Source organism: Melanostigma gelatinosum (assembly GCF_949748355.1).
Source record: "Melanostigma gelatinosum genome assembly, chromosome: 16".
NCBI classification, from domain to species: Eukaryota; Metazoa; Chordata; class Actinopteri; order Perciformes; family Zoarcidae; genus Melanostigma; species Melanostigma gelatinosum.
The window spans coordinates 22,839,951-22,984,129 of record NC_136649.1 but is presented as its reverse complement, the minus strand read 5'-3'; the positions used below and the strand labels follow the sequence as shown (position 1 = coordinate 22,984,129).

At 38.9% G+C, this 144,179-nt stretch overlaps 10 protein-coding genes across 23 annotated transcripts; 4 read left to right on the top strand and 6 right to left on the bottom strand.

Annotated features, from left to right (window-relative positions):
* Nucleotides 1–6,529: 6,529 nt before the first annotated feature.
* Nucleotides 6,530–8,118, top strand: LOC306790679 (uncharacterized protein). The gene is made up of 2 exons (XM_079287120.1): nt 6,530–7,291; nt 7,440–8,118. Exons 1-2 carry the CDS (start codon nt 6,593–6,595, stop codon nt 7,449–7,451), a joined length of 711 nt encoding a protein of 236 aa, XP_079143246.1. The 5' UTR covers nt 6,530–6,592; the 3' UTR covers nt 7,452–8,118.
* A 30,858-nt stretch (nt 8,119–38,976) lies between these two features.
* jade1 (jade family PHD finger 1) lies at nt 38,977–49,306 on the bottom strand. Of its 2 annotated transcripts, none has more exons than XM_079287374.1 (11): nt 49,225–49,306; nt 47,530–47,615; nt 46,701–46,768; nt 45,722–45,879; nt 45,042–45,226; nt 44,732–44,943; nt 44,246–44,413; nt 43,612–43,728; nt 42,106–42,705; nt 41,119–41,236; nt 38,977–40,844 (listed from the first exon to the last, which is right to left on the bottom strand). In XM_079287374.1, exons 2-11 carry the CDS (start codon nt 47,579–47,581, stop codon nt 39,889–39,891), a joined length of 2,634 nt encoding a protein of 877 aa, XP_079143500.1. In that variant the 5' UTR covers nt 47,582–47,615; nt 49,225–49,306; the 3' UTR covers nt 38,977–39,888. The 2 variants fall into 2 exon arrangements, with proteins under 2 accessions (XP_079143500.1, XP_079143499.1); XM_079287373.1 differs by lacking the exon at nt 49,225–49,306 and adding an exon at nt 48,973–49,059.
* Nucleotides 49,307–50,473: 1,167 nt separating this feature from the next.
* Nucleotides 50,474–55,468, bottom strand: asmt2 (acetylserotonin O-methyltransferase 2). Its single transcript, XM_079286953.1, has 8 exons — nt 55,210–55,468; nt 54,096–54,270; nt 53,717–53,837; nt 53,176–53,244; nt 52,974–53,092; nt 52,205–52,342; nt 51,752–51,874; nt 50,474–51,514 (listed from the first exon to the last, which is right to left on the bottom strand). Exons 1-8 carry the CDS (start codon nt 55,288–55,290, stop codon nt 51,303–51,305), a joined length of 1,038 nt encoding a protein of 345 aa, XP_079143079.1. The 5' UTR covers nt 55,291–55,468; the 3' UTR covers nt 50,474–51,302.
* Nucleotides 55,469–57,410: 1,942 nt separating this feature from the next.
* On the bottom strand, nt 57,411–62,932 carry pgrmc2 (progesterone receptor membrane component 2). The gene is made up of 3 exons (XM_079287379.1): nt 62,561–62,932; nt 59,622–59,777; nt 57,411–58,124 (listed from the first exon to the last, which is right to left on the bottom strand). The coding sequence occupies exons 1-3, from the start codon at nt 62,907–62,909 to the stop codon at nt 58,027–58,029; spliced, it is 603 nt and encodes a 200-aa protein (XP_079143505.1). The 5' UTR covers nt 62,910–62,932; the 3' UTR covers nt 57,411–58,026.
* Nucleotides 62,933–64,348: 1,416 nt separating this feature from the next.
* larp1b (La ribonucleoprotein 1B) lies at nt 64,349–88,043 on the bottom strand. 5 transcript variants are annotated; one of them, XM_079287020.1, is made up of 20 exons: nt 87,272–88,043; nt 84,779–84,840; nt 83,376–83,432; nt 82,446–82,680; nt 81,609–81,773; nt 80,560–80,685; nt 80,266–80,422; nt 77,913–78,057; nt 76,943–77,120; nt 76,528–76,682; nt 76,331–76,414; nt 75,043–75,405; nt 73,051–73,165; nt 71,557–71,726; nt 70,586–70,692; nt 69,793–69,953; nt 69,532–69,676; nt 67,903–68,012; nt 66,479–66,606; nt 64,349–65,798 (listed from the first exon to the last, which is right to left on the bottom strand). In XM_079287020.1, exons 1-20 carry the CDS (start codon nt 87,654–87,656, stop codon nt 65,559–65,561), a joined length of 3,288 nt encoding a protein of 1,095 aa, XP_079143146.1. In that variant the 5' UTR covers nt 87,657–88,043; the 3' UTR covers nt 64,349–65,558. The 5 variants fall into 5 exon arrangements, with proteins under 5 accessions (XP_079143146.1, XP_079143147.1, XP_079143148.1 ...); XM_079287021.1 differs by having other exon boundaries at nt 73,051–73,162; XM_079287022.1 differs by having other exon boundaries at nt 82,446–82,677.
* An 11,003-nt stretch (nt 88,044–99,046) lies between these two features.
* Nucleotides 99,047–103,172, top strand: LOC306790624 (dr1-associated corepressor-like). 6 transcript variants are annotated; one of them, XM_079287042.1, is made up of 6 exons: nt 100,179–100,195; nt 100,369–100,458; nt 100,934–101,138; nt 101,604–101,720; nt 102,197–102,328; nt 102,610–103,172. In XM_079287042.1, exons 3-6 carry the CDS (start codon nt 101,059–101,061, stop codon nt 102,704–102,706), a joined length of 426 nt encoding a protein of 141 aa, XP_079143168.1. In that variant the 5' UTR covers nt 100,179–100,195; nt 100,369–100,458; nt 100,934–101,058; the 3' UTR covers nt 102,707–103,172. The 6 variants fall into 6 exon arrangements, with proteins under 6 accessions (XP_079143165.1, XP_079143164.1, XP_079143167.1 ...); XM_079287038.1 differs by lacking the exon at nt 100,369–100,458 and having other exon boundaries at nt 99,049–100,232; nt 101,045–101,138; XM_079287041.1 differs by having other exon boundaries at nt 99,050–100,458.
* Nucleotides 103,173–103,213: 41 nt separating this feature from the next.
* On the bottom strand, nt 103,214–109,297 carry LOC306790623 (activator of 90 kDa heat shock protein ATPase homolog 1-like). The gene is made up of 9 exons (XM_079287037.1): nt 109,115–109,297; nt 107,093–107,283; nt 106,773–106,855; nt 106,568–106,685; nt 106,009–106,094; nt 105,732–105,860; nt 104,994–105,095; nt 104,716–104,767; nt 103,214–104,067 (listed from the first exon to the last, which is right to left on the bottom strand). Exons 1-9 carry the CDS (start codon nt 109,192–109,194, stop codon nt 103,895–103,897), a joined length of 1,014 nt encoding a protein of 337 aa, XP_079143163.1. The 5' UTR covers nt 109,195–109,297; the 3' UTR covers nt 103,214–103,894.
* Nucleotides 109,298–111,733: 2,436 nt separating this feature from the next.
* On the top strand, nt 111,734–119,733 carry LOC306790559 (dr1-associated corepressor-like). 4 transcript variants are annotated; one of them, XM_079286923.1, is made up of 6 exons: nt 111,734–111,876; nt 116,721–116,793; nt 117,606–117,699; nt 118,165–118,281; nt 118,758–118,854; nt 119,171–119,733. In XM_079286923.1, exons 2-6 carry the CDS (start codon nt 116,739–116,741, stop codon nt 119,195–119,197), a joined length of 390 nt encoding a protein of 129 aa, XP_079143049.1. In that variant the 5' UTR covers nt 111,734–111,876; nt 116,721–116,738; the 3' UTR covers nt 119,198–119,733. The 4 variants fall into 4 exon arrangements, with proteins under 4 accessions (XP_079143049.1, XP_079143046.1, XP_079143047.1 ...); XM_079286920.1 differs by having other exon boundaries at nt 118,758–118,889; XM_079286922.1 differs by having other exon boundaries at nt 111,800–111,876; nt 116,721–117,019; nt 117,495–117,699; nt 118,758–118,889.
* Nucleotides 119,734–119,774: 41 nt separating this feature from the next.
* Nucleotides 119,775–125,690, bottom strand: LOC306790558 (activator of 90 kDa heat shock protein ATPase homolog 1-like). Its single transcript, XM_079286919.1, has 9 exons — nt 125,508–125,690; nt 123,627–123,817; nt 123,326–123,408; nt 123,129–123,246; nt 122,570–122,655; nt 122,293–122,421; nt 121,555–121,656; nt 121,277–121,328; nt 119,775–120,628 (listed from the first exon to the last, which is right to left on the bottom strand). Exons 1-9 carry the CDS (start codon nt 125,585–125,587, stop codon nt 120,456–120,458), a joined length of 1,014 nt encoding a protein of 337 aa, XP_079143045.1. The 5' UTR covers nt 125,588–125,690; the 3' UTR covers nt 119,775–120,455.
* A 4,236-nt stretch (nt 125,691–129,926) lies between these two features.
* On the top strand, nt 129,927–140,903 carry LOC306790512 (uncharacterized protein). Its single transcript, XM_079286835.1, has 5 exons — nt 129,927–131,727; nt 132,053–132,973; nt 137,921–137,999; nt 138,112–138,169; nt 139,579–140,903. The coding sequence occupies exons 2-5, from the start codon at nt 132,062–132,064 to the stop codon at nt 140,351–140,353; spliced, it is 1,824 nt and encodes a 607-aa protein (XP_079142961.1). The 5' UTR covers nt 129,927–131,727; nt 132,053–132,061; the 3' UTR covers nt 140,354–140,903.
* The last annotated feature ends 3,276 nt before the right edge of the window (nt 140,904–144,179 follow it).

Genomic DNA, 144,179 nt, shown 5'->3' with positions numbered 1-144,179 from the left:
ACCGGGGCCCTGCATCAACGATACCGGGGCCCTGCATCAACGATACCGGGGCCCTGCATCAACGATACCGGGGCCCTGCACCACCGACATGGAACAGGGCCGTTATTAATCACACCTGTGTTTACCATGCAGCCATATTCCAAGATGGCTGCTGTGAAAGGGGCCTATGAAGTCACTCCCTCTGCGTTTGAGCTTCTCCATTTTTTTTGTTTGTTCACTAAGCCTTTTACTGCATATTCTATCTCACTGGTTAGCTCACAGCTGCCACTCTGAACACGCAGCCGTCCTTTTTGTTTACGTCTCCATGCCTCCACTGTTAACCGTGTGTTTGACGTCACATTGCTATGAATTGTGGAAAATTCCCTTGGGCAAAGTCTGCAGAAAGGCATGCTGTACTTTGACTTTTAATTGACTATTTTCGACAGACTGACTTTTTTGTCGTATGAAACTGACTTTTTTTGACATGCTATACTATGACTTTTTTCGACATGCTATACTGTGACTTTTTATCTTTTTCGACATGCTATACTATGACTTTTTTATCTTTTTCGACATACTATACTATGACTTTTTGACTTCTTTCGACATGCTATACTATGACTTTTTTTTACTTTTTTCGACATGCTATACTATGACTTTTTTATCTTTTTTCGACATGCTATACTATGACTTTTTTATCTTTTTTCGACATGCTATACTATGGCTTTTTGACTTTTTCGACATGCTATACTATGACTTTTTGACTTTTTCGACATGCTATACTATGACTTTTTTATCTTTTTCGACATGCTATACTATGACTTTTTTATCTTTTTCGACATGCTATACTATGACTTTTTTATCTTTTTTCGACATGCTATACTATGACTTTTTTATCTTTTTCGACATGCTATACTATGACTTTTTTACCTTTTTCGACATGCTATACTATGACTTTTTTACCTTTTTCGACATGCTATACTATGACTTTTTGACTTCTTTCGACATGCTATACTATGACTTTTTTTTACTTTTTTCGACATGCTATACTATGACTTTTTTACCTTTTTCGACATGCTATACTCTGACTTTTTTTTACTTTTTTCGACATGCTATATATACTATGACTTTTTGACTTTTTCGACATGCTATACTATGACTTTTTGACTTTTTCAACATGCTATACTATGACTTTTTGACTTTTTCGACATACTATACTATGACTTTTTGACTTTTTCGACATGCTATACTATGACTTTTTTATCTTTTTCGACATGCTATACTATGACTTTTTTATCTTTTTCGACATGCTATACTATGACTTTTTTACCTTTTTCGACATGCTATACTATGACTTTTTTATCTTTTTTCGACATGCTATACTATGACTTTTTTACCTTTTTCGACATGCTATACTCTGACTTTTTTTTACTTTTTTCGACATGCTATACTATGACTTTTTGAATTTTTTCGACATGCTATACTATGACTTTTTGACTTTTTCAACATGCTATACTATGACTTTTTGACTTTTTCAACATGCTATACTATGACTTTTTGACTTTTTCGACATGCTATACTATGACTTTTTGACTTTTTCAACATGCTATACTATGACTTTTTGACTTTTTCAACATGCTATACTATGACTTTTTGACTTTTTCGACATACTATACTATGACTTTTTGACTTTTTCGACATACTATACTATGACTTTTTGACTTTTTCGACATACTATACTATGACTTTTTGACTTTTTCGACATGCTATACTATGACTTTTTTATCTTTTTCGACATGCTATACTATGACTTTTTTACCTTTTTCGACATGCTATACTATGACTTTTTTATCTTTTTTCGACATGCTATACTATGACTTTTTTACCTTTTTCGACATGCTATACTCTGACTTTTTTTTACTTTTTTCGACATGCTATACTATGACTTTTTGAATTTTTTCGACATACTATACTATGACTTTTTTACCTTTTTCGTAATGCTATACTATGACTTTTTGACTTTTTTCGACATGCTATACTATGACTTTTTTATCTTTTTTCGACATGCTATACTATGACTTTTTTACCTTTTTCGACATGCTATACTATGACTTTTTTACCTTTTTCGACATGTTATACTATGACTTTTTTACCTTTTTCGACATGCTATACTCTGACTTTTTTTTACTTTTTTCGACATGCTATACTATGACTTTTTTACCTTTTTCGTAATGCTATACTATGACTTTTTGACTTTTTTCGACATGCTATACTATGACTTTTTTATCTTTTTCGACATACTATACTATGACTTTTTGACTTTTTTCGACATGCTATACTATGACTTTTTTATCTTTTTTCGACATGCTATACTATGACTTTTTTACCTTTTTCGACATGCTATACTATGACTTTTTTATCTTTTTTCGACATGCTATACTATGACTTTTTGACTTTTTCGACATGCTATACTATGACTTTATCTTTTTCGACATACTATACTATGACTTTTAGACTTTTTTCGACATACTATACTATGACTTTTTTACCTTTTTCGACATGCTATACTATGACTTTTTTATCTTTTTTCGACATGCTATACTATGACTTTTTGACTTTTTCGACATGCTATACTATGACTTTTTTATCTTTTTCGACATACTATACTATGACTTTTAGACTTTTTTCGACATACTATACTATGACTTTTTTACCTTTTTCGACATGCTATACTATGACTTTTTGACTTTTTCGACATGCTATACTATGACTTTTTTATCTTTTTCGACATACTATACTATGACTTTTAGACTTTTTTCGACATACTATACTATGACTTTTTTACCTTTTTCGACATGCTATACTATGACTTTTTTATCTTTTTTCGACATGCTATACTATGACTTTTTGACTTTTTCGACATGCTATACTATGACTTTTTTATCTTTTTCGACATACTATACTATGACTTTTTTATCTTTTTCGACATACTATACTATTACTTTTTTATCTTTTTTCGACATGCTATACTATGACTTTTTTATCTTTTTCGACATACTATACTATGACTTTTTTATCTTTTTTCGACATGCTATACTATGACTTTTTGACTTTTTCGACATGCTATACTATGACTTTTTTATCTTTTTCGACATACTATACTATGACTTTTAGACTTTTTTCGACATACTATACTATGACTTTTTTACCTTTTTCGACATGCTATACTATGACTTTTTTACCTTTTTCGACATACTATACTATGACTTTGTTTTTACTTTTTTCGACATACTATACTATGACTTTTTTTTACTTTTTTCGACATGCTATACTATGACTTTTTTTTACTTTTTTCGACATGCTATACTATGACTTTTTGACTTTTTTCGACATGCTATACTATGACTTTTTTTACCTTTTTCGACATACTATACTATGACTTTTTTACCTTTTTCGACATGCTATACTATGACTTTTTTACCTTTTTCGACATACTATACTATGACTTTTTTATCTTTTTTCGACATGCTATACTATGACTTTTTGACTTTTTCGACATGCTATACTATGACTTTTTTATCTTTTTCGACATACTATACTATGACTTTTAGACTTTTTTCGACATGCTATACTATGACTTTTTTATCTTTTTCGACATACTATACTATGACTTTTTTTTACTTTTTTCGACATGCTATACTATGACTTTTTTTTACTTTTTTCGACATGCTATACTATGACTTTTTTATCTTTTTCGACATACTATACTATGACTTTGTTTTTACTTTTTTCGACATACTATACTATGACTTTTTTTTACTTTTTTCGACATGCTATACTATGACTTTTTTTTACTTTTTTCGACATGCTATACTATGACTTTTTTTTACTTTTTTCGACATGCTATACTATGACTTTTTGACTTTTTTCGACATGCTATACTATGACTTTTTTTTACTTTTTTCGACATGCTATACTATGACTTTTTTATCTTTTTCGACATACTATACTATGACTTTGTTTTTACTTTTTTCGACATACTATACTATGACTTTTTTACCTTTTTCGACATACTATACTATGACTTTTTTACCTTTTTCGACATGCTATACTATGACTTTTTTACCTTTTTCGACATACTATACTATGACTTTTTTATCTTTTTTCGACATGCTATACTATGACTTTTTGACTTTTTCGACATGCTATACTATGACTTTTTTATCTTTTTCGACATACTATACTATGACTTTTAGACTTTTTTCGACATGCTATACTATGACTTTTTTATCTTTTTCGACATACTATACTATGACTTTTTTTTACTTTTTTCGACATGCTATACTATGACTTTTTTTTACTTTTTTCGACATGCTATACTATGACTTTTTTTTACTTTTTTCGACATGCTATACTATGACTTTTTGACTTTTTCGACATGCTATACTATGACTTTTTTACCTTTTTCGACATGCTATACTATGACTTTTTGACTTTTTCGACATGCTATACTATGACTTTTTTATCTTTTTTCGACATGCTATACTATGACTTTTTTACCTTTTTCGACATGCTATACTATGACTTTTTGACTTTTTTCGACATGCTATACTATGACTTTTTTACCTTTTTCGACATGATATACTCTGACTTTTTTTTACTTTTTTCGACATGCTATACTATGACTTTTTGACTTTTTTCGACATACTATACTATGACTTTTTTACCTTTTTCGACATGCTATACTATGACTTTTTGACTTTTTTCGACATGCTATACTATGACTTTTTTATCTTTTTCGACATGCTATACTATGACTTTTTTATCTTTTTCGACATACTATACTATGACTTTTTTACCTTTTTCGACATGCTATACTGTGACTTTTTTACCTTTTTCGACATGCTATTGTGGCAGCCGGAGGGGCAACCCCAGAGGGGTAGTGATAGAGGGACGATATTGCCTGACATGGAGGCGGAGCCCCCATGTCAGGGAATGGAAAAGAGCGCCAAACCACCATCAGCCCAACAAGCAACACCTGAGGGGGAGAGACGAGGGAGCGACCACACCCTATCAGAGGAGGAGGAGGGGACTACAAAAGGGCCCAGGAAACAGGAAACCGGGAGAGAGTAGGAGTAGAAGAGAGTAGGAGTAGAAGAGGAAGAAGAAGAAGAAGAAGAAGTAGCCTAATCAGCGAAACCCTTGGAGAAGACTGCCTTACCCCTGGATCACCCTGGAACGTCTGACTACCCGCCCGGCTCACGACCCCTGCCTGTACGACTACCCTGCTCCTGCCCGCGCCCTGGACCGTCTGAGGAATACCCGTTGTGCACCGAACCGTGGAATTGGACACCGACCATCCCTCTGGAAAGCGGACATTGTGTTATTGAGTGTCTATCCTACCTCTTTCCACTCTCTACCTTCAGTAAAAACCTCACTTGAACCGTTTATCGGCCGACTGGTTGTGTTTATTGGTCAGTGTTGTCGTGAAACCCCCTGTCCACCCCGGGGGCTGTCACAACATGGTGGAGAATGTGGGAACAACCCGGTTCTGGCAACGCTGACCGATAGACCAACCGACCCAGTAAGCATGGCCACCCCGGTGCCATTTCAAGAGCTGCTAGCGGGGCTAATCGCTAGCAACCAAGAAACCCAAAAGCGCCACGAACAAGCCATGCAATTACAAATGCAACTCCTCCAATCCCAGCAGCAACAACAATACCAACAGCAAATACAAATGGAGAAATATATGGAATTGCAAACAGAACGCGCGGATGCCATGCAAAGCGAAATCAAGGGCATGTTACAAAACCAACAGGAGCAACATACCGTGGAGAAAGCCAATCCAGCGCGCTTCATTCTCAAACAAACGGCAGCTGACGATGTTGAAGTTTTTTTTCAAATATTCCAGACAACGGCACTCCGCGAAAAATGGCCAGAAGATCACTGGGCAGAGTTAATAGCCCCCTTTTTGATCCATGAAACGCAAGTAACGTATCAGGACTTAGAGCGCGCGGGAAAAGTTGACTTCCTGGTTTTGAAAGCGGAAGCGTTACAGCGATGCGGGGTCACGCTGTTCTTAAAGGCCCAACGATTTCATGAATGGTCATATGACGCCTCACTTTCTCCGCGAGCCCAGATGCATGAGATCAAAAGGATTACGACGGCCTGGCTACACGCAGAGCCAACAGAGGTGTCGCCCACCGATCGCGTGGTCATGGACAAATACATCAGATCACTCCCGTATGAGGCAAAAAAATTGGCAGGCCAGAGAAACCCCCGCAACCTCGAGGACCTGGTGGAAATGATGGAGGGTTACCAAGCAGCACAAGCTTTAGTGCGTGGGGGAAGAAACCAGAAATTAGAGGGGCCCACCCGCAAAGAAAAAATTAAAACTGAGGAAAATAAATATGTGTCTCCCTCCTTCCCCCCAGGCTTTCCCCGACGTCGGCCGGCGTTTGGACAGGAAGAGAGGAGGTGCTACAACTGCGGCGAGATCGGGCACATCGCCTGGGAATGCCCTCACCGCCAGGACGCACCCATGCCCACGGCCAGTGAGGGGAGTCGCCCATGCGGCTTGATTACAGGATGCTGGGCCACTCACGAGGACCACATGCCCCTCACCCCTGTCAAAGCCAACGGCCGCGACGCCTCAGCGATGGTGGACTCCGGGAGCGCCATTACATTGGTGAGACCCACGTATGCTCAGTACCCGCTCCTAACAGGCACCCGAGCGGTCACGTGCATCCATGGGGAGACCCGCGAATACCCCACCACCGCCCTAGAGATCTACACGACGAGGGGTAGATACATCGGCACTGCAGGAGTCGTGGAAGGACTCCCCGTAGAGGTGCTCGTCGGCCGAGACCTGCCCGTGTTCCAGGAGCTTTGGCGCAGCCTGGTGGTGAAACAAGGTACGACCCCTCCCCGAAAGTACAAAAAGAAAGCCATCTGTGGGCTGGGGGAGGAGATCTCCACCTCTCCCCTATCGGAAGGAGTCGCCAGTGCCGTGGCCCGGGCGTTGGTGGAGGCCACCCAACCCAACCCCGATGACGTCTATGCCACAGCCATCGAGAACGACGGACCCTCCAGCCCCAGTGAGCCCGAAGGAGAGGCGCCGCCCATCCCCGAGGAAGCAGATACCCCCTCCCTCGACGAAGAGGAGCTGGCCGGGCTGTTTCCCCAGGACCCGGAGGAGCCCATCTTACCCGGGCCCCTCACAGGGAGGTTTGGGACGGCCCAGTTGGAGGACCCCAACCTAGCCAACGCCCTTCGGCAGGTGGCCGCCGTAGACGGACGACCACTGGACGGGGTAAGAGACCTCCCTCCCACACATTTCTCCATATATAACGGGCTCCTATACCAGGTAGTAATGAGGGACGGGGCCCCCCTCAGGTTGTTACTGGTGCCACGTCCTTTTATACCCTCTGTCCTACAGTTAGCCCACTCCCATCTCCTAGGTGCCCATCTAGGAGTGGAGAAAACCCTGGAAAGGGTGAGGGCCAGGTTCCACTGGCCCGGAATAAAAAAGGCCGTAGAAGATTACTGCCGGAGCTGCCCCGAATGTCAACAAGTGGCCCCACAACCCCATCACAGAAACCCGCTGGTGCCCCTGCCGATCATCACCGTCCCCTTCAGCAGGATCGGGATGGACCTAGTGGGGCCACTACCCAAGACCAACAGGGGACACAGGTACATCCTGGTTATTGTTGATTACGCCACCCGGTATCCCGAAGCCATCCCCCTACGCTCCATGGCCACCAAGGGCATAGCAAGGGAGCTTGTGATGTTGTTTTCCAGGGTCGGAATACCGGAGGAGATTCTCACCGACCAAGGGACCCCGTTCATGTCTAGGATCATGAAGGACCTGTGTGGCATGCTGAAGGTGACACAACTGAGGACGTCGGTGTATCACCCCCAAACGGACGGCCTAGTAGAGAGATTCAACCAGACACTGAAAAAAATGCTGAAAAAGACCATGGACCAGGACGGTAAGAATTGGGACCAACTGCTGCCATTCCTTATGTTCTCCATCAGAGAGGTGCCCCAGGCGTCTACAGGATTCTCGCCCTTCGAGCTCCTGTACGGTCGACGACCCCGGGGACTACTCGACCTGGCCAAGGAAGCCTGGGAACACCAACCCTCCCCCTACCGCACCATGGTGGACCACGTCGAGGAGATGAGGGTGAGGATGGCATCACTCTGGCCCATAGTCCGAGAACACATGGCCGAGGCACAGGCGGCCCAAGCCCGCGTGTACAACCGGGGAACACAACCCCGAGTGTTTAACCCAGGGGATCGGGTGTTGGTCCTGGTGCCCACGGCGGAATGTAAGTTTTTAGCCCGATGGAGGGGACCTTATGAAGTTATGGAAAGATTGGGGCCGGTAAACTACTGAGTCAGGCAACCAGGTCGAAGGCACCCGACGAAGATTTATCATGTTAACCTTCTCAAGAAATGGGTGAGTAGGGATGCCATGCTCTGTTTCTCTCTCTCTACACCCCCAGGAAAAACGGAGCCAGTCGAGGTACCCGTGGGAGAAGAGTTGACCCCCCGGCAGAAGCAGGACGTCCGGGAAATGGTGGATCGGTTCCGAGACGTGTTCTCCCCGGACCCCGGATACACCACACTGGTGCAACACCGGATAATCACCGAGCCCGGGAAGAAGGTAAAACTAAGGCCGTACCGCATCCCCGAAGCCCGCCGGGGGGCGATAGAGAGAGAGGTACAGAGTATGCTGGAGGCAGACATCATCGAACCCTCGACTAGCGAGTGGTGCAGCCCTATAGTGTTGGTTCCGAAACCAGATGGCTCAGTCAGATTCTGCAATGATTTTAGACAGCTCAACGCCATCTCAAAATTTGATGCCTACCCGATGCCCAGGGTGGACGAAATGATAGAGCGCATCGGGAGGGCCAGATACATAACCACCCTCGACTTGACTAAAGGCTACTGGCAAGTGGCAGTGGCCCCCGAAGACAGGGAAAAAACGGCCTTCACTACTCCCATGGGCCTGTACCACTATAAGAGGCTGCCGTTCGGTCTCCACGGAGCCCCCCCCACGTACCAGAGACTGATGGACCAGGTACTTCGTCCCCATCGAGAATACGCGGCAGCCTATCTGGACGACATCGTCGTACACGGGGAGGAATGGGGGGCTCACCTCCAAAGACTGGAAGCAGTCCTGAAAGCTCTGCGAGGGGCGGGGCTGACAGCCAACCCCAAGAAATGTCGCCTCGGCCTCCGGGAAGCTGACTACCTGGGGTACACCATCGGCCGCGGCTGCGTCAAGCCCCAGGTAGGGAAAGTCGAGGCGATCCGGGAGTGGCCCCGCCCCCGCACAAAGAAACAGGTACGAGCATTCATTGGGCTAGCTAGCTACTACCGACGTTTTGTTCCCCAGTTCTCTGCCCTTGCAGCGCCCCTGACGGACCTAACCAAAAACCGGCTGCCAGATCGGATCGTCTGGACGGCAGAGACCGAGGACGCCTTCGAGAAGCTGAAGGAAGCACTTTGTTCCGAACCAGTGCTGGTGACCCCGGACTTTACCCAACCGTTGGTGGTACAGACGGATGCCTCCGAGACCGGGGTGGGTGCCGTCCTGTCCCAGCTGAGGGATGGAGAGGAGCACCCAATCACATACGTAAGCAGAAAACTATTACCTAGAGAAACAAGATACGCCACGGTCGAGAAGGAATGTTTGGCCATCAAATGGGCTCTGGGGGAATTGAAATACTATCTGCTGGGACGGCACTTTACCCTGGTCACGGACCACGCCCCCCTGGTATGGATGTCCAGAACGAAAGACAATAACGCCAGGGTCACCCGCTGGTTTTTATCCCTTCAGCCGTATGCTTTCTCTGTTGTCCACAGATCCGGGGCCGCTCATGGAAACGCGGACGCCCTGTCAAGACGGGACGCCCTAGGTTCCTGGAGCAGTCCTCCCCCCAGGTCGGATTTAAGGGGGGGGGTATGTGGCAGCCGGAGGGGCAACCCCAGAGGGGTAGTGATAGAGGGACGATATTGCCTGACATGGAGGCGGAGCCCCCATGTCAGGGAATGGAAAAGAGCGCCAAACCACCATCAGCCCAACAAGCAACACCTGAGGAGGAGAGACGAGGGAGCGACCACACCCTATCAGAGGAGGAGGAGGGGACTACAAAAGGGCCCAGGAAACAGGAAACCGGGAGAGAGTAGGAGTAGAAGAGAGTAGGAGTAGAAGAGGAAGAAGAAGAAGAAGAAGAAGTAGCCTAATCAGCGAAACCCTTGGAGAAGACTGCCTTACCCCTGGATCACCCTGGAACGTCTGACTACCCGCCCGGCTCACGACCCCTGCCTGTACGACTACCCTGCTCCTGCCCGCGCCCTGGACCGTCTGAGGAATACCCGTTGTGCACCGAACCGTGGAATTGGACACCGACCATCCCTCTGGAAAGCGGACATTGTGTTATTGAGTGTCTATCCTACCTCTTTCCACTCTCTACCTTCAGTAAAAACCTCACTTGAACCGTTTATCGGCCGACTGGTTGTGTTTATTGGTCAGTGTTGTCGTGAAACCCCCTGTCCACCCCGGGGGCTGTCACACTATACTATGACTTTGTTTTTACTTTTTTCGACATACTATACTATGACTTTTTTTTACTTTTTTCGACATGCTATACTATGACTTTTTTTTACCTTTTTCGACATGCTATACTATGACTTTTTTACCTTTTTCGACATGCTATACTATGACTTTTTAACTTTTTCGACATGCTATACTATGACTTTTTAACTTTTTCGACATGCTATACTATGACTTTTTAACTTTTTCGACATGCTATACTATGACTTTTTTACCTTTTTCGACATGCTATACTATGACTTTTTTACCTTTTTCGACATGCTATACTATGACTTTTTTACCTTTTTCGACATGCTATACTATGACTTTTTTACCTTTTTCGACATGCTATACTATGACTTTTTTTACCTTTTTAGACATGCTATACTATGACTTTTTGACTTTTTTCAACATGCTATACTATGACTTTTTAACTTTTTTCGACATGCTATACTATGACTTTTTAACTTTTTCGGCATTCTATACCATGACTTTTTAACTTTTTCGACATGCTATACTATGACTTTTTAACTTTTTTCGACATGCTATACTATGACTTTTTAACTTTTTCGACATTCTATACTATGACTTTTTTACCTTTTTCGACATGCTATACTATGACTTTTTTTACCTTTTTAGACATACTATACTATGACTTTTTAACTTTTTCGACATTCTATACTATGACTTTTTTACCTTTTTCGACATGCTATACTATGACTTTTTAACTTTTTTCGACATGCTATACTATGACTTTTTAACTTTTTTCGACATGCTATACTATGACTTTTTAACTTTTTTCGACATGCTATACTATGACTTTTTAACTTTTTTCGACATGCTATACTATGACTTTTTAACTTTTTCGGCATTCTATACCATGACTTTTTAACTTTTTCGACATGCTATACTATGACTTTTTAACTTTTTTCGACATGCTATACTATGACTTTTTAACTTTTTCGACATTCTATACTATGACTTTTTTACCTTTTTCGACATGCTATACTATGACTTTTTTTACCTTTTTAGACATACTATACTATGACTTTTTAACTTTTTCGACATTCTATACTATGACTTTTTTACCTTTTTCGACATGCTATACTATGACTTTTTAACTTTTTTCGACATGCTATACTATGACTTTTTAACTTTTTCGACATTCTATACCATGACTTTTTTACCTTTTTCGACATGCTATACTATGACTTTTTGGACATACTATACTATGACTTTTTTTACCTTTTTAGACATACTATACTATGACTTTTTGACTTTTTCCGACATGCTATACTATGACTTTTTTACCTTTTTCGACATGCTATACTATGACTTTTTTACCTTTTTCGACATGCTATACTATGACTTTTTTACCTTTTTCGACATGCTATACTATGACTTTTTTACCTTTTTCGACATGCTATACGGTGACTTTTTGACTTTTTTCGACATGCTATACTATGACTTTTTTATCTTTTTCGACATGCTATACTATGACTTTTTTATCTTTTTCGACATACTATACTATGACTTTTTGACTTTTTTCGACATGCTATACTATGACTTTTTTATCTTTTTCGACATACTATACTATGACTTTTTTACCTTTTTCGACATACTATACTATGACTTTTTTACCTTTTTCGACATACTATACTATGACTTTTTGACTTTTTTCGACATGCTATACTATGACTTTTTTACCTTTTTCGACATGCTATACTATGACTTTTTTACCTTTTTCGACATACTATACTATGACTTTTTTACCTTTTTCGACATGCTATACTATGACTTTTTTACCTTTTTCGACATACTATACTATGACTTTTTTACCTTTTTCGACATGCTATACTATGACTTTTTGACTTTTTCGACATGCTATACTATGACTTTTTTATCTTTTTCGACATACTATACTATGACTTTTAGACTTTTTTCGACATGCTATACTATGACTTTTTTATCTTTTTCGACATACTATACTATGACTTTTTTTTACTTTTTTCGACATGCTATACTATGACTTTTTTTTACTTTTTTCGACATGCTATACTATGACTTTTTTATCTTTTTCGACATACTATACTATGACTTTGTTTTTACTTTTTTCGACATACTATACTATGACTTTTTTTTACTTTTTTCGACATGCTATACTATGACTTTTTTTTACTTTTTTCGACATGCTATACTATGACTTTTTTTTACTTTTTTCGACATGCTATACTATGACTTTTTGACTTTTTTCGACATGCTATACTATGACTTTTTTACCTTTTTCGACATACTATACTATGACTTTTTTACCTTTTTCGACATGCTATACTATGACTTTTTTACCTTTTTCGACATACTATACTATGACTTTTTTACCTTTTTCGACATGCTATACTATGACTTTTTTATCTTTTTTCGACATGCTATACTATGACTTTTTGACTTTTTCGACATGCTATACTATGACTTTTTTATCTTTTTCGACATACTATACTATGACTTTTAGACTTTTTTCGACATGCTATACTATGACTTTTTTATCTTTTTCGACATACTATACTATGACTTTTTTTTACTTTTTTCGACATGCTATACTATGACTTTTTTTTACTTTTTTCGACATGCTATACTATGACTTTTTTATCTTTTTCGACATACTATACTATGACTTTGTTTTTACTTTTTTCGACATACTATACTATGACTTTTTTTTACTTTTTTCGACATGCTATACTATGACTTTTTTTACTTTTTTCGACATGCTATACTATGACTTTTTGACTTTTTTCGACATGCTATACTATGACTTTTTTACCTTTTTCGACATACTATACTATGACTTTTTTACCTTTTTCGACATGCTATACTATGACTTTTTGACTTTTTCGACATGCTATACTATGACTTTTTGACTTTTTCGACATGCTATACTATGACTTTTTTATCTTTTTCGACATGCTATACTGTGACTTTTTTACCTTTTTCGACATGCTATACTATGACTTTTTTATCTTTTTCGACATGCTATACTATGACTTTTTTATCTTTTTCGACATGCTATACTATGACTTTTTTATCTTTTTCGACATGCTATACTATGACTTTTTTACCTTTTTCGACATGCTATACTATGACTTTTTTATCTTTTTTCGACATGCTATACTATGACTTTTTGACTTTTTCGACATGCTATACTATGACTTTTTTACCTTTTTCGACATGCTATACTATGACTTTTTTATCTTTTTTCGACATGCTATACTATGACTTTTTTACCTTTTTCGACATGCTATACTATGACTTTTTGACTTTTTCGACATGCTATACTATGACTTTTTTACCTTTTTCGACATGCTATACTATGACTTTTTGACTTTTTCGACATGCTATACTATGACTTTTTTACCTTTTTCGACATGCTATACTATGACTTTTTGACTTTTTCGACATGCTATACTATGACTTTTTTATCTTTTTTCGACATGCTATACTATGACTTTTTGACTTTTTTCGACATGCTATACTATGACTTTTTTACCTTTTTCGACATGATATACTCTGACTTTTTTTTACTTTTTTCGACATGCTATACTATGACTTTTTGACTTTTTTCGACATGCTATACTATGACTTTTTGACTTTTTTCGACATGCTATACTATGACTTTTTTATCTTTTTCGACATGCTATACTATGACTTTTTGACTTTTTTCGACATGCTATACTATGACTTTTTTATCTTTTTCGACATACTATACTATGACTTTTTTACCTTTTTCGACATGCTATACTGTGACTTTTTTACCTTTTTCGACATGCTATACTATGACTTTGTTTTTACTTTTTTCGACATACTATACTATGACTTTTTTTTACTTTTTTCGACATGCTATACTATGACTTTTTTTTACCTTTTTCGACATGCTATACTATGACTTTTTTACCTTTTTCGACATACTATACTATGACTTTTTTACCTTTTTCGACATGCTATACTATGACTTTTTAACTTTTTCGACATGCTATACTATGACTTTTTAACTTTTTCGACATGCTATACTATGACTTTTTAACTTTTTCGACATGCTATACTATGACTTTTTTACCTTTTTCGACATGCTATACTATGACTTTTTTTTACCTTTTTAGACATGCTATACTATGACTTTTTTACCTTTTTCGACATGCTATACTATGACTTTTTGACTTTTTTCAACATGCTATACTATGACTTTTTAACTTTTTTCGACATGCTATACTATGACTTTTTAACTTTTTCGACATTCTATACCATGACTTTTTTACCTTTTTCGACATGCTATACTATGACTTTTTAACTTTTTCGACATGCTATACTATGACTTTTTAACTTTTTTCGACATGCTATACTATGACTTTTTAACTTTTTCGACATTCTATACCATGACTTTTTAACTTTTTCGACATGCTATACTATGACTTTTTTACCTTTTTCGACATGCTATACTATGACTTTTTTACCTTTTTCGACATGCTATACTATGACTTTTTTTACCTTTTTAGACATACTATACTATGACTTTTTGACTTTTTTCAACATGCTATACTATGACTTTTTTTTACCTTTTTAGACATACTATACTATGACTTTTTGACTTTTTTCAACATACTATACTATGACTTTTTTTACCTTTTTAGACATACTATACTATGACTTTTTGACTTTTTTCAACATGCTATACTATGACTTTTTTTACCTTTTTAGACATACTATACTATGACTTTTTGACTTTTTTCAACATACTATACTATGACTTTTTTTACCTTTTTAGACATACTATACTATGACTTTTTGACTTTTTCCGACATGCTATACTATGACTTTTTTACCTTTTTCGACATGCTATACTACGACTTTTTTACCTTTTTCGACATACTATACTATGACTTTTTTACCTTTTTCGACATGCTATACTATGACTTTTTTACCTTTTTCGACATGCTATACGGTGACTTTTTGACTTTTTTCGACATGCTATACTATGACTTTTTTATCTTTTTCGACATGCTATACTATGACTTTTTTATCTTTTTCGACATACTATACTATGACTTTTTGACTTTTTTCGACATGCTATACTATGACTTTTTTATCTTTTTCGACATACTATACTATGACTTTTTTACCTTTTTCGACATACTATACTATGACTTTGTTTTTACTTTTTTCGACATACTATACTATGACTTTTTTTTACTTTTTTCGACATGCTATACTATGACTTTTTTTACTTTTTTCGACATGCTATACTATGACTTTTTGACTTTTTTCGACATGCTATACTATGACTTTTTTATCTTTTTTCGACATGCTATACTATGACTTTTTGACTTTTTCGACATGCTATACTATGACTTTTTTACCTTTTTCGACATACTATACTATGACTTTTAGACTTTTTTCGACATACTATACTATGACTTTTTTACCTTTTTCGACATGCTATACTATGACTTTTTTATCTTTTTTCGACATGCTATACTATGACTTTTTGACTTTTTCGACATGCTATACTATGACTTTTTTTTATCTTTTTCGACATACTATACTATGACTTTTAGACTTTTTTCGACATACTATACTATGACTTTTTTACCTTTTTCGACATGCTATACTATGACTTTTTTTTACTTTTTTCGACATGCTATACTATGACTTTTTTTTACTTTTTTCGACATGCTATACGATGACTTTTTTTTACTTTTTTCGACATGCTATACTATGACTTTTTGACTTTTTTCGACATGCTATACTATGACTTTTTTACCTTTTTCGACATACTATACTATGACTTTTTTACCTTTTTCGACATGCTATACTATGACTTTTTTACCTTTTTCGACATACTATACTATGACTTTTTTACCTTTTTCGACATGCTATACTATGACTTTTTTATCTTTTTTCGACATGCTATACTATGACTTTTTGACTTTTTCGACATGCTATACTATGACTTTTTGACTTTTTTCGACATGCTATACTATGACTTTTTTACCTTTTTCGACATACTATACTATGACTTTTTTACCTTTTTCGACATGCTATACTATGACTTTTTTATCTTTTTTCGACATGCTATACTATGACTTTTTGACTTTTTCGACATGCTATACTATGACTTTTTTATCTTTTTCGACATACTATACTATGACTTTTAGACTTTTTTCGACATGCTATACTATGACTTTTTTATCTTTTTCGACATACTATACTATGACTTTTTTTTACTTTTTTCGACATGCTATACTATGACTTTTTTTTACTTTTTTCGACATGCTATACTATGACTTTTTTATCTTTTTCGACATACTATACTATGACTTTGTTTTTACTTTTTTCGACATACTATACTATGACTTTTTTTTACTTTTTTCGACATGCTATACTATGACTTTTTTTTACTTTTTTCGACATGCTATACTATGACTTTTTTTGACTTTTTTCGACATGCTATACTATGACTTTTTGACTTTTTTCGACATGCTATACTATGACTTTTTTACCTTTTTCGACATACTATACTATGACTTTTTTACCTTTTTCGACATGCTATACTATGACTTTTTTTTACTTTTTTCGACATACTATACTATGACTTTTAGACTTTTTTCGACATGCTATACTATGACTTTTTTATCTTTTTCGACATACTATACTATGACTTTTTTTTACTTTTTTCGACATGCTATACTATGACTTTTTTTTACTTTTTTCGACATGCTATACTATGACTTTTTTATCTTTTTCGACATACTATACTATGACTTTGTTTTTACTTTTTTCGACATACTATACTATGACTTTTTTTTACTTTTTTCGACATGCTATACTATGACTTTTTTTTACTTTTTTCGACATGCTATACTATGACTTTTTTTGACTTTTTTCGACATGCTATACTATGACTTTTTGACTTTTTTCGACATGCTATACTATGACTTTTTTACCTTTTTCGACATACTATACTATGACTTTTTTACCTTTTTCGACATGCTATACTATGACTTTTTGACTTTTTCGACATGCTATACTATGACTTTTTGACTTTTTCGACATGCTATACTATGACTTTTTTACCTTTTTCGACATGCTATACTGTGACTTTTTTACCTTTTTCGACATGCTATACTGTGACTTTTTTACCTTTTTCGACATGCTATACTATGACTTTTTTACCTTTTTCGACATGCTATACTGTGACTTTTTTACCTTTTTCGACATGCTATACTATGACTTTTTATCTTTTTCGACATGCTATACTATGACTTTTTTATCTTTTTTCGACATGCTATACTATGACTTTTTGACTTTTTGGACATGCTATACTATGACTTTTTTACCTTTTTCGACATGCTATACTATGACTTTTTTATCTTTTTCGACATGCTATACTGTGACTTTTTTACCTTTTTCGACATGCTATACTATGACTTTTTTATCTTTTTTCGACATGCTATACTATGACTTTTTTACCTTTTTCGACATGCTATACTATGACTTTTTTATCTTTTTTCGACATGCTATACTATGACTTTTTTACCTTTTTCGACATGCTATACTATGACTTTTTGACTTTTTCGACATGCTATACTATGACTTTTTTACCTTTTTCGACATGCTATACTATGACTTTTTGACTTTTTCGACATGCTATACTATGACTTTTTTATCTTTTTTCGACATGCTATACTATGACTTTTTTACCTTTTTCGACATGCTATACTATGACTTTTTGACTTTTTTCGACATGCTATACTATGACTTTTTTACCTTTTTCGACATGATATACTCTGACTTTTTTTTACTTTTTTCGACATGCTATACTATGACTTTTTGACTTTTTTCGACATACTATACTATGACTTTTTTACCTTTTTCGACATGCTATACTATGACTTTTTGACTTTTTTCGACATGCTATACTATGACTTTTTTATCTTTTTCGACATGCTATACTATGACTTTTTGACTTTTTTCGACATGCTATACTATGACTTTTTTTTCTTTTTCGACATACTATACTATGACTTTTTTACCTTTTTCGACATGCTATACTATGACTTTGTTTTTACTTTTTTCGACATACTATACTATGACTTTTTTTTACTTTTTTCGACATGCTATACTATGACTTTTTTACCTTTTTCGACATACTATATTATGACTCTTTTACCTTTTTCGACATACTATACTATGACTTTTTTACTTTTTTCGACATGCTATACTATGACTTTTTTACCTTTTTCGACATACTATATTATGACTCTTTTACCTTTTTCGACATGCTATACTATGACTTTTTAACTTTTTCGACATGCTATACTATGACTTTTTAACTTTTTCGACATGCTATACTATGACTTTTTAACTTTTTCGACATGCTATACTATGACTTTTTTACCTTTTTCGACATGCTATACTATGACTTTTTAACTTTTTCGACATGCTATACTATGACTTTTTAACTTTTTTCGACATGCTATACTATGACTTTTTAACTTTTTCGACATGCTATACTATGACTTTTTTACCTTTTTCGACATGCTATACTATGACTTTTTTACCTTTTTCGACATGCTATACTATGACTTTTTAACTTTTTCGACATGCTATACTATGACTTTTTAACTTTTTCGACATGCTATACTATGACTTTTTTACCTTTTTCGACATGCTATACTATGACTTTTTTACCTTTTTCGACATGCTATACTATGACTTTTTAACTTTTTCGACATGCTATACTATGACTTTTTAACTTTTTCGACATTCTATACCATGACTTTTTTACCTTTTTCGACATGCTATACTATGACTTTTTAACTTTTTCGACATGCTATACTATGACTTTTTAACTTTTTTCGACATGCTATACTATGACTTTTTTACCTTTTTCGACATGCTATACTATGACTTTTTTTACCTTTTTCGACATTCTATACTATGACTTTTTAACTTTTTCGACATGCTATACTATGACTTTTTAACTTTTTCGACATGCTATACTATGACTTTCTTACCTTTTTCGACATGCTATACTATGACTTTTTTACCTTTTTCGACATGCTATACTATGACTTTTTTACCTTTTTCGACATGCTATACTATGACTTTTTAACTTTTTCGACATGCTATACTATGACTTTTTAACTTTTTCGACATGCTATACTATGACTTTTTAACTTTTTCGACATTCTATACCATGACTTTTTTACCTTTTTCGACATGCTATACTATGACTTTTTAACTTTTTCGACATGCTATACTATGACTTTCTTACCTTTTTCGACATGCTATACTATGACTTTTTTACCTTTTTCGACATGCTATACTATGACTTTTTTACCTTTTTCGACATGCTATACTATGACTTTTTAACTTTTTCGACATGCTATACTATGACTTTTTAACTTTTTCGACATGCTATACTATGACTTTTTACCTTTTTCGACATGCTATACTATGACTTTTTGACTTTTTTCGACATGCTATACTATGACTTTTTTACCTTTTTCGACATGATATACTCTGACTTTTTTTGACTTTTTTCGACATGCTATACTATGACTTTTTGACTTTTTTCGACATACTATACTATGACTTTTTTACCTTTTTCGACATGCTATACTATGACTTTTTGACTTTTTTCGACATGCTATACTATGACTTTTTTATCTTTTTCGACATGCTATACTATGACTTTTTGACTTTTTTCGACATGCTATACTATGACTTTTTTATCTTTTTCGACATACTATACTATGACTTTTTTACCTTTTTCGACATACTATACTATGACTCTTTTACCTTTTTCGACATGCTATACTATGACTTTTTAACTTTTTCGACATGCTATACTATGACTTTTTAACTTTTTCGACATGCTATACTATGACTTTTTTACCTTTTTCGACATGCTATACTATGACTTTTTTATCTTTTTCGACATACTATACTATGACTTTGTTTTTACTTTTTTCGACATACTATACTATGACTTTTTTTTACTTTTTTCGACATGCTATACTATGACTTTTTTTTACTTTTTTCGACATGCTATACTATGACTTTTTTTGACTTTTTTCGACATGCTATACTATGACTTTTTGACTTTTTTCGACATGCTATACTATGACTTTTTTACCTTTTTCGACATACTATACTATGACTTTTTTACCTTTTTCGACATGCTATACTATGACTTTTTGACTTTTTCGACATGCTATACTATGACTTTTTGACTTTTTCGACATGCTATACTATGACTTTTTTACCTTTTTCGACATGCTATACTGTGACTTTTTTACCTTTTTCGACATGCTATACTGTGACTTTTTTACCTTTTTCGACATGCTATACTATGACTTTTTTACCTTTTTCGACATGCTATACTGTGACTTTTTTACCTTTTTCGACATGCTATACTATGACTTTTTATCTTTTTCGACATGCTATACTATGACTTTTTTATCTTTTTTCGACATGCTATACTATGACTTTTTGACTTTTTGGACATGCTATACTATGACTTTTTTACCTTTTTCGACATGCTATACTATGACTTTTTTATCTTTTTCGACATGCTATACTGTGACTTTTTTACCTTTTTCGACATGCTATACTATGACTTTTTTATCTTTTTTCGACATGCTATACTATGACTTTTTTACCTTTTTCGACATGCTATACTATGACTTTTTTATCTTTTTTCGACATGCTATACTATGACTTTTTTACCTTTTTCGACATGCTATACTATGACTTTTTGACTTTTTCGACATGCTATACTATGACTTTTTTACCTTTTTCGACATGCTATACTATGACTTTTTGACTTTTTCGACATGCTATACTATGACTTTTTTATCTTTTTCGACATGCTATACTATGACTTTTTTACCTTTTTCGACATGCTATACTATGACTTTTTGACTTTTTTCGACATGCTATACTATGACTTTTTTACCTTTTTCGACATGATATACTCTGACTTTTTTTTACTTTTTTCGACATGCTATACTATGACTTTTTGACTTTTTTCGACATACTATACTATGACTTTTTTACCTTTTTCGACATGCTATACTATGACTTTTTGACTTTTTTCGACATGCTATACTATGACTTTTTTATCTTTTTCGACATGCTATACTATGACTTTTTGACTTTTTTCGACATGCTATACTATGACTTTTTTATCTTTTTCGACATACTATACTATGACTTTTTTACCTTTTTCGACATGCTATACTATGACTTTGTTTTTACTTTTTTCGACATACTATACTATGACTTTTTTTTACTTTTTTCGACATGCTATACTATGACTTTTTTACCTTTTTCGACATACTATATTATGACTCTTTTACCTTTTTCGACATACTATACTATGACTTTTTTACTTTTTTCGACATGCTATACTATGACTTTTTTACCTTTTTCGACATACTATATTATGACTCTTTTACCTTTTTCGACATGCTATACTATGACTTTTTAACTTTTTCGACATGCTATACTATGACTTTTTAACTTTTTCGACATGCTATACTATGACTTTTTAACTTTTTCGACATGCTATACTATGACTTTTTTACCTTTTTCGACATGCTATACTATGACTTTTTAACTTTTTCGACATGCTATACTATGACTTTTTAACTTTTTTCGACATGCTATACTATGACTTTTTAACTTTTTCGACATGCTATACTATGACTTTTTTACCTTTTTCGACATGCTATACTATGACTTTTTTACCTTTTTCGACATGCTATACTATGACTTTTTAACTTTTTCGACATGCTATACTATGACTTTTTAACTTTTTCGACATGCTATACTATGACTTTTTTACCTTTTTCGACATGCTATACTATGACTTTTTTACCTTTTTCGACATGCTATACTATGACTTTTTAACTTTTTCGACATGCTATACTATGACTTTTTAACTTTTTCGACATTCTATACCATGACTTTTTTACCTTTTTCGACATGCTATACTATGACTTTTTAACTTTTTCGACATGCTATACTATGACTTTTTAACTTTTTTCGACATGCTATACTATGACTTTTTAACTTTTTCGACATTCTATACTATGACTTTTTAACTTTTTCGACATGCTATACTATGACTTTCTTACCTTTTTCGACATGCTATACTATGACTTTTTTACCTTTTTCGACATGCTATACTATGACTTTTTTACCTTTTTCGACATGCTATACTATGACTTTTTTTTACTTTTTTCGACATGCTATACTATGACTTTTTTTGACTTTTTTCGACATGCTATACTATGACTTTTTGACTTTTTTCGACATGCTATACTATGACTTTTTTACCTTTTTCGACATACTATACTATGACTTTTTTACCTTTTTCGACATGCTATACTATGACTTTTTGACTTTTTCGACATGCTATACTATGACTTTTTGACTTTTTCGACATGCTATACTATGACTTTTTTACCTTTTTCGACATGCTATACTGTGACTTTTTTACCTTTTTCGACATGCTATACTGTGACTTTTTTACCTTTTTCGACATGCTATACTATGACTTTTTTACCTTTTTCGACATGCTATACTGTGACTTTTTTACCTTTTTCGACATGCTATACTATGACTTTTTATCTTTTTCGACATGCTATACTATGACTTTTTTATCTTTTTTCGACATGCTATACTATGACTTTTTGACTTTTTGGACATGCTATACTATGACTTTTTTACCTTTTTCGACATGCTATACTATGACTTTTTTATCTTTTTCGACATGCTATACTGTGACTTTTTTACCTTTTTCGACATGCTATACTATGACTTTTTTATCTTTTTTCGACATGCTATACTATGACTTTTTTACCTTTTTCGACATGCTATACTATGACTTTTTTATCTTTTTTCGACATGCTATACTATGACTTTTTTACCTTTTTCGACATGCTATACTATGACTTTTTGACTTTTTCGACATGCTATACTATGACTTTTTTACCTTTTTCGACATGCTATACTATGACTTTTTGACTTTTTCGACATGCTATACTATGACTTTTTTATCTTTTTTCGACATGCTATACTATGACTTTTTTACCTTTTTCGACATGCTATACTATGACTTTTTGACTTTTTTCGACATGCTATACTATGACTTTTTTACCTTTTTCGACATGATATACTCTGACTTTTTTTTACTTTTTTCGACATGCTATACTATGACTTTTTGACTTTTTTCGACATACTATACTATGACTTTTTTACCTTTTTCGACATGCTATACTATGACTTTTTGACTTTTTTCGACATGCTATACTATGACTTTTTTATCTTTTTCGACATGCTATACTATGACTTTTTGACTTTTTTCGACATGCTATACTATGACTTTTTTTTCTTTTTCGACATACTATACTATGACTTTTTTACCTTTTTCGACATGCTATACTATGACTTTGTTTTTACTTTTTTCGACATACTATACTATGACTTTTTTTTACTTTTTTCGACATGCTATACTATGACTTTTTTACCTTTTTCGACATACTATATTATGACTCTTTTACCTTTTTCGACATACTATACTATGACTTTTTTACTTTTTTCGACATGCTATACTATGACTTTTTTACCTTTTTCGACATACTATATTATGACTCTTTTACCTTTTTCGACATGCTATACTATGACTTTTTAACTTTTTCGACATGCTATACTATGACTTTTTAACTTTTTCGACATGCTATACTATGACTTTTTAACTTTTTCGACATGCTATACTATGACTTTTTTACCTTTTTCGACATGCTATACTATGACTTTTTAACTTTTTCGACATGCTATACTATGACTTTTTAACTTTTTTCGACATGCTATACTATGACTTTTTAACTTTTTCGACATGCTATACTATGACTTTTTTACCTTTTTCGACATGCTATACTATGACTTTTTTACCTTTTTCGACATGCTATACTATGACTTTTTAACTTTTTCGACATGCTATACTATGACTTTTTAACTTTTTCGACATGCTATACTATGACTTTTTTACCTTTTTCGACATGCTATACTATGACTTTTTTACCTTTTTCGACATGCTATACTATGACTTTTTAACTTTTTCGACATGCTATACTATGACTTTTTAACTTTTTCGACATTCTATACCATGACTTTTTTACCTTTTTCGACATGCTATACTATGACTTTTTAACTTTTTCGACATGCTATACTATGACTTTTTAACTTTTTTCGACATGCTATACTATGACTTTTTTACCTTTTTCGACATGCTATACTATGACTTTTTTTACCTTTTTCGACATTCTATACTATGACTTTTTAACTTTTTCGACATGCTATACTATGACTTTTTAACTTTTTCGACATGCTATACTATGACTTTCTTACCTTTTTCGACATGCTATACTATGACTTTTTTACCTTTTTCGACATGCTATACTATGACTTTTTTACCTTTTTCGACATGCTATACTATGACTTTTTAACTTTTTCGACATGCTATACTATGACTTTTTAACTTTTTCGACATGCTATACTATGACTTTTTAACTTTTTCGACATTCTATACCATGACTTTTTTACCTTTTTCGACATGCTATACTATGACTTTTTAACTTTTTCGACATGCTATACTATGACTTTCTTACCTTTTTCGACATGCTATACTATGACTTTTTTACCTTTTTCGACATGCTATACTATGACTTTTTTACCTTTTTCGACATGCTATACTATGACTTTTTAACTTTTTCGACATGCTATACTATGACTTTTTAACTTTTTCGACATGCTATACTATGACTTTTTACCTTTTTCGACATGCTATACTATGACTTTTTGACTTTTTTCGACATGCTATACTATGACTTTTTTACCTTTTTCGACATGATATACTCTGACTTTTTTTGACTTTTTTCGACATGCTATACTATGACTTTTTGACTTTTTTCGACATACTATACTATGACTTTTTTACCTTTTTCGACATGCTATACTATGACTTTTTGACTTTTTTCGACATGCTATACTATGACTTTTTTATCTTTTTCGACATGCTATACTATGACTTTTTGACTTTTTTCGACATGCTATACTATGACTTTTTTATCTTTTTCGACATACTATACTATGACTTTTTTACCTTTTTCGACATACTATACTATGACTCTTTTACCTTTTTCGACATGCTATACTATGACTTTTTAACTTTTTCGACATGCTATACTATGACTTTTTAACTTTTTCGACATGCTATACTATGACTTTTTTACCTTTTTCGACATGCTATACTATGACTTTTTTATCTTTTTCGACATACTATACTATGACTTTGTTTTTACTTTTTTCGACATACTATACTATGACTTTTTTTTACTTTTTTCGACATGCTATACTATGACTTTTTTTTACTTTTTTCGACATGCTATACTATGACTTTTTTTGACTTTTTTCGACATGCTATACTATGACTTTTTGACTTTTTTCGACATGCTATACTATGACTTTTTTACCTTTTTCGACATACTATACTATGACTTTTTTACCTTTTTCGACATGCTATACTATGACTTTTTGACTTTTTCGACATGCTATACTATGACTTTTTGACTTTTTCGACATGCTATACTATGACTTTTTTACCTTTTTCGACATGCTATACTGTGACTTTTTTACCTTTTTCGACATGCTATACTGTGACTTTTTTACCTTTTTCGACATGCTATACTATGACTTTTTTACCTTTTTCGACATGCTATACTGTGACTTTTTTACCTTTTTCGACATGCTATACTATGACTTTTTATCTTTTTCGACATGCTATACTATGACTTTTTTATCTTTTTTCGACATGCTATACTATGACTTTTTGACTTTTTGGACATGCTATACTATGACTTTTTTACCTTTTTCGACATGCTATACTATGACTTTTTTATCTTTTTCGACATGCTATACTGTGACTTTTTTACCTTTTTCGACATGCTATACTATGACTTTTTTATCTTTTTTCGACATGCTATACTATGACTTTTTTACCTTTTTCGACATGCTATACTATGACTTTTTTATCTTTTTTCGACATGCTATACTATGACTTTTTTACCTTTTTCGACATGCTATACTATGACTTTTTGACTTTTTCGACATGCTATACTATGACTTTTTTACCTTTTTCGACATGCTATACTATGACTTTTTGACTTTTTCGACATGCTATACTATGACTTTTTTATCTTTTTTCGACATGCTATACTATGACTTTTTTACCTTTTTCGACATGCTATACTATGACTTTTTGACTTTTTTCGACATGCTATACTATGACTTTTTTACCTTTTTCGACATGATATACTCTGACTTTTTTTTACTTTTTTCGACATGCTATACTATGACTTTTTGACTTTTTTCGACATACTATACTATGACTTTTTTACCTTTTTCGACATGCTATACTATGACTTTTTGACTTTTTTCGACATGCTATACTATGACTTTTTTATCTTTTTCGACATGCTATACTATGACTTTTTGACTTTTTTCGACATGCTATACTATGACTTTTTTATCTTTTTCGACATACTATACTATGACTTTTTTACCTTTTTCGACATGCTATACTATGACTTTGTTTTTACTTTTTTCGACATACTATACTATGACTTTTTTTTACTTTTTTCGACATGCTATACTATGACTTTTTTACCTTTTTCGACATACTATATTATGACTCTTTTACCTTTTTCGACATACTATACTATGACTTTTTTACTTTTTTCGACATGCTATACTATGACTTTTTTACCTTTTTCGACATACTATATTATGACTCTTTTACCTTTTTCGACATGCTATACTATGACTTTTTAACTTTTTCGACATGCTATACTATGACTTTTTAACTTTTTCGACATGCTATACTATGACTTTTTAACTTTTTCGACATGCTATACTATGACTTTTTTACCTTTTTCGACATGCTATACTATGACTTTTTAACTTTTTCGACATGCTATACTATGACTTTTTAACTTTTTTCGACATGCTATACTATGACTTTTTAACTTTTTCGACATGCTATACTATGACTTTTTTACCTTTTTCGACATGCTATACTATGACTTTTTTACCTTTTTCGACATGCTATACTATGACTTTTTAACTTTTTCGACATGCTATACTATGACTTTTTAACTTTTTCGACATGCTATACTATGACTTTTTTACCTTTTTCGACATGCTATACTATGACTTTTTTACCTTTTTCGACATGCTATACTATGACTTTTTAACTTTTTCGACATGCTATACTATGACTTTTTAACTTTTTCGACATTCTATACCATGACTTTTTTACCTTTTTCGACATGCTATACTATGACTTTTTAACTTTTTCGACATGCTATACTATGACTTTTTAACTTTTTTCGACATGCTATACTATGACTTTTTAACTTTTTCGACATTCTATACTATGACTTTTTAACTTTTTCGACATGCTATACTATGACTTTCTTACCTTTTTCGACATGCTATACTATGACTTTTTTACCTTTTTCGACATGCTATACTATGACTTTTTTACCTTTTTCGACATGCTATACTATGACTTTTTAACTTTTTCGACATGCTATACTATGACTTTTTAACTTTTTCGACATGCTATACTATGACTTTTTAACTTTTTCGACATTCTATACCATGACTTTTTTACCTTTTTCGACATGCTATACTATGACTTTTTAACTTTTTCGACATGCTATACTATGACTTTCTTACCTTTTTCGACATGCTATACTATGACTTTTTTACCTTTTTCGACATGCTATACTATGACTTTTTTACCTTTTTCGACATGCTATACTATGACTTTTTAACTTTTTCGACATGCTATACTATGACTTTTTAACTTTTTCGACATGCTATACTATGACTTTTTACCTTTTTCGACATGCTATACTATGACTTTTTGACTTTTTTCGACATGCTATACTATGACTTTTTTACCTTTTTCGACATGATATACTCTGACTTTTTTTGACTTTTTTCGACATGCTATACTATGACTTTTTGACTTTTTTCGACATACTATACTATGACTTTTTTACCTTTTTCGACATGCTATACTATGACTTTTTGACTTTTTTCGACATGCTATACTATGACTTTTTTATCTTTTTCGACATGCTATACTATGACTTTTTGACTTTTTTCGACATGCTATACTATGACTTTTTTATCTTTTTCGACATACTATACTATGACTTTTTTACCTTTTTCGACATACTATACTATGACTCTTTTACCTTTTTCGACATGCTATACTATGACTTTTTAACTTTTTCGACATGCTATACTATGACTCTTTTACCTTTTTCGACATGCTATACTATGACTTTTTAACTTTTTCGACATGCTATACTATGACTTTTTAACTTTTTCGACATGCTATACTATGACTTTTTTACCTTTTTCGACATGCTATACTATGACTTTTTTACCTTTTTCGACATGCTATACTATGACTTTTTAACTTTTTCGACATGCTATACTATGACTTTTTAACTTTTTCGACATGCTATACTATGACTTTTTTACCTTTTTCGACATGCTATACTATGACTTTTTTACCTTTTTCGACATGCTATACTATGACTTTTTTACCTTTTTCGACATGCTATACTATGACTTTTTAACTTTTTCGACATGCTATACTATGACTTTTTAACTTTTTCGACATGCTATACTATGACTTTTTTAACTTTTTCGACATGCTATACTATGACTTTTTTACCTTTTTCGACATGCTATACTATGACTTTTTAACTTTTTCGACATGCTATACTATGACTTTTTAACTTTTTCGACATTCTATACCATGACTTTTTTACCTTTTTCGACATGCTATACTATGACTTTTTAACTTTTTCGACATGCTATACTATGACTTTTTAACTTTTTTCGACATGCTATACTATGACTTTTTAACTTTTTCGACATTCTATACCATGACTTTTTAACTTTTTCGACATGCTATACTATGACTTTTTAACTTTTTCGACATGCTATACTATGACTTTCTTACCTTTTTCGACATGCTATACTATGACTTTTTTATCTTTTTCGACATGCTATACTATGACTTTCTTACCTTTTTCGACATGCTATACTATGACTTTTTTACCTTTTTCGACATGCTATACTATGACTTTTTTACCTTTTTCGACATGCTATACTATGACTTTTTTAACTTTTTCGACATGCTATACTATGACTTTTTTATCTTTTTCGACATGCTATACTATGACTTTCTTACCTTTTTCGACATGCTATACTATGACTTTTTTACCTTTTTCGACATGCTATACTATGACTTTTTTACCTTTTTCGACATGCTATACTATGACTTTTTAACTTTTTCGACATGCTATACTATGACTTTTTAACTTTTTCGACATTCTATACTATGACTTTCTTACCTTTTTCGACATGCTATACTATGACTTTTTTACCTTTTTCGACATGCTATACTATGACTTTTTTACCTTTTTCGACATGCTATACTATGACTTTTTAACTTTTTCGACATGCTATACTATGACTTTTTAACTTTTTCGACATGCTATACTATGACTTTTTAACTTTTTCGACATTCTATACCATGACTTTTTTACCTTTTTCGACATGCTATACTATGACTTTTTGACTTTTTTCGACATGCTATACTATGACTTTTTTACCTTTTTCGACATGATATACTCTGACTTTTTTTGACTTTTTTCGACATGCTATACTATGACTTTTTGACTTTTTTCGACATACTATACTATGACTTTTTTACCTTTTTCGACATGCTATACTATGACTTTTTGACTTTTTTCGACATGCTATACTATGACTTTTTTATCTTTTTCGACATGCTATACTATGACTTTTTGACTTTTTTCGACATGCTATACTATGACTTTTTTATCTTTTTCGACATACTATACTATGACTTTTTTACCTTTTTCGACATGCTATACTATGACTTTGTTTTTACTTTTTTCGACATACTATACTATGACTTTTTTTTACTTTTTTCGACATGCTATACTATGACTTTTTTATCTTTTTCGACATACTATACTATGACTTTTTTACCTTTTTCGACATGCTATACTATGACTTTGTTTTTACTTTTTTCGACATGCTATACTATGACTTTTTTTTACTTTTTTCGACATGCTATACTATGACTTTTTTACCTTTTTCGACATACTATACTATGACTCTTTTACCTTTTTCGACATGCTATACTATGACTTTTTAACTTTTTCGACATGCTATACTATGACTTTTTAACTTTTTCGACATGCTATACTATGACTTTTTAACTTTTTCGACATGCTATACTATGACTTTTTTACCTTTTTCGACATGCTATACTATGACTTTTTAACTTTTTCGACATGCTATACTATGACTTTTTTACCTTTTTCGACATGCTATACTATGACTTTTTTACCTTTTTCGACATGCTATACTATGACTTTTTAACTTTTTCGACATGCTATACTATGACTTTTTAACTTTTTCGACATGCTATACTATGACTTTTTTACCTTTTTCGACATGCTATACTATGACTTTTTTACCTTTTTCGACATGCTATACTATGACTTTTTTACCTTTTTCGACATGCTATACTATGACTTTTTAACTTTTTCGACATGCTATACTATGACTTTTTAACTTTTTCGACATGCTATACTATGACTTTTTTACCTTTTTCGACATGCTATACTATGACTTTTTTACCTTTTTCGACATGCTATACTATGACTTTTTAACTTTTTCGACATGCTATACTATGACTTTTTAACTTTTTCGACATTCTATACCATGACTTTTTTACCTTTTTCGACATGCTATACTATGACTTTTTAACTTTTTCGACATGCTATACTATGACTTTTTAACTTTTTTCGACATGCTATACTATGACTTTTTAACTTTTTCGACATTCTATACCATGACTTTTTAACTTTTTCGACATGCTATACTATGACTTTTTAACTTTTTCGACATGCTATACTATGACTTTCTTACCTTTTTCGACATGCTATACTATGACTTTTTTACCTTTTTCGACATGCTATACTATGACTTTTTAACTTTTTCGACATGCTATACTATGACTTTTTAACTTTTTCGACATGCTATACTATGACTTTTTAACTTTTTCGACATGCTATACTATGACTTTTTAACTTTTTCGACATGCTATACTATGACTTTTTAACTTTTTCGACATGCTATACTATGACTTTTTAACTTTTTCGACATTCTATACCATGACTTTTTAACTTTTTCGACATGCTATACTATGACTTTTTAACTTTTTCGACATGCTATACTATGACTTTTTTACCTTTTTCGACATGCTATACTATGACTTTTTTACCTTTTTCGACATGCTATACTATGACTTTTTTTTACCTTTTTAGACATACTATACTATGACTTTTTGACTTTTTTCAACATGCTATACTATGACTTTTTAACTTTTTTCGACATGCTATACTATGACTTTTTAACTTTTTCGACATTCTATACCATGACTTTTTTACCTTTTTCGACATGCTATACTATGACTTTTTGACTTTTTGGACATACTATACTATGACTTTTTTTTACCTTTTTAGACATACTATACTATGACTTTTTGACTTTTTCCGACATGCTATACTATGACTTTTTTACCTTTTTCGACATGCTATACTATGACTTTTTTTTACTTTTTTCGACATGCTATACTATGACTTTTTAACTTTTTCGACATGCTAAACTATGACTTTTTAACTTTTTCGACATGCTATATTATGACTCTTTTACCTTTTTCGACATACTATACTATGACTTTTTTACTTTTTTCGACATGCTATACTATGACTTTTTTACCTTTTTCGACATACTATATTATGACTCTTTTACCTTTTTCGACATGCTATACTATGACTTTTTAACTTTTTCGACATGCTATACTATGACTTTTTAACTTTTTCGACATGCTATACTATGACTTTTTAACTTTTTCGACATGCTATACTATGACTTTTTTACCTTTTTCGACATGCTATACTATGACTTTTTAACTTTTTCGACATGCTATACTATGACTTTTTAACTTTTTTCGACATGCTATACTATGACTTTTTAACTTTTTCGACATGCTATACTATGACTTTTTTACCTTTTTCGACATGCTATACTATGACTTTTTTACCTTTTTCGACATGCTATACTATGACTTTTTAACTTTTTCGACATGCTATACTATGACTTTTTAACTTTTTCGACATGCTATACTATGACTTTTTTACCTTTTTCGACATGCTATACTATGACTTTTTTACCTTTTTCGACATGCTATACTATGACTTTTTAACTTTTTCGACATGCTATACTATGACTTTTTAACTTTTTCGACATTCTATACCATGACTTTTTTACCTTTTTCGACATGCTATACTATGACTTTTTAACTTTTTCGACATGCTATACTATGACTTTTTAACTTTTTTCGACATGCTATACTATGACTTTTTAACTTTTTCGACATTCTATACTATGACTTTTTAACTTTTTCGACATGCTATACTATGACTTTCTTACCTTTTTCGACATGCTATACTATGACTTTTTTACCTTTTTCGACATGCTATACTATGACTTTTTTACCTTTTTCGACATGCTATACTATGACTTTTTAACTTTTTCGACATGCTATACTATGACTTTTTAACTTTTTCGACATGCTATACTATGACTTTTTAACTTTTTCGACATTCTATACCATGACTTTTTTACCTTTTTCGACATGCTATACTATGACTTTTTAACTTTTTCGACATGCTATACTATGACTTTCTTACCTTTTTCGACATGCTATACTATGACTTTTTTACCTTTTTCGACATGCTATACTATGACTTTTTTACCTTTTTCGACATGCTATACTATGACTTTTTAACTTTTTCGACATGCTATACTATGACTTTTTAACTTTTTCGACATGCTATACTATGACTTTTTACCTTTTTCGACATGCTATACTATGACTTTTTGACTTTTTTCGACATGCTATACTATGACTTTTTTACCTTTTTCGACATGATATACTCTGACTTTTTTTGACTTTTTTCGACATGCTATACTATGACTTTTTGACTTTTTTCGACATACTATACTATGACTTTTTTACCTTTTTCGACATGCTATACTATGACTTTTTGACTTTTTTCGACATGCTATACTATGACTTTTTTATCTTTTTCGACATGCTATACTATGACTTTTTGACTTTTTTCGACATGCTATACTATGACTTTTTTATCTTTTTCGACATACTATACTATGACTTTTTTACCTTTTTCGACATACTATACTATGACTCTTTTACCTTTTTCGACATGCTATACTATGACTTTTTAACTTTTTCGACATGCTATACTATGACTCTTTTACCTTTTTCGACATGCTATACTATGACTTTTTAACTTTTTCGACATGCTATACTATGACTTTTTAACTTTTTCGACATGCTATACTATGACTTTTTTACCTTTTTCGACATGCTATACTATGACTTTTTTACCTTTTTCGACATGCTATACTATGACTTTTTAACTTTTTCGACATGCTATACTATGACTTTTTAACTTTTTCGACATGCTATACTATGACTTTTTTACCTTTTTCGACATGCTATACTATGACTTTTTTACCTTTTTCGACATGCTATACTATGACTTTTTTACCTTTTTCGACATGCTATACTATGACTTTTTAACTTTTTCGACATGCTATACTATGACTTTTTAACTTTTTCGACATGCTATACTATGACTTTTTTAACTTTTTCGACATGCTATACTATGACTTTTTTACCTTTTTCGACATGCTATACTATGACTTTTTAACTTTTTCGACATGCTATACTATGACTTTTTAACTTTTTCGACATTCTATACCATGACTTTTTTACCTTTTTCGACATGCTATACTATGACTTTTTAACTTTTTCGACATGCTATACTATGACTTTTTAACTTTTTTCGACATGCTATACTATGACTTTTTAACTTTTTCGACATTCTATACCATGACTTTTTAACTTTTTCGACATGCTATACTATGACTTTTTAACTTTTTCGACATGCTATACTATGACTTTCTTACCTTTTTCGACATGCTATACTATGACTTTTTTATCTTTTTCGACATGCTATACTATGACTTTCTTACCTTTTTCGACATGCTATACTATGACTTTTTTACCTTTTTCGACATGCTATACTATGACTTTTTTACCTTTTTCGACATGCTATACTATGACTTTTTAACTTTTTCGACATGCTATACTATGACTTTTTAACTTTTTCGACATTCTATACTATGACTTTCTTACCTTTTTCGACATGCTATACTATGACTTTTTTACCTTTTTCGACATGCTATACTATGACTTTTTTACCTTTTTCGACATGCTATACTATGACTTTTTAACTTTTTCGACATGCTATACTATGACTTTTTAACTTTTTCGACATGCTATACTATGACTTTTTAACTTTTTCGACATTCTATACCATGACTTTTTTACCTTTTTCGACATGCTATACTATGACTTTTTGACTTTTTTCGACATGCTATACTATGACTTTTTTACCTTTTTCGACATGATATACTCTGACTTTTTTTGACTTTTTTCGACATGCTATACTATGACTTTTTGACTTTTTTCGACATACTATACTATGACTTTTTTACCTTTTTCGACATGCTATACTATGACTTTTTGACTTTTTTCGACATGCTATACTATGACTTTTTTATCTTTTTCGACATGCTATACTATGACTTTTTGACTTTTTTCGACATGCTATACTATGACTTTTTTATCTTTTTCGACATACTATACTATGACTTTTTTACCTTTTTCGACATGCTATACTATGACTTTGTTTTTACTTTTTTCGACATACTATACTATGACTTTTTTTTACTTTTTTCGACATGCTATACTATGACTTTTTTATCTTTTTCGACATACTATACTATGACTTTTTTACCTTTTTCGACATGCTATACTATGACTTTGTTTTTACTTTTTTCGACATGCTATACTATGACTTTTTTTTACTTTTTTCGACATGCTATACTATGACTTTTTTACCTTTTTCGACATACTATACTATGACTCTTTTACCTTTTTCGACATGCTATACTATGACTTTTTAACTTTTTCGACATGCTATACTATGACTTTTTAACTTTTTCGACATGCTATACTATGACTTTTTAACTTTTTCGACATGCTATACTATGACTTTTTTACCTTTTTCGACATGCTATACTATGACTTTTTAACTTTTTCGACATGCTATACTATGACTTTTTTACCTTTTTCGACATGCTATACTATGACTTTTTTACCTTTTTCGACATGCTATACTATGACTTTTTAACTTTTTCGACATGCTATACTATGACTTTTTAACTTTTTCGACATGCTATACTATGACTTTTTTACCTTTTTCGACATGCTATACTATGACTTTTTTACCTTTTTCGACATGCTATACTATGACTTTTTTACCTTTTTCGACATGCTATACTATGACTTTTTAACTTTTTCGACATGCTATACTATGACTTTTTAACTTTTTCGACATGCTATACTATGACTTTTTTACCTTTTTCGACATGCTATACTATGACTTTTTTACCTTTTTCGACATGCTATACTATGACTTTTTAACTTTTTCGACATGCTATACTATGACTTTTTAACTTTTTCGACATTCTATACCATGACTTTTTTACCTTTTTCGACATGCTATACTATGACTTTTTAACTTTTTCGACATGCTATACTATGACTTTTTAACTTTTTTCGACATGCTATACTATGACTTTTTAACTTTTTCGACATTCTATACCATGACTTTTTAACTTTTTCGACATGCTATACTATGACTTTTTAACTTTTTCGACATGCTATACTATGACTTTCTTACCTTTTTCGACATGCTATACTATGACTTTTTTACCTTTTTCGACATGCTATACTATGACTTTTTAACTTTTTCGACATGCTATACTATGACTTTTTAACTTTTTCGACATGCTATACTATGACTTTTTAACTTTTTCGACATGCTATACTATGACTTTTTAACTTTTTCGACATGCTATACTATGACTTTTTAACTTTTTCGACATGCTATACTATGACTTTTTAACTTTTTCGACATTCTATACCATGACTTTTTAACTTTTTCGACATGCTATACTATGACTTTTTAACTTTTTCGACATGCTATACTATGACTTTTTTACCTTTTTCGACATGCTATACTATGACTTTTTTACCTTTTTCGACATGCTATACTATGACTTTTTTTTACCTTTTTAGACATACTATACTATGACTTTTTGACTTTTTTCAACATGCTATACTATGACTTTTTAACTTTTTTCGACATGCTATACTATGACTTTTTAACTTTTTCGACATTCTATACCATGACTTTTTTACCTTTTTCGACATGCTATACTATGACTTTTTGACTTTTTGGACATACTATACTATGACTTTTTTTTACCTTTTTAGACATACTATACTATGACTTTTTGACTTTTTCCGACATGCTATACTATGACTTTTTTACCTTTTTCGACATGCTATACTATGACTTTTTTTTACTTTTTTCGACATGCTATACTATGACTTTTTAACTTTTTCGACATGCTAAACTATGACTTTTTAACTTTTTCGACATGCTAAACTATGACTTTTTTTTACCTTTTTAGACATACTATACTATGACTTTTTGACTTTTTTCAACATGCTATACTATGACTTTTTTCGACATGCTATACTATGACTTTTTAACTTTTTCGACATTCTATACCATGACTTTTTTACCTTTTTCGACATGCTATACTATGACTTTTTAACTTTTTCGACATGCTATACTATGACTTTTTAACTTTTTCGACATGCTATACTATGACTTTTTTTACCTTTTTAGACATACTATACTATGACTTTTTGACTTTTTCCGACATGCTATACTATGACTTTTTAACTTTTTCGACATTCTATACCATGACTTTTTTACCTTTTTCGACATGCTATACTATGACTTTTTAACTTTTTCGACATGCTATACTATGACTTTTTTTTACCTTTTTAGACATACTATACTATGACTTTTTTTACCTTTTTAGACATACTATGACTTTTTGACTTTTTCCGACATGCTATACTATGACTTTTTAACTTTTTCGACATTCTATACCATGACTTTTTTACCTTTTTAGACATGCTATACTATGACTTTTTTTTACTTTTTTCGACATGCTATACTATGACTTTTTTACCTTTTTCGACATGCTATACTTTGACTTTTTTCGACATGCTATACTATGACTTTTTAACTTTTTCGACATGCTATACTATGACTTTTTTACCTTTTTCGACATGCTATACTTTGACTTTTTTTGACATGCTATACTATGACTTTTTAACTTTTTCGACATGCTATACTATGACTTTTTTTTACTTTTTTCGACATGCTATACTATGACTTTTTTACCTTTTTCGACATGCTATACTTTGACTTTTTTTGACATGCTATACTATGACTTTTTAACTTTTTCGACATGCTATACTATGACTTTTTTTTACTTTTTTCGACATGCTATACTATGACTTTTTAACTTTTTCGACATGCTATACTATGACTTTTTGACTTTTTCCGACATGCTATACTATGACTTTTTGACCTTTTTCGACATGCTATACTATGACTTTTTTACCTTTTTCGACATGCTATACGGTGACTTTTTGACTTTTTTCGACATGCTATACTATGACTTTTTTACCTTTTTCGACATGCTATACTGTGACTTTTTCGACTTTTTCGACATGCTATACTATGACTTACTTTTTTAACAAACTATACAATATTTACTTTTCTATCTGATAGTTTCTGCAATGAAATTGTTTTAAACTTTTATTTGGGAAAAGCTATTGTTCAGCTACTTATTCTTTTGTAAAAATAGAGGGATTTCCAGAAAAACACGTTTATATCTCAACGTAAGATACTGTAAAATAGAAAAGGCTGTAACTATATTACAGATTTATCTGCAGATTATTTTCATTGTCAGGTCTATAAAATGCACACGTCAGTTTCCCCGAGCAACAGAAACCCCAAATATATAAAACACATATAATAATACTCACATCTTGAATTAGCATGTTTTTTATTTTTGTTTGAAATATGACTCATTGTCAACCGATTGCCAAAATAGTTGCAGATTAACAACTCATTTCAGAAAGACGTTTGCTTTATTCTCATGGAGGAACTTGTTCGGGAGTTTGTAAAGATAAATCAAGTACGGATCCCAGACTCAGTCCTCCAGAGTTTTTATTCCTCTTTAAGACAACGAAAAAAACAAGTTTCATTTTGCATAACAGTAGTACGGCCGAGGGTACAAAACGCTTCTTTAAATCCTTCAGTGTAAAAATAACTCTACTCATACTTCACAGCTGTGCAGACCTCTCGTAGTGCAAACGCTTCAAATAAAAGTCAGGCACATGATGGATACGATACGATCGCAGTTCAATTACACTTCGTGCTGATGAAGGAAAACGTCATTCTGAATTCATTTGTGTGGTTTCCAAGTTCATAATGTTCAACAATCGCAGACTGAAGACAGCCGGAGTTTAAATAGCAATAAAAGGGCAGTTTGACTGTCTGTAGCTGTTAACGTCTGATGAAGCTTGATTTAAAAAAAAAAAAGACCTAAAGAGTCGTATTCCATCTCAGTACAACTGACTTTCATACTTTGTCAAAAGACGAACTACATTGCAAGCTTATGGTCCCGAGCAACGTCGACGCTTCTGCCTGTAAATATCTGCGCGAGCGTTTCAGTGGCAACTTGATATCTTTCTACTTTTAAGAAAAAAAAACTAGCTCAAAATGAAGTAAAATATTTCCCAAATTTACATATGTTACAAATAAAAAATAAATATCAGCTCTCTGTTGTTTTTTCAATCTCGGCATTTCTACGATTCGTCGAGGAAAGAAAAAAGAAAAAGGTAGAAAGATCGACGTGGTTCCTCTCCGAATGACACAGTGCAGCTTATCTCTTAACGTGTTGCTCCGCCATCAGGAGGCCAGCACGCCTCGGCGGATGATGTCGGACCCGTAGCGCCGGCCGAGCGACGAGTCGCCCCTCAGCTGGTGGGAGTGGCATCGCTTCAGGCAGGGCTCCGGCTCGCCGTCGCCCGGTTTGGACTCGGAGCTCTCAGCCCCCGTGCGGAGTCTGGTCTTCGGGTACGACGGCTCCGGCGTCTTGTGGTCCTCGTCTGCCGTCACAGGCCTCTCTCTCCTCTTCGGGATCCTGAACTTCCCCCAGCTTCTAAGATGTCCGCCCACGTGTCTGTTGGTTGTGTGCGAGCCGTTCGTCTGAGTTTTCCTGAGCCAGCCGTTGGCTTTGGCGGCGGCTGAAATCTCGTTGGCCCGGTTGGGTTTAGTGTTGGTCGTCGGCTCCAGAGAGGCGGGGCTTCTTTTGGTCATCCGTTTGTCCAGGAAGTAGTCGTCGTTGTCAGAGTTCCTGATGTCCACCAGCCGGATGGACACAGTTTTGTCCAGCTGTTTCGACCCGAACCTGTTCTTCTCCTGGCTGGGGAAGCTTTCCGTCTCGTCGCTCTTCCTCTTCCTCCTCTCTTGCTCGTGTTCGGGCCCCGGGGCCTCCCTCCTGGGGCCTTTCCTGCACTCGGCTCGGTGCAGCTTGACGGTGATCGTCTGCTGAACGACGTCTGGCTTGTGAAGCTTTGGGAACTGGATCTCCTGGCTGATCTCAGAGTTGTGGGTTTTGGCGTCGCTCGTGTCCTCGGCGGGCCCCGACTCTCTGACCCGGGAGCTTCTACTGTCCCTCGTCGCCAGCGGTTTGCTCAGATTCTCCTTCCTGTGAGTGTGGGCGGAGTCAGAGAGGCCCTTTCTGGACCCGCTCTTCCTTTTTTCCTGCTTTAAAGACGGCGGTTTGGTTTTCATGGAGGAGCGAGAGTGGGAGTCCTGAGAGGACAACCAGCCCAGCGAGGAGAGCTTCTCTGGAGGATCGCCTGCAACACACACCAGTGATGCTTTTATATCAGCAACTGACTTGCAGTGGAATCTTATTGTGATGCGATCTTGTTATGCACAGACGCAAAACTAACATTTAGAGGAACACAAGTCTTTGCTTTAAACATTACATTTAAACGTTTACTTATGTTTGTGACTAAAGTACGACGTCCATTCAACCACCTCTCCTGATCTCATCTCTCAAAATGATGAGAGATTCTGTTGTTTGTCTCCCACCGTCGATACGATTTGTACATAATATTGCCGACTCACCAGAGAGCAGCTCGTGGTCGAGCAGCCGGACTTGTTGCTGGAAGATCTGCTCCTGGACCCTCCACAGCGAGCGCTTCATCTTCTCCCTCCGAGTCACCATGTAGGTGAGGTTACGGACCTGAGGAGCAAACCGCCATCAGCTCAGAACAACAGCCTCCAACACGGATCCATGCCTCTCTCCGTCTTATCTTAAAACACATCAAACACCTTCGACTCCGGTTAAAAGTGTCATGAAATGATTCAACTAAACCATTATGCAGCCATAGATATATGTTCCATTGTATAAATACTGATATCTATATTCATGTACAGTATGTACAATATACTGGAGGAGAACCATGTAGCTGCTGAAGTCACTGTACTTCAACAGGACTTGTGCTACTGGACGAATAACTGCATAAACATCAATAAACAAACAATATATTTTGTATTTTAGCCTGCGACACAATTTCATAAGTAAATCCAAATGTGACAGAACAAAAATCCCCATATTAGGACTGAGGAGTGACGTAGTCTCTGGTAGCGACCTGTCAATCACTGTGTAGCCCCGCCCTAAAGCATCCCCTGCTTTATGGTCTGTGTGACTCTAAATGGACCATAATGTACTAAATGAACATCATGCTGTATTGAAGAAGACTTGAAACTAGAGATTGAGACATAAACTCATGTTTACAATGTTTACTGAGGTAATAAATCAAGAGAGAAGTAGAGTCATTTTCTCATAGACTTCTATACAACCAGACGTTTAAGACACTTCTGTATTTGGCCTCACTCAGCAGAACCAGATGTTGCCGCCGGGATTTTAACACGATCGAAAGCTGCTATTCTCCAGTCATACAATCTCAACACTCGTACGGCACATTGTTCAATAGAAGGTATTTGAATCTACACGTGCTTTGCATTTCTTCATGTATATTTATGTTACATCTAACCCGTCTCTTGTACTGCTGTAACGTGTGAACTCGGGTCCGGTGAATAGAAACCTACCCTCTCCAGGTCCTGCCGCAGGTGCGTGAAGAGCTGCAGGCGTCGCAGCAGCACCTCGTGCTCGCGGCGCGCCAGGCTCTCCTCCTCGTCCTTCTTGGGCGTGAGCAGCGGCTGGTTGAAGTTGGCTTTGCGCTTCAGCTTCCAGTACTGGAACAGGAAGTCCACCACCTCCGGCTGCAGCTTCAGGTGACCGGCCACCTCCTCCACCTCCACAAACTGATAGAACTCCTCCTCCATCTCCTGCAGCTTCAGCTTACGCAGGCTGACTCTCTTCTCCTGCTGGCGGCTGGCGAGCAGCTCGAGGTCGCTGGGCGCCCCGACGGCGATCTGAGGAGCCACGTAGGAGGAGGAACAGGGGGAGGCGGCCTCCTCCTCTCTCACCCTGCCTCTCCTCTTGCCCTTCTTGTCTCTGGCGCTCTCCTTCTCCTCCTCGCCTCCCGAGTCTCGGTCCCTGGACTCGGCGCCCTCGAGCCCCGAGTGTTTGGGGCAGTAGGACTTGAACTTGACCTCGTCGTCCTCCGTGAGGATGGTGTTCATCTCCAGGCCGGCGTGGAGGCCGCACGTCACGTGGAAGGCCGTCCGGCAGTTTTTCGCCGAACACTACAGCAGCAAACACACATGACAGCACTGTTGAACATTCGAGACTCAGAGCATCACATGACTTAAACTCATTTAACGTGCATTGAAAGAACTGTTCCGGCGGTCGCATATTAAAGTCGCAGCTTGACTGTTGTCTGACGGCGCAACACCAACATGAACATAATGCTGAGATCAATTCCTCATATTCAACACCACGTTGGAAACATCACGCGTATAGAAAGAACTGTTTTGTACATTTTAAAAGTTAAATGCATCAATCCGGTGAACTTTGAGGGCAAAACTAATTGAATCATAATGTTTAGAGATGAACAGTGACGCCCACACAGCATGGGGAACAAGACGAGCTCGTAAACCTCAGAGGCTGATCAGAGCGGCAGCTGATGGGTTCAGAGGTCGGGCATGAACGAGATGAACTACGTCAACGAATTGTGATATTTTTATCGATGCAAAGTCACTGCACGGCTGTTTCTGTTCAAACAACTGAACTTTATATGTTGAATGAAGAGTCAGGTACTGCTCAGAATAACTTCACCTGTAATGAAGAGCACCGCTATCACAAACATACAACTACCAGTAGTGACTCGTTATTATTATATCACATATTATTTATACACATTTCTGTTAGTTCTAGAGTCGCTCGATCTTCAAAATGATTTCCAGCTGGTAAAAAAATAGAATAAAGAGTCTTTGATATTCAACGACAACATAATGAGACTAACTTGTAATATACTTCTCCTGCAAACATTAGTTATTGGTGGTTTTACTTGCAGCATTAGAATGCTTAAGAAAACAAATATCAGCGACTCCTCGCCACGATGTAACCGCGCGGCCTGAGCTACTCAAACACAACGGGCCACGCGTTGCTCTTCACGTCTCTGCGTCGTGGGGTGGAAGGTGAGACTCTACCTGAATGCACGCTCCGGCCTTCTCTTTGCACAGGCAGCAGATCAGAGCCCACCTGTTGCTGGGGATGTGGGACACGTTGGTGATCGGCTCCATCTTCTCCGGGTTCCCGATGCTCACCTGCAGAGCAACACATGATTATTCACCCGCAGAGACGGCTGTCGTTAACGGTTTACGGTATCTGAACGGTTCTTTGTAATTTCTTCAAGAGAAAGAGAATTAACATTCCTGTATATAAATTGTTGAGTAGCAACTGCAACAGCATTGTTTTTAACAAATCACGATAATAGACGCTCAAATGTTGTGCTGATGGAAATGTAAAATACAGTGCAGCCGGACTTTTCTTTATCGCTGCGCCATCGTCACAGAGAGCAGGCAGAAACAGAGCCGGTGAGATTAAAGATGACGTTTATCTCTAAATAATAATCGATTTTCTTAATTTCTTCAATATTGAGAGCAGGTGTTGGGACGTCGTTTAAGGCTGAAAAACCTACCTTTAAGATTAAAAACAGTGTTTTTGAGTTGCTGCTCATGTGTAAAGATAAATAAGTTCCCTGCAAACATTTTGTAAAGATGCAAACAGTACAAGAATACTGCATCAACACAGAAAGAGTGTAAAATGAGATCTCATCTTCACCTCTGGGATCCACAAGGCACAGCTGACGTGGACCCACTTGGTTCCGCTCCGGGTGGGCTTCATGGCCCCCCCCTTCTTCGGACACAACTGGCACTTTGGCAGAATGCCGAGAGCGCAGATCCGGCACAGCCAGCTGCCCTTCGGGACTTTCTGGATCCCGTAACACGCCTGGAGAGAAACGCAGAGAGAGGACGACTCAGTTCAGCAAGCGGAAATCAATACAGCATCAACAAGAGAAAGTGTGTGTGTGTGTGTGTCAGATGAAACCAAAGCAACAGCTGATCTGAGTGTAAGACGAGGCGTCTTTAATTTGATTTTCTACCACAGCGAAGCGAACTTAATCATAAAGGCAGTTTAAGTCCCTCAGAGCTGCAGCGTTGTCACGGTTTGGTTAGAAACGGTGTTAAATGAGCAGCATTTCATTGATAGATGTTTTTGTTTGTACAGCGAGTTCAGTGAGTTCCAGTGCGCGTGTTGACCTCTGACCTGGTGAACGCAGATGTTGCACTTGTCGCAGAACACCATCTCATTGTTGTCCTCCCCGTCGGGCGACCGGCAGACGTCACACACGACGTCCTCGTCGTACTCGATGCCCAGCCCCTCCTCCGTCTCCGTGGCGTGCGTCATGTTTTCGTGGCAGCAGCGCTCAAACTCCTCCATCACCCGCTCCATGGTGATCTCGTCCAGCGGCGGCATGGCTGGAAAAGTCGGGAGCAACAGGTTTACTTATTTTGAACTTGACATTTTAACCGACAGTGATGATAACTATCCGCCTTTTGTCTGTTCTGTGACTCACCCATCTCTGCAAACTCCCTGTTGGCGGTCTGCAGCCAGGCCGCGTCCTCCTCGTTCAGGTCGTAGCGGCACATCCCCTCCGCCAGCGTCCGGATGTCCACGTAGCCCAGCGCCTCGGCGCCCGACGTCCGGATCATCTTCTTTGGCTTGACGAACATGACCTCCTTTCCTTTCTCGGCCAACACCCTGCACAGCACCGACAGGAAACACGTCGCTTTACCGTCCGTCCATCCATTTTTTATACACTCGTTAAAACGTTTGTCCCGAGTTACGGTGCTTAGAAATGTTCTGATTTGCATTGTTTTTCTCTCATAACATTATAGATCAATCAAAGAACAAAGGTGACCGAAATTAGACAGAAGAAGGTATTTGGCCATAACGTTTTCCTCAGTTCCTCTTGAATAACTGAGCATGTTAAGGATTTTAAAGACCAGCTTACATCAAAGTGCAAAAATATCACCTGAAATGCCAGTTAAAACTTTACTTTGGTGGATAAAACGAGGTCAGACAACTTTTATTGGTGTATAAACAGCCTCTCTCTCTGACTTTGTGCTCCCCGGATCCCAAACTTTCCGACCGTGAACCCGTCAAATCAAACTGAAACAAAAACAATGGCTCTCTGAAGAAGCAGCCTTTTAAAGTAGTCTCAGGACTTGAACAAGTGACTTTCTTGTCTCCTACCTGGTGACCGGTAGTGGGATGGACTGGGGGCTGACGGGAACCTGGACGCCCTTCTCCCAGTCCTGCCGCCACGGGTCGGCCAGGATGTAGTACTCCTCCGGGTTCAGCTGGTACGAGTCGTGCACCTTCATGGCGGTGATCAGGTCGGTCCTGAAAACCTGCAGCAGTCGCATGAGAACAAGATTCAGTACGGTTCACAATGATGCAACAGGGAAATATTACAGCCTGTGGAGGGGGAAGGAACAACCATGCTGTCGTTTCACAGACGAGTTCTCATATGCGGCTTCAGAAAATATCACAATGAGGAAAAAATATATAAATGCAGCGAGACCATCAAATATTCTCTCCAGCAACCATTAAGATACTGGGCCACCAACGTTAATGATTTCATCTGGACGACTCATCATCCTAAAGCTCACATAAGCTCTGAGAAATGCAGAATTACATCTGAAGAGGACTTGTGAAGTGTACAATGTATGCTAATAAATGTTTCCATAGAGCGACTGTATATCAGTGTTTACACAGGTTAAAAAAAAAACTACCACGTTGTCAAAACACTGCCAGACAGGAACCAGCCAATCAGCATTCAGCTTAGGCCCGAGTCATTGTTTTGCTTTGATCTGATTGGCTCTTGGTCAGAGGGCGTGAACAGCGGCCTGCAGGGACCAAGTCCACAGACTGTACAGTAGATAACAGCAGCTACGTCTCCACCCCACTGCCACTGCACGACGTGGAAGATTCAACTAAAATAAAGACTCGCTTTACAAATAATCGTCATCGTCTATATCAATTCAAACCTCCGTGTGTTCAGTAACTCATTGAAGATTGTTTATAGATAGAAAAAATGAATAAAACAACAGACAAACACATGACAGCAGAATATGAGAATGAAAGCAGAAGAGCTGTGACCTAAACATACGTCATGATTCACTCTTCATCATCTTATCATGATGAAGATGAAGAGTTTAGACGGACGTACCTCGGAGGCTTTCTGACCGGTCCCCCTCCTGGGCTGTGAGGAGTATTGAGACCAGCAGGTGGAATTACCTGGAGGAGAAACACAACAGGGTGTTAAACGTCTCATTTTACTCTTTGTCTGTTTCTGCTTTAATGAACAACCTCACGTCCTCTACAACACATTTGTTTTTAGACCAAATGGCACATGAGATAGATTGGATAAGAAGTAAAACCAAACATTCACATTTACCCAAACATTGTATGCGGTGTGGTTGAACCCCACCCATCTGAGGTTTTGTGGAGGGTGAAACAAACGCGACAAAGTGTTTCTGAAATTGTTCACCGATGTCAAATTTGAGTCTGTCTGACCTGGAAGGATGTTTTTAAAAGTGTCCCTACTCCGTCTCTCAGATGTTGGCCTTCTTTCTTGTTTCCTTAATCTTTGTCTATCTGCCCTCCTTTCCTTTTCTCTCTCTTGGTTTCCTTCCTGAACATGAAGTATACATTTACTGAGACTGACAATTACAAGATGGGAAACATATTCAGGAAGTGACAACTAAACTCTCACAAAACTGTTAAACCAAAATCGAACGCTTGGCTGATTAAAAAGACATTTACAGATGAAAACAGCAACAAATATGACAACATTGACGCATTATCGTGATGCAATAGTTTACTTAAAGCCCTGATTATATTGTGTGGTATTTAAGGATAAAAGTTGGCTTTTCCTCTGCAGCTTTTCACACTCACTTGTGAAATTGAGGAAGGTGGCAGAGTTGTGCTTGGCCTGATTCAGGTCTATATTTGGACTCAGTATGAATGAGTCAGCAGAGATAATATTCTATGCTTACTTCCATTGTCGGAGTCATCGCTGCTGCTGGGGTGCCTGCTCCTCTTCATCATCTCCGTCCGTCTGCGGAGCTCTGGCTTAGGGAGACTTCACACAAACCAGACAGGAGGTTCAGTTAAACAATGGATTGATGACCATCTACAAGATATAACAGCTATGATAAAAGCACATTTTAAACAGTTGGGAGTCTCAAAAACGGACATGTCACAGCACACAATGATCAATCCATGGCATACTTGATGAGCAAGTTAACAAGGCAACAACTTTAGAAGACAACAGAAATGATCAACAATTACACATCAAGTTTCTACCATAAATAAAAGCAAACGCATGACATTAACATGACCGACACGTTGAAGCACTCACACTGCTGCTGAACAGTTAATTTGCTGATGTAAGATCATTTCTAGACAACAACCAGCAGACTATCCCTGCAGCCACTTGCCCATCTTCTGCAGATAGTTTTGAATGTATCTCAATGTTTACAACAGCTCTACTCTATTAAAAACATTAGGTTTCTTCGACATAAACGGGTAGATATCAAAGTAAAACAGTAGTAATGACACGTCGCTATCTGACAGCACACAGACAGCCCCCGTATCTAATGTTGATGTGTACATACATACCAGTCACAACAAGAAGCAACCACATGCAACACAGGCACGAAACAACGCCTTTGTACGAGTTCAGTTTGCGACGTGCAGAAAGCATCAGCAGGGACTCTAATACTCTCGACATGTGGACATATTTTAGGATCTGCCGGCAGCGTGCACAAGGAGGAAAAGTGCCAACAGCAGGCTAGTTTGTGTGACGCCCCTTTTTCCAGCAAACATGCACCCGAAAGTATCGGCTAACTAACGAGCAGCTAACGTTAGCTAGCTAGACTAAAAACACAAGCTGGCCTATATACTGTTGAAGCCTGGCAATATGGTTAACACACGCAGGGCAAGATTCGTGTCCTGCGCCGTTTTTACAACGGTGGACGCTAATTAGCTATCATTTTAGACCACATAGCGTTGCGATTTCTTTTAATCACACTGCAAATGCCAGCTAGCTAGAGCTACCGTTACGCAACACACCGGCCTATACGTGGAATGTTTTTCTACCATAAGACTATTGCTACGTCGACTTAAAATAAGCCATTTAGCATTAAGTGGCGGTTACTATCAAGAGGGTTAACGCTACGCATATTTGTATATACATACGTTAGTCTAGACGTTAGCTTTAGCTGACGTTTGTAGGTTAGCAACACCGGCTAGCTCGTTAGCTGGAGGCTACACGTAACTTAGCTAGTTAGCATTGGCTAACGCTCCTAGCATAATGTTAGCTTCTCTAGGTCAGTTATTTGTAACGGGTTAAGGGTCAATAATTGATTAAAAAACAAACTACCCGTCACGTGAACACGCTCATGAATGTTTCTAACTGACTAACTTAAATAACTAACGTTAGTACAACAGTGTTGTTGTGCTATCTTGAGGTTGCTAGCCAACAGCGCTTTACTGGCTGATCCACTGGCTGATGTTAATCTTTGGCGCCATTTTGAAATGACGATGTCGCGTTGCTCGTGCGACCATACTAGAAAAACATCGACTCGTTCAAAATAAGAACATCGTTAAGAAACATTCTGGCAAATATATCTATGCAACATGACTTAAAACCTGCTTGTAGTTGAATAAAATAATTGGACGGTACATACAGAGCACTTCAGGCCGATGAAAGCCGGTGTTTTTGAGTTTTTTGATGTGTGAAGCGCAGGTTTTTTGGCCGTGAGTTCCGCTTGACCCGCATTCCACATACACAAACACCGGGGAGGAGGTTACCCAGTCCGGACTGCAGCTGTGCCTGTTCGCCGCTGGAGGGCAGCAGAATCCCCCTGAACCTGGTGTCAAATAATCCAACGGTTTCCAATACAGGAAGTTATGGAAGACCATTTCCGGCAGCAAAAAAATTAATTAAATCAAAAAATGAAGTTTTTTAAAATTTACAAAAATGTACAAATAAATATAGTTAATATATATTTTTTATTTCGTAAAAAATAGAAGAAAAAAAGAGATTCTCATAACTATATTTATTTTATTATCATTGCTATTTTTATTTCAATATTTTTTGTTTCAAGTGTCATTCTCGGATGACTCATTCACTCCTCTTTTTTAGAAAGTACACACAGAATTATCAATTAAGGAGATAGAATTAACTCGAATTTTGAAAAAAGAAAATGCAGTTTAGTTAGGAAAGGTTCTGAAACTTTGAAGAATGATCTTGAGTTGTTTACATTCATTTTTATGTATGTATTTTATTTATGTATCTTTATTTTAGTTTTATTTCAGTCATTTTTGTATTTGGTTTATATCTTGTTTATTTTTACTTGTCATGTTCTCAATAAAAATAGTGATTAGTATTATTTTTGAATTAGTATTATAATAAATAATGACACAAACATATATTTAGTTAGGAAATGGCCAGTGCTGGGAGAATAATTAAAATTATATATATATATATATATATATATATATATATATAATTATATTGATTAAATTACCCGGCAGTATATTAATATATACTGCCGGGTAGTTTAATCCATCATACTTTATTGGTTGATTTATATTTTGTATTGATAATCAGATTCTAATAACTAATAACTGTTTTTAAGAATGTAGTGGAGTAAAAAGTACAATATTTACCTCTGAGATGGAGTGGAATTGAAGTAACAAGTAGATTAAAATGGAGATACTCAAGTAAAGTACAGGTGCTTTAAAATTGTACTTGAGTAAATGTAGCCAACTTAGTTACTTATATATGTATATTGCAAAACTTTACAGACAATAGCCACTTTAAATTATTGTTGTTTAAAATTAACTCCTTAAAAAGGACAAACAGGATGTGTGTCTTTGATTTAATACATGCTGCAAACATGTGGAATGATCAGAGGACAGAAAACAAGCGTACAGAACCATGTGCTGAATAAAAAAGGCCAGTTTTTATAGGTTTCCATCAAACAGCTTGATATTCTGCATTCACACCTCATCTGTGACACAAGGAAATCACTTCCACTGGTATGTATTCAATATGTGATGTACGCATTTAAAGCTGAAATGATGTAAATATCTTTCTGTTGTCCTGTGAATGCAACAAACATCTAAAGAACAGTTTGTTTAAATAACACAGGAATGATGACAATAAGGTGAGGTTTGTCCTACATGCAGCCTGAGAGGGACCCTGAACGCATCGCAGTGAACAGGAACACACAACATTACAATACAGCTGGTTCTCCAAAATTCAGTGCTTTCTAAAATGTTACTTTTTTTTTACTGAAGGTTCCTAAATTCTTAAAAACAGATAAATAACCAAACAGATGCTTTTACCGTTGATGAATAATTATACACACGTTTGTAGAAATGCTTTCTGGCAGCAGTGTTGTTTTTACTTTTGATGTTTTTCAAAGATTTACTCCTCAGTTTTTGTATAAAACAAAGAGACATAACGTGTTTATTCGTGCTCTTTAGATGTGCTGGAAGGCTGATTTTGGACAGAGCCAGGCTAGCTGTTTCCACCCGTTTCCAGTCTTTATGCTAAGCTAAGCTAACTGGCTGCTGCCTGAAGCTTCATATTTGGCATACGTAAGAGTGGTAGCAATCTTTTCATCTGCAAAAAACTCTGATCACAATATCTGAAAACATCACTCAGGTTGACCACAACATAAACTGGGAATGAATGTCCACGGAGACTGGAAAGAGAGCTTATATGTTTATGTGCCACTCCAAACCGTCCCGATGCTCATCTCACGGCCAGGATGGCGTCGTAGGACTTGCCGGTCCGGCACACCTGAACGTTGCAGAAGCCGATCTTGTTGAGGATGCTGGTGTAGCCGGACGGCGGGCGCTCCCGACCCTCCATCTGCACCAGCATGTTGAGGGAGAAGAGCTGAGCCGTGACGGGGCCTCGTCTGTTCTCAAACAGCATGGCCTCCACCAGCAGGACGCCGCCGCCTGCCAGGAGGACGGACAAACATTGAATGTGCATTTGTAATCTTTTGACCAGTAAACAATTAGAAAACAAAGCTTGATGGACATGTTCCTAGTTTTCAAAGTCTCCACTATCCTGCAGACACAAAACAAATTCACCCCACTTCTATGGAGCTGTATATATACATATAGAGATAAATAAGCACCTTTGGTGAGAGGGTAAATGTGTGTTTTTGGGGTGAACTGTCCCTTTAAACTCACCTGGTTTGCAGGTGTCGTAGAGCTTCTTCAGCAGCATGAGGCACTTCTCTTCAGGCCAGGCATGAATGATTCTGGCCAGAACGTACAGGTCAGCAGGAGGAACCTCACCGCTGAAGAAATCTCCTGCATGAACAGCAGGAAGTATGTGGCCACTTCTTTTTAAACAATCTACGCTCAGCTGCCGTTTAGTTCGGAACAATCATGAATGAATGAAGGGTCATTTTGGAGTCTGAATTTATGCTGCTGTTAAACTGTTTTGTGATATAAAGAGACTCTAATATCTAGCCTGTAGTCACAAACCACAGCCTCCAAAAGAACTAAAACAGGAAGCTCTCACCACAGGGTTCATTTAGTAGCTGTTCTGGAGCTTTCAATCACATTCTATGAACTTCGCCTGCAGATGGAGTTCGCCATCTCTTGGTTAGTTGAACGAGGCAGGAGAACGAGACTCACCGCTTTGAAACACAACGGCATCGTTCTCCTGAGAGAAATGTTTCTGAGCCGTCTCTACGACCGGCAGGAGGTCGAACACCGTGACGGAGGAGGACGGGTACGCCTTCGCCATCTCACGGGCCAGAGCCCCGGTGCATCCTGGGAGTTATTCAGACAGAAATAGTGTCGGTATGATAATGAAGTTTGGACTAAACTAACCTTATGAAGGCGTCACTTTGGTTTTCAGGTAATTGTGACGTGATTTCTCACTATTTTCACAAACCAAACAATCAATTAATGGTGAAAATAATCAGCAGATTTAGCCAAAATGAAAATCAGTTAACAGTTCAAAATGAGCTCCACCTCAACTACAACAGTAATAATAATGTATTGATATAATATATATAACATAATATAACAGTAGAACAGTCACAGAGTAACATTTAGCTGATTATACTGACAAACCTTTACTGATGGAACCTTCTCATTACAGGAGTTTTATTGATCATAGAGTCCTCTTACAGTCTGGTATTAATACTATTACTGAAGTAAAAGTATCTGAATATTTCCTCCACCACCGTCAGTATGTGAACAACAGGAACTCAATTTATTTTTGACTCAAATCTAGTGTCATTGAATCTATATAATATATCTTGTTGATTTATTTCATATATTTTTGCTATTTATCATTTCCATTTGGTCAAAATGCCAAAAAGACACATAGTTGGACATTGAATAATACCAATCAAATATTTATCCATAAATAAGCATTGAGAGTTTACCCTCTTACCTCCAAGGTCTACGATGGTCTGAAAGCAGGAGAGGTTGAACGCCGTCGCAATGTCGTGTCCGTCAAGAATCCACGACGAGTTCATCAGCCCCATGAATTTCAGCATCTCCTCCTCTGATCTGTGTGGAAACGTTCACAGAGGCATGAAACTCTAAAGGTTGTGGAGAAGTTACAGGATTACACGTGAAGCAGTGAAATCAACCTGTAGACAGCTCGGAAGACGTCCTCGGGTGGAAGGCCGAAGGTCTTCTGGTTCTGGTTCTTCCCCTCCCTGCGTGAAGGAGAATCAGACACGACGTCTGTACTCGGGACAAATGAAACCTTTGTTCTGCAAACACTCCTCAGAGGCGGTTAGCTCACTCACATGACTTTGCATGTTCACATTACATTTCCTTCTTCTCGCTGCTTCAGTCTGACATTAAATCACCAGAAAAACTGCACTTCTGCTGCCAGTAATGCGTTTATACCGACGAGCCGATTGCTCAATCGCGTCAATTAACATGTGAATAACTCCAACTATTCACATCAAATACATTATTAGTATTTGTATTGTTCTCTGTGTTGTATGTATGTAGAAACATGTGAATAAGAGGACAAAACAAATCTTCACTGCTATGGTTATTCTGACAAAATACATTTTGCAATACATCATCAACAGACACATAACTGGAGTTTAAGAAGCCTTGTGAAATGAGAACAATGCAAAATGTCTCGTTTGAACCCGCTGACCTGACGGCGTCCACCAGGTTAGGTTGTTCCACAGCGGGTAGATGGTCTGGGATTGGTAGACGATCATGTCGTGAAGAGACTTGCCGCTGCCTTTGGCCAGGTACAGGTTAGCCACGTCGGTGCTGCTGTACGCAGCTGAACAACAACACATTCACAGTTTAATCCGGCTGTTTGAGCTCGCACTGTGAACAGCAGTTAGTCAGTCAAAGGATTCGTCGAACGTTGTCATGATTCAAGCTAAAGTTCAAAACTTCCTCCAGTTCCAGCATCTCAAATGTGCAGATTTGTTCGGGTGTTGGCCATATGTAGTGTATACACAGAGTTAATGTGGTGGTCTATTCTGTCTGTTCTACAGCTCCTGCTTCTCCTCCTCCTCCTCCTCCTCCTCCTCACCTGTCCCGTCTGTGGTCTCCACCTCCAGGACCTCTATGCCCACCAGTGCGTCCAGCAGCCGCTCCATCCCGTCCACACTGGTGCTCAGCTCCCGGGCTACATGCTGGGCGCTCAGGGGCTCCGGGGACTTCAGCAGGAGGTCAAACACTCCCAGCTCACAGGCCGAGAATATCACCTGCAGGGGTTCAACACAGTCGATGTTTAACGACAAAGTCGCTCAGTCGCACCACTTTGGCCCGATATGAAATATCTAAGTAAGTGTTTGTGTCACAGCTCTGACACCATTATCCTGTTTTGTCCAACTCTCACTCACCTAATCAGTTTATTCCCCTCAACATGAAGTGTCATCACTTTGATGATCCTCTGACTTTTCCATCTAGCGCCACCATGAGGTCAGAAGATTCATTTGAATAGTTCAATTAAAACCTTTGGTATGAAGTTAAAATTGTTTAGATTATGATCAAAACAATAATAACCAGCAAAACTAGCTGCCTCAACTACACCTGCTGTGCCAATTAGTAAATGTTAGCATGCTAACCTAACATGGTTAATGTGGTGAACATTATATCTGCTGAACATCAGTACGTTAGCATCGTCATTGTCAACATGCTGATGTTTGCATTGAGCTTAAAGAAGCTAGCATGGCTGTAGGTTAGACTTCTTTCGACTTCTGGTGCTGAAAAGATTATAAAAATAAAATGAATAAAACTTTTTTTGACAAAATACTCAAAGATGTGATTCTTTTGCTGTAATTTATGATACTAGACCATAATAAAATATATATATGTATATATCGTAACGGACTGAGTGACATAATGTTCAAGTGTTATTGTGTTTACAGAAAGAAGTTGTTCTTAGATTGGTTGTTGCATTTACTGAGGTCGGTGAAGGCTATGGGGGGGGGGGGGGGGGGGGGCAGCTGGGACATTGCAAAACACAAACAAAAGTCGAGTGTACTTTTTTTTTTAAGTACTAATTTAATTTGTTTGTTTTTACGATATTGCACAAAATATCTTTTAGGTTTTTGGGACAAAAAACTGACAATATGAAAATGTGCAACTTGTGCTTTGGGGACATTTTATGACACATTCGTGCATAAATAACCAAACGTTACCTTTGAGACCCTGAAGCCGTTGAAATACTCCAGAAGTTTGAACGGGTAGTCCAGCTCACTCTGGGACAGATGCTCTGCCATTATCCTGCAAAGCACGGATCAAAACTGCGTTAATAACCGGAGCAATTCACGCAACTTTGCACCGTCTCTCGGATCAACACTCTCCCGATGCTGTGGCACGGAAAAGCTGCTAAAATTATCCGATTTTTAAAGCTCAAAAACAGCCAACAGTGGTGTGTTCAGGAGCGATGCACTGGTCGATGGATCATCAGCGGGGGAAACACATCTCTGCTCCGGGTCTTCAGAGATGATCCTCTGCGGCTCCTCGCTGCTGTGATGGCCGATAAGACGGAGCGACTAGTTTCACTTTAACACACACACACATACACACACACACACGCCACTGTGAGATGGTGCAGTTCCGAGATCATCCGCAGCACCAGTGGGGGCGCTGTTGAGCTGTGTAGTGAATATTCGCGTTCTGTGATTCTGGTCTGACCCTAAAGGGAATAATACAAAAAATATATATTTTAAAGAAAATATAAACTGGCACAAAACATTATAACGCCTCTATTTATAAATTACTACTTCCGTTTCGTAAAAATAATTTTTGCCACTTTTAGTTTTATTTAATTCCTTGTTCATCTATGTATCTAATCTATTACTCCCATTAAGATTGAATTATTTCTCACAGGTTAACTTTCTTATTTATTTCCTTTTTTGACCATTGAAATATGTTGCAGAATGTTTTTAGCTATATCTGTATTTTCCTATTTCTTTTTTACATTAAAATATCTGCATATTTCCCGATGTATCTATTACTATTATTTAATTGATGTTTTTCATTAATATATTGATTTCCAAATACAATTTATTTTACATTTTTTAAATATTAATTTGGTCCCCAAAAGATTCTCATATTTATATATAAATATATTTCCCAGTTTGTGTTCTCATTAAATAACTTGATTATATTATTCTCATCTCATTATTATGTCCCAATTTATTTATATTTACTATCTCACACATTACACATTGTTTGTGTTATTTAAGCCCATAATTAGTGATGAATTCAGGACATAAAGTTTTCCATTAATCTCAAAACCTTTCCTCTCTTCTCTTCATTCCCCGTTTGAACTTTTCTTCCGTAATTTTGTACAATTTTTTGTACATTCTGTTCCTTCTCCTCTGAAGACACACAGGATAAAACACATCAAACTATCACTCAGTTCAACACAAAATCATGACCAACTGTTGAAATGTGGAGTTAACTTAAACGTAAATACACAGACGTGCTGTAATAATCTCTCTGGTGATGAGTTTGATGCTGTATTAATGTTTGCACCTTTCTTCTTTCCTATCTGAGGACACTTAAAACATCTTAATCAACAATAATCACGCCACCTCTAAAAGCAAATCAATTCCAGACGTCTTCAATTATTAACCAAATCGATTTATTATGCATGAACAAATCCCTTCCTGCCTGTCACGCAGACACACACACACCCAACATTTAAATACATGACGTGGTGGGAATTCGGCATAGCTCACTTTGTTGTTGCACATGCTTTAATAAAATGATAGATATATTTACAGGATAAGCAACGTCTCCGAACAAAACTCGCAAGAACAGCTCCCGGTCCCGCCCTGCAGCACTTTGAACACTCCTTTTGTTGTTGTTTACTAACGGGGGGGTCAGAATCAAAACAAAAGGAACACAAACCATGGGGGTTTTGGCCAGTACGACATAGCATGAGACATATCTGGAGTTCATCAACTACATAAATATGGCAGTGACACTGAGTAATTCATACGGTCTATTTACAAAGTCTGTGAAGTGGGAAACATTAGTCTGTGCTGACGACTGACACGACGTTTGGGGGGGACCGAGTCTAGAAAGCAAAGAGACACCTCCATCCCTCCTCCGTTACAACGCTCGGGACCGACGCCACAAACTAAATAAGGCACAATTAATACTTGGACCATTTCTCAGGGGAATCTACAGACTTGCAGCCGGCTTGTGAGGCATGTAAACAATTGAGTCGATTGATTAGGACTGCAGTCATCACATTCCCTTTGTATTCCCGATCAGTGATTCTGTCCGTCTAACGTCATTCAAAACAGGTTTCGTATGGCAAAGACCATTAAACCCCCCCCCGAGCCCCTCCAAAATAAAATACCCCCCCTCCCTCTATGCTACTCAACAAATACAATCACATGGTGACAAACAAAGAAAACTAGTAGTGCGATCACTACAAACACAACAGGAAGATGCGACGGCCCGTTAGGCTCCTCAGCACTGGTTCTCAGGTCTCAGCGCTGCACTCTCAACGGGCGCAATGATTCAAACAAAGAGCAGAAGAAGACAGGTCGATTGATAAGCTGTCCGACGCTGAAGCAGCTTCAGGTGCGGCGTGACTAACCCAAGATAAAAAAGAGAGAATCCGTCCCCGATCCACCCCCCCCCCGCCTTCTGGAGAAATGACGAATAATATTTTGTGGTTTTGTTTCAAATACATCAAAATGGCACAAACCAGCCCCCCCCACGTCCATGTTTTCTGTCGTTTAAAAAAAAAAGCACTCGTCCAAAGGTTTTCAACCGCTTCCTGTTGGTGGTCCAGAGGGAGGGAGGTCTGGGCGTTGAGACTTGAGTCCTTCCAGAGCAGCCACGAAGACACCGGACAGGTCCAGGAGGTGAAGAGTTCTTGGGGAGTAGGGGGGGGGGGGGGGGGGCAGGTAGGTGGACGGGGCAGGTAGGTGGAGGTCTGTCGCAGCTGTTTGGGGGCTCCTGGCTTTGGTCGGTGTGATGGAGAACGCTCAGTCGTGCTTCAGGTGGTCTTTGATGTCCTCCTCGTCCGTGTACTCCGACGGCTCGTCTCCCGGCTTCAGCAACCTCCCGACGTAGTCGTATTTTTCTGGAACGACAGCGAACAAAGAGTTAAAAAAATAAAATTCATAAAAAATAAAATAAAACGCAAAGTGTTGCTTCAGGAAGAGTTACAGCAACGAAGGCTACAATTATGAAAAGCATTAAGTCAAAGCATTTTGAGTTATTCTTCATGCAAAATGTAATTACTTTGTCTTGTATAGATATACATCTCGATAGATATTTAATTATCAGTTAATCTCGTTATTTTCTAAAATAATCGCTTGTTTTTACAAAAAAAAACTGTGAAAAAATGTGTCCGTTTTTCTGAAGTGCAAAATCTGAAAATATTGAATTTACGATCGTGGAAAACAAAAGAAGTGAATTCTCATTTAAGAGGTTTGAAAAAAAACCAAACGAATACTCAGAATGTTGAAAACTATGTTCTATTAAATTTAAAAAACCTCAATTATATGATCGTAACTATTGACAAAATGTAAAGAACGTAACCTTTGGTCGAGGAAACGTGTGCTCGATGGATTAATCAAAGTGAAAATAATCTGTTGGTATCATAGAATAAACTTCATGTTTCTATGAAGGATCTTATTTTGTGGGTTTTAGTAATCAGTCTGTTAATTAGAACGGAGAACTTTTTAGGGATGAATTAATTGAACTTTTGATTGAGTTGAAATGCATTTAACAACTATAGCGGATTAATCGATTGACAGGAAATGAAACTGCAACTCTTTTGATGATTGTTAAAGTGCATTTTAAAGCAGAAAACATCTCAAACATGGAATTTATTACTTTTGGATGTTTGATTAGAAAACAGCCAAACGATTACTGGAGACAATAATAAAGCAGTTTGTTGTTTGATCGTAGAAAGTGACACGTTGGCGTCTTTTTGTCCAACAAACAGTTCGAACCGCAAATGTATTCAGTTCACGATGATAAAAAACAAAAATAACATTTTTGAAGCTGGAACGAGCAAATTTAGTTTTGTATTTGTTATCGAACGACTCCTCAAACATGCGATTCATGACGAAAACAGTTGCTTGTTAATGATGATTGACGAATCAAAAGTTTCCCTGAACATCAGGGAGGACTGTGGACTCGGTGAACAACATGCTGCGAGTAATTCACTGACATCTTCTGACATCGTTTAATCAGACAACCTTTGAGGCTGCGAACTTCTCAAGCTTTCCAGCTTCAAACGTCTTATCTGCGAGTATCCGGAGGTTATTTAAGGAAGCAGAGAACCGACGTGTTTCAGGACAAAACCAGACTCCCAGGATTCAGAACAGGACTCTGAAATAAAACACCAGCTTTGAGGTAGTTTAAGTTTAAAGTATGTTTAAAAAGTACAGGATGTTGTCGAACTGTAAAAACGTGTGTTTTGGATCCCCGGTTTGATCGGACTAAATACACAGAGGCCCCGTGGGAGAGGCCATAAACTCTGTGGATGCATCTGTGAAATCTGAGCCATGTGTTCATCTGTGGAGCATTTCCTCTTCCCCTGTGTGGAAACATGAGTTCAGGAGCCTACCCATGAACTGCATCTCCCACTCCCTCACGCTCTCCATCTGTACAGCGTTGAGGTCCGACAGGTCGTCGTACTCGTCCCACAGGGCGTCTTTCTCCAGGCAGAAGGTGGCCAGGCCCCGCGAAGCATCCCGGCCCGCGAAAATGCCGTAAGGACCATCTGAGGGAGAAACGTACGAGTCAGCAGGAACAAGAGAAGCATCCGTCAGTCTCCGTCAGTCCGACGGAGACTGACTGTCTGTATGTTTACACACTGTTCCTGCGTTAAACTGTTTAAACACTGTTTCAAATAGAGTGACAGAGAACAAGCTGACCCTCTGCGATGAGCTCAGAACCACGTCATGTGACTGCTGCTTCACATTAGAAGCCTTTAAGACGGCCAACAAGTAAAGCACTCGAACGCAGCGAGTGTACAAAAGGCCTTTAGACTCCAGAAAAGAAAATGCTGAGGAAAGCAGAACTTGTGGGTCAGTGCGATGCTGTTATTAGAGCTGGAAGATGTATTAATACGGACGTGATGCTGTGATGTGAAATGTGATCTCAAGAGTCACTTTTAAAGCCACAGTGGTCCAATAAGCTATTAGCTGATTGTCACAAAATTAAATGTAACTATTTTATTTATTCGTTTTTTAAGAATTGACTGGTTCCAGCTGCTCATATGTGATGATTCGTTTGCTTTTCTTCTGCTGCATTGGGTCAAAACTAAATACTCACGTGATATGACAATAACAATAATAACAACAACTGTGCAGACATTCTTCTTTTCAATCCATTGCATTTTTTTTGCCACATACGAGTATATATGATTAACAATACATTAACTTCTGCTGCAGGAGCATTTTTCACCATTTCCTGACATTTTGCACACGAACCCACTGATCTATTATTCAAGGAATAAATTGTCAAACTAATCACAATGTAAAGTAGAAGTTAGTTGCAGCCGCAAGTTCAATAACAACATTTCTAAACTTGAACTTTTCAAGATGAGTAAAACATCAGCAATGAATGATTTTACCTGCTGAGAAATGAAACCCACATTTCTACTTACATATATAACCATATACGGGCCAATATCACTTTTAAACATTAATGCACAACATTAATACATGACCTCAAACTCATCTTTGACATGCGTGTGCTGCAGGCTTCTTACCGCCTGACACACAAACAGCTGATGTATCGATAAAGGAGGATTTATCGGTCCAGCAATATAATCTTGTTGTTTTTAGGAATCAAATGTTCTCTGAAGTCGTTTTGCTAAAATATGATCACATTATCAGTAGAGGACCTGATCTGGTAGAACAGTACGTGGTATCAACAGATACTCTGAGTTGAATCTACTTCGGGGAGAGGAAGTGTAATCAGTGCGTCCATAACTTTCATTTTGAGCCTTTCACCCTTTCTGGTATTTCCTTCTGTCCACTAACGAGCAGCTGTTGTTGTCCTGTCGAGTAACTTCTATCAACACATTCAGCCTTCATGAAACATTTCGCCCCGAGCCTCCCTTGACGTTTCCGCTGTGTTTTAAAACTGTAATTTCCTCCAGAAGAACATCATCTGAGCAGCATATGAACGCTCTGCAGGCCCTCGGCTCTTCTGATGGAATATTTGTGCAACAGAAGAAAAAGAAAAACTCTGACCGTGAAGCAGAGACGCCTTATCACCTCACAGATTAGATGTGCTCATACCTTGCATAATTAGCATTTTACAGATAAAACTGCAGGCTTGAGTAACACAACAGCAACATACTGATGTTCTTATTATGATTTATATTATCAGTGTCAAGACACAACAAAGAAGAAATGCTCGTCTCTGAATGAAGTGTGTGAGCTCCAGCTGGACTCTCCTCTAACAAGTAGTGCAGGTCTGCAACAGACTATTTAATATTTTCATTACTTTATTAATCTTATTATCTTTATTAATAAATGCACATGTCCCAGCTGCCGATCTTCTGAGCACCTAAAGTCAACCAAACCCCAAAAAGTATCAACACATAGAAAAAGAGGCAAACTTTCACTTTCTAGAAAATGGACCAAACTTTAAATATTCAGAAGCTGAACCAAGAAGATATTTTGTGTTCATAATAACCAAACGACTTATGACCTGACACACTGAATCACACAACTATCTGCATCAGCATGAAGTCCACTGTGATAAACACCCACTAGACAGCTTATGATATGACCCAGTCAACTCCTGTCTGTCTGTAGCGCTGTGTGACATCATGACTGGTCTGCCCTGATTCAGGCCTACTTGTCTCAGTCAGCAGGACGTGACACATGAGCCTGCTGGGAATGTTGCTCGAATAATTATAGTTCATCACAGTTGACGGACCAGTCCTGCAACTAGGAGGAAAATGTTAATTAGCTGGTTTGCCTAGCTTTGCAGAAATATAAACACTTATGGGGACTGAAGCACGCTTTGTGGAAGTAAATTATGATTATTAAGTTACAATTAACTTTCACTTTTCACAGCAGAGATGCCAGTAAAACAAACTACAACACGTATTTTCTGCAGAAAATTAGCAAGATGCATTCATTATTTTGAGATTTAAAACATTGGTGCAAAGTTCCCAATAATCATGCATGATGAGTCCCATCAGTGTAAACAAGACTACAGACCAGCCACCCAGACAGTGTGTATGTGTGCACGTCAACAAGCTAACAGGCTAGTTAGTTACAATCATCCAGGCTTAACTAACTAAAAAGTTTTATAAATATATAGTTTAGGGTGTTCTAGCATCACCACAGGAGTCACGACCCCACCAAAAAACAGAGCCAGTGCTAGTTAGCTAACAGCTAGCATATCCCATTCAATAACACAGACAAAAGAGCTCAGCTAAGCTAACCACAACCGTTTGCGCCCAAAAATTATGTTTTTGTTCGGGACAACTTGGACGTGTCAGCTAACTCACCCGGATGTTAAAGTGCTCCATCTACTCACCTTTCCCGTAAAACTTTTTGCCGCTGGTCACGTCGAAGATCTTCATGTTGACGGCCATCAGGATGCGCGGGTTCTCGAGTCCGTCGTACTCCCGCAGCTGCTCCAGAGAGAAGTCCCGTCTCCTCATCTTGGGCAGCGCCGAGGCCTCGTCGCTTTGGGCCGCGTCAGCGACGAGCCGTTTGCCCCACCGCCGGTAGGCCGCCACACAGACCGCCACCACCAGAGCCAAAATACTGATGTTCAGCAACATCGCTCCGAGCCCGTAGAGCGTGAGACCGTCCGACTCGTCCGCTCCTGCCCCACCGCTCGTGTCAACTGGTCCGCTCGAACTGTCTCCATCGTCCGCCATACTGCACACGGTTGTTAGCGCCTACCAGCCAACTGGTAAGATGGTGCGTTCAGGTGCTGTCGGAGAACAAGCGGGAACCACTAGTTGAACGAGTTGTTACATTCTGTTCTTTTTTGGTGCATTGTAAAAAAAAGAAAAAAGAAGCTTGTTCGTTTTATAGGATTTTAACTATCGATTAATTTAACTGTCGAATCAATCATTCTGGCTTTTATGTGATGTCGTCGCTTTTATGTTTTATTTCTGTTTTTATTTGTTGATTTTACTAAATTATTTTACCAAATATATATATTATATTTTATTTATTTCCGTTTTATTTTTATTTGTTGATTTTACTAAATTCATTTGACAAAATATATATTATATTTTATTTCTTTATTATTTTATTTGTTGATTTTACTAAAATAATTTTACAAAATATATATATTTTATTTTATTTATTTTTATTTGTTGATTTTACTCAATAAATTGACCAAATATGTATTTATTTATTTTATTCATTATTTAATTTATATTTGTTGATTTTACTAAATTATTTTACTAAATATATATTTATTTTATTTATTATGTTGTTTTTACAAAATTATTTTACTAAATATGTATAATTATTCATCTCTAAAAATCTACATCTTAGTTTTGCCATTTCATTCAAAATAAAACAATCTAAAAACGACTCACTGCGAGCATGAATTAAAACTTGTTGCATGAGCAGTTTCATGGGTGTTTACATCAGATAGGCCGATCTGAAAAGTTTAATCATTACATTGCATCATGTAGCATTATAGTATTTTTATAGTTTGAACTGTCCGTGGTTACACATTTGTCATTTATTATGTTGTGACATGGAACAGTTTCAAACTACGAGGAGGAAAATGAAATATGATTCCAGATCAGAAAGTATACATTTTATATTTTCAGTGGGATTCAGTTCTATAAACTCGCACTAGTTTGGCGGCACTAAGATTTAAATTAAAAAAAACTATTATAAAATATTAAAACGACAGAAATTACACAGCAGCAATTGACAGTCCCGTTCAGAGCCACTTCTCCCTTAAGAGTTGAGGTTTACAATTACACTTGAAGGCATCAAAACACACGCCTTTAACCGTTTTCATTTGCGACGTGATGCTTTTTGTCCCTCCATCGGACCTGTAGCGTCACTAACTTGTGGTATCTTTCTGCTATTTACACACTTTACGTAAACACGTTCTTACAAACTGCTTGTTTACCCTGTTGGAGGTGATAACGGGTGAAATGAATCATACTTAAGGTTTACAGTTGATTTGGATCTGACATTTTGTTTTTTTTATCTACAGCTGACAAATTTCAGCCTCAAGTAAACAAGAGAAACCAGTTCATCCGGCTGGAGGAGTCGCCCTCGTCAAGAAAATGTGCAGAGTAAGAGAACAGAAAGCAGCACAAACCACACAAACACAAGTTCATACAATCAACTGATTTTATATTTTTTTTGCATTTTACAATTCAAGATTGTAGCATTAACATGCATTATCCTAAAATACACTCAACACCACACTACCGATAAAACAAATCAATTCTTAAAACCAAAAAGAATAATTGAACAGCAAATGATTTTTTATAGTATTTACATTTTTTTTCTCTTTAAATTCAACTCTTAAAAACCTCTTAAGTCCATCGATCAAGTAAAGGAAAGTTAATGATTTAAGCGCTCTAGAGCACAAAGCCTCAAACACGATATGAAGTAAGCGAAATTATACTGTGGTTTTATGACACTAGCTCCAGACCCATAACTCCAGCAGACACATTTCAAATCAAGTAAAAATAAAAACAAGAATAAAACAATAAATTATACTACCTCTGGGTGTAAAAATGGGACCTGAAATAAAGCTTCCCACTTTAAATTTGTCATAATTCCTGCAGGTGTTAATTTAAAAACAAACATAAGTTTAGCTGTGACGTCCGTCGGTCTGAACATCTGGGCACATCTGTTAGTGAGCAGCAGCCTCGGGGGTCAGTCCTTCACAAATCTATGACTGCAGCTGTCAACTTGATTGTCATGATAAAAGAAAAATAAGATATTTATGTCTCAAGAAGAGATTAAACCTGCAAGTGGTGTCAGTTTTAAACGCATTCAAACCCCAAGTAATGAATTGGGAAGACTGTAAAAAGTGAAATTTGGACTATCGTGTCTCGGGTCGACAGTGCTCCTGTCTTCACTGCTGAATCAGAATAAGGCACTCAAGACAATCTGCAGGATCTCTCATCTTGGCAAACTAGAGTCACAGTTCAACAGGCAGAGAGCTCCATACAGACCAGAGCTCTTTACAGATTGTGCTCAACAGAAAAGTGTTGACGAGTTTTGGCATCTGAGAGAATAAAAAGGCAAAATGCAAGGAATGCATTTTTTTTTGTTTTAGTTTTTTTGTGTGTTTTAAACGTTATACGAGCCGTCAGGCGCACAGATTCCGGCTCACTGCCTATGCTTGCTTGCTTGTTTGGCAAATGAAATGCACAGATAAAAAACAATCAAATTAAGTCGACCACACTCCGCCTCTCTTCATTCCCAAAACGGTTTTGACCGCTGAAAAGAGCGAAACGCTGATCTCAGAGCTGCTGCAGCCGCCTCGCTCTACATGTCTTCTATTCAAACCCACACCTGAACCGGAGGGAGCTTCATTTATTTGGTGCAACACTTTCCTTCTTGGCGGCTCCGGACTCGGCCTTCTTCCCATCGGCGGCGGCGGCGGCTGTCTTCTGGGCGTTGTCTTTGGCTGTGCTCGGTGCGGCGGTGGAGGACTTGGAGGCCTGCGTGGGCTTTGAGGTAGTGTTGGAAGGATGTCGCCGACGCCTCCCTTCATCCCCAGCCGAGGATGAGTGACATCTCCTCCTGCCTCCCTCCTCTCCCATCGGGGGCTGCGAACACAAAGGTCAGAGTTCAATACAGGAAGACAGGCCGATCAGACGATGAAAAACATCCTGCTTGTAGACCCCTGATCTGTCGTCCACATCAATTCAAACAGATCTACTTTTGTATCCATTTACAGAAACAGGTTTGAAGCTTTGAGTTCGGCGACTTCGCCGTCGCCATCTTGGATTACGGCCATTGCCGTGTTGTTTTTTTCCGCAGCTAATGAACAGGAAGTGACCATATTTAGAATGCAACGTAGAGGTGCCGCATACGTCTCTGTCGCCCCGCCCTAAAGCATCCCCTGCTTCATGGTCTGTTTGACTCTAAATGGACCATAATGTACTAAATGAACATCATGCTGTATTGAAGAAGACTTGAAACTAGAGATTGAGACATGAACTCATGTTGACAATGTTTACTGAGGTAATAAATCAAGAGAGAAGTAGAGTCATTTTCTATAGACTTCTATACAACCAGAGGAGTCGCCCCCTGGTGGTCTCTGTAGTTCTGGAACTACATTTTCTTCAACACAATTGACAACCCTTAGAATTAACTCCAAACTGTCCAGTTGTCAACTTAAACTAAAGGCAATCCAACGTAGTTTGAAGAAGTTGGAGATTCTTTCCTAAAAACATATATCAGTGACACTTGATGTCAGTTTTGTTGTCATGAGACGGAGACTCACCACCACCCTGAAGTCCTCCAGGTTCTTGAACTGGGACAGGTGTTCCTGCAGCTTCGGGTCGATGGGCTGTTTCTTCATCTTAGAGTATTTCAAGAAGGCCCAGAACTTCTCAAGTCCATACAGCTGACCTGCAGGAGGACCAGACAGCACAAATTCACAGTTCTTTGTCAAATACCAGCGTCATCATCTGCAGCTCATTTAGTTCTCTCTGAAACTTTGTAAAATCAGTGCCAAGTTAGTTAGTTAGCAAGTTGACTAACGGGGAACGGTACTTTGGCAGTTTAAACCACCAACCAATTTATTTAAAAAAAGTTTTACAATAAAGAATGAATGGAAATAAATGAATTGAAATGAAACACAGATAGATAGCAGAAAAGTACAAACTGTACTTTAGGCTTCTATCTGCTGGTTAACTGAAATATATATATATATATATTTATATATATATATATATATATATATATAAATAAAAGCATGAAGCACACAGTGCTCTGGCTCAGAGGTGCATTGCGTCCCAACGGCACATTTAGCATCTTTAAAATGTGACGCAGTGCATTGTGGGATTGTTATCAGGGAGTAGAGTCAAAGCACAAACCAGTTTCTTAGTTGGTCTTAGTTTTTTTTTTGCCCGATATATATGAAGCATACATTTCTCCCTCTGAAGTGAGAGTAAATAGGGAGCACTGTGTGGTAAAAAGGCGGCGACATGTCCCTCTGCCGTGATATATACGTATAATATATACAGTATACACGTCACATGGTGTGTTTCCGTCTAACAAACTGAAGCCACACCCCTTTAGCTGATTAAACGCTTTCTTATTTATCAGATAAAACACTGAAATAACTTGCGAGAGCTTTGAGATAAGAACAGGACTCGCGTGAAGCCGCACGCGTCTTAATTAGTGCTTTGATAACCTCAGCCGGTTGTGACTCGCGAGCTCAGTATCTGGCTTGTGACCGTGGTCACACGCGTGCCGGTTGGTCCGTGGATAACTTCAGTGTTCGCTTCATCTCTCTTGACAGATCGCGTTTGAATGAGAACCGAAATAACTCGGCTGGAAATAAGTGGCTGCTGCAGTCTTAACGGGCGATCCTCCGTTTGAGAAATCGACTTCAATCCTATTTTTCTTTTCCCACTTTCCACACATTCGGTTTAGAGGGGGGGGGGGGGATTGTATGTGCTACTGATCTTTTATTTACATCATGTCTGGTAGTTGTGTTTATTGTTCAACATTATTATTATTAATTTATATTAAAGTTGTGCTGCAATTCAAACTTGAGTGGGTTATGCAAATATCACATTATTGGTGAACCAAGTTCTCCACACTAACAATGAGCAGTTCTTTTATTCTGAAAATCCTGGTGAGCCGGTGAGCGTTGAGGTGACGTTCAGGGCCACTTGGTTACGTTCTGGTTCTAATTACCTCTCTCAAAGTCCTTGAGGGTCTCCTCCTGGAAGTCCTTGAACAGATCCAACCTGAATCTCTTCTCCAAACCGTAGCTGTAGTATCTGAAGAGACACTCCAAACCGTACCTGCAGAGGGGAAAACTAATATTTACCTGCACTCTGACCACAGACAAGCGCGTCTACATGGACAGGATGTGATGCGTTGCGCTACGTTAGCTGGCTGGCTGTTTCTGGAGCTTCCTTTAGCATAGCGTGAGCTTTTCACTGCTGATGATTGTGTTCATTTGTGCAGATTAACTTGATGGAAAAAAAACTCCAAACATCAAAGACGCTTGTTTGCCACAGAGTTTATTTTCTGCAATGATCCAAAATCCAATGTGAGAATCTCGTTGTCCTGTTCTACAAGAATAATTCATCTCTGCGTTACGAGAACACGGTGACTGACCTACATCGGGGAAATTGTAAAAGACGTGTGGAAACAGACCGATATGTCAACAGGTGTGACGACGACAAGCACGACCACCCCCGATTCTGATTCTTCTCACGAGGGGTTTTTAGAGACCTCGTGATTAGAGAGTGTGAGTCAGACAGACATGTAGTGTGACAACCACGACGACTTCAAGACAACAAGTTGTGACGTGTGAACTTTCAGCTCATCTGTGGCGTAGCAGCCACAGATCATCAACGGTGTTCATGTGGCTGACGGAGGAAGCAGACTGACGGGTCGACCGGTTGGATTAAGACGAGCTGATGTGTTTGGTTACAGTGCGAGTGGACTGGTTGAAGTGGGAGTTTCAGGGCGTGTGAGCACTATCCAGATAAGAATGTGGGTTTGGCAGCTGATGTAAAACCGCCTCCCCTTTTGAAGCCCAGCGGTAAGTCAAGTTGAACGGAGAGGAATGAATAAAAGCCTTTCTGCACTGTTGGCAGGTCAAACCATGACGAAGCGGTGATATCTCTTTACGTCTTTGTGCCCATGAATCTCCTCCTGAGACTGACTTCAGAGCTGAAAGTAACAAGGAACACTTGTCTCGAGGGCTCGTTTCAACACAATTCTTGTGTTTTTATGTTACATTCAATACAAACAGTAAACAGACTTCCTTCCTCACATTCTGACGGACACATCGGCAGAAGTTACAGCAACTAAAGGGGCAAATACAGAAAGATATGACACCACTGACAAGCAACCAAATTAAGCACATTTTATTTACGTTATCTTATCAACTTATTTTATTGTATTTAAGTTGAACATTTGTTATTCTATTTACTGTTATTTTATTTCTCACTTATTTGTAAGTTGCATCTATTTTATCGGCGTTTAGTTCACGCTGTTTTACTTTCGGTTATTAATGCTCTTTATTCCATCTTCATCATTCTGTTGTCTCGCTTGCATTGATCTCAACTTCATGAATAACTTCTGTTGTTTTTACCGTCCACACTTGTTCGGTCGGTTTCAGTGTTTTCATTCGTCTGTGAAACACTTCACTAACCCGTATGAAAGGTGCTGTACTAATACAGTTTGACTCATTGAATACAATTACACATTTGTCTGAGTTTGACCACTGAGTACAATATGTATAGCATAGGTCTCGTGGATTTTAGATATTTTAATGCATAAATGTTAAACACCTGATGTCCTCCTCACCTGTAGTTGTCTTTGGCGTCTTCCAGCGCACGCAGTTTGAACTCCTCGTACATCTTCCTGTTGAAGTTGTCCCTCAGGAAGAAGGACCAGAACCTGAACAGTGTGTTCATCTCCTGAGACTGACCGATGCCCAACCGTTTCCTCTCTGGAACGAAACAAGAAGCATGGACTCCGTCACCAGAGAGCACGAAAGACCATCTTTGTGATTGCGAACACCTGTACAATCCATCGACTACAGGTGGGTGAACCTGCCCTCCGCACCGTTGAGGCACCGTCGCAGGTACTTGTGGTATCCCTGCTGAGTGAAGCCGTTGTCCCTCAGCAGCTCGTGGGATGGATGCCAGAATTTGGGCAGAGAGTGGGGGGTGCAGCCGTAACTTCCCGACAGCGGAGCTCCTTCTGACGGGGAGGCGTTGGAGCTGCTGTAGTTGGAGGAGACAAGACGTGTGAGTGACAGCTCCTATTAAAAGCCATCTAATCCCATTGAGGCATATTTGTATTTACTGTATCAATTAAGCCCTTTTGTACCCTGTAGTCCACAACCAGAGGAAGCGAGTCGCACTGGATGTCCCTAAAGTAGCCCAAACCTCTCTCAAAGCGCACCGCTACGCTCCCAGCATGCATTGCACCACAACTTACATAAACAAGGAAATGGGAAGCGTGGAAATGACTGTGAAACGAAACCATTAGATCCCAAAACGCAGCTGCAGTTACCGCTTAAGAGAAGGAACGCAGAGATCTTTAAGACTGGAACTTAAATTATTTTTCTCTTCTTATCGAGTGATTCCTGTCTGTTCAGTGCTTTTACAAACTGTGCACCGTGCGGCTGTGTTATGGAGGAGAAAGGAAGATATCTTGTCTTTACTTGCAGAACTTCACATTAAATGACTCGGGGCTAAAATCATTTGTAACTAATACCATTTGTGGAGAGAAGTGAATAAAGGTGAAACAGTTAAAGAAGGAAGTGATCTGTTATTGTTCTTCTTCTTCCCAGTTTACAACTGAAACATCAAGTGAAAAGCAGCATCTTTACAGTCATGAAGGAAAACCAGACCTGATGGACGCAGAGCGCGGCCGGTGCTCACGAGAGTCCATCACCCAGCCGATGTGGGCTTCCTGAGGAGGGTTGGAACTGTGGCGGGTCTTCTTCTTCCTCGGCGTCTGCGACAGGAAACCACAACAACAGATCCATGTTACAAAGAGCTGTTTCACCAGGAGAGCACCGAGATGAACCTCCAACCTCTTAGCTGCAGAATGTCCCTGATAACTGGCATTTAAGTCGAGTCTGCACAACTGATGGTTTGTTATAATTAGGTTGTTTCCCACAATCTGAATGATATTTTGAAGGCATTGCTGTCTCCTCTTGTAAGGGGACACCTCAGAGATGGTATCGGGTGAAAAGAGGCCTGTGAACTCCATTTGATGCTCGTGAAAACAGAGAAGTATATGCAACAGTTGTTTGTGTTTAACAACCATGTCAACATGCAAAACAGAGGACAGGTCGGCAGCGGCTGCCAGTCCTCAAATGCAAAGAGAGCTTTTCCAGTCTGGAGTCTGAGGTCAATAACTGCACAAACAAAAACTAACATTCAAATTAGATCGTGAGACGTCGGCAGGCCTTAAACCAGGAGTCGCTATATATTTAATCTGGGTCTGTCCACGGTGGACCGGTCTCTGCTGGAGGATCTGGGTCTGTCCACGGTGGACCGGTCTCTGCTGGAGGATCTGGGTCTGTCCACGGTGGACCGGTCTCTGCTAGAGGATCCGGGTCTGTCCACGTTAAGTTTCACTAGAATCCGACCCGGTGGCTCAGATGACGAGCTTTAAGAACAACTCTATAGAAACAGACCATCTTCTCTCTGATGGTCTCTTTACTGACGGAGGTCTGACAGAGGACCAGGACTAAACTGAGACCTCTAAGTAACTTCTTCTTTCACACTAGAGACCTGATGACCGGATGTTGATCTGTTGATCACTTCTGTAGTCAGTCCGACATGAGCCCGCGTGTCTTGCTTCTGCACTCACCTGTCCATCGATGGTGCCGCTCTCCTTCATGACGGGGTAGAAGCGTGGCGTCTTGTTGGGGTCCTGCCGTCCGGGGGTGCGAGGCGTTCGGGGGGTTCGGGGTTGGAGCGCGACGGGCGACTCTGGGACCGTTGTAGGCAGAGAGCGGGCCAACTCTGCTCCGCTGTCCACTGAGAGAAAACGTTTACACACAATAGAAACACTTCATTCAGATTTAAAAGCAACGCAACCGTTTGATGATTGTATGCTTTGTTTTTCATCTACATGTTGAATGTAAGTATACTGATGCACATATTCCTCACAAAGGTAGTTCAGGGTTCATACACATTTTGACCAATGGATTTCCATGACCTTTCCAGGACTTTAAACCAAATTTCCATGACCAAACATTTTGTGAAATCTCGGTGTATACATGAAAGTGAGAAAATGTAGTATTTACACTAACAATGAGAATTCCAAAGCATACAGTCTACCTTAAATGACAAACGAATGAGAGACAGTAGTTTGATTAAAAGAATAAACATTAATAAATATACTCTGGTTGACAGGCATTCATAACACTGACACATCAATGAGAGCTTTAGTCGGCAGCAGCATCCAGCTCGTGCACATGTTGCTTTCCCTTTTGTAGTGCAAAGTTTTCATTGAGCCCCGTTACTGTACGGCTTCATATTAACTTCCACTGTTACTGCAAAGCTGTTGGAATTGTGGCCTATCTTCTATTTGCAATTAATATGCATTCAATCCAGTTCAATTATTTAAATGCAAATGATAATCTACTCTGGCTGAGGTCGTTTATCAAGAGTAAAATAACAGCTGTGATCTACACACACCTCTGCATGAGCAACCGTTGGCAGCAGAAAGTTATTCTGACCACGAAATCATCTCATTCTACTTTGAGTTAAACAACCTGCAACACGATGCGCCGGTGTTCCGGTTTAACGTTAACGAGCGACCGCGTGAACTGAACCGGAACACGGGGGGGGCTGCATGTTTCATCACGTTACGCTTTTTCCTTCTAAATCGCGATAATGACGAACGTTAACAGTCGACAAAGTTCCGCATGCAGCGGACGTTAACTTAACCCAGCAAGTATGAACTGTAGCGGACATAACGTAACTTCAACTTTAACGGAGGGAAATGAAGACGCTGTACACATCTGAACGCTGATTGGCCGAGACGCGACAAGTCAAAGATGTTCTGTTGCGAAGATCACATCACATTTTCTCCTCGTCTCACTCCAATCTGAGAAACGCTGGCTGGCAACTCAGTGCAAATGAACGACATGAAAATATGAATATAACAAATTTCCATGACTTTTCCAAAACTTTTGGGATTTTATTTTTTTCCATGACTTTTCCAGGCCTGGAAATAACCATTTTACAATGCCATGACTTTTCCAGGTTTTCCATGACCGTACGAACCCTGGTAGTTATAATAATGGAGTTTAATAGGTGTTGAAAGATATCAAAAGGCAGCAAACGTGAAGCTCACCTGGTGTGAGAGGAGGCGGGACTTCCTGTTCCGGGTCAGCGGGCGCTTTGGGGGTCAGAGTTTCAAACTCGTCTTGACTGATGACGTTCAGCTTCTTGAAGTTCTCCACTTCCTGCTGGAGACCACAGGTAAAAATACAACAACTTATTGTACTACACAGAACACAAGTTTATTTAACAGTTCGAGTTAAGTTTACATTGACCACTTTTCATCATTTAATTCTAATTATGTAATCATACTTTCATAAAGTTTTCTGTCGGTTCTTTCTGAATTCAGTTGGTTCAGTTTCATTTGGTTTGAGGGAATGTTCATGAAATAATCTCATGACCTCTTGCCTCTCTTGACAAACTTCTTCATGATCTGGATTTCATGCGGTGTTGTAAAATAGTGTTTTAAATGAACGGAGATGAAAGAAGCATTGCTGGTGATATAATCGTCATCAGTCCAGCCTCTAAGTTACGAGCTGTTTGCACTGATAACACGGCGGTGAGACTACGTGCTGTGCCGGTGTGTGACACGCAGCAGATGTGCAGCGGACTTTGAACTTTACACGTCGGCGCCAGAAAATAAAAAAACCCAGGTGACCTTCTTGTGTGTGTGTGTGTGTGTGTGTGTGTGTGTGTGTGTGTGTGTGTGTGTGTGTGTGTGTGTGTGTGTTCAGACGTGACATTTCCCACATGTGGCGACATCAATGACGACCTTTGAGCTGACAACAAAGCGTCAACAACCAAAAAATAAATAAAGTTATTTAATGAATTGCCTTTAACGTTTTGGGGTTTCAGCGTTTACACAATGTTCATTTTATCAGTTCGGATGGTATCTACTAAATCCTGCCGACTGTGCAGTTTTGAAGCACTGGCAGCTTGATTTATTAACTTTATTTATTTCAGAGGGACAACGTGTGTTTCTCTTCTTCAGGCCGTAGTTTGTATTAAAATACAACTTGTAAAACACACAATACACGGTATAAATATTATGTATTGTTGTGTAAAAATAAGAAGTTTAATAAAAATGTTCTGGATTAATAAAGCTAGTGTTGTTGCACAATAATCAGCTTAATCTCTAAAGTAAAATCTCTTCTTCAAATACTGAAATCAACAATCAGCTGGTTTACTTCATGAAAAATACCGTAAAACTTAAATATTCTTCAACTTTGCCTTCACACTTCAACTACTGGTGAACGTTCGGGACATTTTCTCCAATCAGAAGGAACACGATGAAGAAAATGTTTGTGCTAATCTGTCGATTAACGTCGATCCAGATTGCACAACGTTGTGTAACAGACGTGTTTCTGCAGACGGAGCAGATCACTGCTCTGTGGGACACGTGGTCTGGGAGCTCGTACAGCTCCCAGACAGTTTAGGTTTTCAGACTCTTCTGAAGAGTCTGAAAACCTAAACTGTACATTGCCTGTGCCAAAACCTGTGAAATAACAAGAAGCTAAAGTTTACAGGATAAATTGTGGATACAAGTTTAACAGAATTGTGAAATCAGTGCAAATATCTGAGGTGAGACTTTGAGCCTTGAGTTTAAACTACAGATGACCTCAAGAGGATATATTCTCTACAATCCTCCTGCTGCCTCAACGTTTAAAGATCTCTGATCAGTGTTGTGAAGACGACTGCGCCGACGCAAGAGTCATAAAAATCCAAGTTTTCTGGACGTGTTTTGGCCTCAAACTGTGAAATAGAGATGAACATCGTGTGTGTTTGAGCCCTTTGACCCACTGAGGGCGACGTCATGGCAGCTCATTCAATAACAGGAAGTGAATCACGTTTAACGAATGTTAACGTCAACAAAGAACCCTCCATCTTCTCTCAGGCACTCATTACTCTCCCTCTGTCTCTCACCCAACAGAAATGATTGTTTTGCTCTTCGTGAGCCAGTTTAAGTGTTTACTTTACTTCAGTGTTTAACTTTATACTTCTAACCCAGCACATGTCAGATTTCTAATCCTACGTTCGTCATCGTTCCTCCATGTTTGATTCGTACCTTGCTGCACTCGGCCGTCTCCTCTCCCTTCCACAGGTCCGTCTCGTAGTAGAACAGCCCGTCGTTGATGGCTTTGGCGAGGTCGGTGGTCAGCTTGGCCCGGGACTCGTGGTTTCCCGTCCGGTCGCCGCCGGGGTGCTTACGCATATGAGGAGGGGTCTGCGTGACGATGAGGATCTTGTTGACGTCCTGGTCGTCCAGCTCGTAGTCGGAGTCGTTGTCGTCGTCCGACCAATCGGTGAACTTGTTCTTCCTCGGCGCCATCTGCTCCATCTCTTCATCGAACAGGAAGTCCAGCTCCTCCTGGTCGGGAGCGGCCTGATGAGCAGCCGGGTGGGCGCGTGGAGAAGCATCGCTGCGCTCCTAGACGACAGTCAGGGACATTTAAAGACCAACCACGAGGAGCACGAAGCTACAGGACGGGGCGACGACGTGGAGAGTTTAAAGGAGCGTGTGCGGAATACGCCGAGTCGTTTCCTTTGCCGAGAAGATCGATTAAAACTCTCACGCGTGTCCGAACACTGAGCTAGTTTATAAGAATAAACTTTATAACTTTACAACCAACAAACCCAACATGACGGTTTATCTCAACTGCAGGAAAAGATGCAACTTGTAGTCGTTTCAAATCTAGAATTCCTGGATGATTGTGAGAGGCGCTGTTTCAGTAGTTATACTAAAATATCACATGTTTTGATGAATGGGTTTTGTACACTTCTGTGTTTTAAAAGTACTTAACATTCTATACACAATATCATTACTTTACATTGCTATCTTTACAACTTTTGTCATTTTTATTATTTTTTTATTATTAAAAAAAAAAAATATATATATATATATACATATATATATATATATATATATATACATATATATATATATATATATATATATATATATATATATATATATATACACACACACACACACACTTATATTACTTGTATATACACACAAAATATCACAAAATATCCTATTTCAATACCGTTACATTCATTTTTTTGTTTACAGCAATGTCTATTAATGTGCTCTGTCCCTTTAATCAAATATAAATATCTTAAATATATAATTGGGAATTGTCTTCTTCGTTGCTACGAGAAGACATATTGAAAATCCCGAATCGTTGCCACTTAAGCTACGATAAATTAACAACGAACAATATTACTGCACGAGAAACGTGTGTCAGTAAATATGAGACACAACATGAAGGAGGAGACGAACGGGCCGGAGGAGGAGAAGAAGTGATGATGAAATAAAGTAAAACTCAAAGTGAGAGGAGGAAGAACTCAACTGCAGAGAGGAAGAGGTCGGGTTGAAGCGCTGAGGGGAGAGAAGAGGCGACAACACACACATCAGCAGCAGCAGCAGCAGCTTGCTGCCGCATGAACACAGACACGAAGAGGACGGAGGACATGAAGAAGACGTGATGAGATGACGGAAAGGGATGAGGAACGGTTGAAAGACTTCACGGGGATCTGGACTCGGTACCTTTCCGGGGGGCTGTCGGTGGCGTTTCTCCACCTGGATCCAGACGTCGGCGTCTTTGGCTGAAGGAGCCTCCTGGCTGGAGGAGCCGATGGGTTCAGCCGAGTCCTGAGGCTCGTCACACTCAGGACGAGTCTTCTCCTTCTCGGGCGATGAAGCTGAAGGCCCCCCCGACACATAACACCATTAGACAACCTCCGAAAAAGATCTTAAAACTGTCTTTGAACAATAAACGTGATTAAAGCGGTGGAGGAATCCACGTCTGGTGCTCTCGTGAGTCACAATAAACGACAGTGAGGCTCACGGGTGTGTTTTAAATGGAGCTCTGTGGCTCAGAGGAAGAAAAGATATCACACCATACTTCATCCCCAGACTTTGATCTTCTCTTTCTGCAGCAGAAGAATAGTTCAACACTGACCTGAGTTTGTGGAGCTGAGGGTCTGTCGGGGAACAAACTCGGGACAGTTGATGAGCTGGGAGAAGTCGGTCCGGGGGGAACCAACGACGGGAGGGGTCGGGATGGGCCAGCGCTCCGGGTCGATTTTACAGCGAACCTTGTTGTCCACCAGCTCCACCTCTTTGCTGCTCTTCAGCGCCTGGAGATGTTTATTCATTCGATTCATGAAAAGTAAAAACACGTTGACTCGTGCTCATTGACTTCACTGGTTGGGTTTCAGACTTAAGTTTTTTTTTAAGTTATTTTACATGATCAAACATCAGGCGAAAGGCATTCGTATGCAGCGCTCACTGTACTGTATGTGTTGGTGACTTTTAAGAATGAATAAGAAGCTCATCGACTGTGTATTTATACGGACATGGAGAGAAGAAGAACAGAGACACGTCACCGACCGTGCGGCTACTTTTCATGCGAACGCACGAAGCAGATATTTTCCTGTATTTGCCGCGAACAGACGACTTCTCTGAATTCTGAACCTGCCTCACTGGAGTCTGGATCTGTGTAAACTCTCCGCGTGGCAGCGTAGAAACATAATGTGCTGTGAAGAAGCAAGACGACATGAAGTGTAACCGGTAAAACGCCATAAATCAGCTTCAAACGACGATTAACTGCGAACTCGTATATCATATTCATTGACCTCTTCATACGAGGCCTGTGAAGAAAGGAGTATTGATTGCATAATAAAGAAACAAGGGGTAAGTGTACTGTAAACTATTTGACTTGACTGCCGAAATATTTACTCAAATGTACATTTTTAAAACAGTTTCTAGAGCGCGCTCCAGCGAGTATAAACGAAGCTTTAAGGCTCCTCGCCTGTTTATTAACACTGGAGTGAACACTTACAGATAGCAAGCATGAAGTAGATCGGATGAGCAGCTCTCGAGATGTGCAAAGGACACACACACACACACACACACACACACACACAGACCTCGATGATGAGGCTGATATCCATGGTGAGGGCCTGAACTCTGTGGAAGCTGGCGATGAGGGAGATGGGGAGGAAGCCCTGCACGTCCATCTTCCTCCTCAGGAAGAAGTCTCGCTCCAGGTTGTGGAGGCTGAAGTAGTATTCACTGCAAGAGGAGCACAATGAGAGGTAGTGACCAACTAATAAGACAGTTAATCAGGATCACACTACTTGAAACGAATGTAAAAATGTCGTTTTGAGTTACTTTTTTGACATCTTACTTTGAGAAATATACATTTAATATTTCCATAAAATAACTTAATGTCTCAAATAAGGAAGTTTCTCATCTCAGAAATAAAGAAGAAGATCATGAATCTGACATTCAACGCCAGCGTTCAGTGCTCGACAGTTTTATCAGTGAACATAAGAGAAGAGAATCCAGCTGTTTCAGCAGCACAGAGGCCGAAATAAGTTCAGATAAAGAGCGGAGAGTTTAATACAGGTGAAATGTAGTAATATAATGTTATATATGGTCAAATGTAACCAAAATAGCAACTGTCCGAGTTTATAAACCACTTATTTTGTTTTTTAAAGCGCAGTAAAGTCAAAATGATGTCTAAATGTTGGAGTTTTTTGCTCCTCTTTTTTATTTTAAATTTAATTTCCATTAAAAAAAAAAAAATACAAAGCAGTGGTGCGATGTGATGCTACAGACACATTTCAGTGTTGTTCTGTGTAATTTATTACACGTTTGTTATTTATTTTTGTGAGACTGTCACTTTATAATTCTTCTAAATGTTCTCGTGAGCCACAATAAATGTAGAAGTTTCTGACCGGAAAACCAGATCTGTGGATGGGAGAAGCTCTCCGACTCTCAAGTTCCAGCACTTAAAGTTACACACAGTCTCTCTCTCTCACACACACACACACACACACACACACACACACACACACACACACACACACACACACACACACACACACACACACACACACACACACACACACACACACACACACACACGTCTTTGCGTGGCGATCAGCCTGCAGGCGGCGGGCTGTCGTTGGTTCATGTGGCGTAACGCCGGCTGAGTGAGCAGTCTGAATAACGCTGAGGGAGACGAGAGAGGAGAAGACAAGAATGTCTCCCCCCCCCCCCCCCCTCCCTCGTTCGTTCCCTTCACCCTCCTCCCTGAAACACTGTATTTTCTTCCCTTTTTTTCTACATTTCCTCGCTCAGCGCTGCATATAATTCATCCTGTCCCCTCCGAAGCACTCGGGCTATATTTAGGCGTCCGCCTCACCCTCCACTCCTCTGAAATGAGGCCAGAGCTGTCAGTCAGAGACAGAGTGAACGCTGCCCCCTGCAGGACACAACGCACCCGGAGGAGCTCCACCGAGCACACGTGCTGCATTCACTGCTCGTCCGTCATTCAGACGCTCAGAACAACCGTCGCCTGTTTGAGTCTCAACTTATGAATAACTGCCTTTTAAACATCATATTGAGAGTTTTACAAACATCAACTCAGTTTTTAATAACAGAAACTAATTCTGCGACAATGAAAACATTGAATATGGTGACGTTTTATGAACTAGATTATTTTATAAGAATGTAAGATCTTCAGGAGGATTAAGGATCGTTTGAGCACTGAATGCACTTTAAGTGACACTGAACGGTCACTCTCCGGTTGATGCAATCTGCTGGTTTGTTGTAAGTCTGCCGTCTCTGTTATCTATTATCCCGGAGAAGTAAAGGTTAAATACAATTAAAATAAAACCTTTTAAAAGGTGGTTTCCACTTTGATCTCATCTGAGCGCGTTGAAATGCGTCTTAAGAAGCTTTCCGTCACATTTGAGGGTTTCTATTACCATTAAATATATTATTACTAGCTGGTTGATGCTCGACTAAATCTGAATATTTGAAGTTACATTCAAACGGAAGAAATTGGTTCAGCATTAAGGCTCCAAAAGCCCTGTTTTCTTAGAGAGGTGGATTCCTGTGATGGTCCCCTTAACGCATCATGCACACACAGTGTGTACAAAAACACACTCAAAAGTATTATCATCGATACGAAGACTGCACGAGGACAGATTTACCTTGTTGAAACATATTGTTGCAATTAAAAACACAACAGATGGAAATGACAATAAACTGCGTCACTGACTCTTCATTCACTCTTGTTCTCAACCTGCAGCTGTTAAAGCATCTTAGTGGAAGATGAACATGAAGGATATGAATGTCTCGTTACGATTACTGGCTGGTTTGTGGGTCTCGTTGAGTCGATCTGGACGTTCTGTGAGGTAAACTCTTATTCTAGTGGAGAACCCTTCCAGGCCCCAAAGCGGCCAATCACAGTCGTTGTGGAATACTCACATCTGACGTTTGATGTAGTCTTTGAGAAGCTTTTCGTCCACCGAGTACGTCTGGCCCTTGCTGCCGCCGTCGTCGTAGTAGTAAACCATGTTGTTGGCCTGAACGGAGCCGTCAGACGACGGAGAGTCCCGGAAGCTCTGAGAGTGTTCGTAGCGGCCTGAAGGAGAATCGTGAGAAACACCTCGTGAATAACAGACGAGCGCCACATCTAGACCCTGAGATGTTTTCAGTAGAGACTCAACGCGAGTGTATTCTGTAGGTGTGAGTATCCGGTGTAAAAGAGCTAAAAACCACCTCGTCCACGTCCTCTCCCACGACCGCGACCTTTCCCTCGGCCTCGTATTCCTCCGCGAACGCTCCCGCCGTCGCTCCGTACGCTGGAAGTATCGTCCGCAAAGTCCCGCGGCTCTCTTCTCCAACCTGACATCAAGAAAACACGAAGACCTCCGTCACATATCTCACGTAGTTCATCCCAAACTAGAAAGTCTCATAAAACACCTGATGAATTCTAAGAGCTCGATACAAACAAAGTGTTAAAAGTACATAGGGAACTCATTTCTACTACGCATTCACTCTGCGGTGTACGACGATGTATCGCAGGTAGAAAAACAGATGAATTACGGAGCCGGGGACGGAGGTAATATTCAGAGAAATAACTTGTCAATTTAGAGGAAAAATCTTCGCTTTGCATCCGACAACCGACGCCACCGTCGTCTCGTTGCTACTAAAGTTGTATTCTTATCGTAATGACTGCATCTTCCAGGGTCCTGAAAGATGCATATACGCTTATTCTTTAACGGTTTTTTCATGAACACATCAGTATGAATTGTACTTCATTTTATTTTGCCAATGAATCATCAGATAAATCCTACAGATTGTTTCCAATGTTCCTCAATAAGGCGAAGGTCCTTTAAGATACATAAACAGGTTTCATAACTGTTGCACTCTGCAGCTCCTGTCAGCGCACTGTTTTAACGGCGCGACGAGGTTCATCCAACCGAGCAAAGAAAAGCGTTGTGCTTCATTGACAAAAAACTGACTTTTTCCTGTAAATTCGATCTTAATCTCAGAATTTCTGGTATTTTTGGAGCAAATTGAAGACTAAATAATCTCAGAGAATAGAGGTTTTCTTCTTGTAAATTTAGGACTGTAATCTCGTAAAAATTCGGATTTTTCTCTCTGAATATTACCCCACTTTTTAAACTACAATAGCCCAAATTCGCCACCGTAGAGAAGCGTTAGTATGAAGACACTGGACAGACAGACGAGGTGAGCAAACACCCAAAACCAGCGAGTGAAGAAGCACAACAGAGACTGCCGTGCGTGAACAGAAGACCACTTACTCCTGCTGCTATCGTGCGCCCTGTTATTATGGAGTGTGTGATCGGGCGACGCCGGGTCGTGCGAGTCGCTGGTGGGCTCCGTGTCCGGACCCCTGCCAGACGTCTTGCCGGCGTCGTCCCGGGACGCGTCCTCCATCGGCAGAGAAACCCACTTACGTTTGTTACCTAGCGATGATTGCACACCGAAAAACAGAGCGGGAAGAGTTTTGTTCCGAAAACGAAGGGGAAGAAACGCTGGAAATCCAGTTTGAAACAAAATAAATCATCAACGTGCATCTCTAAAATAAAGATCGACCGGTTAGTCAGCTTCCAAACACTCACCCGGACATAAAACTCAAAATAATGGTTTTTAAAAAAGGACTAGTTTCCATCAAAGAGCACCTCATCATGTTGGTAAACTGAAAATGTGGATCTATGGTGGATGATTTCATCTCATTTTGGAACAAAACTCTCCGGTTTAGACACTCTGGAGCTGATGAAGAGCTGATGAAGTGGTGTGGTCTCTTATAAGCCTCCATAAAGATCGCTTCCTGGTATTTTCTTTTATTTAAATGTAGTTTATTAAAAAGGTAGAAGCGAATCAGATGAAGTGCAACACATGAGATTATCAGAGCAGAACATGCACCAACCAATGTGATCAATGTGCTTCATGCTCCCTCTACGCAGCAATCAAGGACGCAGAGCACAGAGAAAGCGTTCATCTCCAAGTTAAGCAGATTCTTAACAGTTAAAAACCGATTTGATTATATAAAGATGAATCATTTCACAGGAGAGAAGAAATGCACATACATATATATATAAATAAATAAAATAATATGAGCGAGAGACAGTCCTCACCCTCGCCTCCCCTCTTCTTCAGGGCGGCGTTCTTGGCGTCCTGTCCCGCCTTGGACTCCCCGTCTTTGGGCAGCTCCCCCAGCGGGTCGGGCTGAGCCTCCTGGTTCTCTTTGCTCTCTCCTCCGTCGTGGCTGCTCTCCGACTTCCCCTCCATCTGATCCCCCCCCTTCTCCTTGTCTCTGCGCGAGGACGAAGCCGGCTTCTTCCCGTTGTTGTTGAGGACATTTTGTTGCTGCTGGGAGACGGACAGACCGGATGTTACAGGTGAAACGTCAACTTTATCCTCATGCTTGAATTCCGCTTGCTTCCGTTTGTTCTGTGTTCTTTGACACACATTTTAGGTTCGAGTTCTAGTTCTTGATGCGCAGATTAAACATTCATACAATTTTACTCATAATCCGGTTATGAAGGTCTCAAGTGTTTCTCTGCTTCATTTTAAGGGGTTCACGCGCTCCAATGGCTCTTTGCTGTCACGCTTTGTTTGGGTCCAGCTATGACGTTGACTTTTACATTTTGGTTTTCTAGCAGCGTTCTAAAAGTTTCACGATGTTTATCTCGACTTGAGGGCCGGTTATTGAGACCTGACAAAGTGACGACAAAAAGACTTTATATTTTAGTTAATAAAGGAGAATATTCTTCAGGCTCTCCTGGACACAGGACAGCGTTTTAAACAATTAAACTTCTCTTTGATGCATTTTTACAACTTCAAGAAGACCTGGAACGTTATTAAAGAACGTGAAATCATTTAGCGTCTAAATGTTTGACGCACCACATCCGGAAAACTTAGCACGTCGTTTTTAGAGCAGAAATAACAAAAGGCTCTTCTGTAATCAGACCAGTCGCTTCATTAAAAGCAGCAGAAAACACTGAAGCACAAGTTGTTGTCTTTAATGTTTAATTTAACACACACACACACGCACACACACGTACCTCTTTGGCCAGCTCACCAGGCGTGGGCCAGTTTGTGATATCACTGAAGTCACCGGACTGTAAAACATTGAGAGAGAGAAACAAACATCAACAACAAGGAAGGATCGTTTCACAAGTCAGCTGGACTCATTCTGATGCTTCTAACATTTGAAGTTTCCTTCTGGTCGAGGCCGGCGTGGAGGAGAAGGAGGTCACTGCTCCGACTGTCGGGAAACAAACAAGGACGATAAACCGGCGGAGTTTCCACCTCTGAGAATGTTGAACATTTGGACAGCCTGATAGCAGCTCAAGGTTAGACGGCGAGGGTCAGAGCTGCAGCACTGATGTTTCAATCAGCTTCCTACTGCAGCTCGACTTCTTCTGTGGTGGGACAAGTTACGTTCCCAACTCACCAAAGAAAAACTACTGTTTACATTAACTATTAGTGAAATATGATACACAAAGTCAGTGATGTTGACGATCCTTTTTTCTTCTTAAATGACATTTTTTGACCGGAACCGGAACCGGAAGTTGCGGCTGTTGTTGTTGTGGAGAAAAGCTACGGAAAAATCCGTATATAAAGCGCACCGGACTATAAGCAGACTCCTCAAAACGCGGGGTAAAAAGTAGCGGCTTATAGTCCGAAAAGTACGGTAATCTTAAACTGTCACATACTGACAATTTAAAGTGGAATTAGACAAAACATATTGTACAATAAAATCCCCCGTAGAGGACCGGGTGATAAATCAATATTATAGTTTATGTGTTTGAGCGAGCTGTATTTAACACCAAACTAACTAGTTCAGACAGTTTATGTTTCACCGTTAGTCTCATATGTGACATAATATGTGTATCAAAAATGCATCCATGTTAAAATAACAGTTCCTGCCAGAATCCACTTTCTGTTTGAAAGTTAACATTAATAAAGTCACAAAGTACTTAAACTGGAGCATCAAAGAGCCACAGAGCTGATACGCTCAGATCCTCACAACAATATTCTGTGTTCATTCAAACTCAGACATTGTTAATACTCGTCGGTTCCTCTTCAAACAATTAATATTAAACAACCGCGGTGGAAAAACTCGTTCAGCAAACAGAAGAGCCAACTTAAAGCAGCTGTCGGCTTCACATCCTGCATGTCACAGCCTGGAAGAAGAGACGCCAACATGTCTGTTTATCTACAGGTGAGACCCGGGAACGCCATCACGTACGACTTATTATTAGTTGAACCAAAAGCTGAATTAAAAACAAATGTACGCTCAAGATGAGACATTAAACAACAGATAATAGCAACATGTTCCGATATTAAGTGTTGTTTTGGGTTTAATTATGTAAGCTGTATTAATGGAATTAAACCTTTCATCTGCAGTATTCAGACTCCTTTTGTTTCAGATAAAACACAGAAAAGGTCAAGAGCCGTTTACCTTGCTGGACTTTCTCGTTCTGGGCTTGCTGGCACGTACGACTTTCAGGGTGTTCTGTTGCTCTGCAGACACAGAAACAAACAGAGACATCATCACACTTGACATTTTAAAATCAACCACCACCCCCCCCTCAAGCGAGCAGGTTGCTCAACGCTTGGGTTGAGTTTTTCTGTCAGCTCAGAGTGAATATAAGTATCCTCCCCTTGGAGAGGGGGGGGGGGGACAAAGCGACTGAACAAGTTGAGGGTGTTTGTGTGCAGGCGGCGGCATGCGACTCCGCAGCCAGCTGCATGCTGGGAGTGGCCCGCCGCAGACTGGCAGTGCCTATCGCTCTGCAGAGGATGGTCGGGATTGATAAGAGCCGAACGGGTGTGTGCCGACCGAGGACCGTTCAACCAAATCACAAAGGAAAAACTACAGTTTTATATATAATAAAACAGTATTATATATACATACACAAATAATAATAAAAAAGGTCTAATCCTTAGTTTACCTCAATAACGGCCTCTGCCTCGACACAACGGGGCGTTTTTCATGAATACTTTCACACTGAATACGAATATTAAACGGATATTAAATGCATCAACTAATTAAGTTGAGCAAAACAGGTTGAGTTGCACCTAAATTTATACTTCTATCAACTGGGACGCTCTCTGAGCCGGTAGACGTCCGTCGTACAGCTCCTCTTGTAAAACGACGCCGGTGCTCTCGTCAGAGTCCAATATAGCTCCACTGTGGCCGGCCCGGGCTCGGACACACACTCACTAACAGTTTAACAAAGCTAGGTCACATGTTCACACTAGAGCGACGCAGTAGTCTAAATCAATACATTCTTATGTGTGAAGTGAGGTGTTTTGTTTCTTTCAGCTGTTAAAATGGCACCGAACTGATCAGCTGATTGATCAATGAGCTGATCAGATAGTTGTCTTATTCTACGAGTGTCTGGGTGCTTTTAAATGTGTATTCTTTTTTTAAACAGACAATTTATGTCACTTTTTTACAGATAATAAAGTTTCTACAAATAGACAGAAAATTAATCAAATATTAAAGGGGTGCTGCATCTTAAAAATAAACTTAAGTTAAAAGGGACTTTTTGAAAGTGATTTCAAAATAAGTGAAAAGGTTAATACTGGAAAAACACTGTATCCTACATCTCCCATAATGCAACAGTGTCTTCCATTACACCCTCCATGCCTGATAAACATTCACCTCTTTCAAACTCAGTGTTTTCATTATTTCTTCGACTTCGTGTTTCCTTCTAAACGACGTTCAGAGTTGAAGGCAAAAGACACATTACGTAGGAAGTCGTTATTAATTGTGCATATGACAAAAACGCTTCTTAAATGTGAGTGTTTTCTGTTTTATATCCTGGTGAAGTGACTATATTTGGTTAGAAGCGATTAGAAGACGCCGCCTCAGTCTCTGAGGAAATTACAAAAATGCTCTTTTACTGGTTTCAGCTGTGAGAATTTTCTTTGTTTTATATTAAACCGTTTGATACATTTAGTTCTCTTTGACTGGTGACAGGCTTCATTTTTGTCTCTATGTTATGATATTTATACCTAGATATGAATCAGCTGTTACAGGCATAATTAACAATTTATATATCAATTGTTAACGTCATTTAAGAAGCAAAAATGGCAAAACATTTTGAGGCTCATGTATCATTATTTTCTGTCATTTAACAAATCCAACAACTATTGATTGTATGTCAAGGACTCTGCTTACATAATGTGTATTATCATCATTCCTGATGGAAGTAATAGTTACTTGGTTTTCTGTATTACATTCGTCTGTCGCAGATTTGGGCTCTGTGTACTTCTAAGGGCCCCATTTCTAACAACTAATGATTAACTCATTCCTCACAAATACACTAATTAGATTCCTCCAAAGTAAACAGAATAGTTTACAACCCCAGTCTACTGTACGTCGTCCAGCTGTCCGGCCACCTCGTTCACACACTTTCACCGGTGACACTGGAGAGCAGGAGGCTGGTGGGAGGACCTGCAGGAAGCCCGGCCATTGGACATGCAAAACGTGTCTCTACAGCAGCAGCTAGCCTCGGCTGTCTTAGCTTATTCACGCTTTTAAACACCAACACGAGGCCGATTAAGCTTCTCGGATTGTTCTCCCCCTCCCCACGTGCTGCATTTAACCAAAAATGCGGGTGAAACAGCGCGAGGAGCTGGATGGTGTGTAGAAGTTACAGGTAGAAAAGAAAGTAGCAATCAACACGTGGTGCACGCGGAGCAATCCGAGCACAGGTGGGGGGATGGTGCACACATGACTACCATCAACACCTCTTGACATTCAAGTTTGAAAAACACACTTCATTCAAACCCTTAAAAGTGGCACAGATGAGGAATGACGGGACATTAAACGTGGATTTATTGTGCAGAGAAGCTGTCAAAAATGCTGCAAACAAGGAGCTCAAAGACGGCTTCTAATCGTTGTCACAATTTAGGAAATTAAATAGATTTAAATTAAACTCACCTTTCTCTGGGGGGCCGGTGTTGTTGATGTGGTTGACCGGCACCCTACCCGTTGTCCTCTTAGTCCACGGGTTGACTTTGGGCGGAGGAGCCTCGACAACTTTCCTCTTCACCGCCTCGACCGCAGAGTCAGCAGCGTTGCTGCTTTTATCGTTTTCTTTGTCGTTTTCGTTGCATTTCTTGTGCGAGTCCGTCTCGGAGGAGCCGAGGTCGTCCGCTAGCTGCTTGTTGTTGTCCGAGGAGCCCTTCTGCAGCGGCTTCTCTTCTTCTGGCTCCGGAGGCCCTTCGGACTTGTTGTGGTTCTTCTTCTTCTGCTGCTGCTCCTCCGCTCCTGTCAAACCCGAGGAGGCAACAACAACCTTGCTACACTCGACCTCCGTGGACATCCTGCTAGTTTCCTAACAGCAAGCGGTGTTAAATCCAGTGTGAATAGTTGGTCCTCGAGCTATTATCCCGGAGAAAAAAAAGTCGCGAAAAGCTCGTAGGTAAACAACTTTTTTTTGGGCTGGACCTCCTCGCTAAAGTCAGCTAGCCAAGTAGCTTCTGAAGCTAACTGTTAGCTTAGCTAGCGACCATGCAGAAGATCGACGAGCTTAAATGTTGTTGTTTTTCCGCACGAATCGACTGTTTCATATCAACAAGTAGTTACCTCAGAGTCTGTAGTAAACGACACAGAGCTTGGCTGGTTCACCTGCGACTTTTATGTAACTTTTCCCCCCAAAAACCAAAACTACTACAGCGATCTCCTCGCTGTCGGTGTCTCTGGTTTCAACTCCACGCTACCGGGCTAAAGAGCTCGTGCAGCCAGCTGCTGGTCTGCCTGTAAACAGTGACTCTGCTGTCCCCGGCGGCCACGCGGCGGTACTACAACATATGTATTTATACTACATTTAAACAGTTATTTTTGGAAGTATTCAAATGAAATAAAATAAGCAATACCTCAGAGTAAAAATACTGTTAGAAGTACAAGTCCTGCATTCAAAATATTAGTTCAGTAATAGGACAGAAGTACAGTAAATGTAATTAAAGTAACAAAAGTAAAAGTAGTCATGAGGCAGTAGTGGAAGAGGTAAGTTCACAGATATTTTATTTAAGTATCAACTCTCATTTCATCTCTGACAGAAATATAAGTACTGCAAGAAACTGCTGGTTATTGTATTTTATTCATATATTTTTTACCTTTAATGTGGAGGGATATCTTTTAATTGAGTTGTCGTCTTATCAACCAAAAATAAGATGCCGTTAAAAGCCACTGCAGTAAAATAAATCATAATAAATATAAAGAGATCAGTTATTTGTTAACCATTTTTACTGATTATGTTTTACTGAGTTACAGCTTCAGCCACTGTTAAACTATGTTGTGTTGGTTGGTTATCTGATTACTGAGTGATCTAACTCAACAGCTATATTTCAGTTTGGAGTTTATTTGCAAACCAAACCACCGAGTATTCAAATCACAAGTTTATCACAGAGCGGTTATCTCAGTGAAGAACGATAGAAGAACACTGTCATGACAGAATCACATGAAATCAGAATTCACATGATAAAGTCTGTTTTTGTGTGTTTTCCAAAAAAAGCCGGTAGAGATGACCGTTGGTTACATATCTACACAGAATAAATGACTTAAGTGCTTCCAGACTGTGTGAAGACGAGCTGCTGGTGAACAGGATGATTCAGTTGAGATTATAAACAAAACGGTAAAATGTTTTCATTGAAGTTTTTAAGTTTGGCAGCGAGGATAATGTGTTTATTTTACTTGGTTGACATATTCATATTTTCAGCAAATGTCCAGACACCTTTTTAATATATCTATATTTAATATATGTAATCACAGAAGAGGAGACACCACCAATGCACAAACAAAATACAGACCATTGGTCAATGTTTTAATAAAAAATAAATCCATTGAAGATGCAAACTGTCGCCTGAAGCGTTTTGAACTGACAACATCTTTCAAACAAAATAAGTCATAGTGGGACTGGGGGCTCCGGTGGGAATCAAACCCTCAACTCCAGGCAGCGCTGGTGCCTTGCTCAGCCTGTTGGACTACAGAGAGTTAAACACAGAGAGCAGAGACATCAGCGGCACGGAGAAACGTTTCAGCGTCGCTGCAGACGACTTCACTCGGGTGTAGATGTAAGGATGCTCCTGGAGAACATGAGAGAACACACATATATATATATATATATACACACACACACACACACACACACATTATAGTAATGTTATTAACAACAAACACAAACATGAAGATCTCCAACAGGAAGCTGTACCTTTGATGGACAGATGAGTTTTACCGGCTCTGACAATGTCTTGATCACCTCTTTCTCTCCGACCGGCTGGAACTGAAGAAGAAGTTTAATTCTGACTTCATGTAGGAGACAATCTGATGCATCAACACTGAATATTAACTCACTTTTTATCAAAAGTATTGATACAAATATCAATGAAATTATATTTAGATTATGCAAGATGATGAAAACAGGATCATTTGAGCTCTGAATGTATTTGTCACACATTGATGCAATATGATGGTTTGTTTTAAGGCTCTTTTATGTGATTTTTATTTGTTTTTAGGTTTCTTTTAACTTTTTGCTGTTTTGTTTTTAAATTGGTTCCTATGGAAGCCCATTTCCACCAGCAAAAAAAAAAAAGGTATTCTGTGTTTTTATGTGAAAAAAATCTCGATGGGATGATCTTGGATAAATAAAATAAAATAAAATACATTTCATTTCATTTATCTTATCTATATTTAGGGTGAGCCCACAAGGAATCATATCCAAACCAAACTTTTAGCTAATTAAACCGAATAATAAATCCACCATGTTGTTCCACAGTCCCTTTGCCAGTTCCTCGTGTCCCTTAACAGTGAAGTGGAAACAATCTGCGGTGAAGAAGCTCATGTCAATCGTCCCGTCCTGGAGCACAAAAGAAAATCACTCATGAAGTAATGATTGATAAGTAATGAAGACCGGTTGACAGCGTGAGACTTACAGGAAGCTGTGGCGGTTCTGCGTTCTCTAAATAAGGTTGCAGAACAACAGCAAAGTCCTTTTTGAAGAAGCGCTCTCCATGCAGAAGCTTCTCTAATCTCCTCTGCAACAACAAGGAGAGTTCCGATGTTTTACAGCCCGATAGCACGACGTCCTCGTCACATCTGTCGTGGGTTGAGCCGTGAATAGACTAATTATCTTCATTCACTCACCTGGAATTCAGTGTTAGTCTCAACCAGCTCCTTCAGCTCGCTGGAGTTCTCCTCAGGTTGAACGAGACACGAGCAGAAACTCCTGTGAGCAGATTATCGAACTATTGGATTATCAGGTTATCAAACTAACAATTCAGTTATCAGTGGTCATCCTCAGATTTGGGATTATGTCTAAACTGTATTTTTATACTTGCAGGATTTTTGCTTGTAGTGGAGTATTTTCACAACTCTTACGTAAAGGATCTGAATACTTCCTCCACCAACAGACATACATACTGTAGATGTTTAAACTTCCTTATAAAGTCTCCTGTGACTGTTCATCCATCAATTTACTGTTGTAGTTGAGCTGGAGCTCATTTTGAACTATTAATAATGATTATTTTAATATGAATTCATCTTCTGATCATTATCAGAAAATGTGTTTCAGTTTTACTGAAATTTCTGACAAAACATCACATTTGATCAGCTCTGAAGTAAGTTTTAAAAAGTCAAGTAAAGTACGTCTGATGTGTGCTTGAACACAGTACTCGAGCAAATGTACTTGGTCACGTTCCACCACTACCTTTCAACATAACTCGTGGTAATATTTCGCTCCTGCAGTTTGACGTGAGAGGTTTCAGAGCAGAGGTCTCAAACTCATCTTCACTCCGGGCCACATCAGCATCACGGTCGCCCACAAAGGGCCGGTTGTAAATGTAACCACTCGTAACATATTGTTAAATAACATTTCTGTTACAACTTAAATCATTTTAATTGAGGGTTAAGAAACCCACATGACTCGATCAAAGATCAAACTATTAAAGAAAATATCAAAGACAAATATCAAACACAAGTTATTACAATAACTTTGTTCAAAGCTTAAAATCCTTTCAAGGGTGCGTTTGCAAAACACATGAAGTATTTCATGTGTTTTAAAGCCACGTTTAAAGTCTTCAATGTACATTTACATGTCAAATGTACAGTAACCAGCCAAAGAGCTGCTTCTGTGCCTGTGTTTAAGTATCTCATCATTTTGACTTTCTATCATAGTTATGACTTTCTATCTCATAACTTCGACCATGGGGATATTTTTATTACCAAGTCCAACTTCAAAACTTTTTTTTTTAAATTTTTTTTACTTTTTTTTTTTTTTGCTGGCAGATTCGCGGGCCACATAAAATGACGTGGCGGGCCGGATTCTGCCCGCGGGCCGGGAGTTTGAGACCCCTGTTTTAGATTAAGAGTTAAAAATGTGCAGGTAACTTTTGCAGCTGACATCCCAGAGTCGGCCTCTGGACGTCTCTGAGAGGCTTCATGGAGAGAATCTGCACCACGTTCACGATGGTCCTGGGGATCTGAAACCAGAGCATCGCGTTCATCAACGGAAACCACTTTTCCAGACTAAAGAGTGTATTTTCATTCAATGTCTGGACGTCTTCTTTCGCATACTTCATGGTTTCAGTGTGAAAGTGGAGTGGAGGACAAACAAAAGGGGAGGCGAGCATTTCACATGAAGAAGCTCTTCCACGATACATTCACAACTTACAAACAGTTGACAGACAGTATTACATCTTTCAGAGTGTTTCTAATCAATGAAACTGTCTGAACAGTCTCTCGGCTGTGTAACTTGAACCCTGCCTTTGTTTCTCTGTTTTGAGCACCGGGCCTGTAGGGACGGCGATGTCGGTCCAGACTGAAATATCTTCATTTGATTTTTCGGAAATGTCTTAAAACCTGATCAATCTTTGGATGTAGGTTGACACACTCTGTTTCCTGGTGTGTAAAGAGGCCGCCGGACTATCTAGTGTTGACTTTCAGCATCTTACCTCCTTAATCATCATGTCCAGAGCTTCAGTCATGTAGTGAATGAAGTTATCGGGAGAGAACAGAGTCTGTGGGGAGAGAAGACGAGGATGTTCAGTGTTGCCGAGGAGGTTGTGTAAAACCACTCGTCCGATTATCATGAAACTTGGTGTAAGAGTGTAACCTCGGCCAACGAAGAACCCATCAAATACTGGCGTGGATCAGAATCAAGGGGCGGATACGCAACTTATTTTTCTCTGGCAGAGGTCTGTGCTGTCTGAGTGCTCTTCTAGTCAGGAACCTATTGTTTTTGTTCAGATTATAATTATTCTATTGTACACATCACATCTTTATGGAGCTTCAAAAACCCACGGAAATTCGGCACGAAGTTGCAAAATTGGCCCAAAGGATCCTTTGATGTTCGTGAAATTTGGCGGGATCATTGCTCTCATCTTTAAGAACTTGTGTTTTTAGTTTTCATTTCACCAACACGTGTTTTGAGGAGCCGGTCCGACTCACGCAGCGGATAAACGTGTTTTGTGGAGGCCTGTGCTCTTTGTGTGCTTTTCCAGTTTAGCAGAAAATGTACCAAATGTAAAGAGTTCAATTTAAAAGGTTGAACAGAGCTGTAACCGCACCCACCAGCGACGGCACGGTGAACCGAAGCGCCCACACGCACTGTATTTTAAATCAAACACGAGTGCAGACTTTTCAGGAAGCGAATCTCTCACTTTGTCTTTACAGTAGTCACAGATGTCGTTCATGCCGATCAGCATCGTCACCACCTTCCAGTCCTCCTCGAAGCTCAGACCCTGGAAGAGAAGATTGGTTTTCTGAACGTCGCGCCGAGAAGAGAAATGAAGAACACGAAAGAGCAGAGAGACGAGACTCACTGGGTAAGACTTGAAGGTGTCGATCATGTGTCGTATCTGATCGGAGACGTTGCTGCAGGAGAACACAGACTGTTGAGTCACCGTGTTATCAACGAAACGCTATCAAATCATTTACAACCGTTATTTAGTTGTTTTGATCTTTGACCTCAAAGAAAAACATCTTGAAGACACTCTTGAATATTCCTACTGTTGCATGATGAAAATTATGTTTTATGATATATTTTATTTTATTCTTTAGTTATTTATTAATCTTGTCTACGCTGTCTGCGTATGCTGTCATTTTGTTATTTGCTTCTATTCTTATGTTACTTTTAACATTATTATGAACCCGTATATTCTCCCCTCTGGTGATCAATAAAGACTTTATTGTACAGTCTGACTCCATTATTTAGTTATTTAACATTTCCAAATATTCTCCTAAATGTTTGAAACTCCACACAGCTCACATTGAGTTTTCAACAAACCAACAGAAGAGACAAACACTGAATTGAGTCACAAGAAAATCCAAAGAAGAAGTAGACGGATCCTGCAGAGCGCGTGAGTGACTCACAGCGTGTTGTCGCCGGTGACGGCGAAGTTGAAGCCGGTCTCGTTGACGGTCGTTGGCTGACCGTGGAAGGTCCTCGCGGGGGATGGACCCAGCAGTCTGGGACTGAAGAGTCTGAAAATATCTGGACAGCGAAACGTTTCAAAGTTTAAGAAAGGATCCTGAGATCATGTCATCACCTCTTTTATATACCGAAACAAAATGCTTCATAAAGACACAGATTGTTTTGGTACAAAGAAGCCAAGTCATCCTGGACTGAAGGGCTTTCAGTTTTACAAACATCTTTTGGAGAAATAATCTCAATCTCTGCAGGAGAAGTTATCCCACAAAACTAAACTTCGGTAAAGTTAGAAAGATATTGACAGATTCGGACTTCCCGGTTCAATAAATCGTGAACGAAACGTTGCTAAAATACAAACGATACCTCCATGTAACCGTAGTGAGGTAGACAACAAGCTACAACCTTCATTGAATTAAAACGGGCCGTCTTACGGACTCCTCCGAGCTGGACAATCGGCGTTGGTCTCAATGAGCGGCTGGCTGCGAGACTCGTGCGCAGGGACCGTCTACAAAGTGCAATGCCGAAAATACTTACCACAACAATATTGTAGCATGACCAAAATCACTTCACATATCAAAGGGCTCCTCATTACATTGCATGACAGTGAAGCTATTGAATATTGTTGTGGGAAGTATTTTCGGCATTGCACTTTGTAGACGGTCCCTGCGCACGAGTCTCGCAGCCAGCCGCTCATTGAGGCCAATTCCGATTGTCCAGCTCGGAGGAGTCCGTAAGACGGCCCGTTTTAATTCAATGAAGGTTGTAGCTTGTTGTCTACCTCACTACGGTTACAGGGAGGTATCGTTTGTATTTTAGCAACGTTTCGTTAACGATTTATTGAACCGGGAAGTCCGAATCTGTCAATATCTTTCTAACTTCACCAAACCCAAAACTAAATGAAAGCGTAGGTCGGCTATAGGTCTGGTCTGGTCTTTAGGTTTTACACATTGAAGTGATCATATTGTGACCTAATGAACTTACTTGCCAGTGTGATGACATTTTGATAGGTTCCATATCCTCCGATGCTGAACTCCGAAGAAGGGAGAGAGACAGTGTTTGATGAGTGACGTCAGACCAACGTGCACAAATCATCACAACACTTACAGTGAGACTGGCTACATAAGATCAAAGTGAAGGCAGGGTTGGTATCCTTGAGAAACTAGCAAGAGTAAGCTCGACCTTTAAAAGTCTCCATCATCGTATCCAGCTCAGTGTTGACCAACAATGAACGCAGCATTCGCTCCAAAAGTTGCTAAATCGAGCGAGAAAGTCCGACAGCCCGTTCCTTCAGGCCTCCCTCATGAGCCACACCCCCAAATAAAAAGCTAAAATGAACTGAAATTGTTTCCGACAATAAAAACAGAGAAACACAGCTCCGCTTTTTATTTAGGAAAAAAAAATCGTATTTCTGTTTTTTTTCCTCGGTTTTTGGCTTAAACCAAAAAAATAAACGATAAAAACGCAGACAGAGCCATAAAGAAAGTAAATAACACACATAAGGCCGGTCGCCCATTTTCAACAAAAACGTAAAATATGCTTTTGAAGAGGATGACCAACCCGTCCTATGAAGTAACTTAATTATGCTAAAACAATGAGCATCTTTTCGGCTACAGATGGATATAAATCCTCCGTTCTTGATTGGTTCCAAAACAAAAGAAGATTATCTCAAATGGAGGCGATGACTTACCTCCAGGACACTTGGCGAAATTCAAAAGGTATCGACAGAATCGAGGAACCGTTGGCACCAATAGCTGTCTGCAAATAAAAACACATACGGACAATATTCTTCATGAGGAGAAACGCTGTCATGACATGAAATCTAATGTTTCATTACTTTTAAAATGTTTTTTATGGGTTACATTCAGGAGTAAATTGTTCTTTATTGGGTTGTTATTGTTTCTGGTGGTTTCCTTCTGAAAGGAACAGTGTGTAGCATTGAGATGAATATATTACGATCTTTTCTTTCGTGTATAGTCACCTGAAAATAAGAACATTTGTGTTTTTGTTGCCTTAGAATGAACGTTTCTACGTTTTCAGTAAAAGTTAAGTTTGAATACTAAAACATGAACCTGCTGCTCTTTAAGTCATTTAAGTTTCCTTTAGCATGAAATGGTTTCCACTATAAACTGTAATGATTTACACAATAACACAAACGTTTACAGCTCATTGTCATATTAAAGATAAATACATTTGTTATTCTATTTCTAGAATTTTGTGCAGTAAGAAAACTTGTCTCACCGTTAAAGAGTCTCCCAGCGCCGCGATGACTTTCACGTCTGCAGCTTTCACAAACTCAACTGCAACAGAAGACAAACAAACACAAGAAATAGAGCGATTATATATTCATATCACAAGCACACACACAGTGTCATTCAGGCAGAATATCTCATTAAACTAAGCCATTACATTTCCCAAGGATTAAAGATGAAAATAAACTTATTCTGTTCCCGCACAAAAACAGCATTTAAGACCAAACCTTTCCAAACCATAACCTATAATAACATACAGTCTTATTTATTTGTAGTACAGTAAAAAGTACCACATCTGCTGGTGAAAGGTGGAGGAATAGAAGCTGGTTGAAGGACATTCACCTGAGGTTGGGACGGTGGGAGACGGACTCATATCCGGACAAAGGAACAAAGGATGCAGACGCAGAACGTCTGTTCCTAGAACATCTATTCCTAGAACGTCTGTTCCTAGAACATCCTGCAGGAAAAGAATCACACGACACGTTCTCACGGTTTATGTGTTTGAAGTTTAGGACTTTTAACTCGAGGGTTCACTCATGGACCTTTCCCAGGAACGAGGAACCTTTCGAGGAACCTTTTGAGGAATTGGGTTGTTTAAAAGTACACTTGTGGTTATTTTGAGGATGAACTCTGTCTACGTGATTGTATTGGAAACTATATTTGTGATTTTATAATCACATTTCTGTGTAATTCAGATTTCGTGGCTCAGTCTGTCCGGTGTGGTTTATTATTGTTGTGTCTGTATCTCGTCGTTATCGCTGCCTATGTCCACCATGACACATGTTTAATCTCAATGAGGGTTTCCTGGTTAGATAAAGGGGAAATTCAAATGTGCAGGGTCCACGACTTTTGCTGCTCACACAGAAAAACATCCACGTCAAGTTTTCCCGACATTACACAACCATTCCTGATAGGAAGGCGTAATGCCAGACGCAATGCTCTGCTTGACCTCCTGATGAATAATGCACCACGTGTACTGGGCTGAGTGCGAACTCTGGCCCAACACCGGTCCGAGCGCTGCACACTCAGCCTGAACCCAAACCCCCCAAAAGCTGCAGTTGCTAAATCTGGCAGCCATGTGTTGTAAAGAGTCCAGACCACAGCTGACTGGACACTCTGCACCTCTTTGGTCCTTTATGTGGGACTGTTGCTGCTTTTGTTCCCACTAAACCACAGAGGAAGACTTCCTGACACAGAGCTCGGGAAATAAATACAACAAAAACTGAAATATTGAATGCAGAATCAAGCTCTTGTTTCCCCACAACAACCAAAAACGCAGGAAGACTTATGGGTTGAGGTGTGAAAGTGGTTGAAATCATCTTATTTTAGGATTAGCAGCTATTAAAACCAAACCTGCTCAATGTTTACAGTTATATATTGTGAGCATTATATTATATATCTATAACTATATCTAAAGCTGTGTTAAACGTCTGCATCAGGCCTTTAAATGAATTACTTTAAAGACATGTTATCAAACAATGGACTGATAAAGGTATCACTATCATTCATAAATAGATCAACTTTAGTTAGTTATTTATTGTTGCACACATTTTAACATTTCATGTGGTATAATGAGCATATTTCAATTTGTAAACCTTTAAGTAAAGCTTGTTAAACATTCATGAACATGTTGTAAATCGTTGTTAATAGTTTTTTAAACCGTCAATAAACATCTTGATGCAGCTGCTGATTACAACACATTATTATACTGTTAAACGGTTAATAAGTACTTTGTAAAGCATCCATCAACCTTGTTTAGATAGACAGTCAATACTTTATCAATAGTATAATTGTTTTGTAGTCGATTTATCGATGTTTTACAAACAATTCCTTTGTTCACAAATCATTTGGTAATCATTACAAAATACTTAATACAGCAAATAACAATGCAAAAATAAACTGTTTACAAATATATATATATATATATATATATATATATATTTATTTATTTTTTTTACCAATAAATAAAATGTAGCTATACATCATTTACTGGCTCATTTTATTTTTCAGGTTGGATATTTAATTAAAAAGTGTATTTAACGTATTTAGAGCGGTGACAACAGCAACAGGTTTAAAACCAGTGCTCCTTAAATCAAGAATAACTTGAACCATAAATACAGAACATGTGATGGAACCTGTAGAAGTTTAGAACAGAAAGAAACGGTCGAAAACAGTGTTGAATGTTTGAACGATACCTGGTTGAAATCTTCTTCTTCCTTTAATGTGAAGCCTGCGAGAGAGAATAAACATTATAAACACTGTAAAATAAAGAATATTATACTCGTTGAGATATTCTAAAGCTCACCGTCTGCATGACACGGAGCTAATAAACACACTACCATCAGCACACGTGTTGGTAACATGTTGTCGTCTGTCTCCCCAAAGGAAACACAAATGTAGAAATAAAAACAGGTCTGGAGCTTCATCGGTGTTTAAAGAACCTGCGAGAGGATTCTGATATCTTTGACCTTTGTAGTCATTCGTGCAACCAGAGCCTCTCAGTCATAAACCGTCGATAATCGATTAATAATTGCAGTCCACGTTGTCTTAATGGTGTTTAACTCTTCAGCCCAGAAGATTGTTTGCAGTTAAACACGACTTTGTACCTGGATAAATAAGAGTACATGGAGAAAAACACCAAGTTAAGAGTACATCACGTTCATCTACACTTTAATTCGTAGTTTTTAATTAGAAATTAATGTTCAGTCTCGTCCGTTGTTGTGAAGTTATGATTGTCATAACTTCTCGTATGTGACGCAGGGGCTGTTATTAAAATGTGTGTATGTGCTTTGATGTTTTGCTTGTTGTCTTGTTTTTTTTTTTTAAATTTCTCGACATCAACAGAGAACAATCACATCGGTCCCAAAGTTGACTGTTTCTCATAAATCATAATCAGGTTTATTGCCGAGTATGTTTTCACATCAGCTCGTTGTTGTGGTGCATTAGCGTCAATACAAACAAAGTAAAAGACCAAAACAAGGAGTGCAAAAGTCAAGAAATAACATGAAATACATAGATTATCATAAATAAACAAAAACATACATATTCTTCAGTGCAATATAAGTGCAAAATGACTGAGATGTAACAACATATATTTACACGGTCTGCAGACATGACTGATGCAAATGTTTTTATTCATGAAAGGAAGTAATTTATTGTATTTATGTGAAACAAAGATGAAACTAAAACAGATGCATTTCTTTTTATTCCTTTGATATGATGAGTTTCAAACAATACATTTTCTTGTCATTTATCCTTTTAAATAGAATGTGTTATTGTTTATTAGAAACTAGTAAGGGACACTGCGGGGGTCACGACGTCATTATTGGGGTCACGCGCTGGTTGACCTCAGGTGTGTGTTCCTGCTGAAGGTAAACAGATGGATTCAGCGGCGGTTTGCGGTAAAAACATGAACAATGTGACCGAACCGCGCGGATTAAAGCGAGTGAAATGTCCGGACGCAAGAGAAGATATCATGTACGCTTCCCTCCCGTGAGTAGAAACTTTATTTTAGGATAATTAAGCTGTTTAAAGGTAAAGAAAGGACTCGAGCTAACGGTTAGCGGCGTTCATGTAGCATGGGGTGACGGGAACCTACTTTACAGGTACGATATTTATTCAGATCTGGTCTCGTTTGGACGAGACAAGATGACACATTTAAACTGTTAAAAACATAAAAGTTGCACAAAATGAAGGATAATAAAGAGGTGAAATGAAAAATAAAGAAATGTGTTGTACAACAGTTGTATAAAGAGCAGATTCATGGATGAGTTATGAATCGTTGAATTGCAAATAACTGATGTGTTCTGCAACAAACTGCTGCATGTTGGTGCGTCTCTTTTGTTTCTGTTCTTCTTTGGTATTTTGAATCTTCTTTGACATGGATTTATTTAATGTAAACATAGATATGTGCACATATGGGTACAGTCATCGGTGTTAACCGCTGCCAAATGAATGACAAATGAACCATTTAATGAAACGAATATCTTTATAATCCAGTAGAAATGTGAGCTCTGACTGCTGTACATGTTGCCTTCATGACTTCAGATCTAGGACGCTCTGGTTTACGAGGAGCCTTTGAATGCAGCAGTGTAACTTCATGTGATGTCTCTGAAAGTTGTGAATTCTTTGTTGTTTTTGTTTTGGTCCCAGAGTCGCATTAAAAAGATCATGCAGAAGGACGCAGAGGTGGGGAGGATTGCTGTGGCGGTTCCTGTGATCATCTGTATCCTTTTTAAACTTGTACATTAATTAACTGTGTGTGTGTGTGTACATCATACTGCTGATGTATAAAGAACTACTCATCTCTCTGGAGGTGTTGCTGCTTTTGATTCATCTTTCATACATTCGTTGTTTTGCAGCAGCCCTCTCCGTTTCCCTCCAACTCCTCCCTCAGCATGCTGGGAGTTGTAGTGGCTCCTCTATGGCCTCGATCTAATTCTAACCTGAAGGTACCACACAGCACGCGACACATTTTCAGTACCAGTGGTGGAATGTAACTAAGTAGATCTACTCAAGTACTGTACTCAAGCACAATATGAGGTACTTTACGTGAGTATTTCCATTTCTTGCTACTTTATACTTCTACTCCACTACATTTATTTCATTCTAAAATGAGTCGTTCTGCATAGTGAGTATTCTTACATTGTTGTACTTTCAGTATATTTGATGCTAATACTTTTTTACTTTGAATGCAGGACTTTTACTTGTAACAGTATTTTTATGCTGCGGTATTACCACTTTTACTTCAGTAAAAGGTGTAAATACTTCCACCATCGTTGTTCTGGAAGTTGGTGCAGTTTTTTTCATTTTAGTTCACTGCTACTTTTAAATGATGCATTAATTAACAGAAGAAGTTAATAATTCAACAAGATATTCCCCCCAAAAAGAATCCCTGCAGGTGATACAATCTGTTTTGTGCTGTAGTCCTGGAGGGAACCGTCACATATAGATGGAAGACGGCGACTTTACTTCCACTTGTGTCGCCTCTAAGCAGACGTGTAGAGATGTGTTGATGTCCTGAACTGCAGCGATCAGCTCGAGCTCTGGAAATGTTCCTGAAGTCTCTGCTCACCAAAACCTGTCTGATAACTCAGTCGAAGCGCAGCGCCGTCGTGTCCGTCGCTCACATGTGAGTAGAAGCTTCTGCTCAGACGTGTGGAAGTCGATATGAAGTCGTTAATTATCTTTAAATCCGACTGATATCTTTCAGTAAATAGCAGTGAAGAAGAAATAAGGACTAATCCAGCCGTGATGCATTCACTGCCTGTATGACAAACTAATATTGTACAACATGCACTTTTACCTTCACAGTATCCTGATTTTGAAATTGGTATTCTAGAAATCAAAGAAAAGATCCAGATGAACATGAATGGAACGGCGACAAATGACTTCCTAAAGATTTAACACTTGTCTTTCATCTTCCACAGTTTCATTTTAAACACAATTAAACAAATGTAGACTCCTTATCGTTACTTTCAGCGTGAACGTGATGGAGTAGAAGGTGATGCCTTAAGTCATGTTTATATTTATTAAATGTTTTGCTGTGTGTATTTGAAGGGAGGGCAATGAAAGAATACTTCATATGTGTGTGTAGGAAGCAGTGCATCGAGTGTGAGAAGCTCTTCCACTTCCTCAGAGAGCTGGTGGAGCGAGCTTCGTCTTCGGCCGGCCAGAAGGACGACAGAGGGATGAGCGTGTGGCCGACCTTCAGGTAGAAACATGCCTCGTCAGCTGTTAGCGTTCACAGCCGGTGTTAGTCTGTCATCTTCTCAGAGAACAGCTGTTTATTGGCACTTCTAGATGCATTTAAGGTGAGTTACGTTAAAATATTATGAGAGTGAGGTTATGTTTTGTTTTAAATGCTGGATATTGAAATTATTTGCAATGAGTTTGAAATGACACAAGTATCTTCGTGTAGTCTTCACAGTGAAGCTATATCAGGGCTCTACGTGTTTGTTACTCAATCAGTCAAATAATCGTTTGAATCAAATCTAAATTAGTTTCTTTAAATTGCTTGTTTTGTTCGACCAACAGTCCAAAACCAAGAAAGAATTATTTTCATATGCGACAACAAAAAGCAACAAATGTGGAATGTTTTGCATGAAACAATATTAGTTTTCTGTTGTCTGACTACCCGGTTAGCTGACTCATCGTTTCTCATCTTTATTTTAATGATGGTCTTTTCAGGACTAAACGACTCGACATGTCTGTTAAAAAAGCTGCTGAAGCAGAAATGGAGCCTCGACGGCGCCGCGACTCACTGGACAACGACTCCAGCTCCGGTGTACGTATCAATGAAAACACACCAGACAGGAAAAGGTGGGATGGTTTTGCTCAGAGGCACTCAGGCAGCAGTTTGTGTTGGTAGTTGAACTCTCAACCAACAAGACCAAAAGGCTTTAAATGTTAATAGCGACCCCTTGAGGTTTTAATGGTCATCACACTCCAGCTCTACTCTTCTCTTAACGGGTCGTTTGTTTCTTATGTGGAATAAAATAGTTTATTCGCTCGGTAAGCTGAGGAAAGAGACGACAAGCAGTCATTCAGAAATATGTTCAAGTATTACGAGTTAGTTGAGCTCATTGCTTTGTTTCTTCCAGGAGTCGGAGCTCTTCATCTGCTTGTGAGCGACCAACCACAGGAACTCGCATCATTTCACCTGAGTTTGAACGTTTATCTTTATTTAAAATGTGCTAACATGAGGATATTAACTAGTATTAGGTTATGTAATACTTTAGACCTCTGGCTGCTTTTTGTTTTATTTGGTGAGATTTAGTTTGGAAGCCTTTTTTGTTTGTAGCAGATTTGTTCCAAGTAAACCGCATTGTGTAAGTTCACACTAAAGTAGAATGAACTGAAATGTGATTGAACTTGTTTCAGACTGCCAATTAGTTCAGGCAATTTGCTTTTGAGCGTTGATATGAAACGATGCTCTGGTCAGATTACGTTTCAGTTCCAATAACAGATTATTATAAGAAGAGTTTTTCATACAATTTTATGCTGCAGCCTTTAAAACTAAACTAAGTGCTTGTTTTGCTAAATATTTGCCTGATTGGCTTGTTAAGAGCGTTTAATATTTAAAGCACTTGTAAGCGAACCTTTTAAAGACGTAAACGTTTGCATATGAAATGTAATCAAACTGTAAATAAATAGTTTCAACATCTGTGATTTAATTTGAAGTATAAAAGGTCACAAAAACAAATCAAGAGCATACAGGGATTGGTTTATTCCAAGAAACTAATCTTTTGACATCGTGAGGTGAAATGACGAATAAATAAATGCATTTTATTCTGAAAACCATTTATTTTTTTTTTTTTACTGTAAATTTACACGTGAAAGTCAAATCTAGCAAACCGTGTGACTTGAGTTGCTACGCTAGCTAGCTGCACGATGGGCGCCGTCTCCCGCTGAAGGGCCGAGCCGGACGAACATGATAAAGTCTCCGTGATCCAGTAGTCATTGAAATGAAACATGCATCTTCACCACAGTTACACTTGAAAAGAGTATAAGTAGAAAAAAAGCAACATAATATCTTTTTTTTTTTAGTAAAAGAAAACCAAAACACTTATTTCAACTCTTGCAGTAATTACATATTTATAGATTTGCATTAGTGGTTCAATAGCTCTTTTATTTAATCCATTTACGCTCCTTTTGAACAACTGACCCAAATACTGACGGGGACAAATCTAGATTTAAATACGATGAAAAAATTAAAACATTTACACTCAGACTGGTGACGGAATCACCTCATTGTCTCTTGTCAACTCGAGCTATGAGTTGTTCCAGCGGGACATCTTGTGCCAGAGAGATCGGAGGAACAAGAAGTTAAAAAACAAAAAATCCAAACAAGAGAAGAAAACCGTCAACTGCAGTGAAAAGGCGTCCTCAGTAGAGTCGCGCTCCGTAGCCAAAAGTCTGTTTAATCGCTTCAAAGTAGTATCTCTGCCAGCCCTCTCTCGTGCGCTCCTCCTCCTCGTCCGGGACGCCCCGACACTCCACCTTCAGCTCCGTCTCGCTGCTGCGGTCGTAGAACGACATGGAGATGGTGGCGTAGTGCTCTGTGGAGCAGAGACGCACTTTAATATCACTAATCTCCTTTAAATCACCTTTTTACTAAATTATTTTACTGCATTTATTTATTTAATTTTTTTTATTTGATTTGATTTATTTCTTAGTTCATTTTATCGTATCGACTGTCTCACTGAGGTTTCTGTTATTATTGTTTTGTTTGTCAAAGCACTTTGTAAACGGTTTCTAAAGGTGCTATGAATAGTCATCAGAGTCAAAGTTACACTTTAACCTTTAACAGTAAATAAACACGGTAAAAGGAAACATTATTTATTCTACATTTAGTTGTTTCTCAATAGTAGAGCTTATAATAGATACCTAGCATATCATAAAGACACCTTCAAATTAAGAACAGAGTTTTAATTTGTATGTTGTACGAGGAAATAAGCAAAAAAATCCTTTAAATCTTAATTGTTTTGTGATGTGACAAAGAATGTTCATATTACAGAAAATGTAACCAGACAATGTTTGGCAGTTTTTACAAAATTTGTTTCTGCAAATGTACCTTTTTAATAAAAAAGTGATGTTCAACATGCTTGAATCGATACAATTTAAGTCAAAATGATTGTTTTTATGGCAGTCAGTCACACGCGGCTCTTTAAATATAAAATAAATATATTATAAATAGATGTACGTACCACAGGGCCAGTTGTTATACCTCCACTTCATCACTATCTTCTTATCAGGTACCTGAGGAGAGGATTCATTGTTAACATTTATTATATATATACATATACGTATACATATATACACATATATACATATATATATATACATATATATACAAGTTAGAAATGGAGACAGTTTAATCGTTTAATAGTTATACAACGATGAGTAAATGAGCTGCATATGAGAAGAAAGTCAAATAAAATCACTATTAATATAAAAGTTAAGAGAATGAAAGGTTGAGACTCACCAGCTCTGTGAATTCACCAAAAACGTTTCCTTCTAGCAGACGGAACTTCCCTCCTTTCTCTCCGTCCACCGTGGCCGGAGCGTGAGTGAACGCCTGGGTCATCTGCACATTTACCAAAAACAAAAACACTTTATTATAATCATACAAACATGAAAGCTGAGCTCTGGGGCGACCGTGGTGCACTGGGTTAAGAGGTCGGCTGGGAACCGGAAGGTCAACGGTTCGCTCCCCGACTGGGACGTGTCGAATTGTACCTGAGCCCCCGGCTCCGATCAATGGCAGCCCACTCCCTATATACAGGGATGGGTCAAATGCAGTAGTCAAATGTATATGACAATAAAAATGGTTTCTTCTTTCTTCTCTGTCTTCAGTAACAAGTAAATACATAGATATAAATGCACTGAGTTGCTATTGTTTAAGATAACGGTATCCAAGAGCAGATGGGTCTCATGTCACCGATACGAGATCCAGATATTTGAGTCGGCACCGGACCGATATTTAATATCAGAGGAAAGAAAAAGCCAACAAATGCAAATGCTAGGGTTAGAAGCACTAACTACTGTCTGCACAGCAGCCCTCGCCTCCTCTTTAGTTTTACAAAGTAAGGAAAGAATGTTTAAGTCAAGCTCGCCGTCACATAAAAGACAGACTCCAGCCTCTTCCACACACACAGCTCGTTAATGAAGCACTGGTTTCAGGACTGCAGAGGTATCGAGAGGATAACCAGGTGACGCTCACCTCCTGGTTGAGGAAGACGCGGTAGAGATCAGCCGGGCAGGTGAGGAACTTCTCCCTCATGCTGAACTTACAGGTGGGGATCTTGACGCCGGTGTTGACGGGAGCAGCTGTGCTGCTCGAGGAGGAAATCTGTTCAAAGAACAAAAGTCTGATGAGCGACGATCGCTGCTGCCGCGAGGAAAACACCGTGACGGTTCTGTTACAGTGAATCATTTAGAGTTTTGTGTGTAAATGTAGAGCGTGGCCGACGGCTGGAGACGTTTAGTGAGCGACGTACCCGAGTGTTGTCCACCGTGGCCTTGGACTGCGACGTGGAGTTGGACACACCATTGGCTGTCGGCAGGATCATTCCCTGAGTGAACTCTGCAATCACAACAAATTGAGCTTAAAAAACACTTTTGAGTCATCCTCGCTGAATTAAAAGTATTTAAATAACAAAAATACAAAAGGAGTTCCACTTTAAACAAACAAGCACTAAATAACTAAACTGTAAAACTCTTCATTAAAGAAATAATGAGGATGTTTATAGTCAATATTTTAACAAATAAAGTCTACTATTCAAAGACATTTACGTAGATTTTAACAGTTTCTTAGAGAAAACAAAGATTTAAACGTCTTCACATGTAGCAAACTTAGATTTAATAGCGTTTGTGTTGCTTTTATCGGGTTATTATTACATTTTTCACACAGGACTTTTTAACTTTGACCTCACATGCTTATCTCTGTAAACCCAAAACTGTAAAAAAGAATCATCAACACGGTTGTGACGATCACTTGAACCTGATGACTGAATGAACCTTTCTGTTGTAATTAACATCTTGTCTGGTTACACTCGCCTGTTTTCAAGAACCCAACGTAGGTCCCCAGCACTTCACGGATTGTATCTGCTCCTTTTGTCTTCATCAGGTTGGTCAGCGGCGTTTCCGGTTCATCTTTATTCAACGATACAGAAATCTGGACAAAAATCACAGAGCGGTCGTCAGCACGCTGCTCATTCAGTCAGTCAGTTAGAAATGCACAGAAGATCTCTGCGACACTTACATCCAGATCCTCCATGTCGTTCTCGTCAGAAAGGTTGGGAACGTCAATGGTTCCCGTATATTTGACTCCTGCTTTGGACTCTCCTGGGAAAACAAAGACAACACAGATGTCAGCAGAGACTCAAAGCCTCTTTATTCCTCTTTCTTCTCTATAATTACAACAGCTTTTGATCAGCTGTTGAGTTACTGTCCTCTTCTAAATTAAGACGCATTAGACTGACAAAATGAGAACGTGGTCCTCGTTTTACAGGAAACGAGCACTAAAGAATGCAGCTTGAGTTCGTTTCCTGTGCATTCCTCCAGCCTCGGTCTTCTACTCACCGGTCCAAGTAGCCTTCAGGTTCCATTCATAGAAGAAAATAAGTTTCCCTTTGCGGTTGTTAATGGAGGCTTCTCCTTCCACCTTGCTCACTTCTGTCACCTCACAACTCCCCTCGTCGTTCTCCACGCTCAGACCGAGGAGCAGGGATTTTAATTTGTCCAACGACCAGGTTGTTGCATCTCGTTCGGTCCTGCAAAGTGAGCACGTCAGAAATGGGTAAACGGCACAAAACTCACATCTTCTTTTTCTTATTCACAGAAGTTTCATTGTAGTATAAATGTAATTAACGGCAAACTTGCCTGAGATGATCCGCTTATTTATTCTAGTGTCACGTTAAGTCTACTTCCACATCAGCGATACATAAGTTACAGGGAGACTACACAATGACATCATTCTGACAACACAAGAAGACATGTCGGATAAATTACCCATCTTAAGCAACTTAAACGTTAATTCTTATATTTATCTGACATAAACTAACAGGCGCCTATTAGCCAGGAACAACTCGTACAACAAGAGATAATGATATACATTATGGTATACTGTGAAAAACTGAAGTAATATGTACAGTTACTCAAACGGTTTTAAACATTTAAATTAGTCTAAAGGGACTATAGAGGTACAGTAGAGGCGGCAGTAGAGGCATCAGAAGCTACAGTAGAGGCGGCAGAAGCTACAGTAGAGGCATCAGAAGCTACAGTAGATGCATCAGAAGCTACAGTAGATGCATCAGAAGCTACAGTAGAGGCGGCAGAAGCTACAGTGGAGGCATCAGAAGCTACAGTGGAGGCGGCAGAAGCTACAGTAGATGCATCAGAAGCTACAGTAGATGCATCAGAAGCTACAGTAAAGGCATCAGAAGCTACAGTAGATGCATCAGAAGCTACAGTAGATGCATCAGAAGCTACAGTAGAGGCGGCAGAAGCTACAGTGGAGGCATCAGAAGCTACAGTACATGCATCAGAAGCTACAGTGGAGGCGGAAGAAGCTACAGTAGATGCATCAGAAGCTACAGTAGAGGCGGCAGAAGCTACAGTAGAGGCGGCAGAAGCTACAGTAGAGGTGGCAGAAGCTACAGTAGAGGTGGCAGAAGCTACAGTAGATGCATCAGAAGCTACAGTACATGCATCAGAAGCTACAGTAGAGGCGGCAGAAGCTACAGTAGAGGCGGCAGAAGCTACAGTAGAGGCGGCAGAAGCTACAGTAGAGGTGGCAGAAGCTACAGTAGATGGATCAGAAGCTACAGTACATGCATCAGAAGCTAGAGTAGAGGCGGCAGAAGCTAGAGTAGAGGCGCAGAAGCTACAGTAGAGGCGGCAGTAGCTACAGTAGAGGCGGCAGAAGCTACAGTAGAGGCGGCAGAAGCTACAGTAGAGGCCGCAGAAGCTACAGTAGAGGCGGCAGAAGCTACAATAGAGGTGGCAGAAGCTACAGTAGAGGCGGCAGAAGCTACAGTAGAGGCATCAGAAGCAACAGTAGATGCGGCAGAAGCTACAGTAGATGCGGCACTAGAAGCTACAGTAGAGGCGTTAGAAGCTGCAGTCGAGGCATCAGAAGCTGCAGTAGATGCGGCACTAGAAGCTACAGTAAAGGCGTTAGAAGCTACAGTAGAGGCGTTAGAAGCTACAGTAGAGGCGTGAGAAGATACAGTAGAGGCATCTGAAGCTACAGTAGCTAGCTAGCAGCGATGCTAACTTGAAAAAGATAATTATAGCTCGATTAAATCCCTCGAATGTAATCCTTTATTTCAATAATATTCTACATTTTACACTCAATATCTGTCTATGAATAATAAACACTGGTTAATCCACGTATAGGACTAAAATAAAAAGTAACAGTTGTAATCTCGACATAAATGTGATATAAGTGTGTGTGTGTGTGTGTGTGTGTGTGTGTGTGTGTGTGTGTGTGTGTGTGTGTGTGTGTGTGTGTGTGTGTGTGTGTGTGTGTGTGTGTGTGTGTGTGAGAGTGATGTTAGCATTAGCTAGCTAGCTAGTCAGTGTCCTTTCTTTATATCTCACCAGTGCCAGTTGTTGACATTAGTCGCGTCGGCTCTCTCCTCCACGATCCAACGAGGGTCCCCTTCTCCCCATTTAGCCATGTTCAGCCCGACGTGTTGATCTGTAACGTTGTGTGCAGACAGCAGGTTGGTTTTTACCGGCGACCGTCCCGGTGCACGTTGTTTCTAGAAGCCTCTGGCTGCTGCTGGCTGTCTTCTTCTTCTTCTTCTTCTTTTTTGAGGTTTACAATGAATTGGTGCATTACCGCCACCAACTGCTAAGGAGTGTGGATCCGAATGTCTCGTCTAGTACTATGTTTAGTATAAAAAAATAATAATCATAAAAATAAAAAAATAAAATAAAGTAAAGTAAAGTAAAATAAAGTACTTTTCCTAAACAATGGTTCCACTTTATAAAGCGAGACCTCTGAGAGGATAAGACAACTTTTTAGAAATAGAGAGTGATGGAAGTATTCAGGTTTTATACGGAAGTAAAAGTGATAACACCACACTGTAAAAATGCTGTGCTACATGTAGCCTGCAGTACAAATGTACTTTTTTTAAACATAAGTATTAGCATCAAAATACTCATTTTGCTGAAGAACCACTTTCAGAATAATATATATATCTATATATATATATCTATATATATAGATATATATATATATTTATATATTATTGGATCATAATTATTGATACATTAATGTGTACATTAAATGTGGGATTTTTACTAATGAATGTACTGCTGTGTAGCTTAATCTATAATTATACATCAATGCACATTTAAATTGATATAATGTATTAGTTGACTGTTGCTGAATATTAGTGATATGTTGTATACATCTGAATCTATTTTGTATTATTAATCTGAATCTGGGAGGTAATCACATAACTGTAGCTGAGTAAAAAAGTACAATATTTACTTCCGTATCTTAGTGAAGTAGAAATATTATTTAGCATAAAATGGAAATACTCAAGTAAAGTACAAGTATCTCAAAAATTGTATACTACTCGAGTAAATGTACATTTCACCACTGAAGATAGACATGAACAATATTTTATTGTGAATTTTATCAATGAAATATCCTCTTGTTCTCTAAAAGATCAGTTGAAGGACAATATGCATTTTCGATTTTTATTAAATTTATACGTTTGGCATTGTGTATATTTGGGGATTTGGATATCGGTTTATTGATATGTTCTACTTTCACCTTTATTGTTATTTTAAATCGGCCCTCTCTATATTTGCAATCGTTGCTACTTTGTGTGGCACCGCTTCACAGCAGCGTCCCTCGGGATAAATTAAGTTCAAAATGTATTTGATATTATACATTTCATTGAGTTTTCTGTTGGTCTGAAGACCTCACCTTCAGGACACTGCACTGAGCGTTTTTCACAGTTTTACATTGATGATTGTTAAATGCACCACTAATAGCATGACTGGAGCATTTACATGGCTCTCAGTAAACACATTCCACTGAATTTACATATTATACGGTAAGTAGGCAAATGAAGGGACTGTTTCATTCTCTCTGGTTTCAGACAGCCTGCACTTCTTTTACTGCGGTACGTATCACTGAATACTGAGAAAACATCTTACTATCTGTAGTTTTCAAAGGTGAGAAGCAGGTGAGGGAACATTTAATTACATTATACTATATTGATCCCTTTAAGGGGGACATTTGTCTCATCCCTGTATATAGGGAGCAGTGGGCTGCCAATGACAAAGGTTCAGTGTATTGCTCAGGTACAGTTCGACACAGGACACGTCCCAGTTGAGGATCGAACCGTTGATCATCCGGTTGCCAGACAACTGCTGCATTAGCGCCACCTATAGACCTTTGTTACGACAGACATTTTGACTTATCATAGCAGGTGTTTTTCAAAAAGGAAGGCTCAGTTCCATTAAGCGTTCCCGTAAGTCATGGCGTAAAATTCAGCTATATTCCTGTCATTATTAATATAAAAAACTCTGAAGATAGCTGCTAAATATGTCAGTGACAAATATATAAAAGGGAAAAACATTGACACTAAATTCAACTTGCACGTGTACTTCACTAAAGACCACGAAAAAATGGCTGATACAACATTCGATTGTTAATACTGATGCATTAATGTGTAAGCAGCATGTTACTGTTGTGGCTGACTGAGGTGGATTTAAATACGTTATATACATTAAGATGGTTTATATCTGGTTTGTAATATCTGGTTTATATCTGGTTCATAATATCTGGTTTATAATATCTGGTTCATAATATCTGACAGATAACTATAAATGTCAGATAAAAGTATAGTGGAGTATAAGTATAAAGAAACATAATATATAATATACTTGGTTACATTCCACCACTGGGTGCTGCTTTTTATGTTTAGAATTTGTGAATATTCTGAATAATTACTCACTACTAATCATTTGTTTTTCTTTGATTAAAAAAATAACAAGATTAGAGCAACTGCAGAACAAATATCATAAATAACTTGTGATATTTGTTTTTCTCGAGGCAAACTACAGGGTTTCACTTTGTTTATCAAATTAAATCATTTATTGGAGGAGAGAAAAGAGAAAATCATTGCAGAAGAATCCCATATCCATATGTCTGTTTTGTCGGCTCTCCCCTCCCCCTCCTTTCCTTCCCTCCTGCCGTCCGCTCCGCAGCAGCAGGACGGAGGTAGTTCAGTTTTTTGAAGCCGTGGCATGAATGATCTCATCTGAACCTGATCTCCGCTTTCTCTCTGCCGTCGATCCTATGACCGAGACGGGAATAAAATAACACAAACAACGAGGTGAGTACGTCCGACCGCCCGGCGATTAGTCGATTTATAAACCAGCTGTAACCAGGTGCTCGTTTGTTGTTTTTTGTAAAGGAACTTAACAGACACAGCCGCGGCGAAAACTCTCTTGTTTTTGGGCTAGAAAAGGAGGAAGGACCTCGGAGGATGTGTGGGTGGGCACTTTTAGGCTAATTAGCTTTAGCTACCATTCATTTTTTTTGTGTGATTAAATGGTAAAAACCTAAAATATAAATAAACCAAACTGAGACGAATGCCAAGCGTTTTGTACCATCGCTTTATTTCCCTCTCCTCGTTTCACTGAACACCTTAGCCCCAGTTAGCTTAGCATAGCAGCTCGTAAAGCGTAAATTCATAGCATTAGCATAAGCTAGCCGGCTAGCTGTTAGCTACTAGCGCAAAATGGCCTCGTTGTCGCTCGCGATGCTGAAAAAGACAAAGCATGCGGCTGTCACGGCCAACGGCTCCTTTGACTGCTGTTTTACAGCTCTAAAAGTAGCGGCGGATAGTGTAAATACAATATTATTAATGGGGGAAATGTTTAAAAACACAACGCCACCGTGTTTGTAAGTTGATTTATTAATTTAGTACGTTGAGCTGTGTGAAAGTGGTGTTTTTTTTCCAGTGTGCTGTGTGGGGGATGGGTCATGCTAGCAGCCATTGACGTAAAGTAGGAGCCATTGACGTAAAGCGAGGCTGCATTTTGTTTGGTTCCTAGCATAATACAAGAGCTCAATTTAGTAGTGTTTTTACATACTACTGTATGTAGTAGCGCTGTTTGACACATATGTATATATATATATATATATATATATATATATATACACACACACACACGACTCCCAATAGTATATTTGCATAATTTCAAAGAGTGATATATATATATTTTTGTGACACTTGATTACTCATTTCCTGATATCTGCTAGACAAGTTTTTGAACACCACATCAGCATCTTCTTGTTAAATCTTGTTGAAACAGTGACTCAAATTTGCTACTCGTGTCCTTTTTAAATATGAATTTAACTGGATGTGTGGGTTTACATGATTGATTGTATTACATTTGACATGACAGTTAAGCATCTGTAGCAGACAACACATTTCTTCTAATAGATATAATTTAATCAGGTTTAACACCAAATAGGGTTTCACACACTCGTAATTTGCCTTGGTGTTTTTGGTGCATGACAATAAACAAAATAAAAGATAGAAAAACAAATAGAAGGGACAATAGAATTCTGTAAAATACATTGTTTTTAAAATGATAGATCGGATACAGTTAATGCAGGAATGTGCAGAACTACACAGTCTGAAGTAGAGAGAATATGTGCAATGTATATATGTGACAGATGTGTAGGCAGCTCAATAAACAACAATAAAGTTTATAATGTTTAGAAACTGTCAGAGGTTTTTGTTCACGTTCAGGCTGTAGTTCTTTATGTAAAGAGCTTACATCTGGTGTTACTACTGTTATTACAGTGCTGTGTTTTGTTCAAGAGGGAGTAAATGTAGTTGCAATTCTCAGTTGATTTAGTAGCAGCACTATTGGTGCCGGAGGTTTAATATATCTTTATTATTCATCCTTGTACATTCTGTGAGTTTTTGCATCAGTTGTACGCTTTATGTTTGTCTGCTACAGGTGCAACGTCAGAGTGATCCAGATTATTTACGATTAAATTAGTAGATTCATTGAGATTTAACCCCAAAATGCTAAACTATAGGGTGTTCCAAACCCCCCAAAAGCTGCAGTTGCTAAATCTGGCAGCCATGTGTTGTAAAGAGTCCAGACCACAGCTGACTGGACACTCTGCACCTCTTTGGTCCTTTATGTGGGACTGTTGCTGCTTTTGTTCCCACTAAACCACAGAGGAAGACTTCCTGACACAGAGCTCGGGAAATAAATACAACAAAAACTGAAATATTGAATGCAGAATCAAGCTCTTGTTTCCCCACAACAACCAAAAACGCAGGAAGACTTATGGGTTGAGGTGTGAAAGTGGTTGAAATCATCTTATTTTAGGATTAGCAGCTATTAAAACCAAACCTGCTCAATGTTTACAGTTATATATTGTGAGCATTATATTATATATCTATAACTATATCTAAAGCTGTGTTAAACGTCTGCATCAGGCCTTTAAATGAATTACTTTAAAGACATGTTATCAAACAATGGACTGATAAAGGTATCACTATCATTCATAAATAGATCAACTTTAGTTAGTTATTTATTGTTGCACACATTTTAACATTTCATGTGGTATAATGAGCATATTTCAATTTGTAAACCTTTAAGTAAAGCTTGTTAAACATTCATGAACATGTTGTAAATCGTTGTTAATAGTTTTTTAAACCGTCAATAAACATCTTGATGCAGCTGCTGATTACAACACATTATTATACTGTTAAACGGTTAATAAGTACTTTGTAAAGCATCCATCAACCTTGTTTAGATAGACAGTCAATACTTTATCAATAGTATAATTGTTTTGTAGTCGATTTATCGATGTTTTACAAACAATTCCTTTGTTCACAAATCATTTGGTAATCATTACAAAATACTTAATACAGCAAATAACAATGCAAAAATAAACTGTTTACAAATATATATATATATATATATATATATATATATTTATTTATTTTTTTTACCAATAAATAAAATGTAGCTATACATCATTTACTGGCTCATTTTATTTTTCAGGTTGGATATTTAATTAAAAAGTGTATTTAACGTATTTAGAGCGGTGACAACAGCAACAGGTTTAAAACCAGTGCTCCTTAAATCAAGAATAACTTGAACCATAAATACAGAACATGTGATGGAACCTGTAGAAGTTTAGAACAGAAAGAAACGGTCGAAAACAGTGTTGAATGTTTGAACGATACCTGGTTGAAATCTTCTTCTTCCTTTAATGTGAAGCCTGCGAGAGAGAATAAACATTATAAACACTGTAAAATAAAGAATATTATACTCGTTGAGATATTCTAAAGCTCACCGTCTGCATGACACGGAGCTAATAAACACACTACCATCAGCACACGTGTTGGTAACATGTTGTCGTCTGTCTCCCCAAAGGAAACACAAATGTAGAAATAAAAACAGGTCTGGAGCTTCATCGGTGTTTAAAGAACCTGCGAGAGGATTCTGATATCTTTGACCTTTGTAGTCATTCGTGCAACCAGAGCCTCTCAGTCATAAACCGTCGATAATCGATTAATAATTGCAGTCCACGTTGTCTTAATGGTGTTTAACTCTTCAGCCCAGAAGATTGTTTGCAGTTAAACACGACTTTGTACCTGGATAAATAAGAGTACATGGAGAAAAACACCAAGTTAAGAGTACATCACGTTCATCTACACTTTAATTCGTAGTTTTTAATTAGAAATTAATGTTCAGTCTCGTCCGTTGTTGTGAAGTTATGATTGTCATAACTTCTCGTATGTGACGCAGGGGCTGTTATTAAAATGTGTGTATGTGCTTTGATGTTTTGCTTGTTGTCTTGTTTTTTTTTTAAATTTCTCGACATCAACAGAGAACAATCACATCGGTCCCAAAGTTGACTGTTTCTCATAAATCATAATCAGGTTTATTGCCGAGTATGTTTTCACATCAGCTCGTTGTTGTGGTGCATTAGCGTCAATACAAACAAAGTAAAAGACCAAAACAAGGAGTGCAAAAGTCAAGAAATAACATGAAATACATAGATTATCATAAATAAACAAAAACATACATATTCTTCAGTGCAATATAAGTGCAAAATGACTGAGATGTAACAACATATATTTACACGGTCTGCAGACATGACTGATGCAAATGTTTTTATTCATGAAAGGAAGTAATTTATTGTATTTATGTGAAACAAAGATGAAACTAAAACAGATGCATTTCTTTTTATTCCTTTGATATGATGAGTTTCAAACAATACATTTTCTTGTCATTTATCCTTTTAAATAGAATGTGTTATTGTTTATTAGAAACTAGTAAGGGACACTGCGGGGGTCACGACGTCATTATTGGGGTCACGCGCTGGTTGACCTCAGGTGTGTGTTCCTGCTGAAGGTAAACAGATGGATTCAGCGGCGGTTTGCGGTAAAAACATGAACAATGTGACCGAACCGCGCGGATTAAAGCGAGTGAAATGTCCGGACGCAAGAGAAGATATCATGTACGCTTCCCTCCCGTGAGTAGAAACTTTATTTTAGGATAATTAAGCTGTTTAAAGGTAAAGAAAGGACTCGAGCTAACGGTTAGCGGCGTTCATGTAGCATGGGGTGACGGGAACCTACTTTACAGGTACGATATTTATTCAGATCTGGTCTCGTTTGGACGAGACAAGATGACACATTTAAACTGTTAAAAACATAAAAGTTGCACAAAATGAAGGATAATAAAGAGGTGAAATGAAAAATAAAGAAATGTGTTGTACAACAGTTGTATAAAGAGCAGATTCATGGATGAGTTATGAATCGTTGAATTGCAAATAACTGATGTGTTCTGCAACAAACTGCTGCATGTTGGTGCGTCTCTTTTGTTTCTGTTCTTCTTTGGTATTTTGAATCTTCTTTGACATGGATTTATTTAATGTAAACATAGATATGTGCACATATGGGTACAGTCATCGGTGTTAACCGCTGCCAAATGAATGACAAATGAACCATTTAATGAAACGAATATCTTTATAATCCAGTAGAAATGTGAGCTCTGACTGCTGTACATGTTGCCTTCATGACTTCAGATCTAGGACGCTCTGGTTTACGAGGAGCCTTTGAATGCAGCAGTGTAACTTCATGTGATGTCTCTGAAAGTTGTGAATTCTTTGTTGTTTTTGTTTTGGTCCCAGAGTCGCATTAAAAAGATCATGCAGAAGGACGCAGAGGTGGGGAGGATTGCTGTGGCGGTTCCTGTGATCATCTGTATCCTTTTTAAACTTGTACATTAATTAACTGTGTGTGTGTGTGTACATCATACTGCTGATGTATAAAGAACTACTCATCTCTCTGGAGGTGTTGCTGCTTTTGATTCATCTTTCATACATTCGTTGTTTTGCAGCAGCCCTCTCCGTTTCCCTCCAACTCCTCCCTCAGCATGCTGGGAGTTGTAGTGGCTCCTCTATGGCCTCGATCTAATTCTAACCTGAAGGTACCACACAGCACGCGACACATGTTCAGTACCAGTGGTGGAATGTAACTAAGTAGATCTACTCAAGTACTGTACTCAAGCACAATATGAGGTACTTTACGTGAGTATTTCCATTTCTTGCTACTTTATACTTCTACTCCACTACATTTATTTCATTCTAAAATGAGTCGTTCTGCATAGTGAGTATTCTTACATTGTTGTACTTTCAGTATATTTGATGCTAATACTTTTTTACTTTGAATGCAGGACTTTTACTTGTAACAGTATTTTTATGCTGCGGTATTACCACTTTTACTTCAGTAAAAGGTGTAAATACTTCCACCATCGTTGTTCTGGAAGTTGGTGCAGTTTTTTTCATTTTAGTTCACTGCTACTTTTAAATGATGCATTAATTAACAGAAGAAGTTAATAATTCAACAAGATATTCCCCCCAAAAAGAATCCCTGCAGGTGATACAATCTGTTTTGTGCTGTAGTCCTGGAGGGAACCGTCACATATAGATGGAAGACGGCGACTTTACTTCCACTTGTGTCGCCTCTAAGCAGACGTGTAGAGATGTGTTGATGTCCTGAACTGCAGCGATCAGCTCGAGCTCTGGAAATGTTCCTGAAGTCTCTGCTCACCAAAACCTGTCTGATAACTCAGTCGAAGCGCAGCGCCGTCGTGTCCGTCGCTCACATGTGAGTAGAAGCTTCTGCTCAGACGTGTGGAAGTCGATATGAAGTCGTTAATTATCTTTAAATCCGACTGATATCTTTCAGTAAATAGCAGTGAAGAAGAAATAAGGACTAATCCAGCCGTGATGCATTCACTGCCTGTATGACAAACTAATATTGTACAACATGCACTTTTACCTTCACAGTATCCTGATTTTGAAATTGGTATTCTAGAAATCAAAGAAAAGATCCAGATGAACATGAATGGAACGGCGACAAATGACTTCCTAAAGATTTAACACTTGTCTTTCATCTTCCACAGTTTCATTTTAAACACAATTAAACAAATGTAGACTCCTTATCGTTACTTTCAGCGTGAACGTGATGGAGTAGAAGGTGATGCCTTAAGTCATGTTTATATTTATTAAATGTTTTGCTGTGTGTATTTGAAGGGAGGGCAATGAAAGAATACTTCATATGTGTGTGTAGGAAGCAGTGCATCGAGTGTGAGAAGCTCTTCCACTTCCTCAGAGAGCTGGTGGAGCGAGCTTCGTCTTCGGCCGGCCAGAAGGACGACAGAGGGATGAGCGTGTGGCCGACCTTCAGGTAGAAACATGCCTCGTCAGCTGTTAGCGTTCACAGCCGGTGTTAGTCTGTCATCTTCTCAGAGAACAGCTGTTTATTGGCACTTCTAGATGCATTTAAGGTGAGTTACGTTAAAATATTATGAGAGTGAGGTTATGTTTTGTTTTAAATGCTGGATATTGAAATTATTTGCAATGAGTTTGAAATGACACAAGTATCTTCGTGTAGTCTTCACAGTGAAGCTATATCAGGGCTCTACGTGTTTGTTACTCAATCAGTCAAATAATCGTTTGAATCAAATCTAAATTAGTTTCTTTAAATTGCTTGTTTTGTTCGACCAACAGTCCAAAACCAAGAAAGAATTATTTTCATATGCGACAACAAAAAGCAACAAATGTGGAATGTTTTGCATGAAACAATATTAGTTTTCTGTTGTCTGACTACCCGGTTAGCTGACTCATCGTTTCTCATCTTTATTTTAATGATGGTCTTTTCAGGACTAAACGACTCGACATGTCTGTTAAAAAAGCTGCTGAAGCAGAAATGGAGCCTCGACGGCGCCGCGACTCACTGGACAACGACTCCAGCTCCGGTGTACGTATCAATGAAAACACACCAGACAGGAAAAGGTGGGATGGTTTTGCTCAGAGGCACTCAGGCAGCAGTTTGTGTTGGTAGTTGAACTCTCAACCAACAAGACCAAAAGGCTTTAAATGTTAATAGCGACCCCTTGAGGTTTTAATGGTCATCACACTCCAGCTCTACTCTTCTCTTAACGGGTCGTTTGTTTCTTATGTGGAATAAAATAGTTTATTCGCTCGGTAAGCTGAGGAAAGAGACGACAAGCAGTCATTCAGAAATATGTTCAAGTATTACGAGTTAGTTGAGCTCATTGCTTTGTTTCTTCCAGGAGTCGGAGCTCTTCATCTGCTTGTGAGCGACCAACCACAGGAACTCGCATCATTTCACCTGAGTTTGAACGTTTATCTTTATTTAAAATGTGCTAACATGAGGATATTAACTAGTATTAGGTTATGTAATACTTTAGACCTCTGGCTGCTTTTTGTTTTATTTGGTGAGATTTAGTTTGGAAGCCTTTTTTGTTTGTAGCAGATTTGTTCCAAGTAAACCGCATTGTGTAAGTTCACACTAAAGTAGAATGAACTGAAATGTGATTGAACTTGTTTCAGACTGCCAATTAGTTCAGGCAATTTGCTTTTGAGCGTTGATATGAAACGATGCTCTGGTCAGATTACGTTTCAGTTCCAATAACAGATTATTATAAGAAGAGTTTTTCATACAATTTTATGCTGCAGCCTTTAAAACTAAACTAAGTGCTTGTTTTGCTAAATATTTGCCTGATTGGCTTGTTAAGAGCGTTTAATATTTAAAGCACTTGTAAGCGAACCTTTTAAAGACGTAAACGTTTGCATATGAAATGTAATCAAACTGTAAATAAATAGTTTCAACATCTGTGATTTAATTTGAAGTATAAAAGGTCACAAAAACAAATCAAGAGCATACAGGGATTGGTTTATTCCAAGAAACTAATCTTTTGACATCGTGAGGTGAAATGACGAATAAATAAATGCATTTTATTCTGAAAACCATTTATTTTTTTTTTTTTACTGTAAATTTACACGTGAAAGTCAAATCTAGCAAACCGTGTGACTTGAGTTGCTACGCTAGCTAGCTGCACGATGGGCGCCGTCTCCCGCTGAAGGGCCGAGCCGGACGAACATGATAAAGTCTCCGTGATCCAGTAGTCATTGAAATGAAACATGCATCTTCACCACAGTTACACTTGAAAAGAGTATAAGTAGAAAAAAAGCAACATAATATCTTTTTTTTTTTAGTAAAAGAAAACCAAAACACTTATTTCAACTCTTGCAGTAATTACATATTTATAGATTTGCATTAGTGGTTCAATAGCTCTTTTATTTAATCCATTTACGCTCCTTTTGAACAACTGACCCAAATACTGACGGGGACAAATCTAGATTTAAATACGATGAAAAAATTAAAACATTTACACTCAGACTGGTGACGGAATCACCTCATTGTCTCTTGTCAACTCGAGCTATGAGTTGTTCCAGCGGGACATCTTGTGCCAGAGAGATCGGAGGAACAAGAAGTTAAAAAACAAAAAATCCAAACAAGAGAAGAAAACCGTCAACTGCAGTGAAAAGGCGTCCTCAGTAGAGTCGCGCTCCGTAGCCAAAAGTCTGTTTAATCGCTTCAAAGTAGTATCTCTGCCAGCCCTCTCTCGTGCGCTCCTCCTCCTCGTCCGGGACGCCCCGACACTCCACCTTCAGCTCCGTCTCGCTGCTGCGGTCGTAGAACGACATGGAGATGGTGGCGTAGTGCTCTGTGGAGCAGAGACGCACTTTAATATCACTAATCTCCTTTAAATCACCTTTTTACTAAATTATTTTACTGCATTTATTTATTTAATTTTTTTTATTTGATTTGATTTATTTCTTAGTTCATTTTATCGTATCGACTGTCTCACTGAGGTTTCTGTTATTATTGTTTTGTTTGTCAAAGCACTTTGTAAACGGTTTCTAAAGGTGCTATGAATAGTCATCAGAGTCAAAGTTACACTTTAACCTTTAACAGTAAATAAACACGGTAAAAGGAAACATTATTTATTCTACATTTAGTTGTTTCTCAATAGTAGAGCTTATAATAGATACCTAGCATATCATAAAGACACCTTCAAATTAAGAACAGAGTTTTAATTTGTATGTTGTACGAGGAAATAAGCAAAAAAATCCTTTAAATCTTAATTGTTTTGTGATGTGACAAAGAATGTTCATATTACAGAAAATGTAACCAGACAATGTTTGGCAGTTTTTACAAAATTTGTTTCTGCAAATGTACCTTTTTAATAAAAAAGTGATGTTCAACATGCTTGAATCGATACAATTTAAGTCAAAATGATTGTTTTTATGGCAGTCAGTCACACGCGGCTCTTTAAATATAAAATAAATATATTATAAATAGATGTACGTACCACAGGGCCAGTTGTTATACCTCCACTTCATCACTATCTTCTTATCAGGTACCTGAGGAGAGGATTCATTGTTAACATTTATTATATATATACATATACGTATACATATATACACATATATACATATATATATATACATATATATACAAGTTAGAAATGGAGACAGTTTAATCGTTTAATAGTTATACAACGATGAGTAAATGAGCTGCATATGAGAAGAAAGTCAAATAAAATCACTATTAATATAAAAGTTAAGAGAATGAAAGGTTGAGACTCACCAGCTCTGTGAATTCACCAAAAACATTTCCTTCTAGCAGACGGAACTTCCCTCCTTTCTCTCCGTCCACCGTGGCCGGAGCGTGAGTGAACGCCTGGGTCATCTGCACATTTACCAAAAACAAAAACACTTTATTATAATCATACAAACATGAAAGCTGAGCTCTGGGGCGACCGTGGTGCACTGGGTTAAGAGGTCGGCTGGGAACCGGAAGGTCAACGGTTCGCTCCCCGACTGGGACGTGTCGAATTGTACCTGAGCCCCCGGCTCCGATCAATGGCAGCCCACTCCCTATATACAGGGATGGGTCAAATGCAGTAGTCAAATGTATATGACAATAAAAATGGTTTCTTCTTTCTTCTCTGTCTTCAGTAACAAGTAAATACATAGATATAAATGCACTGAGTTGCTATTGTTTAAGATAACGGTATCCAAGAGCAGATGGGTCTCATGTCACCGATACGAGATCCAGATATTTGAGTCGGCACCGGACCGATATTTAATATCAGAGGAAAGAAAAAGCCAACAAATGCAAATGCTAGGGTTAGAAGCACTAACTACTGTCTGCACAGCAGCCCTCGCCTCCTCTTTAGTTTTACAAAGTAAGGAAAGAATGTTTAAGTCAAGCTCGCCGTCACATAAAAGACAGACTCCAGCCTCTTCCACACACACAGCTCGTTAATGAAGCACTGGTTTCAGGACTGCAGAGGTATCGAGAGGATAACCAGGTGACGCTCACCTCCTGGTTGAGGAAGACGCGGTAGAGATCAGCCGGGCAGGTGAGGAACTTCTCCCTCATGCTGAACTTACAGGTGGGGATCTTGACGCCGGTGTTGACGGGAGCAGCTGTGCTGCTCGAGGAGGAAATCTGTTCAAAGAACAAAAGTCTGATGAGCGACGATCGCTGCTGCCGCGAGGAAAACACCGTGACGGTTCTGTTACAGTGAATCATTTAGAGTTTTGTGTGTAAATGTAGAGCGTGGCCGACGGCTGGAGACGTTTAGTGAGCGACGTACCCGAGTGTTGTCCACCGTGGCCTTGGACTGCGACGTGGAGTTGGACACACCATTGGCTGTCGGCAGGATCATTCCCTGAGTGAACTCTGCAATCACAACAAATTGAGCTTAAAAAACACTTTTGAGTCATCCTCGCTGAATTAAAAGTATTTAAATAACAAAAATACAAAAGGAGTTCCACTTTAAACAAACAAGCACTAAATAACTAAACTGTAAAACTCTTCATTAAAGAAATAATGAGGATGTTTATAGTCAATATTTTAACAAATAAAGTCTACTATTCAAAGACATTTACGTAGATTTTAACAGTTTCTTAGAGAAAACAAAGATTTAAACGTCTTCACATGTAGCAAACTTAGATTTAATAGCGTTTGTGTTGCTTTTATCGGGTTATTATTACATTTTTCACACAGGACTTTTTAACTTTGACCTCACATGCTTATCTCTGTAAACCCCAAACTGTAAAAAAGAATCATCAACACGGTTGTGACGATCACTTGAACCCGATGACTGAATGAACCTTTCTGTTGTAATTAACATCTTGTCTGGTTACACTCGCCTGTTTTCAAGAACCCAACGTAGGTCCCCAGCACTTCACGGATTGTATCTGCTCCTTTTGTCTTCATCAGGTTGGTCAGCGGCGTTTCCGGTTCATCTTTATTCAACGATACAGAAATCTGGACAAAAATCACAGAGCGGTCGTCAGCACGCTGCTCATTCAGTCAGAAATACACAGAAGATCTCTGCGACACTTACATCCAGATCCTCCATGTCGTTCTCGTCAGAAAGGTTGGGAACGTCAATGGTTCCCGTATATTTGACTCCTGCTTTGGACTCTCCTGGGAAAACAAAGACAACACAGATGTCAGCAGAGACTCAAAGCCTCTTTATTCCTCTTTCGTCTCTATAATTACAACATCTTTTGATCAGCTGTTGAGTTACTGTCCTCTTCTAAATTAAGACGCATTAGACTGACTAAATGAGAACGTGGTCCTCGTTTTACAGGAAACGAGCACTAAAGAATGCAGCTTGAGTTAGTTTCCTGTGCATTCCTCACCGGTCCAAGTAGCCTTCAGGTTCCATTCATAGAAGAAAATAAGTTTCCCTTTGCGGTTGTTAATGGAGGCTTCTCCTTCCACCTTGCTCACTTCTGTCACCTCACAACTCCCCTCGTCGTTCTCCACGCTCAGACCGAGGAGCAGGGATTTTAATTTGTCCAACGACCAGGTTGTTGCATCTCGTTCGGTCCTGCAAAGTGAGCACGTCAGAAATGGGTAAACGGCACAAAACTCACATCTTCTTTTTCTTATTCACAGAAGTTTCATTGTAGTATAAATGTAATTAACGGCAAACTTGCCTGAGATGATCCGCTTATTTATTCTAGTGTCACGTTAAGTCTACTTCTACATCAGCGATACATAAGTTACAGGGAGACTACACAATGACATCATTCTGACGACACAAGAAGACATGTCGGATAAATTACCCATCTTAAGCAACTTAAACGTTAATTCTTATATTTATCTGACATAAACTAACAGGCGCCTATTAGCCAGGAACAACTCGTACAACAAGAGCTAATGATATACATTATGGTATACTGTGAAAAACTGAAGTAATATGTAGTTACTCAAACGGTTTTAAACATTTAAATTAGTCTAAAGGGACTATAGAGGTACAGTAGCGGTGGCAGTAGAGGCATCAGAAGCTACAGTAAAGGCATCAGAAGCTACAGTAGATGATCAGAAGCTACAGTAGAGGCATCAGAAGCTACAGTAGAGGCGGCAGAAGCTACAGTAGATGCATCAGAAGCTACAGTAGATGCATCAGAAGCTACAGTAAAGGCATCAGAAGCTACAGTAGATGATCAGAAGCTACAGTAGAGGCATCAGAAGCTACAGTAGAGGCGGCAGAAGCTACAGTAGATGCATCAGAAGCTACAGTAGATGCATCAGAAGCTACAGTAGAGGCGGCAGAAGCTACAGTAGAGGCGGCAGAAGCTACAGTAGAGGCGGCAGAAGCTAGAGTAGATGCATCAGAAGCTAGAGTAGATGCATCAGAAGCTAGAGTAGAGGCGGCAGAAGCTAGAGTAGAGGCGGCAGAAGCTAGAGTAGAGGCGGCAGAAGCTACAGTAGAGGCGGCAGAAGCTACAGTAGAGGCGGCAGAAGCTACAGTAGAGGCGGCAGAAGCTACAATAGAGGTGGCAGAAGCTACAGTAGATGCGGCAGAAGCTACAGTAGATGCGGCAGAAGCTACAGTAGATGCGGCAGAAGCTACAGTAGATGCGGCAGAAGCTACAGTAGAGGCATCAGAAGCTACAGTAGATGCGGCAGAAGCTACAGTAGATGCGGCAGAAGCTACATCGATGCGGCACTAGAAGCTACAGTAGAGGCGTTAGAAGCTGCAGTAGATGCGGCACTAGAAGCTACAGTAAAGGCGTTAGAAGCTACAGTAGAGGCGTTAGAAGCTGCAGTCGAGGCATCAGAAGCTGCAGTAGATGCGGCACTAGAAGCTACAGTAAAGGCGTTAGAAGCTACAGTAGAGGCGTTAGAAGCTACAGTAGAGGCGTGAGAAGATACAGTAGAGGCATCTGAAGCTACAGTAGCTAGCTAGCAGCGATGCTAACTTGAAAAAGATAATGTTAGCTCGATTAAATCCCTCGAATGTAATCCTTTATTTCAATAATATTCTACATTTTACACTCAATATCTGTCTATGAATAATAAACACTGGTTAATCCACGTATAGGACTAAAATAAAAAGTAACAGTTGTAATCTCGACATAAATGTGATATAAGTGTGTGTGTGTGTGTGTGTGTGTGTGTGTGTGTGTGTGTGTGTGTGTGTGTGTGTGTGTGTGTGTGTGTGTGTGTGTGTGTGTGAGAGTGATGTTAGCATTAGCTAGCTAGCTAGTCAGTGTCCTTTCTTTATATCTCACCAGTGCCAGTTGTTGACATTAGTCGCGTCGGCTCTCTCCTCCACGATCCAACGAGGGTCCCCTTCTCCCCATTTAGCCATGTTCAGCCCGACGTGTTGATCTGTAACGTTGTGTGCAGACAGCAGGTTGGTTTTTACCGGCGACCGTCCCGGTGCACGTTGTTTCTAGAAGCCTCTGGCTGCTGCTGGCTGTCTTCTTCTTCTTCTTCTTTTTTGAGGTTTACAATGAATTGGTGCATTACCGCCACCAACTGCTAAGGAGTGTGGATCCGAATGTCTCGTCTAGTACTATGTTTAGTATAAAAAAATAATAATCATAAAAATAAAAAAATAAAATAAAATAAAGTAAAGTAAAGTAAAATAAAGTACTTTTCCTAAACAATGGTTCCACTTTATAAAGCGAGACCTCTGAGAGGATAAGACAACTTTTTAGAAATAGAGAGTGATGGAAGTATTCAGGTATTATACGGAAGTAAAAGTGATAACACCACACTGTAAAAATGCTGTGCTACATGTAGCCTGCAGTACAAATGTACTTTTTTTAAACATAAGTATTAGCATCAAAATACTCATTTTGCTGAAGAACCACTTTCAGAATAATATATATATCTATATATATCTATATATATAGATATATATATATATATATATATATATATTTATATATTATTGGATCATAATTATTGATACATTAATGTGTACATTAAATGTGGGATTTTTACTAATGAATGTACTGCTGTGTAGCTTAATCTATAATTATACATCAATGCACATTTAAATTGATATAATGTATAAGTTGACTGTTGCTGAATATTAGTGATATGTTGTATACATCTGAATCTATTTTGTATTATTAATCTGAATCTGGGAGGTAATCACATAACTGTAGCTGAGTAAAAAAGTACAATATTTACTTCCGTATCTTAGTGAAGTAGAAATATTATTTAGTATAAAATGGAAATACTCAAGTAAAGTACAAGTATCTCAAAAATTGTATACTACTTGAGTAAATGTACATTTCACCGCTGAAGATAGACATGAACAATATTTTATTGTGAATTTTATCAATGAAATATCCTCTTGTTCTCTAAAAGATCAGTTGAAGGACAATATGCATTTTCGATTTTTATTAAATTTATACGTTTGGCATTGTGTATATTTGGGAATTTGGATATCGGTTTATTGATATGTTCTACTTTCACCTTTATTGTTATTTTAAATCGGCCCTCTCTATATTTGCAATCTTTGCTACTTTGTGTGGCACCGCTTCACAGCAGCGTCCCTCGGGATAAATTAAGTTCAAAATGTATTTGATATTATACATTTCATTGATTTTTCTGTTGGTCTGAAGACCTCACCTTCAGGACACTGCACTGAGCGTTTTTCACAGTTTTACATTGATGATTGTTAAATGCACCACTAATAGCATGACTGGAGCATTTACATGGCTCTGAGTAAACACATTCCACTGAATTTACATATTATACGGTAAGTAGGCAAATGAAGGGACTGTTTCATTCTCTCTGGTTTCAGACAGCCTGCACTTCTTTTACTGCGGTACGTATCACTGAATACTGAGAAAACATCTTACTATCTGTAGTTTTCAAAGGTGAGAAGCAGGTGAGGGATCATTTAATTACATTATACTATATTGATCCCTTTAAGGGGGACATCTGTCTCATCCCTGTATATAGGGAGCAGTGGGCTGCCAATGACAAAGGTTCAGTGTATTGCTCAGGTACAGTTCGACACAGGACACGTCCCAGTTGAGGATCGAACCGTTGATCCGGTTGCCAGACAACCCTCTTAACCCAGTGAGCCACGGTCGCCCCAATCATGTCTATGCTGCTGCATTAGCGCCACCTATAGACCTTTGTTACGACAGACATTTTGACTTATCATAGCAGGTGTTTTTCAAAAAGGAAGGCTCAGTTCCATTAAGCGTTCCCGTAAGTCATGGCGTAAAATTCAGCTATATTCCTGTCATTATTAATATAAAAAACTCTGAAGATAGCTGCTAAATATGTCAGTGACAAATATATAAAAGGGAAAAACATTGACACTAAATTCAACTTGCACGTGTACTTTATTAAAGACCACGAAAAAATGGCTGATACAACATTCGATTGTTAATACTGATGCATTAATGTGTAAGCAGCATGTTACTGTTGTGGCTGACTGAGGTGGATTTAAATACGTTATATACATTAAGATGGTTTATATCTGGTTTGTAATATCTGGTTTATATCTGGTTCATAATATCTGGTTTATAATATCTGGTTCATAATATCTGACAGATAGCTATAAATGTCAGATAAAAGTATAGTGGAGTATAAGTATAAATAAACATAATATATAATATACTTGGTTACATTCCACCACTGGGTGCTGCTTTTTATGTTTAGAATTTGTGAATATTCTGAATAATTACTCACTACTAATCATTTGTTTTTCTTTGATTAAAAAAATAACAAGATTAGAGCAACTGCAGAACAAATATCATAAATAACTTGTGATATTTGTTTTTCTCGAGGCAAACTACAGGGTTTCACTTTGTTTATCAAATTAAATCATTTATTGGAGGAGAGAAAAGAGAAAATCATTGCAGAAGAATCCCATATCCATATGTCTGTTTTGTCGGCTCTCCCCTCCCCCTCCTTTCCTTCCCTCCTGCCGTCCGCTCCGCAGCAGCAGGACGGAGGTAGTTCAGTTTTTTGAAGCCGTGGCATGAATGATCTCATCTGAACCTGATCTCCGCTTTCTCTCTGCCGTCGATCCTATGACCGAGACGGGAATAAAATAACACAAACAACGAGGTGAGTACGTCCGACCGCCCGGCGATTAGTCGATTTATAAACCAGCTGTAACCAGGTGATCGTTTGTTGTTTTTTGTAAAGGAACTTAACAGACACAGCCGCGGCGAAAACTCTCTTGTTTTTGGGCTAGAAAAGGAGGAAGGACCTCGGAGGATGTGTGGGTGGGCACTTTTAGGCTAATTAGCTTTAGCTACCATTCATTTTTTTGTGTGATTAAATGGTAAAAACCTAAAATATAAATAAACCAAACTGAGACGAATGCCAAGCGTTTTGTACCATCGCTTTATTTCCCTCTCCTCGTTTCACTGAACACCTTAGCCCCAGTTAGCTTAGCATAGCAGCTCGTAAAGCGTAAATTCATAGCATTAGCATAAGCTAGCCGGCTAGCTGTTAGCTACTAGCGCAAAATGGCCTCGTTGTCGCTCGCGATGCTGAAAAAGACAAAGCATGCGGCTGTCACGGCCAACGGCTCCTTTGACTGCTGTTTTACAGCTCTAAAAGTGGCGGCGGATAGTGTAAATACAATATTATTAATGGGGGACATGTTTAAAAACACAACGCCACCGTGTTTGTAAGTTGATTTATTAATTTAGTACGTTGAGCTGTGTGAAAGTGGTGTTTTTTTTCCAGTGTGCAGTGTGGGGGATGGGTCATGCTAGCAGCCATTGACGTAAAGTAGGAGCCATTGACGTAAAGCGAGGCTGCATTTTGTTTGGTTCCTAGCATAATACAAGAGCTCAATTTAGTAGTGTTTTTACATACTACTATATGTAGTAGCGCTGTTTGACACATATGTATATATATATATATACACACACAAGACTCCCAATATTTCAAAGAGTGATATATATATTTTTTGTGACACTTGATTACTCATTTCCTGATATCTGCTAGACAAGTTTTTGAACACCACATCAGCATCTTCTTGTTAAATCTTGTTGAAACAGTGACTCAAATTTGCTACTCGTGTCCTTTTTAAATACGAATTTAACTGGATGTGTGGGTTTACATGATTGATTGTATTACATTGGACATGACAGTTAAGCATCTGTAGCAGACAACACATTTCTTATAATAGATATAATTTAATCAGTTTTAACACCAAATAGGGTTTCACACACTCGTAATTTGCTTTGGTGTTTTTGGTGCATGACAATAAACAAAATAAAAGATAGAAAAACAAATAGAAGGGACAATAGAATTATGTAAAATACATTGTTTTTAAAATGATAGATCGGATACAGTTAATGCAGGAATGTGCAGAACTACACAGTCTGAAGTAGAGAGAATATGTGCAATGTATATATGTGACAGATGTCCAGCTCAATAAACAACAATACAGTTTATAATGTTTAGAAACTGTCAGAGGTTTTTGTTCACGTTCAGGCTGTAGTTCTTTATGTAAAGAGCTTACATCTGGTGTTACTACTGTTATTACAGTGCTGTGTTTTGTTCAAGAGGGAGTAAATGTAGTTGCAATTCTCAGTTGATTTAGTAGCAGCACTATTGGTGCCGGAGGTTTAATATATCTTTATTATTCATCCTTGTACATTCTGTGAGTTTTTGCATCAGTTGTACGCTTTATGTTTGTCTGCTACAGGTGCAACGTCAGAGTGATCCAGATTATTTACGATTAAATTAGTAGATTCATTGAGATTTAACCCCAAAATGCTAAACTATAGGGTGTTCCAAAACCACATATCTACATGTGAAGAACAACTGTCATGTCCCAAACTGTTCTTTCCTCACTGTGCAGTGTGCTTTCTCCCAGGTTGTAGGTCTTCCTGGTTGCATATCATTTCCTTTTTTTACACGTTGTTTTTCCTTTAAGGAGGTAGTGCTCTCTAGTGTCTCTTGTTTAACAGGGGCCAGCCACAAACGCACCACACAAGAAGACAACATATGTCCGTAATTGCTTTCTCACCCTTTTTGTATTTTAGATCTTCGGGCACTTTCATTCATGACTCTCTTTTCCCTATTCTGTCCATTGTCAGGAAATGTTATTCCCGTTGCAAGCGAGGACTCAAAGAAAGTAACGGTTCCCAAGCAATTCAGTGTACCATAGATCCTCTTCTTCTCTTCTTGGCATGGCTTCTATAATTCATCTGATCAATCAGGTGAAGACAGTAGCTGCAATTTAATCTTGCTTCCTCATTTGATGTCAGGTTTTCATGTGTGAGAAGAAGCACAGTCACTCCCCCTATTGAAGGCTGAAGTTTACAATCGATCCCCAGTTAGAAATCACGACTTTTTGATTATATGTTGATTCAATGTAAAATGATGTTTTCGTCATCCCAGTTCTTGGCTGTAAAATCTTGCACGGCACTCCTGACTGTGTTCATTTTACGAGGGTATGTAATTTGCTCAGATTATAGGGCCTTAGGTTTGCATTTAAAGTCAAACAAATTCTGTTTTATTAGAGGTGAATTGTGACAATAACAGCAGTGTTTCGTGCATTTAGTGTAATTTTGGTTTCCATAGGAAAGTGGGCAGATTTTTGTAAAATTGTTAACAACTCTTTGCTGTTTGCTTTCTTCTCTGTAAACCATAATGCTATGCTTTCACAGTCCAACATGTGTCAATACTATTGCCATTGTATCCCTGGTTTAACTTGTTGGGATTATTTTTAAAGAAATGTATCACAAATGGACATTTGAACCAAGTGGACTCATTCACCCAAACGCCCTGCCAACAGAGACTCAGCCGGACACGCAGGCTGCTGTTCAGAGCTCAGTCTCCTATTTACCTGCATCCCGTTTATTTTGGGGAGTCAGAGGGCCGATGATGTTGGCAGGAGTGTTCTTTTGTTCCTGTAAGACATGTGTGCTAAACGGTGTGTAATAAGGAAGTTGACTCTACTTTTCTTCCCCTCCCTCAGTGAAGAGAAAGTGAAAATCTTGCTCTGCTAGTTTTTGAAGCTCGGTGTGTGTGTGTGTGTGTGTGTAGACCCGGAAACCTGACATCCCGTGCAAATATGAGTGGTTCATGGTGGTATATTGTATTGTGATATTGTAAATGCTTTTATTTGTCATATTATCACTTTTACCCCTCAAAGCACCTTATTGATTAGGATACTTTCTTGATCACAGGTGGCAGTGGGAAAGAATTGAAGTGCACTGATCATGTAACTTGCGTGCTGTGTTTGTTTTCCTGACAACGGTCTCTCTAGTCTGTGCTTACTTTGATGCGGCGTTTGCATTTAGTTGGTAACCATGCTATTTTCGGTGGCTCAGTGGTCTGTTAAAAGTGTGGTTGTTCCGCCCAGCAGGAGTCTTGCTTCAGACTGGCCTAAAATGGGCAGAAATGGTGCTGAACAAAGCTGCTTGTCGCTCGTACAAAAGTACTTGAAGCGTTGCAGCCGGGACCAAGCTGCATTGCTATTGCCTGTGCCTCTCAACAGGAAAGGTATAGCAAACTTTAAGAAAAAAACTACAACAAACAATTTACTGTTTACTGTGGTCCATGAAGAGTTTAAACCTGTAGAGTTTATTCATAAAGTCACAGCTGCTGCTGAGCAGCTTGTAGCCCTATCTCCCTCATGTCCATACACAAATAACACACCACATAGCCTCATTACACCACACACATTAATTACATGGCACTTATTCTTTTCACTATGATCTTAGCTAGTGAAATTCAGAAAATTGTGTTTTTGTCAGTGATAAATTAGTTGATGCTCAGAAGTGTTTGGATATCTGACCGTGTTTCTTTCTCCTCGCCGTCACCACAGAGAGACAACATGTTCCCGAAGGGCACCAAGCGCAAGTTCTCAGACTCCGGGGAGGAGCCGGTCTCCAGCGGTGACCAGGTCCCGGTGGCCCCATCCGTGGCGGCTCGGACGCTGACGTCCTCCTACAGCCTGCAGCGGCAGGCGCTGCTCGACATGTCGCTGATCAAGCTGCAGCTCTGCCACATGCTGGTGGAGCCCAACCTGTGCCGCTCGGTGCTCATCGCCAATACGGTGCGGCAGATCCAGGAGGAGATGACCCAGGACGGCACCTGGCAGATCATGACCCAGGCTCTGGCGGCCGCCCAGTGTCCCACGGACCGCCTGGTGGCCACAGAGGTGCTATGCCGGCAGACGGACGCGGCAGCTCAGGCCGGGCAGAGCCCAAAACCCTTCTCAGTGGTGGGTCTGGAGGAAGGCTACCACGCCGAGGAGGTGGTGATGGAGGGAGACGTGGAGACAGAGGTCACCATGTCCACTCTGTCGCCCGTCTCCCCCCAGCTGTCCTCTGCGTCGTACCTGGCAGGTCCCTTTGGCATGGGGCCCTGCTGGGAGGAGGAGGAGGAGGAAGACGGTGAGTGCGAGGAGGACGAAGAGGAGGACAGTGAGGAGTGTGTGTCGGAAGGGGAGGAGGGTGACCGGGACCACCTGAGCGCAGACTCCAGGACAGGGGAGCAGGTTTTTGGGACTTTTGAGATCAAGCACCCGGTGCCGCCCCCTGACCCTGCGCTCGAGGAACTGTTTTCAGACGTGGACCCGTCCTACTATGACCTCGACACAGTGCTGACGGGCATGCAGAGCGCCCCAAAGATGGGGCCCTACGACCTGCTGGAGAGCCTTTCTTCTCACGGGCCCACGGCCCTCAGCTCCAGCTCGAGCTGCAGGTCAGACCTGAATGAACTGGACCACATCATGGAGATCATAGTGGGATCCTGAAACTCCGAACATTCCTCTGGCCTGTACTGATCCCTCAGACTCTTTCCAGACTATGCACAGTACACATGTGCATGTTCTGTATGTGGTATTGTTACACTTGGAGATTGTTGAAGGTTTTGGGGACAAGGTGGGAAATTAACAGCAAGCAAAGTAGATGTTGGGACGGGCTGTTAGAGGCGTAGTTAGTCCGCTCTAACGGCCTCTTAGGCAAGTCGGCAGCTGCTGTTGGGGCCTTCATCTTTTATTCAAAACATGTAATTGGCAGTAAAAGTAGCGACGGTGAAATTAATGAATTTTGGGATTCACAAGCCTTGCTGGCCTTTGGACGAAGCAGTTAGTTTCCTACTTTGTTGATGAAATCCAAAACTTGACAATATCTGTGAGAGGGCAAAGATAATTACCTATACCATGATGCATTCTTATTTACGTACTTTCCATGTTTACGTCTGTCATACATTCTGTCATACTAGCTCCTTCTGGTCGTAGTCTGCCATTTTGTCCATTTCTATTTATTGTAACATGGACTGAGGAACAATTCATCACACTACATGCATCAGAAACCAGAACAAATTGTAAATCCAAATCTATGAATCAATGCATATTTTCCTAAAGATTTGAGCAATTATGAATGGAATATATGTATATGTACGTATGTGTATATAGAAATATATTTTTTTGCATTATACAGCTGGGGGGATTTTGCAAGTATCATTTGATATTATTATTATTTTTCCCTCCCAAGCGGTTTTTAAGATTTTAATGTAGCCAGACTCGAGACAGTGTCTTCCCATGGTTTGGTATAACAAGTCGACTGTAACAGGTGTCAGGCCTGGCATCGTCACACTTTAAAGGCGCTGTTCTTTCATTTTCTCAAAAGCTTTATGCAGGGCGGGGGGGTTACTGCCAGCCACCAACCAAACGCTGGTTAACATGTGATCCAGTAAGCTTCCCGCCCTGCTATTCATACAGATCTAATAACAATAACTGCTTTTTCCTGAAGCATCTGGAGAAACCCCGGGGTGATAACTGCATCAAGAAGCCATATTTCTTTCTCTCATTTGTTAGAACAACAAATGAAGAGTTCTGTGTGTCAACACAATCTAATTTATTGTTGTTTTATTTATTGTATTTATTATATCTAGGTACAGACATGCCATATTGACGTATCAAATCAACCACGAGGCCTGATGAAATTATATTTATCCAAATTTTGCCCTCCGTTTTGAATGCAGTACCTATTTATTCCTCACATTTTTTATTATTATTATTAGTAATAATAATATCCGGGTTACTATTCAAATCACTATGCAGCTCTGTCATACGTGTTTCAAAATGATTGTATACGACTCAAATGTCCATTAATTCCTTTATGCAAACAGTTGCCTTTCTCCTAAAGATGTGGAAAATCAAATGCATTTTTCAAAATTGTTCCTTATCATCGTGATGAAAAGATTTAACTCAGGCAAACAAAATGTATTGACAAAAATACAGTATTACGACACGCTTAATACCTTACCACAACACTCCTGAAGGATGTCACTCTGAATGGGAGCTAGAACTTCAAAGACTAATTACCGTTGTAAAATGTATGCATTTTTTTATATTATGGAAAAAACATTGTAGCATCTTTGTAAATATTTTTTATAATAAAAGGTGCAACTATTACATTGTGTGGTGTCTGTTGACTCACTTGTTTTAGTATTGGACATAAAGTGTTAACTCTTCTTCAGAGGTTTTCTTTTTCTTTTCGTTACAAAGTCTAGTTGCCCTTTTTGATTTGGGTGAGCTGGAGGAAAAAGGCTGATAACCTTCAGTATTTTATTGTTGTGTACAATACCCACTAAAAGACCAAAGCCTTCATTCCTATTGCAGGGAAATGTCACAAATGTGTACTTTTTTCTGAGCCTTTTTAAAAAGGTAATTTCCCAAAACAGCTGTTCACGCTGGTATTGGATCGGTACCATAGACTGTATATAAGAAGAGGACGTAGTCACCCATTAGACTGCTGCTTTGAAGCCTCGAATTCTGGGTTTTGTTTGTCGCCATCTTGGCCTTTTGCAACCAGAAGTGACACGAGAGGGCGGAGCTAAGTACAACCGGATGCTGAATCTTTAGGCGACCAAAAAGGTCAAACTTCCATGAACTGAACACACTGAAAGGGTTAAAATTATCGGACAAAAACAAGGACAACTGCCAGACCGGACGACCCCATGGTAGAGACCTGTCAATCACCGTGTAGCCCCGCCCTAAAGCATCCCCTGCTTTATGGTCTGTGTGACTAAATGGACCATAATGTACTAAATGAACATCATGCTGTGTTGAAGAAGACTTGAAACTAGAGATTGAGACATGAACTCATGTTTACTGAGGGAATAAATCAAGAGAGAAGTAGAGTCATTTTCTCATAGACTTCTAAAGGACTATAGGCAAATAGACCATAAAACAGGGTATGCTTTACGGCGGGGCTTACTGTGATTGACAGGTCGCTGCCGCTACCAGAGACGTGTACAGCGTCTGTACGTCACTCCTCTGCTTTGAAATGCCGATACTCACATTCAGGTATTGGAATTGGTATCGGGAAGAAACAAATTGATCCTTGACCGAGGTCATTATTTGGAACTGAAGTAGAGTAAATGGGCAGTTCCAGTGTGGCTGGAAATAATGTTAACCTGTCAGTTCTTGTGTCAATGCATCTCTAAAGTGTCTGCACAACACCAAGACACTTAACAGGCTCAAGGGCACTGTTACAGTAACCGTTGAGTGTGTTTTTAATCACATCAAGTTAAAGGAGAATAAGATGTGACTCCACCTTTGTCCTCTCGTGCTCTCACATGATAACGTTTCACACGAGATTGTGCATAAAGATCCAGAGAGAGAGAGAGAGAGCTAGATTCAACCGAACAGGACTCCTGTCTGTTTGCAGCTCAGGACATGTTTCTACTGATGATGAATGATACTTTTCTGACTTCTTAAACATCCACAAAGTCTTGTCTGAAACTCAAGGACAATAAATAAATAAATAAATAAATAAACTGTCAAAGGGTGCTTGTTTCATAAAGTTGTAGCTTACTGCATGTTGGCCTGCCGCCTAGTCTTCGTTTGCCCATAGTTAAAGATTAATGGCCTCTGGGTGACTCAGCGAAAAGGCAGCCCGAGGGAGAGACGAGTCGGTACAAAAAGAGACTATTGTGTCCTAAAAACAGCAGCAGCGGAGAAAACACTAAATGTGATGCAGAAAACTCCTGCAGTGTTTAAGAGATGCACTTCTGAGACGTCTGTGACTCTCATATATATAACTGACTTCTAACACGTGTGTTGATAGAAGTACTGTACTTCCAACACGCGTGTTGTCTGCTGTCAGACGACTGCACCGCCTTTAAAAAACGTTAGTGGGTTCATAAAAGTTAATAAGTGACAACTTCAGGTGCTGCTCATAAACTTGAAGTCAAGAGAAGTATTTCTGTTTGGGCATAATAACAAAATGAACCCTAAAGCTCGTTAACTTACTTTAAAATAACTACTGTACCAAAAAATAACATAAAATAAGGTTACGGGTTTGTTGCAAAATAACACTTTTTTGTGTTATTTTACAACAAACCCTGAATTAACTAATGCCTGCATGCATACAGGTTATAATATACTTACTAGATCTTGTCTTTTAAAGTTTAAAGAGCTCAAAGACACGTCATCATTTCGGGGTTTTAATGTGTATTTTATTGGACATACAATTGTCCAAAAAAACTCCTCAAAATGCAGGTTAGCAACCATCATGAGAGATGTGTTTAGTTTCTGTTCAGCAGAAGAAGAAGAGGAAAGAAGAAGCAGAAGTGTAGCTGAGAGAGCTTCAAAAGGAAGAAGCTGAAAAACGTGATCGAAGAGTTTCCTTATTTGGTCTTTCCTGTCACCCCCCCCCCCCCCCCTCTCTGAGTCATCTGTCTCTTTAAAATGCTGCGTTCAGGTGCTCACTGCAACTTCCTCTGCCTTCTAGATATGTCTAACACTGATATATAGATACCGGGTTGTTAATAATTTGATGCATGAATGCTTTTGAAATACATTTTTGCTTCTGTTTATTTAATTTACACTCCCTGATATATATATTAAAACTCACACAAGAACTGCTTAAATCACTGAGTTGGCATCTAAAAAGCATAAAAACAACATAGGAACACAGAGTTATTGTGTTACAAAAAGGAACATGTGACAGCAGTTAAAGAGTTATTAATAACAATTTGATATTACAACATACAGCATACTCTGCCCCTTTTCAGTGGGGAAATGTAACTAAGTACATTTACTCAAGTAGTGTACTTTTTTAGGTGCTTGTATTTCCATTTCATGGTACTTTATACTTTTATACGCGACTTCATTTCAGAGGGAAATATGGTATCTATTTACTCTATATTTATCTGACAGCTACAGGTACTATTTACTTTTTAGATTAAGATATTATATTGATATTATACATTACATCGTAAACATGTGATCAGTTTGTGAAATATGATGTATTCTTATATATTAAAGTACCCAGTAAAGTGTTCAAATGAGCTCCACATCGGCCAGCTACAATATAAAAATGCATACGTGCATATCAGTAACAACACTGACACGCGGCTGTTTTACTGCGTAACGCGTATTTGTACACATGAAACTTTGAGTACATTTTACGGATAACACTAGTCTTTTAGTAATAGAGTATTTTTACTCTGTGGTATTATTTTAAGTAAATAATGTGAATTAGGGAATTACTTCTTCCATCAAGATCGACCATGTTCAAATGCAGGTTCCACACAATGAGTAAAGTTTCAGTGTTTGTATTCGTATGTATTTTATACTACAATCAGGATTTCTATTCATACTGTATCACTTGTTAGACCTCTTTCATATTTAAAATCTAAATATTCCTAAATCATATTGACCCCGATGTTCTTTCAGATTTATCTTTTTCCTGAGCAGCACTTGAACGCAGCGGCAGCTCGCAGTCGGAACAAACGTCCGCACATTCGCTGCCCACGTGAGAGGCGTAGGCGGGAGCCTTTGACCGACGGCGGAACGGACCAATCACGAACACGCTCGTGAGCTTTGGGACTGTATCGAGCGTGCCTCATCTTTCCTCTGGGCTCGAGAGCAGAGGAACGCGGCGACGAAGACACGACGGATTCTGACGCCTCATGACACTTTAAGGTAGTTTTTAAAACCTCTTTTTTAAATATTAACTTATAATACCTTCGTGTACTCTCTTTAAATGTGGTTCAAACTGGAAGCTAGTGTTTGCCCCATTCAAGTCCATGAAAGGGTTCTTGTGTAAAATAAGTACGATGGTGTGACACTATTCTGGTTTATTTTACTAATCTAAAGAGAATAAACTGTAGGAACACGTTATTTAATCATTACTAAACTATAAGTCTTTAGATGGGGGTCATCAAATTCGGCTTCATGTGTTCTTCAGTTATTTGCACTATTGTTTAGTTAGTTAATGTAATATTATTCTATTTATTATATATATATCTATACGTTATGCATTTTTATATTTAATATTTGTATTGCTTTGCTTTCCCTGTACCTACAAATGCTGCTGTAGCAAAAAAATGTCCCCTTTCGGGATTAATAACGTATCTATCTATATATCTATCTATCCGTCTATGTATCTATTTATTTGGGAAAACTTTAAATAGACAATAACCTGAAACATCGTCCTAGACTAACGTTAAGTCATGGACTCATGTCTGGGTGGATGAGGACAGAGTGAGTGTCTCACAGTGAGTCACAGCAGATATTATACTTTTCAAATGTCTTAAATGGAATAAAACAAACTCGTTCACATTATAAAATGTTCACAGTTTGAGTTTTCTGGTGTTTATTTAGGAGCTGATCAAATGGAAAGTGAAGGAGAAACTAGCCATGTGTGCTGGGTTGGTGCTGTTACATAGATGCACGGTTTATTACATAGTTTATTACATGGCTGCTTTAAGCTGCTGTCCTCAAAGCTGGTTTATAATTTGCTGTCAGACAGAAAGTCTGACTTCATGAATTACAGGTGAGACGATTAACGGCTCTACAGAACATTTATAATCAATGAATCATTTAAAAAGAATAGTTCAATTACTTGGTTTTCTTTTGTCTTCTGGGTGTTTGAATTATTTTTAAGCTCAAGACTAGTCTCACAAGATAAATATATTCCAATAAAAATATTTTCATAAATACTATAAACATAAACTTCATCCACACCCGTAATTATAAATACCTGCACACACCCACACACTTCATCCACACATATGTATATACAAAACATGTAAAAAAGGATTCATCAAGGAAATTATCAATACTTACATAATTGGTTGCTACTTGGCGTATCTCGTCAGTTTGAAGAGATTTATTATTTAAATAAAGGTCGTAAAATATCTCACTTTCTACTATTTGTGTTAAAGTGTCTTATTTCCCCCCCAATCTGACTAAAACCACTGAATACTTGTGGTGTTTTGGGTTCGAAAATGTAAAAAAATGTAAAGAAACATGAATACATCATCTTGTAAAAAGCACGTTGGTGAGATGCGTTCCAGTGTGTTTGTTAATCTGCGTACCTGTCGATGTAGGCCGATGTTGGGTCGTGGTGTGAAGCGGAAGTGGAGCTGCCTGGAGGAGCTGGAGGCCGAGACCCTCCGTGCTGCAGAGAAGGAGCAGAATGTGGAGGACGCGGCCGGGTTCCTCGCGGCTCCGTCCGAGTCCGACCTGAGCCGCCTGCAGCAGCGTCAGCTGGTGCTCGGCCTCTGCATGGAGAAGCTCCGGGGCTACCAGGCCGGCATGGAGCTCAGCCTGCGTCGCTCCGTGCTGCTCATCAACACGCTGCGGCAGATCCAGGAGGACATGCAGAGCGACGGGGCGTCGGAGGCGCCGCTCCTCCAAGGCGTCTACCGCGAATCCTGCCTCCTCGGGGACGAGTTCGGAGAGGACGTGCCGGTTACGTGTCTCAGGTGTGCGGAGGACGACGTGGACGACTTGCCTCCGTCTCCTCCGCCGTCTCCAGAATTCTCTTCTCAGGAGGCCGACGGCTCGTCCGACCAGCAGAAATCACTACCCGCTGCTGCGGCGATCAACACTTTTAGCGACGCCGTTAACGCCATGGGCTACCTGGGCGACCTCGCCCTGGACATGGACATCTTCGAGGACATTGACACGTCGATGTACGAGACTTCGGATCTGCCCTCCAGCTGGGCGGCGGGCTCCCTGTGGCCCGTCAGCGTGTCACTTTGGGCCGACGAGGACGTGAAAACGCGTTCCCCCGGCCACGGCGGAGCCGGGAGTCTCCAGTCGTGTCGGATGGACCTGAACGAGCTGGACCACATCATGGAGATCCTGGTAAAGACCTGATCCTGAAGCACGAACTCCTGAACATCTACTGCACACAAACAGTCTGATCACAGCTGAGGGGGCTGACTGTTGATCTTTAAGGCTCGGTTGAAAATTCAATTTAATTCTTGACACATAACTAATTTATAAGAAACCAACATCATCATCGCTATCGAGGAGGAGTCTGGTTTCAGATATCTCATGAGATGAGGAAACATGAAGGAAACGTCCACTATTTAAGTGCTTTTATACTGTTTCTGGTTGTTATCACTCAGGTGGAGGCACACACAGATATTTTTCTACAAGTCTCAGTGGATTTAAACAGTGGGAAACTTCAGCTATCGAGTATTGTTATTCAAGAAATTCATTTTTTTAAACAGACAGAGAGACCAATTTATGCAGCAGGAAATGGATTCGACGGCTCTGCAGCTTGTGTTTTGAGTCGTGAGTCAGTAATCTGTAGTAAAAATCAGATGAGACACGTCTAGAGTGAGTCGGTGCACCAAAAGTATTTTGCAACACTTGTGAGGTCACCGCGTGACGGCGCCTAAATACAAATGTACCCGTACATTTCAAATCTCAGGATGAAGGAACCTGAGCTGCCATCCGATCAGACTTTGGTTGATTATTAATTGAAATCCCTTCAATTGCTTAAGAGGGAGTGAGCTTCAGCCAACCAGGAGGGCAAAGGCCGGGGTTTCCTTTCAGTATCGGGACTGAATGGTTGTAGTCAGACAGCAGCCGAAGCTCTTTGTGAATGTGTATTTATTAAAGGAGAACGTGAACCACTGAATCTGGTTCAGCCAAAGAAGTACGTTTCCAATCCCTGGAGATGAATTCCACGTTTATGTCTGTATCACAAGAAACGGATGACATCTTGCTGTTGAGAGAGGGTCAAATATTATTTATGAATGAAAAGTCAGCCACAAGCTGCAGCAGATGTTGTCTCTATGTGGAGTCTTTTGTTTGGGTGTGAGTGTAACTTATAATTCAGATTCTTTATGGTCTTCTGCTTTGGGACAAACTACCAGAGTAACCATCACACCTTCCACCAGAAGTTCATCCTTCTCGGCAGCTTGTATTTAAACCCGTCATGATCTATCTACGTGTGAAACATGTATTTTAAATAATGTAATCTCGGTCCGGTTCTGACGGAGGAGCTGATCGCCTCCAGTCAACAACCAGGGCTTTTGCCATGTCTCACACGTGTAACATGACGACAGAAGCCTGTGTATTTGTGATGATGGTATGGATTTCTACTGCAATGTTTTTCTATGTGTTTCTACCTGGACCTGAAGCAGATGTTGGACCTTCATAATCTGTGGTTTCTACCTCCTGATGTCCGTTTGTTGTCGGTGAACCCGGACACTCCCGTTTCTCATCTTTCTTTTCACCGTCCTCGTCTCTGTCTCACCATGTGCCTTACTACTGGACCTACTCCTTCATTCGTGTGGAGGTTTTATGTAGTTGTAAAGCACCGAAAGCCAGAAGCCTCCATCGTTTCTTCCCTCTTCTTGGCCTGTCTCTGTTTTCCCCCTGTGCTCGGTGAACACTAGTGCATATGAGCCTAACGTATCCTGACAGGACGACAGTAAACTAGCTGAGGGAGGAGGTGGCAGCGAGGAGGGAAGAAGAAGAGGAGGAGGAGGGAGGAAGCCGCTTGCGTCACTAGTTCAGTGGGAGGGGCTTAGAGCTTGTTTTGCACAGACTCAGACCACCGACCAATCAGGAGAGAGATGTGCGAGGAGCAAACTGCTCCTCCAACAACTTGTTTTTGCTCTGCACAGAAATACAGTGTTCAGAAATAAACCACTTCTCTGTTGTTTTTATTATTTTATTTTTTATTTATAATCTATCAGAGAGGACTCTACGGTGTTATTTATACCTGAGAGTGTCAGTCGGGTCTGTAAAGCATAAACTACATAACTGAAGGATGCGAGATGATGAATAATAATGTATTCTATTTTTTGTGGAAGATTTTATAGATTTTATTCAATAATACAGTAAAACAAAAATACACAAACTGCCTCGTGTGCGTCTTTATTCTTTACACCTCATTACATAACAGACCTGTTTGTGTGTTTAAAGACATGAACATCACGTCCAGATTACAATAAACTGAGACAAATTATTCCACATAATGTCTGCCACTCATAAACCGTGCCTTACTGCACGCCTCCCATGCATACACAATGAGGTGTTAGTCAGTACACTACTGGCTGCATGTGCTGCATGGGTCATGGATTTTTTTGCCCTGATTTTAAGATACGGCATTTGGAGCTCCTTACAGGCAGTACGCAGCCTGGGAAGCTTAGCTGAGGGCAAATCTCCCTAAATGTATTTTTTCCATAGGAGTCAAAAGGAAGCCAAGGCTGCCCTCTGGTGGCTGCGTCACTGAAGAACCGATGTGAGCTGAAGGTATGACGGTGCAGATTTAAAACGTATATTGAGTGGTGTGAGTTGATGCTGTGGTCCGGTGTTTTTGCTGTTTCATCACAAACAAAGATTCTTGCACAAAGCCAGCGTTTTGATTAAAATATGTAAAGTATTTGTGTTCAACGCTCACCTCTCTGCTGCAGACACATCTGCAGTAATACTTCAGTACAGGTATTCAAACCCTTTACTTTATGATGGAAAAATACTGCATTACAGAAAAGGACCTATTATCAAATTTAGTTGAGTATTAAAAGTAGTCATCATTACATTATTGACGGTATTTAGGAGGTGCATCATGTTCTGTTTGTCTTGGTTTCATAGAAGCCCTTCTAGAGACTTGTGTTATAAACTAACGTTCGCTATAAACAGTGTGACACTTGCATTGGACATTGTTTTAAGAGAGAGAGAGACAGACAGAGAGAGACAGACAGACAGACAGACAGACAGGAGGTCTAACAATGCCTTTGACTTAATATCTCCAAATCATTCAGTTATGAGTGAGACAGACAGAGAGAGACAGACAGACAGACAGACAGACAGACAGACAGACAGACAAACAGGCGGTCTAACAATGCCTTTGACTTAATATCTCCAAATCATTCAGTTATGAGTGAGACAGACAGTTAGATGGAGTGAGTGAGACAGACAGACAGTTAGATGGAGTGAGTATATCTTTGCAAACAAGATGGCTACTCTTTATGGTCATTTGTTGGCCACTTTTGCACCATCCGGTTGTCGTGGCCGCGTGGTTAAGGCGATGGACTAGAAATCCATTGGGGTCTCCCCGCGCAGGTTCGAATCCTGCCGACAACGTGATATTTTTTTCCTCTAAAACAGCGGTTCCTAAACGTTTTAGGCCAAGCACCCCCTCCTACATCCCGACGGGTTCACGCACCCCCAATCCCCCACACCTTGAAAAAAAAGCAACAGAGCCTATTTATAGCCGCATAAAAATCGGAGCTATGAGAGAACGGTAGGCGTGGCGTTTGTTTACAAGATAAAAAAAACACAAAAAACCTTCCTGCACCGTAAAACCAGAAGATTGGCCACTTCTGTAGGCTCGTCAACTTGCAGGCTCTTGTTTCCCCGATTTCAGCCAGTTTAGCATATTTACATGACGTTAGCTGCACAAGCGAGGTTAGCTAGTGTGTATGTAAAATACTTCCATTTGTAAAATTTAAATCTTACAAATGGAATTTTTATAATTCATGTTTTTATTTTGTGAAAAATCCCACTTTAAACCTTTTAATGACGAGGGTCCCCTTTTAAGGGGACCTAGAGGGGGTACTACACACGTGTACTCTGTGTACAATTCACTTTTGCAAAACGAATTAAAAAAAATACCTGTGTAACAAAGAGATTCTGGGCAAAACAACCATGGGAGCCATTTTACACACTGCAAAACACAATT

Bases quoted from the DNA above. Each gene is read 5' to 3' on its own strand.
- LOC306790679 (XM_079287120.1), top strand. From the start codon at position 6,593: ATGCCCCTCACCCCTGTCAAAGCCAACGGCCGCGACGCCTCAGCGATG.
- jade1 (XM_079287374.1), bottom strand. From the start codon at position 47,581: ATGATGAAGAGGAGCAGGCACCCCAGCAGCAGCGATGACTCCGACAAT. The intron at 45,880-46,700 runs GTACGTCCGTCT...CGACTGCTGCAG, and splicing joins CCGGTCAGAAAGCCTCCGAG to GTTTTCAGGACCGACCTGAT. The intron at 43,729-44,245 runs GTGAAGATGAGA...GTTGCTCTGCAG, and splicing joins GTGCCTTGTGGATCCCAGAG to GTGAGCATCGGGAACCCGGA.
- asmt2 (XM_079286953.1), bottom strand. From the start codon at position 55,290: ATGGCAGAGCATCTGTCCCAGAGTGAGCTGGACTACCCGTTCAAACTT. The intron at 53,093-53,175 runs GTTGATTTCACT...GTTTCCACACAG, and splicing joins GTCTTCCGAGCTGTCTACAG to ATCAGAGGAGGAGATGCTGA. The intron at 52,343-52,973 runs GTAAGAGGGTAA...AATAACTCCCAG, and splicing joins GACCATCGTAGACCTTGGAG to GATGCACCGGGGCTCTGGCC.
- pgrmc2 (XM_079287379.1), bottom strand. From the start codon at position 62,909: ATGGCGGACGATGGAGACAGTTCGAGCGGACCAGTTGACACGAGCGGT. The intron at 59,778-62,560 runs GTGAGTAGATGG...TTTCTCCCTCAG, and splicing joins CAAAAAGTTTTACGGGAAAG to ATGGTCCTTACGGCATTTTC. The intron at 58,125-59,621 runs GTAGGCTCCTGA...CTGTCGTTCCAG, and splicing joins GTGGGAGATGCAGTTCATGG to AAAAATACGACTACGTCGGG.
- larp1b (XM_079287020.1), bottom strand. From the start codon at position 87,656: ATGTCCACGGAGGTCGAGTGTAGCAAGGTTGTTGTTGCCTCCTCGGGT. The intron at 76,415-76,527 runs GTACCGAGTCCA...TTCATGCGGCAG, and splicing joins ACCGACAGCCCCCCGGAAAG to CAAGCTGCTGCTGCTGCTGC. The intron at 68,013-69,531 runs GTGAGGAGGACA...TCCCCTCTGCAG, and splicing joins GACGCCAAAGACAACTACAG to GTACGGTTTGGAGTGTCTCT.
- LOC306790624 (XM_079287038.1), top strand. From the start codon at position 100,112: ATGTCTCTGAAAGTTGTGAATTCTTTGTTGTTTTTGTTTTGGTCCCAG. The intron at 101,721-102,196 runs GTAGAAACATGC...TGGTCTTTTCAG, and splicing joins AGCGTGTGGCCGACCTTCAG to GACTAAACGACTCGACATGT. The intron at 102,329-102,609 runs GTGGGATGGTTT...TGTTTCTTCCAG, and splicing joins AACACACCAGACAGGAAAAG to GAGTCGGAGCTCTTCATCTG.
- LOC306790623 (XM_079287037.1), bottom strand. From the start codon at position 109,194: ATGGCTAAATGGGGAGAAGGGGACCCTCGTTGGATCGTGGAGGAGAGA. The intron at 105,861-106,008 runs GTACGTCGCTCA...TTCTTTGAACAG, and splicing joins CCACGGTGGACAACACTCGG to ATTTCCTCCTCGAGCAGCAC. The intron at 105,096-105,731 runs GTGAGCGTCACC...GTAAATGTGCAG, and splicing joins GCGTCTTCCTCAACCAGGAG to ATGACCCAGGCGTTCACTCA.
- LOC306790559 (XM_079286920.1), top strand. From the start codon at position 116,739: ATGCAGAAGGACGCAGAGGTGGGGAGGATTGCTGTGGCGGTTCCTGTG. The intron at 116,794-117,605 runs GTATCCTTTTTA...TGCAGCGATCAG, and splicing joins GGCGGTTCCTGTGATCATCT to CTCGAGCTCTGGAAATGTTC. The intron at 118,282-118,757 runs GTAGAAACATGC...TGGTCTTTTCAG, and splicing joins AGCGTGTGGCCGACCTTCAG to GACTAAACGACTCGACATGT.
- LOC306790558 (XM_079286919.1), bottom strand. From the start codon at position 125,587: ATGGCTAAATGGGGAGAAGGGGACCCTCGTTGGATCGTGGAGGAGAGA. The intron at 123,818-125,507 runs GTGAGATATAAA...CTCACTTTGCAG, and splicing joins AATGTCAACAACTGGCACTG to GACCGAACGAGATGCAACAA. The intron at 122,422-122,569 runs GTACGTCGCTCA...TTCTTTGAACAG, and splicing joins CCACGGTGGACAACACTCGG to ATTTCCTCCTCGAGCAGCAC.
- LOC306790512 (XM_079286835.1), top strand. From the start codon at position 132,062: ATGTTCCCGAAGGGCACCAAGCGCAAGTTCTCAGACTCCGGGGAGGAG. The intron at 138,000-138,111 runs GTGAGAGGCGTA...TCTGGGCTCGAG, and splicing joins TCCGCACATTCGCTGCCCAC to AGCAGAGGAACGCGGCGACG. The intron at 138,170-139,578 runs GTAGTTTTTAAA...CTGTCGATGTAG, and splicing joins ACGCCTCATGACACTTTAAG to GCCGATGTTGGGTCGTGGTG.